This window comes from Vicugna pacos, chromosome 4, assembly GCF_048564905.1.
Source record: "Vicugna pacos chromosome 4, VicPac4, whole genome shotgun sequence".
In the NCBI taxonomy this organism is placed as follows: domain Eukaryota; kingdom Metazoa; phylum Chordata; class Mammalia; order Artiodactyla; family Camelidae; genus Vicugna; species Vicugna pacos.
The window spans coordinates 75,507,743-75,625,092 of record NC_132990.1 but is presented as its reverse complement, the minus strand read 5'-3'; the positions used below and the strand labels follow the sequence as shown (position 1 = coordinate 75,625,092).

Genomic DNA, 117,350 nt, shown 5'->3' with positions numbered 1-117,350 from the left:
TAACCAAGCCTCATCATTTAAGAAAATTCTAAAATTATAACCAGTCATGGTGAAGAATAAACAGTCACTGCATCCTCACGATATGAGCTGCTTAATGTACCCTGAGCCTTACTCCCTGTTTTGGTTTGAGTGCTCTCGGTTCAAGAACTGTCTTTTCAGTGTGGACACAATCAACTTTTACTAACAACCACTTTGGTGATTCACTGGTTTGACTCCAGCTATTTCTGCACGTTTGACAGGCTCTGTGAGGCTTCATTGCAATCCAAGTTGTGTAGCCAAAACGTGTTTTCACTTCACACTATCTGCCCACAGCCATATCAGACCAGAAGAGCAAAGACCAGAATACAAAGCCACGGTTTTCCCTGGGTGCGGGGTTATGGATGATTTTAGTTTTATTTGTGTGTATGTGTTTTCTGCAACAAGCATGGGTTACTTCTGTGATTAGGACAATGGCAGTAACTGCTCTGAAAATATCAGACACCTGGTCAACTCTTTACGTGCTGAGTATCAGCTTGTGTTCAATGCAAGTTTACAGACCTGATTGGAATGAACTGGCATTTTTGCCAGTGGTGGGCTGGCTAAGGAAATATGGGAGGGCAGCACTGGAGAGCTGTGTTTCCTGTGCTCCTTGAACTTGACCTGGTGGGGGCACAGTGAAGTTAGGAGCAGAGAATCCCAGAGTCCTGCCTCGCCTGGTTCCAAGGAAACCAAACCTATGGGTCTCAAACCTATTGCTCATTTGGCAACAGCAGTTGCTTCCTGTGTGTGTGACAGATTTGGCCGAATAAGCCAGCCCCCGCCTGCCTTCACCGGGCTTGACCCTAGGAGCAAACATCAAGCAGGTGATTGCAGAACCTGCTACTTCATTGCACCTGTGTTCCGTGCTTTCCAGAACTCTGACAAGGCTGGTCTGGTCCAGCTCCAGGGAAGGGATGCTGGGAAGAATCCGCCAGGCAACGGGTTGGGTGGAGGGTCCACGAGGGTGTCTGGGCCTGGGGCTTGATGGGGATCAGATGAGAGGTGATTAGGGACTGGCTGGTTTGCACATGAAAGATGCTCTCCCTTTGCTACTCCTAAGAATTGGGAAGCTTTGGGAGGGGAAGGGTCTGTAAGGCCCCCAAATGCCAGAGCATCAAGAATACAAAAGAAAAGAAAAGAAAAGAGTAAAGAAAAGAAAATCTAGTTAATATAATTGGTCCTGTGAGGAATGGAGGCCGAATAGACCAATACAGAAATGAAGAAAACACAGAACAGGCACCTCCTCTGGGCCGGGCCGTACACCAGGCCCTTCGTTGGCCTTCCAGCATGGAAGCCTCACGGTGGTGTCTCCCTGTCGAGAGTTCAGCTAAGCTACCCATGATATTGCTGCCCTGGCATCCATTTTGTTTGGCCAAGCGGCCTGCAGAGAACTTAAATGGACACTAGCGCCTTCACACACACACACCCTAGGTAGCAGCCCACGAGTCACGAGCAAACATCCGATCTTGTGATCGACAGACTCTCCTGCCTTCCAGTGCCCGTATGCCTTGTGCGCCCCTGAGATAAGACCCCTATGGGGCTTAGGAAAATCTCACTCTTTTGGCTTGAATTAACCAATCCAGCCCTAGCCTGGGAACCCCAAAGCACCCCACCCAGAGATCCTGACAAAGGCATATGCCCCAGGTCCTGCCTCTGTCTGTACTCTGCCTTGACCTCCTGTATGGCTCCTCCAGGCATGCCGTGGACCTCCTCCAGGACCTGTGAGTAACAAATTTCTCTATTTCAGTTGCTCTTGTGGTCTGTTGTTAAACCTCTGTCCACCATCGGGTGCCCTGTGCTCCACCTACATGTGTTAATTTCACAAAGTCATAACATTTGGGAAGTAAGGAAACTCCCCCATCACATCACTGACCAAGGATATGGAGCAGGGGCAAGGGTTGAACCCAGCGCTCACTGCCTGGTGCCTAACCTTGCCATGCTGTGAATATGTGAGTGATCCTCCCTGTTTTGAGCCTCCTTGTAAGGTCCTCTCAGTTAGTAGGCGGCTTTCTCATGCTGATCCAGCTGCTCCTTCATCAGCTTCTCTCTGTCCAGGTCCACAGGGCTCAGGAACCCAGGTCCCCTTGGACTGTCTTCCCCTGATCAGCAGAAATCTTCCTGAAATGGGTTAATACCTCTGAAGTTACATAAACAGTGACTTCGCCTGATGTCTGCATGATACTCTAGTCTCTCCTACATCATATTTCAACATAATCAAATATTCATGCTGTGCTCACAATGCATTAGGAGCTGGATCTGCAAAGAGAATCTTGATGCCTTGGGGAAATATACAATTTGAATCAGTCGCTATTTGCCTTCTCTGTGCCAGGCACTGGGGGCATAGGTGGAACCCAGCAGACATCATCTCTGTCTTCTTGGCTAACAGCCGGCCTCCTGTCTGTCTAAAAAGTCATCAGATGACTTCTGCCCACCACGTGCTGGTTAGGTTGAGGAGGCCAGGAACTTGCTGCCAGAGGCAGCCGGGAGCCACTGAAGGCTCTAGCTGGGGAGTGGGTGGGTGACACGATCAGGTCAGTGTTAGGAATCTCAGGTGGCCAATGTGGAGGCTGGGCTGCAGTCGGGGCGAGCCGAGGCACTACTAAGGCTGTGCTAAGGCAAGAGGGGTCGGACCCCGTGTTGGAGGCAGGAGCTGAGCGTTAGGGAGAGGTGCAGAGGTGATGCCTCGCTCTCGGGATGACAGCAAACGAGACGGCAAAACTGGTTCCAGTTTCCGGCCTGGGTCATGGGACTGAGGAGTCTGATCAGCCAGTGCTGACGCTGGCCCATGTCCCCCACCCCAGCCCTGCAGTTCGGGAGGTCATTCCGATGCCCCCAGGCACCGTAGGTGCGGGTGGACGGAATCTTCCCGACACGAGTCTCTGCTGAGAAGGCCACCTGGCATCTGGACACCTCCTCAGCCAGTTGCGATTCTGAGTGGCTTTTGTCCTTTGTAGCTAGGAAAAAAAAAAAAAGCGGACGCCGAGGTAACGTGTCCAAGGGCCTCGGGATCCTCGCGGAGCTGCCGCGGGGCCTGCCCCACGCCTGCGCGGCGCCCTCGGCTCCTGGGACTACAACTCCCGTCGTGCCCCGCGCGCGCCCCGCCCCCGCCCCGCCCCGCCGCGTCGCGCGCCTTCCGGAAGTGGAGCCCCGGTGGGCGTCTCCGACCTTTGCGCGGGGGCGGGAGGGCCGGCTGGTTTGGGGAGGCGGCGGGAGCTAGGAACCCGATGCGGGCGAGCGGCGCCGGAGATGGCTTCGGCTGGAGGCGGCGACTGCGAAGCCGCCGCGCCCGAGGCGGACCGTCCTCACCAGCGGCCCTTCCTGATCGGGGTGAGCGGCGGCACCGCGAGCGGCAAGGTAAGGAGCTGGGCGGGGGGGCTTGCGTGTCACCCCGACCCCCAGCCCCCTGGGATTCCGGGCCGCCCGATCCGGCCTCCGTCCAGAGAGAGATCCCAGCCTCTGGTTGTCGAGGTGCCCCCTCCCGGGCGTGGGCGTAGGCCGGGCTGGGGGCTGGCCGAGGGGCTGCGGCGTGACGGACCGGGCCCCGACAGGGCGTGGGCCGGGAGTGGGGCGCTGGACCTCGGGGCTCCCCCCAAGCCTCCCGTTGGCCTGGCCTCTCGTAGCTTCCAGGTCCGCGTTGCCCCTGACGGACCTGGCAGCCCCTCGGGACCTGGTGGGTCCGTCTCCAGAAGCCAGGTCTGTGCAGGCCCAACGCCCGCGGCGGGATGAGCGTCTCCAGGCGGGGATCTGTTTCTCTGTCCCCAGTCAACCGTGTGTGAGAAGATCATGGAGCTGCTGGGACAGAATGAAGTAGACCACCGGCAGCGGAAGCTGGTCATCCTCAGTCAGGACAGTTTCTATAAGGTCCTGACTGCGGAACAGAAGGCCAAGGCCTTGAAGGGACAGTACAATTTCGACCATCCAGGTAGAGACCCTGAGAGTAGGGAGGGTGTGTGGGAGGAGGGCAGAGCAGGGAGACTGGGTCCAGGGTTGGACAGGGATACAGAGAAACCTGAGTGGTTCCGTGAAATCACCTGAATAATCCGCGCTGGAGCCGACTGTGTGGTTAGGCCAGGAAGTCTTTCCGGAGCTCTCCGGGCCCTGGGCGATGCTGCAGGAGTTACAGGCTCCTTTGATTGGAGCCAGTCAGGATGTCTTCACCTCAGAAGGGCCTGCAGGACCACTGCTCTGCCACAACTGTGGTCGTCGAGAAATCCACTCACCTCCCTGCTATTAGTGGCCCTCTGCACAGGTCACGACCACCATGGCCTTTCAGTTCCCCACCTACCCTGGGGCAGAGGCCTCAAGAGGCCAGCAGTGGGTAAACAAGAACCAGAGGCCTTGAAGCCCTGTTTCCTGGTCTGATTAGGGGCCAGGAGAACAGGTGGAGATGGAGTGGGTCAGGCAGAAGGGCCAGCCTGTCCCTGCCTGCTGCTACTGGGAGATTCCACTCTGTGGCTGGCTCCCATCTTCATTCCTTTCCAGGGGACACATGGAAGGCGGCCTGAGAAGCAGACGCCTGGCTCACCTGCCTCCCAGGGCTGGCCGATTAGGAGATCCCTGTGTTCAAACTTCTGGGTGGGACAGTAACCTGAGCAGTGGCAATGCCTGAGGGCAGCAAGGACAGATCCATCCTGGGATTTAGATCCTGCAAACATAAACTAGAGGCAGCTCCTCGTCCAAATGTTTCTTAGGGTCGTTGGTAGTACCTGCACCCAGCTGTGCTGACCCCAAGGCAGGGCAAGTTCCCTCCTGTCCCCAGCACAAGGACACTGGGCTCATCTTGTTCCCTCCCTGCAGATGCTTTTGATAACGATTTGATGCACAGGACTCTGAAAAACATTGTGGAAGGCAAAACTGTCGAGGTCCCAACCTATGATTTTGTGACCCACTCAAGGTAAGCAAGTGGTTCCTGGGAGGAGAGGGCTGTGTGCTGGGGGCTGGTGAGGACAACCCCCCTGGGACCCCACAGTGGGCCCCGCCCTGCTGGTTCTGGGGACACCCTTCTCCCGCACTGGGATCTGTGCTCACCACAGAGTCAGTGCCTGGGGACTGAAGCTGACTGCAGGCTCCCCACCTGCTCTCGCCTCGCAGGTTAGCGGAGACCACAGTGGTCTACCCTGCAGACGTGGTCCTGTTTGAGGGCATCTTGGTGTTCTACAGCCAGGAGATCCGGGACATGTTCCACCTGCGCCTCTTTGTGGACACTGACTCCGATGTCAGGCTGTCAAGAAGAGGTAAGGTGAACTCGGGCCTCCCTGCCTCCATTCTGGCCAGCTGCGAGGCCTGAGGTCTGAAGGCCCCCGCCTTGTTCCTGTGGCTGCAGTTCTTCGGGACGTGCACCGTGGCCGGGACCTGGAGCAGATTCTGACGCAGTACACCACCTTCGTCAAGCCAGCCTTCGAGGAGTTCTGCCTCCCGGTACTGCCTTTCGCTTACTTGGGAACCTCCTCCCCTCTCCCTTTTCAGAAGGACCCACAGTGCCCTGTTCTCTGAGAGCTGAGTTGTGCTGTATAAATGGGGTCTGCTGTATAAATGGAGAAATTAGCTTATTGTAGCTAAGTTCACAGGGAGCAGGTCTTAGCTATGAATGTGTTCTCTGTTCTTTCCACCCTCGCTGCCTCAAAGAGCCCAGGTCCCCGTCTTCCTGCCGCCAGCATCCCCCCTGCCCCAGGCCTTCCCCCACAACACCTGCCATTTCCCGGGGCCCTGCCTGTCAGCTGACACACACCGTGCGCTCCCCTATCCCTGCTTAGGATGGCAGGCTCCACGAGGGTAGGGGTTTTTGTCTGTTCACTGCCAAAATGGTGTCTGGCACATAGTAGGTGCTTAATAACTTCACCCATGCCAGGTGTGTCTCTGGGCTGCCCTTGGCCGGCACTGGAAGGTCCAGCGGCTTGCAGAGAGGAGGGACTCACTGTGTGTGGCCACCTGTCTCTTCCTCCATCTTACACTTCTCACTAGATAGGACTGGTGGAGGGATTTAAAGGGAAATTTAACAATATTTTGCTGCTGCTTTTTTTTGGTTGTTAATATTTTGCTTCTTAAATGTAAAAATACAGCACAAAGGAACGGGCAGCAGACAAGTAGGACAGAGCTACACTGATGGCCGATGAGTTTCTGGACTGTTGTAGTCTCTCATTCATAGAAAGACACTTCGCGAAGTCGGTAGCTGATGGTAAAACTTTGGACACCACGTGTGACTGGGGGCCCCCGCGTGGAGGCAGGACCATTCTCAGCCTGAGCCTCCCTCTCCCCGCAACCCGTTACATGTAGCCACACACTGAGTCCAGCTAACCTGGTCATGCCCCCCCCCCCGACCCTGCCCACCATCCCCACAGTGAAGCCCTTTCTCAGCTTTTTGCTGGGCTGCACTTCTGCACCCTCAGCCCACCGTCTGCGCCCCCCCGAGAGGCCGCCTGGTAGAAGGCAGCCCTGGTCCTCCTGTGCTCACGTCTTTAGAGGGTGTCCGCTGCCTGCAGACGCGGCGGCCCCAAGACTCGGTCCCACCTGCCCCCGGGGGCTCATCTCTTGTGACGGGCCTCGTTGCCCCAGATCCACACGCCAGCGACACTTGGTGGTGTGCGGTCTGTCTCTTGGCTCAGACCGTTTTCTGCCTCGCCTCCCTCTGTTGATTCAGATGCAGCCCCCTTAGCAGCATCTGGTTGGGGTCCTCCGATGGCCCTGCACCCCCTGGTGTCTGTCCCTGGTCACTCCGCAGAGCACTGGGCAGGGAGTGAGTTACCGGCGTGGGAGCAGGTGAGGGCGCTGGCGGAAGGGCGCAGGCTCTGCGGACATCCTCGCCTGCAGTGCAGCCCTGTTGTCACCGGGGTGAGAACGCTGCACCTGCCCCGCTTGCTCCTCCGGCTTCTTGTCAAGGTCCCAGACTCCAGCGGAGGAAGGCCCCGTGTAGGGGCAGGGCGCCCGCTTCACTTGGCCCAGGGAAGCAGGCCGTCAGCACAGAGAACCAGTCTCTGCAGCGGTGTTCATGGAGAGAGCAGCCTCAGAGACACCAGGCAGCAGGGCCGTTTCCTCTGGCTGCCTTGGCCCCCTTTCCCTCACTTCTGGAGCCACTGTCTCTCAGCTGGTTGAGAACTACCCTGCTGGGCCAGGCCGGGCCTGCTCCCCTGCCTCTGGCCCCAAGCAGGCTGAAATCACCTTCAGGACAGGCCCTTACGAGACCCTCCTTTTCTTGCCTTACAGACGAAGAAGTATGCTGACGTGATAATCCCTCGAGGGGTGGACAACATGGGTAAGGACAAGGCCTGCCGGCCACCCCGACCCCTCCCAGGGCCATGAAGCAGGCACTGCCCTTCCTGTCACGGTCCCTGAGATGTCCCTGCGTGAGGCGTATCGGTGGCACTTGGAAAAATATTAAACGTGTTGTACAGCTTAAACTGTACTGTGTCACAACATACTGTGTCAGTTACACCTCAGTGCAGCTGGAGGGGAAAATAGACGTATGGAAAACTGTTTGCAGGGAGCCACTTGTTAGCAGGAAGTATTTTAACCAGCGTTAGTACCGAAACCCTCATCCACCAAGCCGGGTAGGTTTTGTGCTCGGCCCTGGCGCGCACCCGTCTGTCTGCGGAGGCCCCGGGGAGAAGGGCCGCATGCTTCCCGAGTAAGGACGCTGAGCGGTTCCCTAGGTGGGCAGCCCTCCTGGCTGAGTGCCCCAGGGCCTCAGGGCCGCAATGGAGAACAGAGGCGGCTGACCCCGCCCTTGTCTGTCCTTGCTGCAGTGGCCATCAACTTGATTGTGCAGCACATCCAGGACATCCTCAACGGCGACATCTGCAAGTGGCACCGCGGAGGGTCCAACGGGCGCAGCTACAAGAGGACGTTTTCCGAGCCCGGGGACCACCCCGGGGTGCTGACTTCGGGCAAACGGTCACACCTGGAGTCCAGCAGCAGGCCCCACTGAGGAGCGGGGTGCTCGGCTCCCGGCGGTCCAGAGATGCCCGCCTGCCACCAAAAACGCAACCGCCACTTCTTCTCAGCGGCCGGTATGGACGGGGTGGTGTCAGGGTCTGGGGTCCCTCACTAACTCGGGAATCCTGGACGCGTCATTCAAACTGGGTTTGACAGGCTATCTGCAGGCGACCCTGACGTTTTCACCTGCCGCCTCGAGTTAAGGAGGCTGAGCCTCTAGTTACTGAGAAATGCCACCCAACACGTGGGAAGCAAGTAACGTACCTGGGGGGATGTTGAGGAAACAGCCTGGCTGCTGTGACCATGACAGTAAGGACACAGTGAGGAAGACTGGTCTGTTTCACACACACGTAACCGAAGCAGAAGGCTGCAGGCCTTTTTGCGTTACACAGCCACGTTTTCTGCTGCAGTACGCTGCCTAACCCCTTGCTCGTGGTGGCCCCTCAGCCCAGTCTCGTGACCCACCAGTGGGTCGTGAACCCGGTACGTACGGATCTGGAACTCAAGGAGCCAGAGAGGGGCTTCCTTCCTCCTGGCCTGCGCTCCGAAGGCAGAGCCGGGGCGAGCCCTGGGGAGCAAGCGTTTCCTTAACCAGCAACAAACACACAACGGGGGGAGTGCCCGGCTCACCCAGCCCTGAGCCTGCCTGGTGGGGGCCCGCCTTCTAGAAGGCGCAGCGCCCTCACAGTCCTGCTCAGGGCCCCTGAGCCCAGCTGCTGTCTGGACAGGCCTTCCCCGGTGCCACCCGCAGCCAAGTCCAGGGGACACCACCCGCGGCCAAGGTGTGTGTGGACCAAAGGGGCACGGACAGATGCTGCTGCCAGAGGCGGCCTGTCCCCATGCTCTCCCTGCGTCCGCGCCTCAGACGCTCGTGGGCTTGTCCTGGCTTGTCCTCCCTCCCACGTGGCAGCTGTTTCTGTAAAACTGATCCCCTCCCATCACCACCAGCTCCCGAGTACTAACTGTATTCACGCAAGACAACGTCCATCGAGCGTGGCTGGACTCGGTGGCCGGTTCTGATGACCATGTGACAGGCTTGTCAAGCTTGCTGTGCTCTTGGAGAGAGAATCAGTAAATAACATCGACTACGAATGCCCGTTTGTCCCTTTTTAATTACATAAAAAAGGGTGAATTCAGGACAAGGAAGTGTACAGATGACAAACCTTGGCGGTTAAAGGCACTACTCGCTCACATACCTCTCGGCAGAATCTCAGGGCAGGGGGTTCTAAGAGTCAGTGACAGTGAGGAGTCACACCCAGTGTCCCATGACCACCTCACCAGGGCTGTCACCCCAGTAGCTTCTCTGGCACTGAAGCGTGAGGGTGATTCCTCAAGGCCTGGCTGGGGACAGGGGCTCTGGGGGAGCAGGACCAGGCCCGTCAGCCAAATCCCATCACTGGCCTCTGTCAGCAGGACCGGGGCCCTGTCTGGATTGACCTAACTCACTCCCTTCCTGCCTCTTCTCCACCATCCCCGAGTCCTACGCTGGCCACTCCACACTCAGTTCAGGAGGCTCTTAGGAGTCAGTGGAGGGAGAGCATGTTCTTTGTGGCCTGGGAAAAGTAGACTTTGCTCAAAATGATGTGGTAGTCAGGGGACCGTTCCAGGGACAAAACCAGAAAGGAGTCCTTGTCGAGCCAGAGTCCCCACCACACTGAGAGCCAGTCTGCTGGTCAGAAACACACGCTCCTAAAAGAGGCTTCTACCTTGGCCCGACCCGGCCCTGCCGTTCACCATGCTCCTGAACTGCTAGTGTTTTCGGATCAAGATGTCCCAGCTGTCTTTCCAGCGGAGGGCCTTGAGTTCACTGGGTGAGAGTGACCTGTCCCCATAGGTTAGGGGACGCAGTGTGTTCGACACATGACAGGCGGAGGCGAACCAGGCCACAACCAGCGCGCCGAAGAGGCTCCTCTGAAGCTGGGACCTGCGGGCGCCAGAGCGGAGCGCGGGCCTGGGGAGGCTGGCTCGTCCCCACAACACCCTCTCCACATCACTCGCTCACGTGGTCACCCACCCCAGCCTTTCTATTCCTCCTGCCCCCCCACCTGTCAGCCCTTATCACACCCTGCACGATGCACTGAGCCCTGCCCTCCTCGCCCCTGTGCTTCCAGAATCTCCACAGCTTCTGCTCCATCTAACCCCTGATGCTGGCGTGCTGTCCCCAAGCCCAGCGCAGTCACAGCACAGTCCCCGAGATACTCTGAGGCTCCTGGCTACCAAAAGAAGAGAGGACGCACCTTCTGCTCTGACCTCCAGAACTCGCTCCGGTTCACAGAGCTTCCTGGTTTCTTTCTACCTCGCGCCTTGCAATCCAGCCAGTAGCCACTGGCTGCTCCAGGCCACACCGCACAGTTTCCTTTCCTTTCCTTTGCTCCAGGCCTAAAGGTCCTTCCCCATTTGCCATCGTCTCCCTCCAGCCTCAGCTTCATCCTCTGAGCCCCCCTCAGTGCCTTGTGCCTCTTTCGTGACCTAACCCAGTCCACGTCACACTGAAGCTGCCATTCATGACCCCCAGCCCCTGGCCTCCAAGGTGCGAGGCCCTGTACCTGCACAGGTGGTCGCTGATGTGCTCGAAGACCACGGGGAGCAGCAGGATCTGGAAGGTGAGCGCGGGCAGGTAGTGGTACAGGAAGAGCGTCTTCTCCATCAGGAAGAAGGGGAGGTAGTTCACGGCCCAGCCCCCGGCACACAGCGCCCCAGCCAGCACCCAGCGCAGCCAGGAATCTGGGAGGAGAAGTCATCTTAGGCCGGCGCACTTCCTGCAGGCCAGCAGGCTGGCTTCCTTGTCTGGAAGGGACACACCAGCTCCCGGCTTCCATCTCCCTTCCAAGTCCTTCCCACCGTGTCTGGAGGAGGAACAGACTGTGTCCTAAGAACCTACTGTAACTTCCCGCTGGTCCTACCATCCCTTCCTGAGAGACCCCCGCCCCCCTGGGGCCAGGCCCCGCTTATTCTCGATCCCCCCTGGTCTCAGCTGACCCGGGAATCCTAAGTTCGGTCTGACTCCTTGGGGAGCAGTGGAGGGGCTGGATCTGTGCACACACCCAGGGGAGCCAGGACCCAGTGGAGAGGGTGGGCCAGCTCAGAGCTGAGCCCGGAGAAGGCGCCTTTGGGGCCGGCCCTGCCCTGGGTGTTTGCTCCTTCTGTGTTTCAGGATGGTTTTAAGGGGGTTCTGTCCTTGCAAATGGCCACTCAACCACCCCTGACTAAGTGCCCATTAGCTGCTCTGTCCGATCAGCCACTTCCAGGGCATCCTGGGGTCAGGGAGCAAGTCCTTGACCTGCACTTCCCTGGGGAAGCCTGGAAGGCCATGTGAGAACTGGACTGCAACACTCTCTCCAGGGAGAGAAATAACTTAAGTTCCCTTGAGGCAGGAACAAAGAGGCTGCCTCAAGGCACTGCCTCCGGGTGCAGCTGGGTTGATCCTCGAAGCTCCCATCAGAGCCAGGTGGAGGGGGCGTGTGGGCGGCCCTCGTGGGCTGCTGCACGAACCCTCAGGGAGGTCGTAGACTTTCCTTCGGCGTCTGAGCAGGTACCAGAGGAAGAGCAGGGCGTACACCATGGTGGCGAGGCTGGCCGAAGCCCAGATCACGACGTTCCCAAGCAGGTGGATCTGGGCCTGCAGCGCACACGGAGACTCGGTCACCGCAGCCAAGACGCTGCAGCCCCAGCGCCATCCGCACCCTCCACCCTTGCCGCCAGGATGGATGTGCCTGTGCCCGGTGAGACCCTGTCTACCGAAGGGCGAAGGGTCTCAGTTTTGTAAGTTGCAACTGAGAACTGGGAGTGGACGGGACTCCTTTCCGACAACAGAGCTGCTCACAGAGGGGAGGTAGGGCTGCAGGGTTCCAGGGAAGCTCTCATCTCAGACCCTGCTTCTCAGCGAGCGAGCGCTCCCTGGCTTGTGGAGAAAGGCGAGCATCCCAGCAGACACCCGTCAGTCAGTGATTACTGGGCACTGCCTGCATGCTGCGACGGTGCTCCCAGGTGGAGAGAGAGGATGTAGGTAAACAGCACTGGCTGGCTCGGATGCCAGGTGCTATGCAGGAAATCAAGCGGGGCTATTTAAAACCATGTTTGCCAGAGATGGGAACCATGCACTCCCACCCCAGCAGTGACGCCTGGTTTCCCTCGACCTGCAGACATGCTAGGACCCGACTCCCTGGCATCTCACAGGAGCTTTGGCCCTGTGCTGCCAAAGCACTTAGAGAAAAGCAGGTCCTAGGCATTTGTCAGAGAAGAACAAGAGAAAGCTGGGCCTTGGTCGGGAGCAATGGCTACTTTCAGCAGCAGAGGATTCTCGGGCACGGGGCAACTCTGCCCACGCAAATGCTCCACTTACACTGGTCCTGGGGTGCAGCCAGTAAGCGATGTTGGTGTCCAGCATGACCCAGTCCAGGGGCGTAGAGCTGTACTTGTGTTCTGAGTCATCACTTCTCACCGTCAGCATTCTCCACTGCAATAAAGCAGAGGTCTCCCGGAGTCACAGGGACAGCCAGCTGCCTCCCTCGCTCAGGGATCTGCCAGGCGTCGGGCTAAACTGCTGCTCCTCTCACGGGGACATCCAACTTCAAGTTCATTTAGATCACGCAGCGGAGGCAGTGCAACGGGCCAGGAGACCTGAATTCGAACCCCGCAGTGGCTCCAGGAGGCGCCTACCCTAGGGCTCCCACCGCCCGTCTCTTGATTAAGCGATGGGACTGGGTGCTAAGGGCAACTTTAGATTCGGGACCCTGAGTGTCTGGTTCCCAGTCCTCTAGGGCTCTGTCATGTTGACTGTGGCCCACTGTGACCTGACCTGTGTGGCGATGCCATGATGCTGCAGTCTCCTCGGTCCCTGACTGTTCCTGCCGACAAAGCCCCGAGGCAGGGGACCGACAGTGCCGTGTGTGTCATAGTGAACAGAGGGAAACGCTCCCCGGCTGCCCAGCCAGGTCCCAGTGTAAAGACTGACGCTGGGCAGTAAGAGTCCTACAGACCACACCGCACTCTGCAGACCGGGGGGACAAAGTCACACCCCCTCCACCCGCCTGTCACCTGCAGCTCCGAGAACCTGGCCATGAAGCTCAGGTTCCTGCTGATGTCGCTCTCCGTCGGTGAGTGCAGCTCCAGCTCCCGCTCCTTCTGCTCCTGGCCTGACGGACACACCGGGACCCAAAAAACCAGAGCAGAAGCAGGTCAGAAGCCCCCGCAGGAAATGTCAGCTCAGTCAGACGCTGACATCGCTGCTTTTCAAACAACCTGCCAAGGCTCCTTCCAACCGCATCGCTCCATGTGGTTTTCCCTGCCGTGCACAATTTCCCCCCATCTGCTGAGGATCTTTTGGGCAAGAAAGCTCAGTGGTACTGCCTTCCAGGGACCCCGGGCCCTCTCCCTGGTGCTTTACGGCTTCAGCTTGCACGGGGAGGGAGAGGGTTTGGAGCAGAGCTCAGTGCCCGTGTTCCCTTCCCACCAGGGACTCAGCGCGGGGTCTCGGGGGCGCAGGTGGCTGGGGGACTCACTCTTGCCGTAGCGATGTTCCTCCACATTCCACACGGTGCTCTCGTGGTAGCCCCGGGACAGCTTCTCCCCGACCACCTCCAGCTGCCGAAAGCCCCAATCTGGGAGGTGCGCCCCGCTCAGCTAGCAAATTGGGGGAGGGGAGGGTGTGACGGGGGTGCCTGAGTCCCCATCTCAGCTCAGCCAGGGGGAACCCCACCCTGGTCACTGTTCAGTAGCCAACAAGAGCAGCTGGCTCTCCAGTGGGGATCTTCACATGAGGGTCCAGTTCTGAGAAGTTACACAGATGCCCCTTCCACCTTCAGTGTAAACACAGCAAAGACTTCGCCCAAACCCGCCGGGCAGGAGCCGGGAGAGCTTGAAGGGTCTCCCCCATGGCTGAGAGCGGCCAAGCCTAGAGGAAGTGCCTGGTTACCTTCAGGATGGCCGAGGTGTTCACATGCACGAAGCGGACCTCGGACAGGATGGTCTTCCAGACCTCTGCGTCCGACTCCCGGTTCACAATGTCCTGTAAGAGCAGATCTTGTCCATTAGTTCATTCCTTGTCAAGTTTCCCTAAGTGTAAAATGAAGACCAGTCACCCAACAGTGAGGCTGACTCGGTCTGGTGTGAGGGGGCCATCCCCCAGGGAGACTGACGGCTGATCCTGGACGGCGCTGTCAACCCTCTTCCTGAGACCTGTGCAAGGTGCTGGTGGGGGTCAGGGCGGGGGCACCGCCCGCCTCCAGACGCTGCCCCTGGGGAGGGACCGCCCTCCTCCAGACGCTGCCCAGAGCAGCCTTTTCAGCGGGCACTTAAAGACGATGCTTCTCCTCGTGCTTCTGTGATTCCTGGTCAGTGTGAGGGCTCAGAGCTCGGACCAAACACAAAGATGGTGCAAAGGAAGTTGGAGCCTGTCCCTGAAAAGATGCCCTTAGAGGGGGCTCCTGACTTTAGATAATAAAAAACAGCATCTGAAGAGCTTGGCACTGTCGTTTGGAACTCACTGGAGCCTGGCGACGGCCCCGGAGGTCAGGCAGCTGCTGACGAGCCAGAACCCGAGGGCTACGCGGGAGCAGGACAGGAGGGCTGGCCCAGAACACAGACCCCGCTCAGCCGCCCTCCCCGCCGGTTCCCTGCACTTCTCTTCCTGGGAATGTGGGCGTGTGGGGCTGATGTGCCACCAGCCTGGGCGGGGGAGCAGGAAAAGGGTCGACCACGGCCTCGGCAGCGGCAGCGAGGGGAGCAGGCAGGACCTTCAGGAGAATCCTGGGGACAAGGGACGGGGGCAACAACTCAAGTCGGGGAGGGACACGGAGCGCCTGCGGCACACAGCCCAGGCCCTGCTCTGCACAGAGACTGAAGGCGGCCTCCGCGGCCCCTGCTGCCGCACGGGTAAGCACCGCAGGGCATCTGGCTCTCCCAGAGGCAGGCCCCGGGTGATAGCCACACCACCACTGTGTTTCGTACTCAGGTCCTTGACTTCAAAGGGTCCAACAATCCAGGAACAGAACACTTCCCTCCCACTGCCCTGCCCCGGGCACTGCGTGTGGCCCTGAAGAGTGAGGGATGCATCCAGAGGAAGGCGCCCCCAGGCCCGGGGACCAGGAACGGGGGTGCTGGTGTCCTGCCATGGAGCACCCAGCAGCCATTCCCCTAGGAATCCTTGTTCACATTGGGCAAGTGCTGATGAAAGAGGCTCCTGGCTGAGGGAAGGTGGCCAGAGCCCCAACCACGTGTGTTCAGTGAGCTGGTCTGGAGGCTAAAAACAGTGGAGGGAAACCTCTCCGGGCAGCGCAGAGCCAGGTGGAGCCCTGTGGGGGGCGTTCACCAGTCGTGCCTGAAGCTCCTTCCTCTGGTACCAGAAAACCACCCAAGTCCTGCGTGCCCTAGAATGGGGAGGCTGCCCCCTGCGCAAACCCCCTACCTCACTGTACACCTGCTCACTGATCCTAGGGCGTGGTTTGGAACGTGCCGTGTTGCTTGCGCACGTTTCCAGTGGGGACTCACCAGTCTCCAGAGGTTCTGGGCGGGCATGGAGATGTTGTAGTCGACGTAGCAGGAGACCTCCTGCGAGTGGGGGCTCAGGGGGGCCGCCACGTCATGCCTGGAAAACCAAACAATGCTGCGGAGGGGCCTCCCCGAGCTCAGCTCCTCTGGAAGGCACTCACTGGTTCTTTAAGGGGGAAAAACGCTTCCTGGGAAACAAAGCCAGCTGTGTCTTAAAGCATTACCACTGCCACTCCCCAAGGAAGCACCACTGTGAGCTTGGCAACGAATCAAACAAGAAGGGCAGAAGCCCTGCGATAATCACACTTCTGGGGGAAAGCACAAGATACGGAATCCGGCAGGCGTCCATCTAGACCACGGGCCTCTTTCAGAGGAAGAGCCACGCCCAGGCGCGCAGCCGGAGCAGGCTGGGGGCTCCCTGCCACCAGGACTTGACTCGAAGTGGGTGGGGCGCTAAGAATATTGTTGGAAGACCAGGTCCCCTCTGTGATGTTGACCTCAGACGCCCAGAAACACCATTTCCCCTTGTTCACTCACTGGGAAATCACGCTTTATCAAGCTTTGCGCAGGGCCCTCTGGAGGAGCTGGGGACCCCGCAGTGAGCGGGGAGATGGCCCTCACACCCTGAAAAGGAAAGACTCGACCACAGGCCTCCTGAGCATTATGAATAATCTCAAAACAGGCTGGGGACACTGTGCAAGAAACGCTTTTGGTGAGGGGACACTTCAGCTGACCCCTGAATAAACTGCGTGAATGGGCTGTGGGGCAGGGGGGGCCTTAGTGAAAGAACATTCCAGGCAGACAGAACAAATGTGAAGGCCCCAGGGGGCTGCACTTGGTCATTTTGGGGATAGTGGGGGGGGTGACTGGCATGTTCCCCAGGGAGTCACCAGGTGGGGGGTATCAAGGGCCTGCAGCCAGGGGAGAGGTGGGGGGTTGTTCTGAGTGTGACAGTCGCACTGGAAGTCACTGGAGGGACCTCAGCAGAGAAGCGATGCCAGTAGGATGTGTGTTTTGCAAAGACGGCAGTGGCTGCTGCGCAGGAACGGGAGGCACAGGTCGGGGTGGCTCCCAAGGACGAGTGAAGGGGCTGGGTGCGGGGGTGGGTGAGGAGAGAGGGGAGTGGATCTTCCGATGCAGTGACTAGGAATGAACAGGGAGAGGATGACAGCTGAGCCGCTACCGACCCAAGGCAGAGAGCCCAGGCGTTCAGCAGGGAGGCCAGGACTGAGGCTCGGATGTGGGTCACGAAGACCCCATGGGATGACCTGGGAGGCCGGGTGGAAGGGGAACAAAGGCGGCTACTCAGGGGTCAAGGCAGGGAGGGTCCTGACTCCATCCCCCAGTTTAGATCCTTCTTGAACTCACTTCTACTTCAGTGGGGCCCACATCTGCAAGGGTGCCTGCGCTGTGTTCTGGGCAGGACTCTCCCGTCACTCAAGCCCCTTGGCTGCATCCCGGCTCCGATCACGAAGGCTCCCCTCCCGCCCCCTCCCTCCTAGCCGAGGCCATCGCTGGGCACGCCCACAACATCCAGTGCAGAGCAAGGCAGCGGCACTGGGCACGCACTGCTCTGGACTCACGTGTTGAGGAAGCGGGTGGTCATGCCGTGCACCAGCTGCACGATGTCGCCGTGCCGCACGGGCCTTGGAGGATTGTTCACCACCAGCTGGTGCCTGGGGAGAAAGTGCTGGTGTCAGGGCCCTGTCCTCGCTTTGGCAATTTGGGATTCCGCAGCCACCCCATCAGTTTGCACCTTGTTCGAGGTGAGTGCGTGGGAAAACACAGCCCGTATACTTTATTTAAAAACTCTTTCCTGAAACCTCAGGTCACTTTCCAGGCCTCCCAGCGTGGCCCTGTTCACCATCGTCTCGCTGTGGCTGCGCTATACTTGCTAAGAACGCCCGCGCCTGCCCCCAGACCCTTCTAACAGGCAGACTTCGGCTCCGTATTCACTCAGAGAAAGAGGACGAAGGGCCCATCAGGCCCTGATGCTGGGCTGGGTGCTGAGTATCTGGCTAAGGCCAGATGTGGTCACTGCCCTCCAGTTACTGCACTAAGCGGGAAGCAGGGAGCGGACACAGGGCAGCCTATGGGACAGTGACAGACGGGACCGCGAGCCCTGGAGGGCGGCTGAGATAGCCTCCCAGAGGAGGTGACCCGCAGCGCTAAGTCAGAGGGAGTCTGCCAGTGCGACTTTGCCCGGCTGCGGGGACAGCGCGTGCAGTGCAGAGCCGAGGCAGGAGGCCCCCTGGCTCCAGAAACGCAGAGGCAGGGCGAGTGCCATGTGTGGGAGCAGGAGCAGGGCGAGGGAGGCTGGAGCCAGTGGAGCGGCCCTGCAGGCCACCCTGAGGGGCCGGATTCATTCTAAGAGCCATGGAAGCCCAGCTCTCAGGAAGACGCTGAGCAGGAGAGTGACCTGGCACCTTGGGGCTACAGGCGCTGCCGGGTTGCGGGGTAGGGGGAAGGTAGGCATGGATGCATGCAGACTGAGGTGGGGGGGGGCAGTGGAGACCAGAGAGTTCAAGATCTCGGGGATTGGCTGGAGGCAGAATCAACAAGACTGGCTGATGGGCTGGAGGTGGGGGGTCACCGAGGCTCAGTGAGAGAAAGCCTTTGGAGAGGGGATTCTCCCTTGTGCATGGAGGGGAGGGGAGAGGGTGAGGGGGAGTGGAGGCAGACGGACACAGGAGGAGGAGAGTTTGGGACGTGCCTGTAAATACCTGGGATGAAATGCTGGGCTAAGTCTCTGACCGCAGGCTTCTCAGCACAGCAGGCCCCAAAGCTTCAAGCGGGGAGGGGGCGCGTGGACAGAGAGGCCTGGGACTAAGGCAGGGGCGTCCAGGACCTGCACTCACCTCCCGGGGTCCTTTATAATCCACCAGTTATTGACGTCCTTGAAGGGGTAACAGGTCACCTGCTGCTGGTGGGAGCTGCCTCGGCCACTCTCATAGCTGCATGAAGAGGATGCGCCTGTAGGTGGGGCCGAGGGGCCCTGACTCCCCAGGCCCCTCTGGGCGCCCCCCGGCCAGGTGTCCGGGCGTCCTGCCAGGCCCTCGGTGGCTCTCCACGCAGAAGCCACAAGACTCATCGAGAACTGGGGTCTAAGAGCTCGATTTCTTTTTGTCTCACAAACTCATTCACATCAAGTGAAAGCAGGCAACAGCAACAAATGTGAGAAAATAAGACACTTTATAGTCTTCAAACGACAAACGTCACTTTCCTTACATCACGGGGTAGGTGCTCTGGTGGGAATGAAGCCAGCAGGGCACGGGTTTGCCAAAGGCGTTCTTCAGAGTGACCTGGGAGCCGTAGGCCACCTCCAGTGGTTGGCCTTGTGTGATGCGTGCCAGGCCCCCCTGAGACAGAAGGAGAGTGGCCAGTGAGCGAGAGAGAGCGAGAGAGAACGCGGCCATCCTGTCCTGTTGCGCTGTGGCACCACTGACTGTAGGCTGCCCCCCGCCACTCACCCACCTCATCCCTCCCCGCTCGTTCTCGTTTACTTCTTACAAGCACCCTGGGATAAAGGCAATTACATCCGTCCAAGAGATGCAAAAACTGGGACTTAGGTGAGTCAAGAAATTTGCCAGAACACCCAGAACTGGCTGCTGGCCGGGCCGGCACTTAAGAGCGGGCCTGTCCGACCTCAGAGCCCACACTCCTGCTCACCTCCATGGGAGCAGTTTATTGTTTTTGCAAAGTCAGTCTGAGTGAACATGGAGCCGCGTTTGCCCGGTGCCCCCAGCACCTGCGCAGACACAGCAGGACGGCCCAGCTCCCAGCACCCCTGCTGCGGAGCGCGGACCCCTTCCCCTCCCCACACCGCCAGCAGGTTCAGAACTAGCTAAAAACAGTGAAGCAGACACCTCACTTCTTGACCTGACTTTTCTCTACTGCTCGCTTGGTGCAGTTCGTGTAAGAAAACTTTGGGTCGAGTGTTGCCTTCCTTCTCAGGTCGCAGGGGGTCCCGCTTTTACCTCCAAGCTGGCCTGGAAAGCACTGGACATGATTTGGTCGTGGGGCCCAGAACGGCAGAGCAGGGCCAGGTGGACGTAGAAGAACAGCAGGTACGTGGCGGCTGGGATGAGCAGCAGAGCCACAGCTCGGGCCAGCAGGTGGCAGAGCACACAGACCTGCCAGACCAGGGAGGAGGAGTCACTGCCCCCTAGCCCTGCTGCTCAGGGGACGACGGGCCCACCCCGGGCCACAGACCCCGCCGCTCAGGGAGCACCGGCTGCCGAAGCTCCGAGCTGCCTACAGACGCAGACCGGGAGGCTGGCCCCGGCTGGGCCTCCTCCAAGGCCCTGGCACCAGGCGCTCCCTGCAGCCCCGCGGGCCAGCCTCCCCAAGCACTGGACGTCAGCACCTACGTTTGACAGCGTCTGGTCTCCTATCAGGTGCCAGGTGTGGACGGCGGCAACTCCGAGCACGAGCAGGTAGGTGAACACACCCACGTATTTGACGCTGAGGAGAGAAAGCTGAGATGAGACAGCCCGAGGGGATGCGGACACTGGTCCGCCCACCGGAGGGTCAAACTCACCCAACTGCACAGGAGCAGGCCACGCCCGTCAACGTCAGCCAAAACCACCAGCTCAGGGAGAAGGGCCTGGGGCAAAGCAGAGCAGTGAGCTGGGAACTCAGACTGTTTCCTGAAGGCCGGAGAAGGCGCCCCCTCGGAGATCTCAGGGTCTGCTGGCTGTGCCAAGCTTCAGGGACAAGAAAATGATTCCACATCTCCCAAAAGAGCCATCAGTCCTGAGAGAATTTTCCTTTTTGGCCAGAACATTTTTTTCCACTTAAAGTTACAGAAAAATAAGAATTATTTTTAGTCACAAGCCAAGAGCCAATCAAGGTGCCCAAAAAATGGGGAGCAGCTCCCCCAAATGGAAAGGGACCAGACCTTCTCAGGCCAACAACCCACCGAGACCCCCCTTTCTTACCAGCTAGGGAGGACACGCCCCGTCTTCCGTACCTGTATTTCTGGGAGTTGAAGAACTTCAGGTAAGACAGCACGGCCAATAGATCAAAAAATATCAGCACTGACTCCAAAAGCATCAGCCGTGACTGAGTGACCAGAGCGTTCTCTGTCAGAAAGATGGCGCGTGTCGGCCCCGGACAGGGACACACACCAATCGTCGCCGAACATGAAGGCGGGAATTTCAGACCCAGGGTGGCTGGGAGGGGGCATGCAGGCTCTGAAGCACGAAGGCCAATTCTGGGGCGTGAGTCACGCCTGTAGGACTTTGGGGATGTCCCTGAACCTTTCTGAGCCTTCATTTTCCTCATCTGCAGGAGACATTCCCACTCTGCAGGGCCACCTAGACTGTCTCACATTCTCTGGGCATGGGGTTCCAGTTAGGGTCGGTGCTCAACAGACATGAATTCTTTTTATTTTCATCTCATTTAATTTCATGTGTTCAGAGACCTGGGCTGAGAGGTCCTTTCTGAGGAATGTCCACTAATTGCTGAGTCCACCTGCATCCCCACTGGTCAGCTTCTCATTTGAGGACAGACGTGGTCGGAGCAAGAGATGCTCATTGTGGACGTAGGAGCAGTGCTTGGGCAGCCCGCCACCCTCGCCTGCACCTCCTAATGTTGCAGTCTGCACACAGCCCCAGGATCCCACCACCTGGGACTGGGGTGACTCCCAGAGTCCAACCTGGACAAATCAGATGTGCTTTCTGCTGTCTTGTGAGTGGAAGTCGCTGCAGGGGGTCCATCTTCCAAAGCCATGAGCCTCCCCCTGCTGCCACCCGGCACACTGACACAGGACAAAGGCCAGGGTGAGGGGATCCCCCCCAACACACACCACAGGGGGCGGAGGCCCAGGTCTTACCGATCAGCACCAGCAGAGCGGCCCCCATGGCGGCACAGGGAGAGAAGCCCAGCTCCCACACGATCTGGTAAGCCATGGGGACCGACAGGGCCCCTGCGAGGGCCGGCAGCAGGCGCAGACACCACACGGGCACGTTGCTGCTGTATTCTGGAAAAGCAAGCACAGCAGGGCTGAGCGACTGGGCACACGCTGCCTGCATCTGCTGCCCATGCCTCTTCATACAGTGCATCAGGGTCACAGACTAAATCTCAAGTTTGCAAGACAGGAGACCACATCGGGAGCGGGGTGTACGGGCCATGGGCAAGGCTTTCCAAGGAGCTTCATGTGGTCAAGGACCAGTTCTCAGTAAGTACAGGAATGATGCTGAGGACCCTGAAAGGAGTTAACGCTTATGTGTAAGTTCACCCTGTCTATCTCCAAAAACACTGGCAACACAAAATTTATATGCACGAAAGATAATTGCAGTCAGATGACATGTACAGAGAGTGTGCTTCGTGGATCAAAAACCAGGGATGAAATACTTACTGTAACTAAACACTACGATATTTACCAGACTTTGTATTGAAACAATTTATCATACCCTGGATTCAGATTAATAAACCAATTGTCAGGGGAGGGCATGCTCAGTGGCTCCGTGGTGGAGTGCATGCTTAGCATGCACGAGGTCCTGGGTTCAGTCCCCAGTATCTCCATTAAAAGGAAAAAAGAACGGTACACCATAGTTGTGAAACTTTATTACTTAACCTTCCTACTTCTCCATTCTAATTTATGTAAATTAATAAGGGAAATGAAAATATTTTACCTGCTCCAATTCTGTTCCACAAAAAGTTACCATCGAATCCTCCTATATAACCTAAAACAGAAGATTAACGAGTAACTATCCTGTTTGGTAAATATTTCTGAAATACCAAACTGTGGCAGGCAACAAGGAAACAATAACCAGAGAATGAGACACCACTTCTGCCCTCGAGAAATTTCATTTATAAGTGTTCAAGGCCCACCTCTCTTACTAATGAATCCTACCTCCCAAGGCCAGCAGCATGTGGCCAAACGGCGGTCCACTGCCGTCCAAGAAGAAGATCCGCTTCATGTAAAAAGAGATGTACTGCCCATAATACACCTCATCAAAACTGAAAAGCAAACCCACGTCACAGTCAACTAGAAATCTTAACTGTCAACAAACAGCACGAGGATAAATGTACAGCTGTGTCCAAATGACTCTGGACGGTGACCTGCAAAGGTTGGATCTTTACCCCAACCATATGGTGTCCCCAACTCAAGGCTTAGCCCCCTGTCCACTGTGTCTGCAGCCAAGAGCTGGAGTCAGACCTGGTGACCTGACAGAACAGTCGCAGGTATAAAAGATAATCAGGGACATGTGATGACATGGAGGAACTGCTGTCGGTTTCTCACGTGTGATGATGTTTCTGTGTTGAAAATCCTGCTCTTTTAGAGACAGATACTGAATTGTTGATGAGTGAAACATAAAGTCTCTGATGTGCCTCAAAAAAATCCACCGCAGGGAGGGGGTTGGCTATGAGCTGGGAACTGTTGAAGCTGGGTGATGAATATATAGTTCTCCCCACTTTTGTATATGTTTGATGTTTTCCATCATAAAAAGTTAAATGAAAAAGAACACATGTATTACTCACATAATCAACAACCCTTTAATAATAATGGCAATCATTTCCCACTATGACACTCTCAGGTCAGTGAGGACTCACTTCCAAATTCCTCAATCTTCCACCCTCCACTCTCCAGAATGTCAGTGGTCACCCAAGACTACTGCACCCACTATAGACCCATGGGGCAAGACCGAATCGGTGGCCTCTGCAGGGGCTGTCCTGGGGCAAGGTAATCTCTCCACTGACTGCCAAAAACACCCATCACCGGGAAGACCATAATTTTACTCTCCCATTTATGCTGTTTGTTTAAAAAGGCACTTCCTGTCGCCAGTGCACTGAACAAATTACAGTTCCTTCCAATTCACCCTGAATGGAATTGTTTGGCTTACACCACAGCCCGTGGATAGGCAAGTTGCCACAGCCGGCTCAGTAACCCGACCGCAGTCAGAGCCACAACATTCAAGTTGATGTCAGCTGTCACCACCACAGGGCGCTGCAGAAATCCCATCTTGCAAAAAAGCAGGCGTGGGAGGATGCTCTGGGAAAAAAGCAGGAAATTGTCATCAGAACACCTGTGGCAGGCACCCTGAAGACTCACAAGAGACTGAACAGGACCCTGGATGCACCAGGGAGGACCACGGTGTGGGGTTGCTGAGAAAGTCAGGTGGGTACCAGCAGTCAACCAAGGTGGGGATTCAGAACTGAATATTCATTCGCTCCACCAACACCTGCTGGGCACTTCCTGTCAATGAATGAGGCTGCCTCCCTGCCTCACCTCATCTGGGCAGTGTGAACAGCTTACAGCCAGGTGACCTCCATCCCCTGAGCCTCAGAGCCTCCCTCCCTTCCCGCCTTGTGACAGCACCATCCCCTGGGCGTCCCCTTTCTCACCCTGAGGGCGCATGTGCAACCGGCAACCTGTTTCCTTCCCGAGGCTTCATCCTCCCTTGGGCTCCACTTCTCTTATCTGCCTCCGGCACCCTGTTTCTCTTTTCTGCATCTGGTCTCTAGCAGTGCGCTTCCATCCTTACGGCTACATATGTCCTGGATGTTTCTCCCTGCAGCTTCATCTGCCCTGAGCACCCCTCTTCTCTCCAGAGATGTGATCTGCCCTGGGAGGCACTGCCTTTCTCTCACAGGCTGCACTTGTCCCGGGCTGCTATCCTTCCCAAAGGTTTCATCTGCCCCTGGGCGCCGCCCCTTTCTCGCCGGGCACAGCTGCCCCGGGCGTTCCCTTCTCAGACCCAGGCTGCGTCTTACGGCAGGCCCCTCTCCCGGCGCGCACCTGCCCTCGGCCCCGCCGCTGGGTCGCGCAGGACCCGGCCGCCCCCGGCCCCAGTTCCCCCGCAGGCCGCGCACGCGCGTCCCGCACTGACTGTCCGGCTCCCGGCTGGGCTGTAGTCCCCAGCACCCTAAACGTACTCAGCGTTTCTTGAAGTCCCCGCAGAGCCGCTCCCCGCGCCCGGCCACGCCTCGGATCGGCCTTGGGGGCGGGGGGTGGCGCGCCGACCGTTGAGGGCGAGGGCGCTCGGCACTCTCCGCCGCCCACCGGCCCGCTCGACGCTCGACTCGCCGCGTCTGCGGGCCCCGCGGGGGGTGTGGCGCGCGTGCGCAGTGGGCGAGGGCGACGCGCGTGCGCACCGTGTGGGCTCAAGCCGCCTTGGGGTCAGTAACGGCTTTGGCACTCCGGGATTGCTATGCGCGCAAACACGAGCACCTCCTTAAAACGACCCAGTGGGACCTTATCTGCACTTCGCTCAGTGTGGCGCCGACGCGCGCGTAGGCGGAGGCGGGCCTGGGGCCGCTGCGCCCCCCGTCCCCCCCGGCCCCACACAGCCTTCGTGGCCCGGCGCAGCGCGCTCCGCAGCGGGACACAGTACCTCGGGTTAAGGGAATGGCCGGGACGATTAACCGGCAGGAAGACAACCCTGCTTCCCGGCCCCTTGTCGATATGGGAGTTAACCCTCAAGAACAAAAGGATACTGCAGGTTCAATAACTGAAATGAATGTTGGTCACCCGGTGTTAGGCGGCATTACCTAGGTTGTGGGGAGGGAGGGAGCTGGGCTTCCTGGACCCCGGAGGATTGGGGTTGGGCTCTCAGCCCTTGGTCTTTCATACAAAAGCAGGGACCGTCCGCGTCATCAGAATTCAGAGGCCCCATCCTGTGGGGTCCTGTGGGGCCCCCGGGCTCCCTCGCGGCAGGGCTCCTCGAGGTCTGAACTGCCTGTCACCAGAAGCAGTGAATCCAGGGGGCGGGGTGGCCGGTAGAGCTGAGCGCCTCCCTGCCCTGGCTCGAGGATTCTACAGTCGAGAGGCTCAGGAGGAGAATCTGCGGGCCGGGATTCCTCATGGAAACTGTTAAACTTACTTGGGGATAATTTAGAAGTTTCCTACAGTCTTACCTGGTGCAAGCTGCCCACGACCTCCTTGCAGCCACACTCCCCCACGGGGTAGGCACTGGTTACAACTCATGTTTTACAGTGAGGGAAATTGTGACTCAGGAATGGTGAAGTGACTCTCCCAAGGTCGCAAAGCCACCAGTGGATGGCAGAAATGAGAGCTATTGCTTGAACCCAAATCCAAGCTCTCGACACTGCCCTGCCGGCACCTGGCCTCCTCTCTCCTATCCCAAGGTGCAGCACAATCCTCTCTAACTTACAGCCAAATGGGATGCTAGAGGTGGCAACAAAACAGGACAAATGAAGAGCAGGACGGCGAGGGCAGGGGTGGGACTGCTAACCCACCCCTTTGGAAGATGCTTTAACCGCAGGTTTCAACCGCACCTCCCCCCAGAGTGCCATAAGGTGTTTCAGTCCAGTCTCTCCTGATATTCAGAGAACGAAAACTTTTGTCTGTGAGTCTCTAGTCAAATGACAGAGAATCGAGGACACATAACCTGTGGAAGCATGTTCAGCGGTGGTTTTTTTTTTTAACTTTTTTTATTTAAATAAGGAGAATTCTTTCATATGGAAAGAGCTAGTACAATCACATATTTGAAAGGAGAAACAACAGGTACTGAACCGGAGGGAAGAGGGGAGGGTGAGTGGGCCACCATGGCCAGTTGAGTCCACAGTTCCATTTCCATCCAAGGTCAAAGCTCCCCCAAACAACGTAGAAACAAGCTGCATGTTACACCTTTAGCCATCGTCTGCCCTTTCAAATATCTGGTCTACGTGAAAAGACAAAGAGAGGAAAGGCCAAAATAAGGAAAAAAAAAACAAACCACCCTCTCAGGAACAAAACCCCAAACCCTTTTGATGATGCAAGGCATGAGGTCCGAAGCCTGGAGTACAGTATCCCCTCTGAACAACGGAAGAGTCATCCACGCAGCTTTACAGAAAGTTCCACTCCCAGGCTTCGCAGCGTGAAGGAAGGGCCCTGGAGACACTGCTGCCATCTTGGAGACCACCTAACGGCTGGAGAAAAGCTGAAAAGCAGGTGGGATGCACCGGGAAGATCACTAGCCACAAATGCGCTGGTGGTCCGGGTCGAGAGCACAGCTGGGGGGCAGCGTCTGACCCCGTCCCTGAGCCACTCCTGTCGGGGTGATCTCTCTTAGGTCCGTCTCACATTTTTCAGACAGGAAGAGCTGGCTTTCTGGAAGTCTGCATTTCCCAGTCATCACAGAACACAACAAAGCACAAACATTCTAGTGTCCTTGGCTGTGGAAGGCCATTTCCAACAGACCTTCTAACCCAGGCTTGCTCTGCAAGAAGGGAAAAGGAACAAATGCAAATTTGAGAGGCAACATGCAGCTACTTGGCAGAGGGGAACCAAACAGCAGAGGGGGCTTTCCCAGTTCACCACCCACTGCCCCAAGGGGCCAGATCTGCATGAGGCTGCACACGTGTGCACACCCTCCACCTCCTTGGCCCGTGGGCATTAGTCACAAACCTCATCAACCATCCAGAAGGTGGATCCAGAAGACAGGAGGACGAGGGTACGGCTGGAGAGAACTGATGCCAATATTTAACAAGCTACCACAGTATCCCCTCAAAATGGCTGGAATAGCCATGGCTTTGGAACCGGACCAACCGAGTTTCCTGAATGTGGGAAAGTCATCCTTTAGTTTTCCCCCTTAAAGAACCAAGAGCCAGAAGTGTATGAATTCCAAGTTTGAAAACAGTAATCATGTTGATTAAAAAAAAAAGAGAGAGAAGCAATGGTAAAGAAAACCAGACCAAATACAGCTGACAAAGAAGTCTTCAGTGGGGGACGACGCCTCACAGATACATGAACCCACACTCTGGGGCTTCACCCCACTGAGAAACTGACGCTGGACGTGCACTACGGCGGGTCACTGCTGCCGAGTAGCGGGCTACAGCTTCAACAGCCAGGGCAAAGCTGCCAGCATCAGAAGAGAGGGCATTTTTAGTAGGCAAAGGTGCAGGGAGAAGGTTCTGACACCCCCCACAACCTCAGTGGCAGAAAAGTTAAGTGCTGGTCTTCGCCTGTTCCCGCCAAAGCCTCACAGCATTCTGGCAGAGGCCTCTGCATGGACATGCACTCTGAGGATGGGGATTTGAAGCCAAAGTAAGACCTTAAGTCCTATTACCTTGAGCTTGGCTCTAAAAACCACATTAGAGGAGAGATATTGCACCTTAAAACATGTCTGCACTAATCAGACCTGATTAACTCTGCATTTAATCAGGCCAAGGAAGGGACTGGGTGTTGGGCAGGCCTGAGGCCTACCTTCTGCCTCCAGAGTTCAATTCAAAATCCGTATCTTAGTGGGAAAGAGACCACAGCTTGGGCACAGAGAGGTGGTAAACGCACTGAACTTCACATGCAATTTCCTGGCCTTTCCTGCACAGAATAATTCAGACATTATATATAAATAGAGCAGTGAAACATTTACCTTTTTTTCACCTAGACCTACAACATCAATACATATAAATAAATTCTAGTGTTTTCTGTTTTTATTGGGGAGTGGGGGATACAGGGGTAGAGAAAAGGGCAGGATAACAGGTGACCCTTTTTTCCCCCCTCAAACAGGGAGCACTGTCACTGTGATGGCAGGTTCACCTGAAGGGTACATCTTGAGTTTGTAACAGCATCCAGGACTGTTCTGTTGAATTCCAAAGTGACAAAAACTTTTTTCCTTTTGACAGACAACGTGCACTGGAATTAAGTGTGAGGGGTCTGGCCGTGTTTTCTAACTGTAAGTGTGTGGCTCCCGCAGGGGCGGCCGGAAGCAGAGAGGAGGGCGGCTCGGGACTGGGACAGCAGCCAGATGCCCGCCGGGGAAGTGGGTGGAGAGCGCATGGGCACACGGGGCCCTCCATTCAATGGGTGGCCCTTTGAGAAGGGACTTTAGGGTCAAGATTCAGGGGATGAAGGAGAAAAAAAGACAGGCTAGTGAGAAGTAAGGTCTGAGAGTAGAGGCAAGGAGGGGAGTGCTGAAAGCTATTGTTTAAGCAGTAAAGCATCCGGTCCTCTCCAGATGACCCCAGGAAGAGACCTGGGCACTCTGCTAGGAGGCTGTCCCCATTCCCTTAAAGCAGTGAGGAGCAACGAGCAGTGACCCCAGTGGTCCCCGAGGCACTTCCTTTCCTGTGTCCTCACTGGACACGGAGCCGAAGACCACGGCCCGGGGCACATCCCCTATTGCCTACCCCCTCATCCTCTGAGCCAGGTCTTCCCTGGACCCACCAGCAATGACAGGTAGATGGCTGGTTAGTTACTCTGAAGAGAATGTGCAAAGCTTGAAATAAACATCCTCTCGCCCTTCCTTGGGATGACAGAATCTGGGAGGATTTCCTTCTAGTTCTTCTTTTAAAAACAAGAAAACCCCCAGCATAAAATGCCTCACACACACATCCTGACAGAGGCGGCTCTGCAGACTCAAGAGACCACCCAGGCTGTTCCAGAACCACGGTCAGCCCTGCGACCCATCTTACCTTCCCCCGGACCCTGCTCTGGCCTCTGCAAAGACCCACACCCACTGCTCAGTTCAGGCCTCTCTGTCCCAGCAGCCTCCCAGACCACGTGCAGATCCAGCCAAACCGCCATCCATGCCCTCTGGTCACTATGCAGAGGAACTGCACGGTCTCTGGTGACAGCCACCCCCACTCCCATCACCACACGGAGGAACCGGTTTCTAGCTGCATGGGAAGTGGAGGGACAGGAGGACCCAGAGAGGAGGCAGCAGGCTCAGGAAGAAGGAAGGAGACGGGCATGATATGGAAAGTTTGAGGAAAGGGGGAGTATGTGAAACAGCCCCTGAAGGTGCTGAAGCCCCAGAAGCAGAGACGCTGAAGGGTGATGGTGCCTGGTGCTGTCCGTGCACTGCCCAGGCCAAGCTGGAAAATGCCAGAGCCTTAATCTCCATGATTCACCTTGGGTGCCCAGCGGTCAGTGTTCCCACTAGCTTCAGAAGAGTCTAAGACAGAAATTCTGTTTAATTCTTATGCTAAAAACGCCATTAACCTCACTGGGCTGCCCGTAAGCTCCCCTGGGCCATCAGGCCAGGGGCTGGAACTCAACTGAAACGCCACCCACCCGCCCACCCTCCCCGCCGCATCACCACCTCCCAAGCACACGGTGGGACACCCTGTGCTTAGGAGCGTATCTTAAATCACCACTCCTTTTTACAAGTAACCTCAAGGATTAACCAACAGAGATCAGGAGAGGACACATTCTTAAGAGTCATCTCTTAAGGTATCGCTGTGATGTGCCAAACTAACAGGAGAGAGTTCATAGGAAACTACCAGAACAGAAAAGGGGGTGGGGAGAGAATGGTGAAGGACATATAAAAGTCCAGCTACACAGACATAGCTTGTGTTTTTGTTTTCTTTTCCTTTCTCCTTTGTAAAATCTTTAGCTGCTTTTTAAAACAAAAAGTCTCCAACTAATAAAATGGCCCTGCTGCCAAACCAGTGTGCCTGGGGACAGACAGGAGGCGGGCGGGGAGGAAGCGCTGTGAGGGCCCCTGCGGCCAGGAGGGAGCGGGACAGGAGGGACGGCTCATCTGCACTGCGCGAAGGCTGTCCCTCCACAGTCGTGGCGGAAAGGAGATGGGAATGGAGTCGTCTGCTTTTTTGTTTGTTTCGTATTCAAGCAAGCAGGTCAATGCCACGTATCCAGGGGTGCAAGCTGGTTGGACGACGTTGCTTTCAGGAGTGGAGAAGAGAGGGAGGTCTCTCAGTCCCTCCCGGGGGTGGACGGTGCATCCATCCGTCGGTGAGACTCCGCAGCATCAGCATCCGGTTGCGTGGCGGTGGTCCTCGGGGCAGGCGGCCAGAGCCCCTTCAGGCCTTGCTCTCCTCCACTTTGACTGCCCGAGGCTTGATGGCTCCCGTTCGCTTCATCGGGGAAGCGGCTGAGGGCGCCTCCTGCAGCTTCACGCCTCCCAGGCTGGGCTTTTCATCCACTCGTTGTTTGGCCTTTGGACAGACGAATGGGGACAAAGGAAGTTACCCTCATGCAGAATCACGGGCCAGGAGACGCACTCCCACCACCCACCTGCTGCTCCTCAGTCACGGGGAAAAGCTACAGGAAAGAGCCAGTCCTCGGGCAGAAAGACCAGACTTGGAAGCAACTCCCTCCTGCGGGCGCCGAGTGCAGTGATTCGGAGGCAGGAAGACACCAGGTCCTCCGGGCAGCTTCTGCGGTGCCCGCGGGCCAAGGCCCACTGGAAGAACCTTTTCAAATCAGTGCACCCCACGCCCCTCTAGTGCACCCCACAAGTCTTACAGCTTCTGACTGTGCTGAGCGGCATGAAGCCTCTTGGCTGACTTGGTTTCCCAGATCTTTGACCCTCCCCAGCTCTCACTTTGTAGAAACCTTTCCTAAAGCCCCTAGTTCATCTCAAGATTCCCAGTCAGGGTCCCCTGAACGTGCAGCTCTGTGCAGCGAAGTGTATCAGATTCTGCCCCTCACGCCGTGGTGCGAACTCTGGAAGAAAGCTTTGGAAGCTCAGTCTGAGCAATTCGAAGAGCAACCCCCAGGGACCCAAGGCAGGAGAAGTGAAATGAACAACCCCCTTCCACCAGAACGCTGTCTGACTCAAACCCCACGCCTGACGTGTCTGCGCCCCGGAGCCCGGTCACTTTTTAGAGGAGTGGTGAAGAGAACGGTGCCCAAGACCAAGACACTGAGACATCCCTCTTAGGACAAAACGGGAAGACGTCATTGCGTCTGAACCCCACCCGGCCAAGACAAGGACGAGACACAGCACTTACTAGAGCTAGCACGCGCAGCCACACGCCAGGCACACCCGCCAGGCACGCACACACGCCCCGGCTTCTAGAGCTGACCCACAGGCCTAACCGAGTCCCAGCGCCTTCACAGCCCAATCGCTATGGAGGGATAGTCCACCTTCTGGCGTCACCTCCTCAGAGGAATCCGCATCCTCCCTTCTCTGCAGGACAAGGAAGGATCCAGACGCCCGTCAAGAGGAGAAGTGCCTTCTCCAGGAGGGACTCGGGCTCCCTGGCTCCCAGCGCCACGCTCTAAGCGCCAGGGCACGTCTCTCTAAGAGGAGCACTCAAACAGGCTGGACAGTCCCTCCTCTTTTGGCGCTTGGAGACCGGCCTAAGCGTCCGGGGCTGGAGGGTCTGGAAAGCCATCTTCTACCTGTTGAACGTAGTGTCCCTGCACAGAGCCCATGTTAACTGCTGATCCAGAGGGCTTCCCACTGGGGCTAGCAGAGCTAGGCCTGAAAAAACCAAAGGAGGGGGTGAGAACACACGCGTCACCACAGAAACGGAGTGAAGCCTCCGATGGAGGAAATAGAACCGGACAGGCAGAGCGCAGGGCGAGGGGGTCGTCACTGTGCCCTGGCACCTCCAGCCCAGGTCACAGAGCTGCCCTTGGGGGGCAGAGGCCAGGGCCCCATCACGGGCGGACCCTGAATGGGCGATGGACGGACACAACGGACCGCCTCTCAGGGTATGGAGGGTCTGGACCAATAGGATGCTGGGATCCAGACACAAGGTCCGTAAACCTGACAAGACTGATGCCGAGTATCTTTCTAGTCTTCGCTTGGGGGTGGGGGTGGGAAAAAGAGATACCAAAAGTAACAAAAATGTACAATATCTTTCTAAATGTGTTCCACAGACCAGACGGCTCCCTCCCAGGGATGTTAACTAGGTGCTATGCGGGAAAGAAAGATTCTGTGGTCAAAAATCCTGAGAAATTATGTACGTGGAACTCAACAGGACTCTCCCCAGGGGCCACTCCACCCCCACGCTGAGGTGCACCCCGACTCCCCAGCAAGCCCTCCTGGGCATAGCACACCCCCAGTATCTGCACAGGGAGCTCTTTCCTGACAGGGCGTGCCTCAGAAGTCCTGTTCCCAGAAAATGTGGGAAACGCTGCACTATAAAAACACACCCGTTTTCCCAACCCTGCTGAAACATCAACAGAACAGAAGCTGCCAGTTAAGGCTGACATTTCCTAAACATTCTTCAAAGAATAAAGCTGCTGCCACTCCTACACCGGATGGACACAGGCAACTCTCGTGCGAGCGTCCCTGCTCTGGCCTGGCCGCCGAGGAAGGCGCTACACAGATGCGGCTGAAGTCTGCCCGCAGCGTCTGCCCACGCGGGGCGCTTCCTCCCTTCCCCCAACCACACCACTGTGTGGTGCTGCTGTCCGTGTGCATTTTTCTTTCATTCTATTATTTTGGCCAATGTGAACAATATGGTTGGAAAACAAAACAGAGTACGTAAAGCCAAGAAAGTGAAAGTAAGAACAGAAAAGATAAAGAAATGGGGAACAATTCACAAAAATCCCTCTCTGAGGAAGTGCAGTTAGAAACGCGGAATGCCGGGGCAGAGGAGGACTCAGCCTCCACGCTCCAAGAGCAACAGGGCAGGGCGACCACAGCAAGAGTGACTCGGGACGTCAGAGACTGACCTGCAGGGGTGCCTTGCCCCCGCCAGGGACCCACGCGCCGAGCTGCGCGGTCAACCTCGCGCGGGACACTGCAGGTCCTGGATTTCTTCCTACTCATTTGCCAACAGGAGGGTCTCCGGGAATCTCCCACAATTAACAAGAGTCGGCTGTACCAACCCTCGGGCCCAAAGCCAGAGTGTGCTGCCTCCCAGCCAGCGCTCTTCTCCAGGGGTGAAACGTTCTCTGACTTTTTAAACATACTAAATAGAGTTGACCCTTGACCATCACAGGGTTTGAACTGCACTGATCCACTTACATTCAGATTTCCTTCAATAAATACGTACTACACGATCCACAGTTGGTTGAATCCCCAGAAGCAGAACCATGGATATGAAGAGCTGGCTGTGAAGTTATCCCTGAATTTTCAACTACGTGGAGGGCCAGCGCCTCAACCCCTGCACTGTTCAAGGGTCAACTGCAATTCAACATCCTAATTTATACAAAGCCACCTCTGAATCCAGCTGAGGGGCCGGGACAGTTACTGGAGGCTGCGACAGACCCAGAGGAGGCAGAGGTGGGGCCACACTGAGGCACAGCCCCCAGCCCGGCAGCAACAAGTCCTGGGAGGGTCAGAGGGCCAGTTCAGGGGACACGCGGCCCTAGAAGAGGAAGTTCTCCTCTTCTAGGGTGTCTGCCTTCTCCACCAATCTTCTTAAAAAATCTGGCAAGAAAGCTGTGAGTAGCCAGGGTCAGTCCTGACGCTGTTACAACACCAGCCGTTCCTTTTCCTAGCTCTCCCAAACCAGAGCACTTTATGGTGAGAAATAAAAACAAAACCATCCTCCCAATTTCAGATTCTCCTGTGTCCCGGCACAGGAACTTCACGGTGACAAGCGGGCCAACAAAGGCGACTCAGCCTCAGAGCCCTTGTGCTGCTCCCCTGGGCCCAGGTCCCAACAGTGAGGGCCCCGCTGTGAGCATCCAACCCCTGGTGCGTCTCTTTACCTGTAGGTCTGTGGCGACGGCACAGAGCCTCCTGAAGGAACATTCTGCTTACTGTCGGCAAAGTGGAAGCCCTTCATCTCCATCTGAGAGGACTAAAGAGACCGAGACACGACAGGCTGCCACTGGAGGGCTCTGGAGACAGCTGGCCCTCACTGAACCACCCTGGGCAGAGCCGACGGGGCCCTGATGGCCTCAGGACAGAGAGGCATCTTCTAAGGGAATATGCAGGCCTTCCCCCTCAAGTCCAGGCTTCAGGCAGGAATGTCCAACATTTTTGCTTTTTTTCCGGTGGGGCAGGAAGCGTGGACTGAGCACCCCCCCCAGTAGACCCGCGTGGTGGACGCGACCTTGCTCCCCTAGGAGTATGCTCAGCAGAATCTGGGAGCTGGTGAGGACTGCGGGTTCCACACACTTCCTTGCCACCCAGCCCTCGGCCTCAGTATCACACACCATCCCCGCCCTGCCCTGGCATCTACACACACCCAGTCCTCTTGTGTTGCTGGTTATACATGACCAAGGGGTTCCTGCTGTGGGACTGTGAGGACTTGGCAATGAACAAGAGATCAGCAGGGGCCTGGTGAGGCCCTGGAGCTTACCTCCCGGACCGCCAGCATTTTCTGCCACAGCAGTGGTTCCTGACTATCTAGAGAGGGTCCCTAGGACAACCTACCCCCCACCCTGGGGCACAGCAAGAGGGAGTCAGCCTTACCTCTCTGCTGGTGTTAAGGACCGAAGGCTGGGACCCAGGCGGGAGAATTCTTCGGGGGGCCCCGACAGAGAGGCTTTGCCCCTGCGGCAGCTGGATGGATTGTGGCAGGATCAGGGGCTGCTGCCCGGAGCCATAGCGAGGCAGGGGCAGCTGGGAGCCGGGCAGCGGCATCGTCAGCTGCAGGACAACGGGGACAGTCAGGAAGAGGACGAGATGTGGGGAGAAAGCCACAAACGAGCATTTACACACGCATCCAAGAGCAACCACAGGTTCTACTGCAGGTTCTTATCCCAGAATAATGAAAGCAAGGCCTTCACACGGCAGACAGACGCTGGACCACGGTCTGAGCAGAGCAGACTACCCCAGACTCCACACTCTCAGAGGCAGGGACAGGCCCTACGTGGTGGCCGTGCTCAGCTCCTCCCTGAGGACTGTCTGTGTGCAGCTCTGGCCCTGCCGCTGTCATCCCACAGAGGTCCCCTGAGCACGCGGTCCGTGCTGGGGAGACCCCAGGACACGTCCAGACCCAGGAAACAGCTAGAACACAGTGACACGCGGGACACAGAACGGGTACAGAGTGCGTGGAGGTGGGCTGGGTCAGGGAAGGCTAGAAACCCCCTCAGGAAGTGGTGCACCTTGGCGCTACTCCGTGCAGCACAAAAAGGCAAGGCCCTCTCACTGCTTTACCTCCAAAGGTGACAGAAAACAAGACTCAACAGGGGTCTGGGATTTTGGGTTCCTGGAATCGTTTTAAAGCCTGAGATCCTTTTGAAGCGTGTTATGACAGAAGAATGGGGCGGGAACTTCCAGGCCAGAGGGAATACTCCTTAAGTCCGAGGTGGGTGAGAGGGAGGAGGTGGGCCTGGAGACCCTGGGGGGGGGGCAGGGACGGGGAAGCCACGTTCTGTCTCTCAGTCACAGTCCTCCTCATCTCCCTGCTGTTGAGTCCACTGTGGAGGGTCAGAAGGATCTATTGGAACTGCATCACTGAGACACGTGGCGGCCAGACCCCAGGACCCTGTGCTGCCCCTTGTGCACAACTGGGTGTGGGATGGGGACGGGGATGGCACTGGCTCAGGGTGTGGTGTGACCTGACTTGTGTTTGAGAACCAACCGTCAGGCCCAAGGCAGGAGCTCCTGCAGCCTGGACAGGGTGGTGGCTGGAGGGGACGAGAACGGGCTGGATTCTGAATACTTTCCACAGGCAGAGCGAACAGAACATGCTGAAGAGGCGGGGGGTTGGGGGGAGCAGGGGCCCAAGGATGACCGATGCCAGACAGGAATTCCGCTCACGTTAAGCCTGAGCTACCATGAGTCATGAGCAGAGGTGGCAGGCAGCCCACTGGATCTGAGTTCAGATCCAGGAGATGGATCTGGAAGAACTGGGAAAAGCTGAATTTGGATGAAGCTTAAAGCCACAGGACTAGAAAGGGGCCAGAGGACAGCGCCCAGGAGGCACAGCAACTGAGAGACTGGGGAGGCAAGGAGGGAACAACAAAGGAGACCAAGGAAGAAGGCTTCAGGGAGGCAGAAGGAAAACCAACAGAGGTGTCCACGGAATCGAGAACGTGACTCAGAGGGAAAGAGCGATCACAGGGTCAAAATGTGATGGGCCAGCAGGAGGACGATGCAGAACTACCCATCAGACTCAGGAACATGGAATCTACTGGTATCCTTAGACAAGATTTCTGGGTTTTGTTTTTTAAAAAACCGGAGGAACTTCCTGGAGATGTGGTGAGAGGACCTTCACGGCTGGAGGCAGCAGGGCAGCACATCTGAGTGCCTGCTGGAGCAGCGCCCAGGGGGGCGGGCAGGACACCTCCCAGGCACACAGCCCACCCTCAAAGCCGGGCCGGCCCCATCCCCACCCCTTGGCTCGGAGGCACTGGGAGCTTGGAGCAATCCTCTTTTTGTTACAACTGCTATTTCCTTGGCAGCACAGGATGCAAGATGGAGGTGGGGAAGGCAACGAGGAGGGTAGGGAGGCACGCAGACCCACGGTGGGTTGGCTGTCTGGAGCTGAATGTGGTTTGACAGGGGTGTCTCCTCCCGTCATAGACAGCTGGGCAGAGGCAGGGAAGATCTAACCCTGGTTAACTCAGTGAGGGAGGGGCGGAGCTGAGTGCAAAGACAAGGGCGGGTGTGGGGCTCTGCTGAAGGGGCAGGAAAGGAGGGCGTGAGAAAAAGGTGGTCTGAGGCAGGTCACCAGATGGAGTGGGAGAGAAACGTCAGAGGTGGTGACCGGGGAGGACCCTCAAGCCTGAGATGACGGCTCCCGGTAATGACCAGTCCAGACAGGAGCATGCGCAGAGTGGAGCACTCGTGGTGAAAAGGCCATGGAACTGGGGGCAGAGACCTGGGGTGTCATCTACAGAGACAGCAAAACCCCTGAGATGTACCACAGGAGCCATGCTGGAGACGGAGCCAGGGGCCGAGGGAGGGGAGTGACCCTCAGAGCTGTCTCTCTTGCCCTCGGGTCAAGGGAGAGGATGACAGGGACCCCCATGCGGACTCAGCAGTGTGCTCACAGTAGTGTGGAGGGCCGGCGGTGGCAGAGTCTCTGGTGTGGGCCTCAAAGCTGGGGTTAGGGAGGAGGGAGGCAGAGCAGTCTAGAAGCATCAGGGAGCATACCCAGAGGACACTCACACACCCCCAGCCCCAGCTAGGAGGGCGGAAAGAGAAGCCTCACTCTTAGGAGAAAGCCAGGCCTCGGGACTGTTGACAAGAGGTGGAGGACCTGGCCCTGGTTCTCGTAGCCCAAGGACCAGTCACAGCGGCTACAGACAGCAAGTCAGGATACATCAAGAGGCAAACAAAAGGGATAAACAATCATGAAGGAAAGAGCCCTGGTGACTGAATTTCTGACCTGTGGGAGCTGGGAGTCCAACATCTGGGAGGCGCTGAGCCCTGCAGCCTGGCCAAGCTGGCTCTCGTAGACCAGGGCTTGGTTTCCACTCATGGGCTGGTAGGGCGAGCCGGACTGGGGCTTCACCATCTCCAAAGGCTGCATGCCTGGGAACGCCGAGTACGGGGGCTTCAAGGCTGTGCCTCCAGAGAGGATCATGGTGCTGGGCGGTGACAGGCTGGGGTGCATGTACACCTGAGATCTGCAAGAGCCAGACGGGCAAGTCAGGTGCACGACCGCACCGGCGCTATCTCAACCGTGAGCACGTGAGCACGTATCAGCCTGCTCAAACACGGCTCCCGGCCCTGCCCCTACAGTTTCTGATTCAGAAGGTCTGGGATGGGCCCTGAGAACCTGCATTTGCAACAAACTCCTAGCTAGTGCTGCTACTGCTGGTCTAGGGACCACGGTCTGAGCATCACCGAATTAAACAGACCCCATATCCAGGCTGTACAAGGCACAGGAAAACCTGTGTGCTGCCGAAAGCACAGGACATCAGACACCCTGAAAGAGCAAGTCATAGGCAGTGAGGTAGGGAGGAGGGAGAGCAGTATGACTTGGTAAGAAAAACGGGGCCAGGCCCCTGGCCTCCTACCACACAGTTCACTGTGAAGTGGCTGTGACTGCCCCCTCAACCACGGCCCAGAGCAGAGCAGAGCAGCGCAGAGCAATAGCAGACAAAGGGAACAGGTCCACAGGCCGTGACGCTGGGCCCGTTCTGCCCTGGCATCTCACCTGAAGGGCTGTAAGGAGCTGAAGATCTCCTGAGACTGGGAGACGGGGAGCCCGCCCCTCAGTCCAAGCTGAGCTTGAGCCTGCAGAGATGTGTGAAGGGAAATTGGGATCTGCTGGGCAGCGGCGGCCTGTGGACGGGAAGCCCGGCAGGTCACCATGGTGTCCTCCCAGTTAATACTCACCACCCCTCTCCCCCAGCCCCTCTCCAGGGGCCGCCGAACACTGCCCAGAACACAAACTCAGCATGTCCTTCCCAGGCTTCCTTTGCTCTCGGCAAAAAGCAACCCCAAACCCCAGTATATCCACATACTGGATTCTGTACAGCAGCAAGAACGAATCCTAGCTACACGTACCAACAGAAACATGACGGTGAATGGAAAATGCACATAAAGAACACGTGCAGCACAATTCAGTCACGTGGAGGTCAAGATCTTGCAAAACTGAACAATACAGCATTTAAGAATACACTTTAAAAAGAGGCTAGGACAGGCCAAGTCATCTGTCCTGGAAAATGCACTTGGTCCTGGTCTGTGCAGTCACACGGGGCTGTGGACCGTGGGACCCTGTGGAAAGCCAGCACCAGCTTCAGGAGGGAGACTTCCAAACATCATCCCCTCACAGGACAGAAGGTATGCCAATCCTGCATAAAAACAAACACCTGCTCGCTTCTAAAACTACCTCTTTCTAATGCATCCATGCCTGGGAGTCTAGGCCTGTCTTCTCTTCATCAGAAGGATACCTGATCACCAAAGAGAATTGCGTTTCAGCGAATTCCCCAGCTGGGGTGCAGGAAGGAGAACTTTGAGAAAGGAAAACTATGCAGTGTCTGGAGCACTCGGCCCCATTGCCCCTTCCTGTCTCTCATTTATTCATTCAATAAATGCTGACTGGCTGTCAGGACATGCCAGGAGCTGGGCATAACGTGAGGGGCACGGGAAGCAAGACTGACAACAAACAGATAAATGAAGAAAGTAACCACGCTGTGTGCTGCACCCTCCCCGGTCCCCCACAGGGCCACCTGGCTTGCTCTCATCACCTGTTGGTAACTCTGCTGCTGAGGTATCGTTTGAGGGACCAGCCGGGGCTGACTTGCAAACACATGGCCATCCAGGTAGAGAGGTGCCAGGTGGTTGCCTGGAAACAGAATCCAAGGAGGTAGAACAGGATCAAGTCTCACTGTTCCTGAAGGTCCCGGGACTTGGGTGTGCAGAGCCTGCTCCGGCCCGCTGCCGGCCTAGTGCTCCTGCCCAGCATGGTGCCCGCGAGGAGGGGCTGGCCCCAGCCCACCTTTCCTACCGAACCCCCTCGCCCGCCGCCCCCACACTCAGGAGGGACTCGTCATAACTGAAGGCTGCCTTGGTCTCTCAGTCACGTTCCTCTTCATCTCCCTGCTATTGAGTCCACAGTGGAGGGTCAGAAGGATCTATTGGAATTGCATCACTGAGACTTTGGCAGCTGGGCCCTCAAAGTCCTCACAAGCTGCCTTGCAGCACCAACACAGTGATGGGGATGGTGAGTCAGGGTGACACTGGCTACCACCTATCGAGGGCTCATTGATACAAAGCACTTTCCGATACGATCTGGTCCCATTGGCGTGGCTACCCCCAGAGAGTGCCATCACCACCCTATCTTTTCACAGAGGAGGGGCCAAGGCTGAGAGAGCTGCTGACAGGCAGAGGTGACACACACTGCATGTGACGTGGTCTGACTCTCCAGGACGGGGGCGAGCCTCGCTGGAGTCACAGTCCCGCTTCCCCGTGGAGGGAAGCCGGAAAGCAGAAGGTGCAAGTTATCGGAGCACGTGGGCAGCCACAAGCACCCAGCTGGAAACCAGCTCCCTCAACACACTCCTTCAGTCAAGGAGGAGTGGTGCTCAGGGCCGTCCAGCGTTTCTCCTGAGTGAGTGGGGAGGCTCCCTGGGCTGGCCTAGGGCCGACGTACCTGGAAGGGAAGCAGAAGGTGCCACTGAGGCCACGGGCATGGGCGGCATGGAGACTCCGCCGAAGGAGCTGTAGCTGACCCCGCTGGAGGCTCCCGCAGAGGATGGGGGCTGGAGGCCCGAGCCAGCGCCTCCTGGAGAGCTCTGCTCCGGCAAACTGGGTGAGTTTTCCCAAGCCTTGCGCGCAGACTCCATCTTTGGAAGCAAGGAGGTGGGGAGATGAGAATCACTACCTGGGAGGCAGCGCGCAGCACAGATCCGAGCCTGGGGAGGGGGAGGGGTCGGCAGGCAAGCTAAGGCACCTGGTGGCCCCTGCCCAGCTCCTGGCAGGGTTACCTTCAGAGTGAGGTCAGCGGTGGGGAAGGACATCTGGGAGAGGCCCATGGCCCTCTGGATGTGATGGTCGCGCCGGAGAATGGGAATGCTCTGCGTCAGCCCAGCCTGGAGGGAAGGCCACCATGGAGTACTGACAGGCACAGAAGAACCCACAGCTCACGGAAACACACCTTCCATTCTGGTCGTGTGCAAGGCCACCCCCAAAATAGCTGCCTTCACTGATTCCCTCGAGAGAAGGCCATGGAGAGCCACGCCCACCCCTGCACCCCACCAAGCCCCCAGCAGGGGCAGCTGTGCCCCAACAACAGGAACAGGACGGGCTGCCAGCACACAGGCGCCCACTGCCTGGTGTGGAGACCCTAGTCCTGGCTCAGCCCCCTCCCCTCGAAACTGTGACAGAGAAGTCCCTGGAAACGAGTTCGGAAATGCAACTGCTAGACCCTCCTCCTGCAGACGCCCACCAGCACGTTACAAGGATTCTGAGAAATTGCAGAGTAAAGAAACTTATTTAGCCCAGCAATCTCTAACATGCGTGACTACAGAACTTGAAACATTTCAAGTCACAAAATGCCAAACAAACCAGACCTTAGGAATTACACTGCCCCATTTTAATTTCGTAAGACCAGGGCGTGGAACAACTTGCCCACGGATGTGTAACTACCTAGAGAGGGCACGAGGGCTCAGACTAGGCCTGCCCACCCACGTCAGTGCTGACACGCCTCCTCTGGTTCTGGAGCGCCACGTGCAGCCCAGGGCCTGCCAGCACGGCCACCATAGAGCTGGAGGTGGAAGCACAGACTTACATTACTGGCCAACGCGTCCTGAAGTTTAACAACTGGATTCCCTGTGGGACCAGAGGCAGAACCAGGCTGCAAGCTAAAGTCAGAGTCCTAGAAAAAGGGAACAAACCCACAGAAATCATCCTGGCTTACCTTCTGGCAGAGACACATTCATTTGGTTCCCAGTCTCAGAAACCCAAAAAACCCACTAAGCGGCACTCATCATGTGAGCAAGACAGCCAGAAGTTTCCCGACGGCACCCAAGAAAGGATGTCACCCCCTTACTCTGCCTGCCGGCTCCCCGCCCCACCCAGCAGAGATCAGCAGACGGCTCGGCCTGAGAAGGCAGCTGCTGTCAGTAGGAAAACTGAGAAGGCAGCTCACAGCACCTCCTGGCCCACGACTCCATGCCAACACGCCCCCTGGAGTACTGCCAGCTCCCATCTCCCTGCTCCTCCCAGGAGACACTGGTCTAAGCCCCCTCCTTTCTCTCCAACCACCCTATTCCCCACAAGGAAACAAATCAAAGCCTCACTTTTGGATTGACTCCAAATTCAATGGGTGGCACCGGCAGCACGGAGTCCACGTGAATCTCTACCCCATTAACAGGTGGGACCACGGCCCCCTGCAGCCGCTCGGCCCCCTCCGAGCCCTTTCTGTTTTTCAGAGAACGCTCGTTGCCGATAGGTCCCGGTCTGTGCTCCTTGCTCTGTCCTGAGCCTTGTTCTGAATCCTGGATAGAAAAGCAGAGGCTGAGACACACATCCTGGAACGACCCTGATCTCTAGCTTCTAAGTCCCAGGAGCCGGGGAAGAAGACAAAAGACACCAGCCCTTCTGCCCAGCCCCAGGGGCGGGGCTCCCAGGCTACCTTTGGCTCCGACTGCTTCTGCGCCTGCTCCTTGTGGCCGTCGGCCTTGGCTTCCAGGCCCGGCCCGCTCACCTCCTCTGGCTTCAGAGTGCCATACGGGGAGCTGCGCTGCGAGGAGGTCGCAGATGACTCTCGAGACTCGGCGCTCAGGTCAACGCCACTATCTCCCTGGCTGCTCTTAAAACCCTGCTGTGCGAGGCATAAAAGAGGTCAGAGTGCAACCTCTACTGCAGAGTGAGACCAAGACACATTTCCTGGCTGCCTGTGCCTTCCAGGGTCCTGTTCTGACAACTGGAGACACGCCAAATGCGCCAACCCAGCCCGAGACCGCAACCACAGGTTCGTGTGGGCCCTGGATGGAAACCGCCAAACTCACTGCACCCGTGAACCAAACCCGGCACGTGACCACCACCAGGCGTGGAGGAGAGGCCCTTAGTCACCGCACTACCCAGGGTAGGTCTTCCCTGGCCATCCTCTCCCTGCCTTCCCCCAACACAGGCACCTCCCGCTGAAAGAAAGCAAGACTGGAGACCAAGGCAGATGGCGAGCACACACTCACCACCTGGGCAGCTCGACAGCCACTCACCTCAGCAGAGCCAGGCTCAGCGCTGTTGAAGGCAGTGGCAGCTTTGGTCCAGGAGTCGCTGGTTGAGGCCTGAATGGGGAGGGCTGCCAGAGGAGGAAGACAGTCAGGGAATTGGAGGAGAACCACCAAGCTGGAAAATCAGCACAGACCCAAGCCCCCAGCCACCCTCCCTGCCGCCACCGTCCACACGCTAGTGCACAGCTCCGACACCCGGCGCTCAGCATCCTCAGACAGGTTTCAATCAAAGTGATCCTGTTCTTTCACCGACTATGTGCTCTACAGAACACACCGGCCACTTTTTATTGACACCTATTAGAATTCTGCATCACCACCCCTGCTGTGGTAAAGCTTTTTTCATTTATTTCTACAAGCTGGCATCTCTTCAAGTCTTTGAAAGATCTGAGCTGGTATCATGCAACTTTTGTTAGCTCACAGACCACCCTGAAAGTCCAACAAAAGCCACAGACCTTGTGTACATACACAAAGCCTCACATGCTATTTTAAGATCCAGAGGCCCTCTGAAGCCATCCACAGACCCCTGGTCTGAGCAACCAATTAGACACTGCAGAGTCCTGGAGGGAAAGGCAGTAACCAGGGGCGGCTCTTGAATTAGTCCCCTCTGCCTGACCAATCTGGCAGGAAGTACTTTCGGACATTTATACCATGACACCACCACTCACAAACTACCAAACTGAATGATATCAAAATGTTATTAAAAGATAATTGTATTTTCAGTCGGAGTTGACTATTTCCCAATGTTTCTGGCAATGTGTTGGATCCCAGGTTTTAACCAGCATGAGGATAGGCCACGTGGTAAAATGGATAGAATCAGAACCTTGGATCTTGGGTGTTTGCCCCATGGCTCTGGGGTCAAGTCACTTTACTCTGGAAGACTTCACTGCTTTCTATTAAAAGTTGGAAATGGATGGTTTCTCCAAGCCCCCCTTGTGCACCCTGCAGGCCCTGCCAAAAGCAGGCATTCAAGAAAAATCTGCTTAATTAAAATGGTTTTGTATTTTAAAATGCAAATTTACTGGAAAAATAGCATTGAATATGAAATTTTTTTTAAGTTCAGGGAAACACACTTTCCAAAAAGTAAGGGCCACCATGGTCTGGTCTCAAATCTTTCTAAGGGAGCACCTGGGAAGGGGCTGATAGAACCTTCCTCCTGGTGAGGGAAGGGCACAAAGCACAGACAAGAACACTCTGGGACTCCCGTTCTTCTTGGTAGTCGTCTGCTGCTTGGCCACAAGGTAAGAAGAAAGGGTAACTGACGTGGCAGAGAGTCGAGCCAACTCCCCAAGCAACTTCAGCTGGTGGAGTTGGGGGCTATCCTTTTCCGGATCAGTGGATATGGAATGGTCTGCTCTCCAAGAGATTTCAGGCAGGGACCACCTTCCATCTGTTCAGAGGCTGCAGCAGCACGTGGTGCTAAGGTGGCATCTAACACCCTGACTCAGCAAAGGAAGCTGGGAAACAGGTAAAGCTCGTCTACGCTCATGGCCCCAAAGCAGGATGTCCCGAGGAAGAGGCGGCCGTGGGCCGAGCAGCTGAGCCCAAACGCCCAACTCTTACCCTGGCTGCTGCTCTCCCAGATCTCGGTGCCCAGGCTACTGCCAGGCACAGTCCCATCGCCTTGCTCCAGGCACAGGTTGTTTTGCTTTTTAGCAAACCGAGGAGGGATACGAGAGGAAAGACCTCGACCTTTGACAGGTACCTAAGGAGAAAAAAGGAGATGTAGTCCAGCCTAGACGTCACACATGAAAGAGGACAAGTTCCTCCCCAGACCACCCCCCAAGAAAGTGCTCCAGAGATGCAGGAGCACCTGCCAGTCAAGACTTCGACCACCCCTGGAAAGGGGTCCCGGGCTGGGGAACTGCTCTGAACACCGACCACACAGGCAAGCATGCGGTACTCGGCCCTGACTTCATTTTGAGTACAGAGCGGCCAGCCCTCGTGATTCCTGGGGTGACAAGTCTTGTCCCACTCAGGCCGGAGCACAGTGGGAGGATGGACTTCAGAGCTGACAGAGGTCTGCATCCTGCTCAGCCCCCTTTCAGCTGGTTTCTCCCAGAACAAGTCACCTCTGAGAGCAGGGACAATACCATCTACTCCCACAGGACTACAGGGATAGCGGGCACCAGGAGCACCTGCTTAATAAAGGTGCTCTCCCTCCCCGAGCCTGGGCTTCCTATCCTCCCGGCTCCGGGCTCCCCTGCATCAGCCTGCCCTCCTGCCCGACTCCTGGGCCTGCACCCCATGTACCTGCACGGCTTGCTCTTTCTTTCTCCTCTCTTCCTCCAGCAGGCGGCGCTGTTTCTTGGTCAGGACTTCAATGAAGCCTTCTCCCACCATAGAGCCCACCTCACTCTCCTCCCCTGGGCTGGACCCGCAATTTTCAACGATGGCATCTGAACCAAGATTCGTAAGAAGGGACAATGTTTCCATTTATTGGAAACCAAGAATAACCCAACCTTACAGGCATCTAAGGATATCTAAGGTCAGACTCAGCTCAGAGGGCCGGGCAGCAGCTGGCTTGAGCCTCAGCGTATTCACCAGGGTCTGGGAAACCCAGCTGTGATTCCTACACCCTTTCTTTCACCCCACCCCCTACCCCGACACATTGTTAGCGCAAACCAAAGAGGCCCAACATTATGATTAAGAGGAGAGTCTTTGGAGACAGACACTTCAGTCTCAGCTCTGCTCCTAACCAGCTGTGTGACCGCTGACTAACCACTCAACCTCTCTGAGCCCTGGATTCCAGATCTTTAAAACTGGGACACAGCAGAACTATTATGGTTGCGAGCAACATGAGAGTGGGAATCCTATGTGTTTTGCTCTTAAGCCAGTACCTGCCTAGAGGCTGACATTCAGTGAAGGGCAAATTCAGCCACCCACGGAGCTGGTCATGGACCCCGGGTTTGCCTAGGTTCTTCCTGCCCTGCAGACGTGAGGTCAGACTCACTTCCATAGCTCAGGTCAAACTGTTTCATGGTCTCTCCCTGCTCGCCTGCCCTCTGAACAGTCAGCTTGGGCTCCTTCTCTGTCTTCTCACAGGAGGCTTCAGGGATGTCAGAGGTGGCATGGAGTGCCCTCTCCAGCGTGTAGTGGCCGCTCCCAGTGCTGCAGCCCAGGCCTCCAGGCAAGGCCTCTTCTGGGGACCTACAAAGGAAGGAGGCTCCTTTTAGCTCAGAAGTGGCGGAAGGTTAGGGAAGTAGAGAAAAGTTAAAACTGCATGTGCACACAGCATGCACACACAGCATGCACACCAACACAGCGCCCAATCCACATCCACTTCCTCCCACCATCCTCTTCACTCTGCAGGAGCTGCTCGCAGGGCAGCAGTGCAAGCCACACTGCTACAGCAAAGCCCACGGGAATGCTGCTCTCCCCAACCCCTGCCCAGCACTAGTACTTCTGTCCTTTCCCACCGTGTGCCAGACTTAGCAGGACCACAGAAAGAAAGAAGGGGAATGCTTAGAACAGGGTCCAGAACCTTCTACTCCTCTCACGAGACTGACCATCAAGGACCCCAAGCCTTGCCCTACTGACACCCTCTTGGGGCAGAAATCAGAAGCAAAGCCAAGTCTTGGCATCTGGGGCCTAGAACCTAGACTAGACCAACCCCTGAAGGAATCTACACTCCCCAGTGGCTCCTTCTCTGCAGGTGGATTAATTACAGCCCAGGCTCCTTCCTGTGCCCTGAGTTCTAAGGGGGGCAGGAGGTAGGAAACAGCCTTCCTCGGCACACTGGGGCATGGCCTGTGCCTGATCAGGAATGTGGGCTGCACGGAGTCTCCCGTTCTCTGACTCTGGGGCACCCTTGGACAATGAGCACAGACCATCCACCTCAAAGCCTCTCGTTCCTGAAGAGATGCTCACTGGGCCTCTGACGGCCCACCCACTCTGGTTCCTGCCTGCCTCTCATCAGGCCGAGGTGGCAATCCCCGAAGCGGTGCTGTGTCTCCTCACTGTGTCAAGAAGCAGAGCCACTCGGGGCAGAGCCACCTCTGCGGGGCCAGAAGGCCAGCAAAGCCCGTCCAGCAGCCCCGAGCAAAGGAGCGTGGTGAGCTGACCGGTGCTCACCGGCTGCCACGCACAGATCCTGCCCCCTCACTGCGGCAGCCCCTCAGCCGGACTCCAAGGAAACACGTGGAGGATGAACTCTGGAGACAGGTGCTGGGACAGGCACCATATGGGGACCACCGGAAGGTGGGGGGGGGGTCTAGTTCTGGTTATGAAGCCACAATGACAACAACACGCCACAAGAGAAGCAGACAGCAAGCAAGAGCAAGTGGTGGAGACGCTCAGACAAGGGGCTGGGTGGGCGGCTGCCCTCCGGGAGCACAACGAGCGGGAAATAGCCAGGTGCACCTGACACACGGTGGGACATGCATGCAGGACGTGCTGCTGGAAGAACCAACTTCGTAACAGAACAGCAACAAAACAGAACCTGGGATTTTGTTTTTGTTTTACCTTTTGGCTTTCAAAGGCGTCCCACTCTGTTGGCTCTCATAACGGGGAGAAGTTTCACCACCACCTGGCCTAACAGCCTTCTCCCCAAACCCTCCCGGCTCCAGCTTTCGGCTCTGTCTGTCAACCAGGGGTCTCTGACTGGAGAAGCTCCTCTTGGCCAACTCCTTCTTCTCGCCCAAACCTGCCCCAGGCAGGCTGCCGTCCACCTGGGGGTCGGGCTCGGGGCCGTCTCGCCGTTCCCGTCGCTCGCTGAAGTCGCTGCTCTCGGAGGCCGTCTCCCACTCCTCATTGGCTGGATCGGAGGAATTCTGGTATGAGAGCTCAGGGGACCTGCGGCCCACGGCACCACCCTTGTCCCCAGGACACAGCCTGGGCCGGCCTGGCCACGGGCCAGCCAGCAGAGGGGGCTCCTCCTCTGGCCCCCATAGGCCCAGGGATTCTCGCTCCTGCCGGAGGCGCCGGAAGCGAGGTGGTTTGTCCTGGCGTGGGGGCCGCCTTCTCCTGAAGGGCCGGTTCTCGGCGTTCTCAGAGTCTGCCGTGTGGTCATCTTGAAAGAAGGACCTCTTGTCCTCCACGCGGCTGTCCTCAAAGGCCCGCGCGCCCAGCGCATCTGAGTGTCTGTAGGTGTCCGGGATAAGATCTCGGTCTGGGGGCCGCCGGGCCCCGCAGGCGTCGGGAGGGCCGTACTCCTGCCGGGAGGCAGCCAGGCTCTTGCCCTGCCAGTGGGTGGGGTCCCTGGACATGAAGGTTCTCCGACCATATGCGCAATTGCTCAGCCGCGGCGGAAGGGCTCGCCCAAAGGCCCGAGGGCCTCGGTTCTTGGCATCCAGTCCACCATGGTCCTCGGGGTACACCCTGCTGGACCGCCAGGACTCTCTGAAGTCGCCTTTCCTCGAGGCGCCCTCCTCCCTCTCAGGGAGTGGGCCTTCGTCCCCGGGCTCCGCGCCCCTCTGCCGCCGCCGCTTGGGAAGCTCTTCGTACTCGGAGCCCTCACTGTGGGTCTCGCTGGCGATCCTCCGCCGGGGCTTGGCCCGAGGGAAGTCCTCCGGCTGACCGAACTCCCGCAGTCCCCGGCCTCGGCCACTTCTCTGGCTGCTGCTGTAGATGCCTCGTGCCCCGAGAACCCCCCCACTGCAGAGGCCGCCGGCAGGCCGCCCGCGGAAGGTGAACTCTCTGAAACCGCGGCCACGGGTCCGCACCTGCCCTCGGCCCCCAAAGGCTTGCTCCTCGTCAATAAAGATCCAGTTATTCCTCTTTGTCGGGGGGGTGTCGCTGGACTCTCGGGAGGGTCTGGTCTCCCAGGCCCTGTCGGGCTTCTCATCCTCCTCGCGCTTGCTGGCCTCGTGGCCCAAACCAGCGTGGGCAGAGCCCAGGTCCTCTGGGGGGGCGGGGCCCGAGTTGGCCAGTGCTGGGTCGTTCTCTTGGTCCTCGTTCTCTGCCATCTGACGGACGGGCCCCTTCTCCTGGGCCAGGTGGACACTCCCTTCTCCTGGCTCCTGCTTCATCTTCTCGAGTTCCTTCTCCTTGTCTTCCACCTTGAGGGCTTTCAGGACAGGTTTCTTGATGGGCCCCGACCTCCGGGCCCTGCTGGTCTGCTCCTGGTGCTGGCTGCCAGAGCCCCGGGGTTCCGGTGTCCACTCGGGCTCCAGGGATGGCTGTTTGTTGGGGCTCCCTTCCTTCTCCCAGGAGGAGACGCTAAAGGATGGCTCCTCCCGGGGCGCCTCCTTCTCAGCAGCGGTGGCTGTGTCAGCGGCCTTTGGCTGGTGGCTAATGTCCCAACTGCTATACTCTGGTTTTTTCTCAGCAGGGGAAAAGTCGGGCTCCAAGGGGGAACACCTGAGGTTTGGGGTGTGACTCCCAGGAGCACCTGCTTCCTGAACATTTTCTTGGGATGGAAACAAAAGCTCCTGGCCTATTCTTTGAGAAGAGACACAGCTGTCAAAGTCTGCGGGGGCCTTCTTGTCAAAAGCACTCAAGTACTCCTCCCCTCTCTCCTCAAGGAGATCTCGCTGGGCACTTACGCCCCCTGACCTTCCGGGTGAGGCAGAGTAAGAGCTTTCATTCCTGAAAAGGAACCAGAAAAATCAGTCAATGTGATTGGAGCCTGGTTCCTTGTTTCCATGCTGAACACAGTTTAGTTTTAAAAAGGAAAAAAAAATTTTAAAGAAAAAAACCATAAGCACCAACATTTGCTCTATCTGTAAACAGGTCTCAGAGATGCTGGGCCGTGGGCTGGTGGTGGCCCTGGAGTCCAGAGAGCTGAAGAACTCAGTGGCTGCTGGTGGACTCAGCCTGCCACCCTGGAGACAGCGAGCAGCTGGGGATCCTGGTTCAAACAAGCTGGAGCCGGGGAGTCCGCGGAGAGTCTGGCACGGGGCCAGCAGGGCCAGCTTGCTTTACTTCACTTTCACAGGAAGGAGCCGTGACCCACGCACTCGGCCCCACCTGCCCTGTGAGGCCCCACCCCTTGCCCCAGCCCAAGGTTCCACAGGGTGTGCCTGCAGCCGCAGGATTTCTCCTTGGCCTCCAGTCCCACCTTCAGCGTCTCTCACACAAAAGCATCAAGCAATCCTCACACTCTCCCTTCCCCAGACGGCACTGCAGCCCCTCCAAAGACGCCCTTTCCCCGGGGCAGCGTCTCCTGGGATAGTGCCTCTTCCCAGAGCCCTGTCTCAATTAGGACCTGGAGAGTCGTCCTTCAGCAGCAGGTCAGTAGGACCAAGTTTCGTCTCACCTGACATGCACGTCCATGGCCAAAGTGTCGTTGGATTTCGGGTGGGGGAGCGAGTAGCCCTTGCTCTGCAACGCCATGTAGCCCTCGGGGCCCCACACAGGGGCTGGATCGATGGCAGTCACCTTCCTTTCCTGCAGTGGGGGCACACAGCTCTGGTCCTCAGAGCGACAGCCAGTCCCACCGAGGGGATCTTGGGGCATCATGGGTTTCATCAATCCTGGAGAAGGCAGAGAACCGATCTGTCACCTCGTTCAGAAAGCCATGGGCCAACCACAGGCCCAAAGGAGACAAGTTACTCCAACTACCAATCACATGGACACAGCACCCCACCTGCTCTACCTCACTGGGGTCTCATCTTTCCGCTCACAGAACCTCTGAAGGCACCCACGCAAGCAACCCAAAAGGCCTGCTGGAAGACCTGTGAGGTTTAGCCTTAGTTCCTGGGTGAAGAGCCCCGGGGTGGGGGAAGGGTATACAGAACTGGCAAACAGAAACAGGGAACAGCAGACTGCACAGCTCACAGATGACGGCAGAGGGTTAGAGGGGCCAGTCAGTCAGCAACGGGAGAGGCCGGAAGGGTCTCTGCACAGACAGGTGAAGATGAGCTACCCGCCAGGAGCCCACACGGGATAAGCAGCCGGCATCCACCTGCTTCCAAACGCCAGCAAGAAGATGCAGGAAGGGATTTGGGCTTTAGTTCCTTTTATTTCTAACCCTAAGGTTGGCAGTAACTCTCACATTTTGTACAGGGAATACGCAAATGACAATGAACTGTTCACTGGCCAAAGAAGCTGAGGATAAAGCTGACATCTGGGTCCTACCAGATATAAACTAGCCGGGAAGCGGCGCCCCCAACCCAGGGCCTCTGCCCGTGTCTGTTACACTAGCGGCTGGGTTGGTGCAGACGATGTTAAAGGTGTCTCTCACTGGGCCAAAGTCTGCAGGGAAAAGATCTGATTTTTCAAATATTTTCTTTACAAAGCTAATTATTAGCCAAAAATTGTGTTGTGCTGTCTTTTAAGCTGAGATAATCTGACCAGGAAAATGTTTCTGTATCAGGCCAGCAGTTTTAAGCTTCCTTTTAGCTATGGAGCGCTCTGTTTAACTGCCATCGGTACCTGAGTCCAACACAAAGTTAGTCTGAATCAAGTGGTGGTGGGGATCCTCTCTGGAATCCTAAAACTACACACCATTCATTAAGTATTGGTCACGAGGTGGGTGGAACTACTCAGCACTGTACAAGCAATGTGGCAGCTCATGTTACCTGAAAACACCTGTCACAGAAGTGCTGGAGAGAGTATGTTAAACATCTCATGTGCAGAGCTGCGTCTCCCCCCTCAAGAATGGGAAACCGCCAGGGAGCTAAAACCACAAGCCATGGGCCCGGAGCTAGTGCTTCGCACAGGGGAGCCAGGGACACTGCCGTCAGCCTTGGTAGCCTCAGGGCTTGGTGCTACATGCCCTCACAGGACAGGAGACGGGGCTCTCTGCATAAAGCAGAGAGCTGTAGCTGAGATGTTGCTTAGAACAAAGACCCCTCAAAGGGTTGTGCCCTCAATTAAAAGGTAGATCAGAAAAATACACGCTCTTTAGTACAGGGAGGGGACTGAGCTTTTGTCTTGGCCTGGGCCAAGGTAAGGAAAATAGTCCTTCGCTAGTAATTCATAGCCACATGCCAGCTTGCATGCAGGTGGAGGGTGGGGGTGGGGGTATGATTCAGATTTATGCCTAGAATGCTCCAGAAACCATCCAAGTTAAAATAAAGGATGGTTCTAGGCTACAGAAAACATTAAACCACACTGGAGGGATATACTCTCAAATCAAGTCATACTGGATCCTCACGATTAATGAAACTGTTTAAAATGGAACTGCAATCTAAAATTACCAGAACGTGCATGGAAAGCAACCCTCCAGGAGTCTGTGGTGAGTCCACAGGATTACACACCTTCCCCAAGAACTTCAGATGACAAATGAAAATGTTAAACACTAGAAAGTTATGTTTCAAATGATTAAAAGCATAAAAGAAAGAATTAAAACTTAAGAAAAACATAGATATAAGAAAAACGGATTTGAGGGAAAATTCTAGTAATAAAACTATAATGACTGAAATAAAAAACTCACTGGACAGTGAAAAAGAACAGACTAGACACAGCTGAAGAGAAAACTGAACTGGAAGATAGTTCTGAAGCATTTTCCCAGAAGACACCACAGAGATAACCTCTCTTACGTATTTAAGAGACTTGGAAGCCAGAATGAGAAGGCACAAAATAATCTAAGTGGGAGTCCTATGAAGAAATGATACAAAGAATGAATGAGGAGGAAGAAGGCAAAGTTTATTGTGATAATTAGAAAAGAATTTTCCAGAAGCAATGAAAGACATACATCCTTAGATTCAAGCACTGTGAATTCTAAGCGGAATAAAGTGAGGAAAGACACAGATATGCACCGAGACACAGCACGGTGAGAAAGCACTGCGGGAGACTGAAGACAAGGAGAAGACCCCAACAGCAGCCAGAAAGGAGACTGCAGACCACCCAGACACAAATACGACACAGGAGCCAGAAAAAAAGGAGTGCCATCTTCACAGCACTCAAAAAAAAAGTAACTGCCAGCCCAGAATTCTATTCCCAGTGATGCTATTTCAAGAGAAAGGGTGACGTAAAGACTTTTTCAGGCAAAATGATTTTCTACTGCCAAAAGATCTTCCTAAAGAACCTGACGGAGTGTGCTTCATGAAGAAGATGTGGAATCCAGGTGGGAGGAAGAAGCTGGAAGGGAAAGCAGTAAACATGCAGGCAGATCTGAACGAGCACAGACTGAATAAACAAGGATGATAAGGAAGCATTAAAACTCCAGGCAAAGGCAACAAGACTGATGAGGAGGTAGTCAGAGCTCAGGTTCAGGGTACATGGATCGGTTCACCTTTGCCAAGTCAACGGTGCGGGTTAGAATTCAGTGTAACCACTCACACAGTAGAAAGAAAACGCAGAAGGAAAATAAGCAGAAACAGGAAATCTTGACGCCAAAAAAGGAAGAAAAAGAAAAGCAAAGAAAGAGGGATAAAAAGAAAGCATGAAATAGGACAACAGGAAATCTGAATGTAATGATTCCAGTAAATCTAAAGAGACCAACGTTAGCAATTTAAGTCACAGATCTTCAAAGTGGGTAAAACCACACACAACTCGTATACACAAAGATATGCTCCCCCAGAAAGAACTCAGGCTGATGGCAAAAAGCTGGGGGGAAAAGAAACCATGTAAATACGAGTCAAAAGAAATCTAGAATGATGATGTTACCCCCAAGCACACACTGAGGGTAGAAAGCACAGCGAGTGGTAACGAGGGAGCCACAAAAAGCTGAAAGCAGCAGCTGCAGTAATTCCAAGCCTGCACTCGAGTCCAGATAGACAAAGCAAAAACCTGACAGCGTCACAAGATTTGACAAATCCACAGTCATGGTGGGAAATGTTCACACACCTCGTAGTAACTGATCAAGGGGATACATCATAACGTTACAGATATTCACACAGCACAATTAGCAAGCACAACTGAATGGACCACATCCAATTAGAGAACACATTATTTTCAAGCAAACAGAATGATTTAAAAAAGAAAAAAGGGCCACGTAACAGCCTACAAAGAAAATCTCAATGAGTGTCAAGCAATCTAGAGGGGGGGTTGGCTGGCACACTTACAGCCCTTGAGTGAAACTGGATCGGCCACCTGGTTTTAAAAATAAAGCTTTACAGGAAAGTGAAGGCTCCATGTCCATTCACTCACTACTGTCCACAGCTATTTTGTTCTAGAACAGCAAAGCTAAGCAGCAGCTCAAAGCCTAGAATTTTTATTATCGGGCATTAATAGAAAACGTCTGTGACTCCTGATCTATATCATATAGACCTTATTATCTGATCAGAAGGCAGCCACACTAGAAATTAACCTTAAAGATAGTCTTCAAACTCTGTATTTGGAAAACTTACATCATTAAAAATCATCACTCAAAACAGATAAATCAAAAGCAGACCAACATATAATAGGAATAATAGGAATGTTTCATCTTAATACTCATAGGAGCTCTTAGCTCAGGTGAGATTTAAATACATCAGGAAAGCCAGAAATTTATGAGCTAAATAAGCATCCAACGTAATTAGTCAGAATAAGAACAAAATAATTTCAGTGGAAATAATGAGGGGGGAAAAAGCAGAAATTAATGAAACAAAAGCCAAAAAAAAGGGGACTTAAGAAACCCAAATGATACTTTTAAAAAATGGCATTAGATAAACCTTGGGAAAGGCTAGTCAAGGGGAAAAAGAAAGCACAAAAACATTAAAAATGGAAAGAGGGACAAAATGACACAGAAAAGACAGAAAAATTAGTTAAAGCCATTTACAAGGCATGATCTTAGGAAGGCCTCTTCCTGACAGTTCTCTGTGACAGGTACTATTATCACACTCTCATTCTGCAAACAAAGAAGTTAAAACTCAGACTGGTCACGTGACTTGCAAAGAGGCCAGACTGGACTCCAGGTGGGTCTGTCTACCTCACGAGGCAACGCCCTCCAATGCCACACTATCATGGGCTCCCAGGTAAGGCCCCTAGACCATGATGCTTACCCGAGGGGTGCAGGGCTGAGGGATAGAAGTCCACTGGGGTCCGGGTGGGCGTGATCCGGGGGTCCATGTAGGAAGGCATCATCATCCACCTGGGATCGAAGCCCAGCATCTGGGGGTGGTGCGGGTAGAAGGTGCGCTGTGGGTGCGAAGGCGGAGGAGGGTACACCGGCTGCCAGTGCTGCATCTTGTACAGCTGCTCCTGACCAGGGGGAGAGAGACCAGGTTGGACAGATGCTGGGGGGTGAAGAGGCCGCACACAAATGCACGTACACACACGCACACGTGCACAAGCACATGCACACAAACATGTGCACACGCACACACAGGCTCTTCAGCTTTCCCCCAGGTGGCACAGACAGCCCACCCAGAACAGATGGGCAAAGAGGGGAGGGAGGAGCAGCTGCTCCGAGGGGAGACCCCAGCATATTACAGCACTCAGGCTCTCTCCCAAGCCTCTCCCAAGCCGGATGGAAGCCACGCCCTGGGCTCCTCTGCCACACAAGAGAGACGGGGTTTCATTAAGACCCAATACTCACCTGGAACGGCGCCTGGCCAGAACGGCACCCAGGGACGCCCCCTTCCCCTCACCACACTGTCCCTTCAGTCCACTCTCCACACTCAGACGCCCTGACCAGGTCAAAATCCTTCAGCTAACAGCCCGAATCCCACAGGGGTACACGTGACCGACAGGGCCCGCGGCTCCTGCCCGCCCCCTTGCCCCCGACCTGCCTCTCTAGCAATGCCCCCACAACCGCCCTGGCTCTCCGCTCCATATTCCTGCCCGCCTGCCTGCTTTGGGCCCTCCGTCCCTCCATCCCCAAACCTGCTCACCCATACCCATGCTTTAGGTTTCAGCCTAACGAGCACTTCCTCTGGGAAGTTGGGTTCACAACTCTGAACCCAAGGTCAGGCCCCTGTCCTCTGATCTCCTTTGTACCATCAGCAACAGGTAACGCTGCTGCTGCCGGTTTCCCTCCCTAAACCACGAGACCGACGTGAGTTCCCCGCAGCATCCGCATCTCTACCACCAGACCTGGTGCAGAAAATGTTGGTGCCCAAAAGAACGAATGTAAAGCATCAACAGAGAATTAAAAATTAAGAACCTGGACCCAGTGAGGGGTCACCTCAGATCCTGTTCCAGGGCACCAGTGACCTCCAGGGCTGCCCTCACAAGTGCGTCCTGGACCACCATTCTGGCAGGACTCGTGGCAGACTCAGACAAGGGTGGGTCACTGACCTGCACACCCCTTCCTACCAGCCTGCTAGCCCAACTCCAGCCTGGGCCGAATTCCCTGGGCAGTTCGCCGGCACTCACAGCACCTCTTAGGAGCACTCAGCCCTCGATAAATAAGAGCTCCTGGCCCACACAGGAGGCTGCGGGCCTCTGCCCACAGCTCCTCCTCCTGTCTAGACCCCAAGTCCCTGGGGAATCCGAACAGACAGTCTGTTTGCCAGGCTCCTCAGGCTACACTGGCATGTTCAGACTTCTTTCTATTCATGAGGAAGGATTTACCCGTCACTGCGCCCCAGAAGTTACCTAGAACAATTGTTCCTACTGTGTCTGGCTTGATTTACTCCAGACCTCCCCAGTCAATCAGGAATTCTTCATCAAGCCCATAAGTAACTAAAGCACAATGAATGTAACTTCCTGTTGAGAGCACAGAATGTGGTCAGCTTCTGGAATGCTTCCTAGGGGCCCAAGGAAAGGAGGATCTGGGGTAAAGGTTTTAAAGGCAACTAAAGAGATTCTGGGAAACGGTCTGAGATGTTGATGTGTTTCCTAGGGCACCCATGTTTTAAAACACTTCGATTACTAACAATAATTTACTGCACACCTAGCTAAGCACGTCCATGCATGATCTGTTTCCCACTGAGACGCACTGTTCATTAGCAGTCAGCTCTTCCATGGGTCACTCCTCTAAGACAAATAATTATTATGGGTGGTTCCAGCTGGGCAAGATGACCAGGACTACAAGAGACCGCTATGATTACCACGACCCACACAGTCTTCCTCAGAGCAAAAAGTAGGTCCTTTCTAAGATTTATGAATCACCAATAAAGAAGACCCTGATTGTACAGGCAAGTCAGTTCACAGGCATCATTAAACCCTGATCGTCACGCTGAGAGGCAGGTGTTCATTCCCGCTGCTTGACACTGACCTGTCCAAGGTCACACCTGACTAGGTAAGCTGCACCAGACTCCACAGCCATCCAACTCAAAACCTACAGCCCACCTCCCTGACCCAAGGCTAACATGGCTCTTTCTGAAGCTCTCCCAGCAGCTCAGGCCTTCCCCAGTCCTTGGGAGGCTCCCAGGACAGGGCCATTGTCAGTGTGAGGAGTGGCCACGTTGTAGGGCTCTGAATGAAAAAACGACTTAGACACCATTAACTCACTCTTCCTTACCAGTATTAGACAACAGGGTCCCTAAACTACCAACGAGGGTTTTCATTCAAAGGAGAAATTACTTGGAAGAATTAATGGCCAGGGCTGACTTCCCAAGGCCCCAAGTTTTGAGGCAGAATTCCTGATATCCCTGCTGGTGACCAGGATACACAAGAGCAGCCTTTTGCAGTGGGTTCTCCTCGAAGGCGGTGTGCGGAGGAGAGGGGACGCCTGCTCAGGGGCAGGTCTGCTGACAACACCTAACATGCCCTGTTCACCTGCTGCTGCTGCTGCTGCTGCTGCTGCTGCTGCTGCTGCTGCTGCTGCTGCTGCTGGCGCTGAAATCGGGGAGGAAGGGACTTCTGGTACTTGCTGAATTCCTGTGCAGGGGATCCAGCCTCCCTGGCCCCCTCCTCACTGCTGCCGCTCTGAGCCACAGCTGGAGGAGCTGTGGGAGCTTCTTCCGAAAACATGTTGGGGGCTTCGTGGGCAGGGAACTCAGGGGAGCCTAAGGAACAAAGAAGAAGAGAAACTGCCAAGTGAGTCCACAAAAGCTTGGCCGACCTAATGTTTAACAGCAAATGCTTTTTCTCGGTGGCACTTACATTCCACGGCTAGACCCCCATCCTCAACCCCTGGTGCTGTGCTAACTGCTCTCCACACACAAGCTCACGGGGTCCCCAGCTCATCCTCACGTGAGAGACCAGCACACTAAGGGCCGAGAGATGGGGTGGGCCGCCTGAGGCCACACCATCAGCAGAGTGGGGACCTGGCTCCAGACGGGAGCGGCTCTGCTAGAACAGACCCCAGGAAACAGGAGAGCAGCCATCAGCCACTAGAGTCCACACACCCATCCTCCGGCCACCAGAATCAGCACAGCCCACGGCTGTGTGAGCCGGGGCAGCCCGCGAGCCTCTCCTGGCACATTCCTTCATCTGTGAGTGAGGAGAACAGGCGCGCCCGCCCCAGGGCTTCTGGGACAATCGAGCAGAACAGTCCATGGGACGGACTGAAACAGCAGCTGGCGCGTAGTGAAAGCTCAACCCAATCTCCCATCACTGTTCTCTTTGGAATTCCCTTCTTTCTTGCCCCATCCCAGCTCTGCACTCTTCTTGTTTTTTTTTTCAGCTTTGTTGAGGAGTAATTGACATTCGTGTTCTTAATTTTACTGCAGAAGGCAAACAAATGTCGAGGCGAAGCCCCAGGGACCCAGCGTCCCGGGGGAATACTGACAGGCAGGGAGGGTACAGAGGGGCTTGGGGCACACACAACACCCAGGCCCTCCAGCGGACCAGCACCCACGGCCCACACTCACACCCCAGTCCACTGCCCGGACTCCCACTGCCCCACCTCGGCGAGTCCTGCATGGACAGGACATTTACAGAAGGACAATGATCATTTCTCTGAGTTCCTTGGCCTGAAGGGTGCTGATGACCATCAGACCAAGAGCAATTCCTCCATCTGAGAAGTTTCAGCACCTGAAACTAACATCAGGTCCTTCTCTACTGAAGAAAGTTGGTTTCAGTTGATTTGAGAAAGTCACCAAGAACATATTCTTTAAGACTAACGTCCAAAGACACCCTCCATCATGTAACAGTGTTCAACATCGCTTGTGCAGCCGAGCGATGCAGTCCTTCTAGAATAACATCAGGAGAAACGTATTCTTCCCTCCCCGTCATGAACAAGATCCTGTGCTCATGCTCAGGTCCTCGAGCTCCTGCATCTCTGGTTGAGTAGCAGCAGCAGTGATGGAAAACCTGGTGACACCACCGAATGCTCTCCGCACCCGGGAACGTGCCAAGTGCTCACATCTCCTGCGGCCCCTCAGGATGCGGGGAGGCATGTGCTGTCGCCACCCTGCGTCACAGGTGAGCAAACATGCTCCAGAGAGGTGCGGCTGAAGCCAGTGGGTTGAAGTAGTTGGAACAGGACGTGAACCCAGGCCCCTGACCCAGGCCCAAACTCTTAACGACTGGGGCTTCCCAGCATCACCCAGCTGTAAGACACAGGGAGACGCAGACAACCACCAGTGAAAACAGCCCAGGGCCTGCAGACTGTGGGACGAGGGCCCACCGCTTACCTTTGCGGACAGCAGGGCCATTCTCCTGTGTAGGCACTTTCTCGATGCCTGGAGAGCGGGGAACCTCCTTCTCCACCTGTTTCTGGGCCTCGCTCGCCTTCTGCGCCTGCTTACACTTCTGGTCCAGCTGCTTGAGTTTGGCAGCACAGGCGGCCAACCGCTCCTCCCGGGCCCGGCGCTCCTCCTCTTCCCGGCGCTTTCGGGCTCGTTCCACAGCCTCAGACATCTCTGACTGGATGAACTTCTGCCGCGGCGGCGGCTTGTCCTCTTTGTCTTCTACAGACTGCTGCCGGAACATGCTGCCTATGGAGGACTTCTGCCAGGAGAAGAAAGCCTCAGCTGAAGCGCATATCACAAACCCGGAGAAGGGCCCACCCCCAGGGTGGGATCAGCGCTCCTTCCCAAGACCCTTGAGCACAGTCACATGCTGCCAGACCCGGGTTTTACTCCTGCTCTGCCCTTTCCTGTATGCGGAATGAGGTTTGGGCAAGCGGCCACGTTCTATAACTTAGTTTCTCACTTGTAAACTGTGGACAATACAGGAAGCCCTTGGGACTGTGAGAAGGCAATAAACTGTTTGCAAAGCACTCAGTGCCAGGACGTACACCTAGGTCACTCCCGGGTAATGGACGCTCTGACCACTACTCATGGGCACAGCAGACTGAGCCTCCAGAGCTAAAGAACAGAGTGGGAAACCACACCCCCAGCATTTCTCAGCCATAAAACTGCTCTACACTTTCTCCCATGAAAATACATAAACTCGGGTCACGATGAGCCAGAAACTGAAATTCATACTCAGAAATAAGGTTTCAAGGTGATTCTTTATATATAAAAGCATCTCTAGAAACATCTCTTGAATATTTTACCCGCTTTTGAGACTCTCCCTGGTTGCCAGTTACTGGACAACCACCAGGGTGCAAAAGATGCAGCATGAAAAACTCTCAAAACTGGGAAGACTTCTCACTGATCCGCAGGAAGCGAAGCTACATGCAGAATATGTAACAGTACAAATGATGGGCAAGTTTAACTGAATGCCAGCCACTAAAATTCCAGTGAGACTCGATTAGAAAAAACATGTAACTTCCTGTTTTGCAGTTACACAGATGTACATAACTGTCAAAAGTCATTAGACATGAAAAAATCAAGATCTATGCCCTTTTCTTGTATGTCAATTACACCTCCATAAAAGTACTATGTAACAGAGTGACTGTAGTTAACGAGTTTTCTCCTAAAAATTAACTTCTCATAATCCAGAGACAATTACTACAATCGTAAAGGATTATACATTTCTAATTTAGAAGCATGAAGGTACTTTTTACGTAATACAATTGGAACCAAAGTGTGCCCTCTTCCCCCACTTTGTCCTTGAGCACTAACACCTGTCTGTGCTCTGTAATGGCTGTGAGCTGTCTCACTGCATGGCTGATACCAGTTTACCTTACCCCCTGGTGTTCAGTACATACCAACCTTCATGTGTATCCCTGACTACTTTCCTCAGAATTTCCCAGAAATGAAACAGCAGAATCAAAGGATATGTGTACATCATCAAGAGTATAGATGCGCCCTTCCAAACTTGCCCCCAAATTAGCCATCATTTTATAAACTAAATGTTCTGCAAAACACTTGAACTGTGACAATCTTTCCAGAAATCTGGATGCATAAAATTATACAGACTTTATCTTTGTTGGCTCTATTCAGTTAATTCAGTGCTGTTATCAGCAGCTCACAGTGAGACCTCCTTTTGAATACCAAGCAACCCCAATATATGAATGAAATTGAGATTAACTGCAAGGTGATCTCCAGGAGTCGTATGTGTCTATTTTGTTTCACTTCTGTGTCTCCTGAGCCTAGCACAGTGCCTAGCACATAGTATGAACTCAGTAAAAAAAAGACTGAAGGTAAAGGGCATTTTCATTTTATACGAAGATGTGGAACAGGGGGGGTTTTAAATAGCAAAGTGAATTGAATATGCCAGATTTTGCCAGGTGTATTTAAATTACATCTACCCACCCCCTGCTTTGGCCCTCCTGCTGAATTCAGTCCCAGAGTCATGAGATGTGGCAGAACAAGGCAGGCACCTGGTGCCAGGGAGTCACGACAGCTCAGGACAGGTGGTTGGAGCCCAGGCAGGTGAGGAGGCTGTCAACATGGAGACGTGGCTGCTGTGGGCGTTGAAGCCCAATCAAGCTGAGTGAGACAGGAATTCCTAAGGAGAGGTGGCCCACCAGAGAAATTCAGGGCTTCCATGTTGGGGGCACTGACATCTGAGTGGCTGAGGAGGGCATGTGTGCAAGGGAGAAAGAGAGGTGGTGGAAATAGGGAGACTGACCAAATCAGTGCAAATTTTACGGACCATAGGAGACAGATATCTCACTGTTGAAGGAGCCACAAACATGCAATGGGAGAAAACTAGAATGGATTCTGTGGAACTGGAGATATTACTCTGTTATACTCTGTGTATCAGAGACTTATATTCCCTAACTGTGTCCACAGAGAGGGCCCAGGAGCAACGACACCTCAACAGCGGTGAGCACACTTGTGCTCATACTGGTTTCTAAACATCATGAAGCCTGATTCTAGGGCCAAGGCAGGGTAAGGACAAAGTAAGCTTGGAAAAGCTTGTTCCATCACAAAGCAAGGAATTCCTCAAAAAAGGATGAAGACACGTAAAGAAGGACATAGCCGTCAGCTTGAAGAGGCTCCCGAAAGCCAAACCAGAGACAATCTGAACTTCAAAACAATGAGAGTAACAGATTATAACCCACTGATACATATCTATTCATATACATACATATACATACATACATATATATATATATATTTTCAAAGTGTGATGAGACGTGGGATATTCATGGTCTCAAAGTAACTCTCCACAAAATTTCTATCAATTACAGATCAGGAAGAGTGTGTGAATGTGAAAATTCCATGGTGAGACACTTGGCAGACACCACTTCAATCAAATGACCCAAGTGAAGGTGACCAGAGCAGGCAGAGCGGAATCATGGTCACCCAGCAGGATGCAGCAAGAAGAGTCGGTGCCATTTCCAAGATTCCAGCCAAAAAAAGGGAAACCTTAAACTTAATCATGAGGAAGCACGAGGTAAACTCAATTTGAGGTGAATTCCACAAAATAACTGACCATGATCTTCAGAAGTGTCAACATCATGAAAGTGTAATAAAGGCTAACGAGCTGCTCCAGACCGAGGGGAACTAAAGAGCAAAGAGCAGGACAACCGAGGCAGCATGAAACTCTGACTTGGACTCTCTGGTGTGAAGAACACCGACGGGACAATGGGCAAGAGCAGGATGGGGTCTGGGGACTAGATGGCGGGGATGTATCCGTGCTAATTTCCTGGGTTTGACTGTGGCCACCAAGCGGGAAAGTCATCTCTCGGGGGGAAGTAGATACCAAAGTGTTCTGCAGTGACAGGGCCTGATCAGGCTAGCAATGTACTCTTCAGATGGTTCCGAAAAAAAATATTCTTTCTGTTGCGCTCCCAACTTTTCTGTAAGGCTGTGACTGTCTCGAAATTTTAAAAGAAATGTTTTAAGTTTAAAAAAGAGAAAGAGCAAGAAATGTCCACCTAGATTTTCTCAGAAACCTGGCAACTGAGCTCAGTGAAACAGGAAGGCTCAGAACAGCCAACTAGGCGACCTGCTGGAGTCTCTGCCTTGGAACTCTGGTCAAATGAACGTGAAAGAGCTTGTGTGCGTGTGTGTATACATGGGTGTCCCAGCTAACCACAGGCACAGACCCCCTCCAGCGCCCACGGTACCTGGTAGTCAGGGCTTGACGCCCAGCTGTGAAGCTTCCTGGAAGGCGGCTGAGGTTCTGGCACCTTCCGGACGACACGGCTCATGCCTACTGTCTCACCCCAGTCCTTCCCTTCCTCTTGGGTGCGCTTGGCATCAGCACTGTCTGCAGAGCTCATTGACAACTGCCGCTGCCGCCTGGGGTCCCAGCTGTTCCTAGGACAAATCGCACGGAGGGTTAGTTTTTCTAGTCGGCCCAAGCATGGTCTGATCTTACCAGTCAGGCCCTCGGGAGTTCCACAGTCAGCTGTCTAACAGTATCAGTTTCCTTCACGAGATCAGACCTACCCTTCACCCCCTTTACAGGTGAGAGGACACGCCCAGAGCACCAAAATCAGCACCAAAGTTTACCAAGTCAGTCTTACACACACAGCTCCAGGCAGGATGGCTCACATTCATTACTCCACTTACTGCAGAAAGAGTCTTTACTCCCTCTGTTTTAAAGAGTTGGTAACTGAGTCTGAGAGATTGGAGAGCTATTTTCACAAGGAAGAGCTAAGACTCGAATCTGCGACCCAGATGAAGGCCCTTCTCCCTGTATTCTACCTCCTTCCCTATGCTTTGCATAAAGGATGTGCTTAACAAATGATGCATTAAGAGTAAGAGGTGCAAGGCAAAGCACACATAGCACAGAAAAGGAGCAAACAGACGCCAGACAGAGACTCTGGGCAGGCTCGAAGGGAACGGAGATCTGTGCAGTGCTCACCTCTCGTGCTCCGGTGTAAACAAAGGCACTGGGGCAGAACACATGTGTGCATCTACTGAGCACCTCGTCTTTGCAGAAGTAGCACCCAGTAAACACAACAGGCATGCAGAGAGAGGCAGGGAGTCAGGTCTGGTTAACACGTGTGCACACACACGTACAAGCACGCACATGTACAGAAGGTGGAGGGGAAATGCGGTGGGTGGGGTGGATCAGGAGACCAGAGACAGGGCGACAACTGTGAGTGACTCCTGACTTCATGCAAAGACACGGAGGCCACACTGAGGTTTCTGATCCACCAGAAAAGACCCGTGTCTTTAACGTGAAGAGTAAGATGAAAGGAAGGCTGGCCTCTGATTGGTGCAGAGAAGGAAGGATGCTGGTCCCAGTGGCCCCCAGAGACGATGAACAGAAAGGAATGAAATAAGGGAGGTTTCAGGAAACCACCATGGATTTATTTTTTGTTATTATGATGTTTTTACCATGGATTTATGAATGGGCTCCCTTTACGGGGAAATAAAGATGATAGAGAAGACTCAGGAGCCTGCAGTAGAAGTCTCAACCAGCTCAGAGAACACTGAAAAAGAGCAGGTTTAGGGAGGAGGTGGCTGGTTTGAGAGCTCTCTATCTGATGTGTCCTTGGTCACAGTCAGTAGTGAAGCTGGGTCCAAAACCCACGTATGTCTCTTTCCACTGAATAGTCAGTTCACATCAACAGAAAGACACAGGGAACAGAGCAGCCTACTGCTCCAATAAATCTGTAAAAGTTTATATCTTTGCCTCTGATTTAGATTCTTGATCACATTTCCTTTTGTGTTCCAAGAACTGACCCATAGATATTTACTTCTCAAGCACATCCAAAGCTTCAGTTAAAATCGAGCAGCATTAAAATAAATTACAGAAGCCTCAATTAGTTAATTGTTTGTGTATTATAAGAGAGCGTGGCAAGAGATCATGACCAGCTCCCTCCAGGGGTGAAGCTCTGAAACAAAAGAGGAAATAACCAAGACTTGCAGACTCAACTACATAAACATTCAATCGTTGACAATGAAATAGACAAAGGGAAAAGTACTAGACCATAATATCTATGCAATATAAAACAGTAATCACATTTTAATGGAAAGTATAGTAAGTTAAGTAAATATAAAAGGAAACAGGCAATTCCACACAAAGAGAAGCATTTGTATTTGCTGGTACTGAAGGGGAAGAAAAAAGCAAATCAAAGCAACCACAGGTACTATTTTAGGAGTATTAGCCAACGCTACTGATATTATGCTAAAAACTAGAGGGACTAGACTACAATGAAGTATTTTCCAAAGGGCATTATGAATAAAAAGCAGTCCAATGAAATGATCCAAAAAAAAGAAGAGAGAGAGAAAGAGAGAGAACATTAAAGCGGTCAAATCAGTTCAAGAAATCTTGCATCCCCTGCTTCCTGCTTCTCCTGCCACCTGAAGATTTCCCAGCATGCTTCAGCATGCGTATCCTAGGCTCTGGGAGTAAAGGAGTACGTTGAACCCAGGTGGTTTCTCAAATTTGCTTGGCCAGAAAACCCTTTTGGGGCACTACACCCAAAGCACTCTGCAGAACAAGTAGTCTGTACGTACTCGGGAAAATACTGGCGTAACGGTTAAATCACTAGGACTCAGCCAGCTGGCCACACCTGGATGCAAATCCCATTCCATTCCTGACAGCTATGGCCCCCTCATCTGCAAAACGGGAACATCTGCACCCGGGAGGCTGCTGGGGAACTAGGAAATGCACCTGCGTGGTGACCAGCCCACAGCAGCACCAAAATGCTGGTGCACTCACATCTCACTAATGCCATGTTCCGCTCGAACGGTGTTATGAGCAGGGACGGGGCTCCTTACCACTTTGGCCTGCCATCCTTCACAGCTTCTTCCTCCTCTTCATCATCACTGAACTTCAATTTCTCAGAGTAGTCCACTTCCTCATGGAGGCCTGCAACAGGAGGAGTGTCAAGGAGAATGACAAAAAATGTGAATCTCGACAGTGCTAAGAGCGCCAGTGGGAGGCTTCCTCCAGGCAGGAACTATGTCAACCCGACTGGGTGAGTCACACCACCCAGCTGCTACCAGCAGAGCAAACACAGCAGATTAGAGTGAAGGACAGCTCTGACTCTAGTAACAGCAAAGAAGCCTGGTTAGACTAACCCTCCTTAGTTAGACTTAACCCTATTAAGATAACAGTTCTTGAATCTGGACAAGATATTCTGCAAGTATACTAGGTGCAGGAGAGTGAGCAAAAGCGGGCAGACACCACGCAGGAGTCTATCCCAGCAATACAGAAGCCCGACCAGATCTGCGAGTTGCCGCTTTGTCCCAGGGCACTCCCCACCCTGCGATGGGCGACACACAATGTGGTACTACAAAAGGGGATCCCTGAAAACATTCTGCCAAGTGCTAGAGCCAGATGTGAAAGGCCACATATTATGTCATCTATATGAAATGTCCAGAATACACAAACCCAGAGGCAGGAAGTAGATCAGTGGTTGCCAGAGGGTGTGGTGGTAACTGGGAGTGACTGCTAACAGGTAAGGGGCTTCTTTTGTGGGTGACAAAAATGGTCTGGAATTAGTAGAAATGATGGCACAAACTTGTGACTATACTAAAAAATCTCTGAATTTTAGACTTTAAAAGGGTAAATGTGACATAACATGAAACTTTGTTACATGAACTATATATAGTTAAAAAAAGGGAAACAACAACAAAAAGCCCGATTCAACTAAAAAGAACATTAGATCTGATGACACAGCACGTGCAACGATGTGCCATCTACCAGAGCATCACTTTAAATACAAACACAAAAGGGTTTCTAAGGAAAAGAATGGAAAAATATATACCATGACAACAATAAACAAAGTTAGAACAACGATTTTAACATTTAACAAAACAGACTCCAAGAACTATTACAAGAAATAGAGAAGGACATCAGAAAACAACACAAAGGGTCAGTATGTCAGTATGTCTAAAAATGACCAATGTGCTTATGCCTCATAACAGCTTCAAATTAAATAAAGCAAAACTGACAGAATTAAAAGAAGAAAGAGACAGTGAATTATAGCGAAGAGTTTTTTAACACCTCAGTTTCAGTAACTGATAGAAGTAGGCAAAAATATCCGTAGGTACATAAGGTCTGAACAACACTGACAACCACCTTGACTGTGTTGACATTTACAGAACATGATCTCTAACATCTAGAGAGTACACATTCTTTTCAAATGCAGCTGGAATATTCACCAGGGCAGACCATATCCTGATCATAAAATAAGTCTCAATAACTTGAAGTCATAAACAATGTGCTCTCTTGACTGTAATGAAATTAAGTTAGAAATCTAGAAAGCCCCAATAATTAAAATGAACAGATCGATGAACTAGAAAACAATCAAGCAATGGAGAAAATTAAAGCTAAATGCCGCCCCTTTGTGAAGATTAAGAAGACTACTAAGCCCTTGGCAGAAGTGAACAGAAAAAGAGAAAAAACACAAATTACCAACTGTCAGGAATGGAAGTGGTGTATCACTACAGATCCTGCAGACCTCGAAAGGGAAAGGAACGTTGTCAACAACTTTACACCAAGAAGTTCAACCAAAAGAAATGAACAAATCCCTTGAAAATCACAACTTATCAAGCACTGATACAAAACACAGGAAACCTGAGCAGCCCTGTGACTAATCAAACAAATTATCACAAATGTCTTCAGAAAGGAAACTTCAGGATCAAATTGTTTCACAGGTGAAGTTTATGAAGCACGTATCAAAGAAAATAATACCAACCCATGGAAGCTCTTTCAGAAAGTAAAGAAGGAACATTTTCCAACACATCTTTTGAGCACAGACATAAGATGATTATCAAAACCCACAAAGATATTAAAAGAAAATTGCAGACCAATATCCACCATGAACTAGACACCAAGAAGCTTAATAAAATATCAGCAAATCCAATCTAACCATACAAACAGGTAGAATTTACTCTAGGAATGAAAAGCAGGTTCAGCATTAAAAAAAAAAAATCAATGCAACCCAATAGATTTTAAAACAAAAGAAAAAAAATCATATGATCAGAGATAGAAAAAGTATGTAACAAAATTCAATACCCATTCATGACCTAAAAAAGCCATTTAGCAAACTAGAGTAGAAGAGAACCTCTCCGATCTGGTAAAGACCATCTCCAGAAGGCCTACAACTGTCATCAGACTTAAAGGGGAAACACTGAACACTTTCTCCTTAAGATCAGGAACAAAGAACTTGAATACAACACCGTACTAAAAGTGGCACAGTGCTGTAGGACAAGAAAAAGAAATGAAAGGCATAAGCTCTTCCTACTCATAGACAACATGATGGTTTATATAGAAAATTCTAAGAAATCAACAAAAACTAGTAAAACTAAAAAGTGTACTCAGTGAACTTTCCAATATAAAATCAATACACAAAAATCAACTCTACTTATGTATATATAATAACACTAAAGACTGAAAAATAAAATGATTAAAAAAGAACGCCATTTACAACAGCATCAGAAAACATAACAATATTTAGGAATAAATTCAACAAAAATGTTCAAGACCTCTAGAATGAAAACTACGAAACACTGCTGAGAGAAATGAAAATACCTAATAGAGAAAGTTTCTTCACGTTCCTGGACAGAAGATTCAAAATTAAGATATCATTTATCCAGAAATAAATTCAACACAATCTTAATCAAAATGCCTGCAGGTCTTTTAAAATACTGACAGGTTGATTCTAAATTCATATGAGAATGAAAAGAATTTAGGATAGTCAAATAATCTTGAAAAAGAACAAAACTGGAAAACTTACACTACTTGAATATAAAACCTACTATGAAGCTACACTGTGGTACTGGCATAAGGATCAGGGGACCAGATACAGACCCACACTTACATGATCAGCTGATTGTTGGCAAAGGTACCAGAGCAGCCCAATAGGGAGAGGAAAGTCTTACCAACAAACGGTGCAGAGCAACTGGGTGTCCTTACGGATTAAAACAAACCCTGACTGCTACCTTGCTTCATACACAAAAACTACTACAACACGAACCACAGGTCAGTAAGTAACAGGTAAAGCTGTAAAACATAAGGGAATACCTTCACCACCAAAGAGAGACAAAGATTTTTATAAAGGACACAAAAGTAAAAATCATAAAAATAAATTTATAAATTAAACTTCATCAAAGTTTAAAACTTCTCATCAATACCTAGGGCTAAAAAAAAATGAACAGACAAGGTAGGCAATGGGAAAAAAGATCTGTGAAGTGCTTGTATTCAACCACTCGGGAAAAAAAGGTACCAGTAGCCAAATAGCACATGAAACATGAAAACGTGTTGATCACCATTAGTCATCGGCAAGATACAAATTAAAAGCACCATGAGCTACCACTACACACCCACTAGAATGGCTATATGTTGTGAGGATGTAGAGCAACCAAATTCTCAAAACTGCTGCTGGGGATGACACCTCCAACTACCATGGAAAAAGGTCTGTGGACCTTACAAACCTAACACACACCTACTCTCTGATCCACAGTCCTACTCCTAGATATTTACTCAAGAAAAATGAAAATATTATTCATAATAGAACATTTGGGTGGATAAACAAATTGCAGTATTTGACACAGTGAAATATATCTCAGTTATTAAAAGCAACCACTGATATATATAACAAAATTGATGAACCTCAAAAACCTGACACCAAAGTAACAGCTGTAGGACTCCATCCATTTGCAGTTGTGTAACAGGCAAAACTAATCCAGGGTAAGATGGGAGGGAAGCCTTGGGCAGAGTCAGGGAGGAAGACTGACTGGGAAGGGACTAGGGGGCTGTATCACACATGTGGGTGCATTTGCAAAAATCAAACAACTAAATGTGTGCCTTTCAATCCCATTAAAATTTACTTGTAAACAAACGATCCAAAAGAATTTCAAAAGAAAGTAAGGTTGGGGGATGGGGTGCAGGTGAAGGTAGTGGAAGAATCTTGGCAGAATGGGGTGATGGGCAGCCTGGTGGGGGGTTCATTACACTGTTTCAACTTTTCCATTATAAAAAATCTTTTCAAAAAGTTAACAAAAATCTCCCTCTGAGATCAAGACCATGGTCTTGAAGCAAACACGGTCTGAATGCCAACCTCTTCAGGGCAGTGAAGCTGCTCCCTGCCCCGTGTCTCCATTCTGACCTGCCGAGGGAAAACACGAGGCTGTCAGAGGGTGTTATTTTCAAGCCTGGTAAGCAGAGACGGACTGTAGGCCTCCCATTTTAAATCATCAGTTGCGAGCACACCAGGCACGCCATAACCCACCTGCCCAGCCATCGTCAGCGTCGGTGTCCAGATCGTCAAGGCCCTTCAGGTTTTCCGCATTGATAATGGTGGGCCGTGGCGCCCGTTCCACCAGCTGCCTCAGGGGACGGACCGGGCGAGTCACCCCCATCCTGTTTTCTTTTCTGATGAGAGAGAGAAGGGTAGAGATGCTGGACCCATGACAGGTATACAGGCGGAAGTCCTACATTGCCAAGGTGCATGTTTGCCTTTAATATTAAAATCATCTCCTTTTTACAAAACATATAATGAAGGAGTTCAGCTTCCCAGACAGAAGTTCAGCTTCCTTCTGCAGTTTTACACGCTCAGTGCTAACATCTAGGGTAGCAGCAATAAACATGTGCCAAATCTTCAACTTTGTCAGGAACTTGAAATGATAACCCCATCCCTTGTTCAGCCCCATGTCCCAGCCAGCCATCCCACACACCCTGGGGCCTCGAGTTGGTTTTCAGGTTTCCTGAAGTCTCCAGAAGACAAAGCACTCTCATGCGTCAGCCCCACCATCTTGTCCAGTATCACCAACTGGGATAGCTTCTACATACGTGACTATAATGCAGTAGCCTTACCCGTCTTGGTCATTCATCTGGAACTGTCTAAAAGGAACACGGGGCTCAAGACGGAGCTGGGGAAGGGGAAAAGATCCTCGTTCCACTGTACCCTGGTTCTCTGATGACTGTGGCGAACACATCTGAAACATAACATCAATGAACAGGGATTTCTGGTAATGGCCCAGATTCTAAGTTCCACTTGCATTAAAATTTGTTTTGGAAAACGGAAAATGGGAAAAACAGGAAAGTCTTGGGGTTTCCCAATTAACTCTATCACCATCTCCCCCGTTTTTCTCCTGCTGTCAGTATATGAATCCAGGGACTTGTGTCTTGGGGAATACCTGCCTCTCCTTCTTCTAAAGAACCAAGGCTAAATGACGTCCATATCACCAGGGAAAGAAGTTAGAGGCTGTTGAGATTTGAAAAGGGGGAAAGAAAATGCAAGAGTAATGGATGCCTCCAGAGTAGGGTATCAGGGCAAAGAAATCGGGAGGGAGAACCCCAGGTAGACATTCAACCACTTGAAGGAAGCAGGTTCTGCTGGACATGAACCATCTGACCTCGCGGGGAAAAGCACACACTCTGAAGACTTACAAAAGCAGGAAGCATGTCATGGTATGTAGGTGGGTGGTATACACTCCCCATGGACTGTGAAGCCCCTTTTCGGACAGGCTGAGCCGGGCGGAGAGAGGGGTCCTTAGAATCGCTGGTACATGCCGAGGAGGGGGCTCCGTCTCCCGCACTTGAGTTCCTGTTGCCCAGCTCAGTTGGGGAGGCGCTCAGAGACGTGGCAGAAATTATGTTTCGCCCACCGCCCTCCCTCCAGCTTGTCACATCTGGAAATCGAAAGGGGGCAAAAGGGGAGAGGAAAGAGGAGGGGGAGGAGGGATTGCATGAGGTTCTGAAGGTCAAGGGACCCCCCTCATTCACCAAAAACAAAAATAAAAATAAAAAACAAAGTGAGGAATCGAGCCAACTGTTTAAGCCTGTCAGGGAAGGTGGGGGCGGACACCTGGCCAGTGAGCATGAACTTGCTGAGGGAAGTCCAATTGTAAGAGAAACACAAAAATGAGGTCCACCCAGAGAGAAGGGAAGTGTAAACAAGACAAGGTCTTCACCGAGCCACAGAAACCACACAGCCACAGACCTAACACCCCAAAGAAACCAAGACAGTCCCGAGGAAAACAGCGTCTGGTCATTTCTTCACAAACACCAACCCAGCCCCATCAGAACCAGCAATGTGCTCAGCGTGGACTTGATGTTGAGACCAGGGAATCCCTGACACGTTTTCAAACTCTGCTCAACAGAGGCACCTCCAGAGACCCCCCAGTTCCTGAGGTAGAGCAGAGGTGTGGAAGGGTCTGGGGCCTTCACCCTTGTCTACCCCGGCAGCAGCCCGTGGGGCCCTCCTGCGGGCTACAGGCTGAGAACTGCCAATCCTCCCTGACGTTTCAAGGTGATGCTTTCTACTGCCCAACACAGCAGAATCTGATGGAATTAAGAGGCCAAGGAGAAATCAGATGAACCAAAAAAAACTCTTTTCAATCAACTTTTTGGTAGGAGTTGAAACATGAAGACCCCTGAATACTTGACCCCTGTGAGAATGAAGCTCAGGACGGGAGCCTCAAAATCAGAGTCTGCCCCCAGCTCTTCAGCCACCCGTGTGTGACCTTGGCCAAGCCCTGTGATCACCCCTCTGGCCATCTGCTTCTTCATCTTCTCAAACCCGAAAGTAGAATAGTTCTGAGAAGCTTCTCCTAGTTCTAATTTTTTATAGTCCTATAGCAGCTCATCTTAATTAATCCCTGTAAGTTCCAGTTCTTGGCCTAAGGAATTTGATTATATTTTTGGAGTGGACAAAATAACCGAGCAATGGTCACTGAAAAGGCAGTATGTTTCATTAAAGAGTCACATAGTGATCATTTCATTTACGGAGTATCAGTTCTGACTTTTGGATACCTTGGGGAGTAATCAAAACAAGCAGATAAAAGTCCCTCATATTTCAGGACCCAATCAACACCCACCCCTCAACCAGAGCTATTTCAGAACCCGTGATTAGAACAGATGGAAAATCTCATTTCTAAACAAAACCTTATCTTCTTACCACCCTAGGCCACTAAGAAAAAGACATCAGCAGCAAGCATCACTCCACCATCCTGCTGGCCCCTTGGCCAGAGCCTGGTGAGGGGGCCGGGGAGACTAGTGCTGGGCTGGTGACTCAACCAGGGGGATGGATTAAAAAAATACATTCTAATCTGGCTAGGGATGGGGGAGGGCTGGAAATCAGACTTTTTAACCAACTCCCCAAGTGATGCTGATGGGATCTGTCTAGGTTTGGGGACCACAGCTTAGAAAACCACCTCTGGAATCAGGGGCCAAGCTGGCCCGTCTGTCCTCGCCACGACCACCCACGCTCAGCAGAACAGACATCCCATGACAGCCGGGAAGGCAGATAGGCCTGGCCCGACCCGAAGGTCAAGACAGGAGGAGTGACCTCCAGCCCAGCCCAGGGAGTAGGTCCGGCAGATGCAGGGATCAGGTGCAGGGTCAGTAACCACGCCTTTTGGGCAAGGAGCCTGGACCCCCGAGCTCTAACTTTGTGAGAAGCGGCACACTTCTTAAAGGCCAGAAAGGTGGGGAAATCCTGCTGCTCCCACGGGCGCCCAGAGGGGCTGTAGCTCACTTACTCTGAGGGCGGAGGCTTGGTCCTGGCCCATACGACAGATCTAAGACGCCCTTTTCTCTGCCAGCCTTGTCCTGCCCTCCAGCTGCTTTCAGCGTCGGAAATTCCTCGGGAGAGAAGGATAACAGTCGGCTTGAGCCCCTTAAACCTGTCAAGAAAATGAGAAAGACTTATGGAGCGAGTGAGAGCAGCATCACAGCTCTCTGCTGCAGCAACTGCCCATCCCCAAAGCCACACGGCCCTGAATGAGCTCCCTTCAAGTGCGCTGTCTGCGCTGGCGTTTGGTGCCGGCACAGCGACGCCAGGGTTCCCTGAGGGTGACAAGGAGAGGCCAGTTGCAGGCTGCACCAGGCCCCTTGCCAGCTAACCTGCAGCAGCTGGTTACAGAGGGCATGGGGGAAGACACCACAGCTGCTCCAGCCCAGACCCACCACAGCTGCTCCAGCCCAGACCCTCCCCAGTCTGCTCCTGGAAGAAGGAAGTAAAGTCCTTCTGGTGACCCTGGGGGCAGATAAGCATGGTCTTCAGTGAAATCAGCCCAGTGAAGTCAGCTGCTTCTGGGTGGAGGCAATGCCCCCATGCAATGCCTCCACCATAGGCTGACCCTCACAACTGTCTCCTTGTTTGTCCGCTCCAATTTACCATTTTCTCCAAAGTTCCTCAAGGCCAAACATTTCACTCTTGTAATCCTGGGAACGATTTCTTTCTTTGTTGTTCCAACCATTCCCCAAGACTAGATACTCCTTCAGGGAAGAAGCCTTTTACTAACTGCTCCTATCGCTCACTGCACTCAGCATTGGGAGCCTGCAGTCATCTTTTGAATGAATTGTTAATAAGTGACGAATTTTAGGGTCTCAAGTAGGATTTGATCCTTTTATCTGGAATACACAGCACACGTCCAGCACCCTACAAACTTAATAAGACTAACACCACAGCACGATGTCCAGCTGTGATATGCCTTACTCCCTAGAAAATAAAGTCAAATTTGCCCCAAGGCAAATTTCTTAGCACCACTGATTTGTGGACCTGCTAACGAAGGCAGACTTTGCAGAAAGATGTAGCCGGGACTAGTGAAGATGCATAAGGAGCCAGTTCATTCACTATCCCACTTAGTGAATGAGGTCCAGGGTCAAATGAACCTGCCAGGGTGATCACTGGGCACATGGTTAACAAATGATTAACCTGAGAGACAATCGCCAAGCATCACGATGGAGCCTTGCTGCTCTGTGGAGGGGCCCCTGACTCACATAGCTGCTTCATTATGTTAAAAGGTCACTGGCAAGAATGAGTTGTGAAAGTCATACTGTAAAAATATGGTAGATTATTTGAAGTTTAAAAAAAAAAAACAAACCAGCAAATGCCCAGTACTTTTTCTCTACCTCGACAGTCCTAAAGGTATTATTCCAATCATGAACTAAACTTACCCTCCAAAGGCAAAAAGGATAAAGTGAACTCAGAATCTCCAATCAAAGCAGTAGTATTCCTAAGGCTTCCTTCCATGTCCTACAATGCCCACCTCCCGCCCCATCATCTGTTCTTCGTCGTGAGAAACCGAGGTGGGAAAGTCAGGGGGTTCTTCCGAGGCCCCAGGTCAAGCCCCTGGTGGTGCTGCTGGCAGCAGAGGCCACGAGCCATGTGCCTTTGGCCTCTGCCTGAACCACACCCTCAGGCCTCCTGGGTCTGACCCAGGTGAAACTGACCACACACCCGCCTCCTACATGGAGAGAGCCTATCAATTCAGGAAGAATCCTTCTGAATTTCAAAGTCCTGAAAAGGTTTGCGGGCAACACCCTCAAATCCCCACAATCTGCTGGCATCACAGGCTTGTGGCCCTAGCACAGGAGGGGAGTCAGAAGCCCATCCCGGCCCCACTGGGTCGGCACGCCTCTGTTCTCTCCCCTGGGCCGCTGGGTTCGCCGTCTCGCAGACGAGTTATCACACGTTTAGAGTATTTTACTGTTTTAGAATCACTTTCTAAATCAAGTTTTATTTTTAATAGGTAATACAATCACAAGGTTCAAAAGCAAAAAGCCTTAAAAGGTATAAACTGAAGGCTTCCTCCCCGCTGCGTGCCCCATCTGCCTACACAAAACAGGTGGTTTTCTGTTTCCTCCCCTCCCTTCCTCTTATGTTTCCTTCTAGAGGCTTTTTTTTTTGCATATTCAACATTTTTTTAAAGTGTATTTTCCCGCACCCTGATTTTTTGCACAAATGGTAACATGTTCTACATACTATTCTACACTTTTTTTTAATGTCCTGGAGATCTTGCCATATCAGCAGAAAACTGCTTTTTTTCCTTATAGCCAGATAGTATTTATTAAAGCACCATAAATTGATGGATATCTCAAGTAACTGTTTCCAACCTTTTGCTATTACAATGCTGCAGTGAATCATCTTGTACATATGCCATTTCATACACCTGCAAGTGTCACCTACAGGGTGATTTCCTCAAAGTGGAAGTGCCGGGTCAAAGGTATCAGATTGGCATGTGACAGGCAGCGCCCAGCTGCCCTCCAGAGGGGTTGTGCCCATGTACGCGAGCTCTTTTTTATCTCTGTAGTTCTTTTTAAATAAAAATTAATACATTGGTTTACTTAAATTCCAACAGTGCAGAAACAAAGGCTACAGAAAGCGAAGAACCACTGTTAACAGTCGAGCAAATCCCCCGTAAAGACCTGGTTTTGAGGGGCTGGGATGCCTTGTCACCACCCGGCCCCCCCTCCCTCCACGTCACCCTAGGCTGGAGACACCCGTACAGCCCGCTCACAGCCCCAGGCCGACATCCCCTGCCTGTAGCTCCTCTAGAGAAGCTGGAGCTTCAACCCAGCGCACGGACTGATGTGTCCTTCTCCACAGGGGCGGAGCAAGAGGTGGGCCTCCAACCCTGGGACGGCACGTCCTCTGGGCATCAGGGTGGTGAGGGCTGCACAGGGAAAGCAGGACACGTAGCTCTTTTTCTACTATAAGCTATAAAATGTTACGTCTGGCAAGGCCTTGGCTGGCAGGGATACACAGAAGACAGAGGGCAATGCCAGGTCAGGGGGCAAAGGGTGAAAAAGGCAGCCCGTGCTCTGTACAGAAGAAAGAGCAATTGCGGTGTAACCACTCACACCATGTTCACTCTCCTTCCAGCTCGGGGGCTTGCCGAGCAAGGACTGCACAGTGAGCTAGAAACAGTCAAGCCAACACTGGAAGGTTAGGGGAGTTCATGAGAAAAGTCTGGATCTTTGCCTTCTCTCAAAACCATCTGCTGACCCTGGGCCCACACACTCAAAGGGCTCTTGTCGCTGGAGGGGAGCCTGTCCACCTTCCCCCCGGCTCAGGGCTCACAGGCTCCGGGCCCCAAGGCACCCCCGCCCCTTACCCACACCGCTCTGTTCCAGTCCTGCCTCGGAAGCCATTCAGTTTGTCATTCAGCACGAGTTCAAAACTCTGGACTCTCTCTCCTCTGCCTCCCAACCCCCATCCTCCCTCTGCTGAAGCCCCACAGCTGGACAGAGCCAACTGCATTTACCAGTGCTTCCCCATTGTCTGGCACGACTAATGGACTAATGGCAACAAATCCCACGTAGCCCTCTCAACACTGGTGTTACTGTGCAAAAGCAAGCAGCTCAACTCCCATGGCCAGCTTATTTATAAACCCAGGCCCAAAGGAAGGTCACCGCCCAACACACGCCCCCTCCTGGGGCCCCAGGAGAGAGGAGGGGGTGAGAGCTGGCAAGGCTGCCCAGGGGCGCTGACTCCATCAGCAGCTCGGCCAAGCAAGTGGCGGCAGGGCGGGCACCGGGTCTGCCCTGCACACCTCAGGACTGCTTCAGCAGTAACATGCAATGACATCCGAGAGCTGATGGGTTCTGCAGAATCAGCGCTTCCACAGCCAGGGTGAAGGCAAAGACCCCATAGAACAGTATCTCGCTTGGGGAAGGGTCCACAAAGCTTCAGGCCAAAGACCGCCTGGGCCAGCCAGGCCAGTCTCTCACACCCACCCACAGCAATGCCCCACACACACTTACCACCTTCGTGTCCTGCTGGCTTTCCATTCAGCTGTGCCCATGACTTTGGTCCACCTGGCGCTGAACTTGTACTCTGAAAGAAGACAGACAGTGAGAACAGGGCCAGCCCAGTGGGTCTGCTGTCCGTCACTGAGTGAGTCAGAACAAAGTGCCCCCTGGGCCCTCACCGGAGGCCCAACCGCTACAGCCTTGTTCCCACTACCACCAGCTGAGCAGGATCCACCCCCACAGTCTCTGGTTCATGCAGAAGCCGCGCAGGGCAGGGGTGAGTGGCCAGCCCGCAGTCACACAGCCAAGCCATGCCGGGCTCCGAGCATGCCCTCACATTGCCTCCCAGGCCCACACAGAGCTACTGTCTTGCTCCGGAAAAAGACCAAACCCCAGTTCTAGCACATGTCTCAAAAACTGGGTGCCACTGCTACAGAAGAACACAAACCCGCCTGGCGCTCGGCTGGCCAGGCCGCTGCACCACTTCCCATAACTCCTGCCATCCTACAAGGCACCGCTCCCCAAGTCAGACGCCTCTGCCTGCACGGATCCCTGCACGGATCTGGACTTGCTGCCTCCACTAACCTTTGCCAGAAGCTCACTGCAGCACACCTGGGACGCCCCCCCCCCACCTCCCGGCCAAGGCTGAGAGTCACTTGGGTTAGACACCCAGCTAGAGAGGCAGGATCAGGACGTGCCCCCGCCTGCTTGCGTCCAAAGGCCCTTCAGGTCCCCACCACTGAGCTCAGCTGCCTTTCCCAACAACACAAGGCTTAACAACTGAAGGTAAAGACACAAAACAAAGCAGCTGAAGCTGCAGGCCATTCCATCACTCACTGGATTAGATCTCAGACTAAACAATCTCCCCTCCCCCTCCCCCTGCCGCCACCACCACACAACTCAAAGCAGAGGCCGTCTCTCTCACCCGCAGTGCAGAGCAACAATCCACTTATTTCTCACAGATGTGCCCTGAGTGCCTGCCATGGGTGGTCTGGAATGCCCACAATCCCCCCACGCAGACCACATGAGGGTGGTGACAGCAACATGACCAGCAGGGCAGCTCCTGCTGGGGCTGGCGTCCCTTGGCAGGGGGGAGGCGAGGCTCCAGACCAGCAGGAAGCAGGGGGGCCCTGGGCGCTGCCGCCCCATAGCCTCCCGCTTGGTGTCTGTAGTCACAGGGACAGCACCCCTGTCCTCACCCACCAAAGGCACTGAAACAGAAGAGAACTCCTGCGGGGCCAAGAAGGGGTTCCTAACATTGTGGCAAATCTCATCCCAAGAGGAGAATTGCTGTAATGACTCAGGTGAGGTTTTAAAAGCCGGAGAACATGGGGAGCCTCCCCTGCTCCCAGCCCCACATGAGAGGAGGGCTGGTATGCGCTGGGAGGAGCTGAGCGCCAGGTAGTGCTGGGTGCTGGCTCCAAGACAGGGCCCCACCCTGACCACAGACAGTTCCCACAGCAACTGCCTAGGACCGCACGCAGGCCCAGCCCGGACCCTGCAGCACTGGTACAGATGTGCACGTCTCTGATGAGCTCTGAAGGTTGAGTCTGACGTAGAGCCAAGGCTGTAAAATTAACCAAGGTCCTTAATTTCACTTAGTTTCAAATTCTGGGGAACTCAATGCTACGTACTCTGACTGACAGGCCCCAGGAGACTTAGGCCAATGGACACGGGGCCTCGAGTGAACATGGATTTCTTCTTTTCTTTTCCCTGAATTCCAAAGCACAGTTCAGCGTTGGGTGGAGGAGGGTATCCTTCCGGCAAAGCCAAAAACTTTCCCCACAGACAGGGGACAGCACCTCAGACCTTTTACCACCCAGGCAGCAACACAAAATTAGCAGTTCAAGCTGTTTTCAAGAGTGCCGGGGAATGTCAGGAACCTGTTTAGTTTTCTTTTGGTCTTCTAATAGATTCAGACACCATCTAGAATCCTAGCTGCCAGCTGATCTCTGTGACCCACAGACAGACTCCGATGGACTGGGCATGCTGTGATGTTTTGAAGTTTACATTGATTACATCATGACTTCCATTTAAATGCATCAGCAAGTAAAGGGTTATAGTGCAGTATTTCCCAGTGTGTTCTGAGAGACACCAGTTTCTACAGACGTTCAGTTAGAAAAGGTTCCCAAGGACAAGTAAATTTGGGGAATGCCGTCCATTACGTCTTCTTCTAAGAGTGTCCCAGGACACGCTGGCATATTGAAGATGTGGAGAAAAAGCACGACATTAAGAAAAAGCAAGTAAAGCAGCTTGTTTAATTTTGCTTTTCAAACTCACGTGACGCTGAACCTTCTAGGCCCTGACCCTTGTTTCCTTATGGCCCTAGCTTCCACACAGACACTGAGGGACCCTGATCTAGGCCCCTACTGGCCTGAGCAACCTCACCTCAGGTTCAGCCATCAGGAACCAAATGAGGTATCTGCATTCCACTCCGGACCTGGGATCTTTCCCAAGAGCTGCAGATGACCTGCTCCACCAGCGACCACAGCCACCTCCCACGCTCCTCTCCCAAACCCCTCTTGGGGTCTGTCTCTGGAGTAAGCAGGCTGTGCAGACCTCCCCTGCTCGATGACAGCCCCCAGCAGACCCCGGCACAGGGGCGCGAAGCGCTTCAATGTCTGGTCAACAATGAGGACAGGGTCCCTAGCACCTACCTCTTGACTGATTGACTGTGTCGGCTTCTGTAAATTGGAGACAGATTTCTGCAAACCCGGCTGCGGCTGCGACTCCGGCGGCTGAGAGGCCGTCGCACTGGAACTAGACAAAGGCAGGATACATGAGAGTTAGACAGGCACTGGCCAGGCTGACAAGGTCCCTCCATGTGCCCAGGAGACACGGTTGCTCGCTGGGAGCAAGACTCCTGTGGGCGACAAAAATACCTTCCCAGGTAGACTCCTACGCTGGCAAAGGCAACAAGAAACTGAACCACACGTGAGGCTACACAGTGACATTCTACAGGCCAGACCTCTGCCTTCTTGCAGGGCCTTCTGTCTGCCAAAACTGAGAGCTCACCATGAACAAGGAAGGGATGGAGGGTTTGCCAAGCGGGGCACTGAGCCAGCGCAGGGAAGGGGCTGAGCCCCTTGCCCCTCACTCCTGACCAAGAGCCCACAGCAACTCAGGGGCTGGCTGCTTTGAAATACGGTGCTTTTCTAACCTTCTCTCAGCTTGTAAAAGACATATATGCTCATAGTAAAAATAAGTTAATAAACATGACACAGAATTTGTCACAATCTCATCCTCCAGAGAGAAACTCAAGTAATTTTTTCTACATATAAGACTATTTTTTCAACACCCGTGGGGTAACATACAGTTCACACACACACACACACACACAGTTCCACAGCTTGCGCTTTACTTAATCCACCTGACACATTTCCATGAGAATGCACATGGCTCTACCTTTCTTTTAACGACACAGCATAGGTGGCTGGGGCACATGTACCAATCTCCAATTTCTCTTGTATTACAGATAAAACTGCAGTAGACTCTTCTATGCATGTATCTTTGCACACTTGTGTGTAAGCAGTTCAGCAGTCTAAGTTCTGAGAAATGGAAAAGCTGCATTAGAAGATGTTTTGAAGTTTAAAAGATAGAGTGGGACTGCCCTCGGGCAAAGTGCATCCGTTAATCACTCCCCAAGTAACCATCTGAGACAGCAGCAAGAGCCTGCCAGCCTGCAGCCTTCCAGTCACTCTTTCTGTTCAGTCTCCACCTGACGAGATTCAAGAAGGATGCAAGCTCTTGGCCAGAATCCACCAATGCCAGCGGCTCATCTGTAAGCTGAAGCCAAACTCTACACATGCACTCTCCCAGGCTTACTCAGCACTGCAACTCGCCACGCACGACAGCTACACAGTAAGTCCTCCTTCGCCCACGTCACCCTCTGCCTCAGATGGACGCTTCCAGGAGCGTCACTTCTGTGTTCTCCAAACCCAAGCACTGACTTCCAGCAGGTGTGGCCCCTGCTCCGCCACCGCCCTGACAGCCCGGGGGATGTGGCCCAGGGCAGCAGAGGACCACACTCCACCCCTCACTGGCAGGCTGGCTTCAGCACAACCGGCCTCATTCCAGCCACTTGGTACTTTCTCTGCCGATGCTGGGTAAGACTGGATAAGGGGAGGGAGCGAGGCTCGGTCCTCTCTAGAACTGTCAGTAGCAGAGGCATTTTGCTGCTTTCACTGAAATGAACAGTGTCAGTTTCACTACCGAGTTTGTAGTGTTCTACACTTGAATAGAGCGATGACAGTGACAGCTGACCCCTGTGAGCATGGCCTCTGTGCCAGGCTCTGTGCTCAGAGCTTGCCTTGCGTGACCTCCTCTATCTCCTGAAACCCCCCGGAGCCAGGTATTAGTTCTACTTCACAGGAGGACACTGATGCTCAGAATTCAGATCATTCCCCAGGTCCCATAAAGCTAATAAAGGGCCTGGATGGAAATCACACGCACACACCTGTCTGACTCTGAAAGTCACACTATACCATCAATCAGTATGATCCTTAAGGAGACGGTTAGGAAGGGTGTTTAAATAGCTACTGTAAGACTCTATTTCAGGTATGACTACTTTATGACAACCTGACTGAATTATTTGCTCACTCTCCATGTGTCATCTGAGATAACTACAGGGAGGTTTCACAAAAGCTACCGTGGCCATTTTCAGTAAGAGAAAAGGAGCCTGGGGGCAAGCTGTCATCTGGGCCACTTTTACTTTCTGGGTCCTGAGTTTGAGCAGCCAGACCACGAGGGAGGCAGGGCGAGAAAGTGTTACAGGCCGGACCGCTTTGTTTTCATTCCCCAACAGGCAAACCCTAGCAGTAGGACTCCGCCTGCCAGCCTTAGCAAGGCCCTGTCCCTCCCCAGGCCCCCCTCAGCACAAACCCCAAGTCCTCTTTCCTGGACAGCCTGTCACTGGCTGAAATGCAGCCCGAGGAGACCAGCAGTGGAAGGAGAGGGACAAAGGCCCAGGCATCTGAGGGAAGGCAGGCCCAGGTCACGTGCCTGGCGGACTTGAGCTTTCGGTCCCACCACCCAACAGCAGCTGCAACAATTGCTCTCTTTCTCTAGTGATGACTTGTGTGTCAGCCCCTGGGTCTCCTAAGGCTCCCGTCAGCACTGAGCTGGCAGAGGGGGAGCCTTCAGGGAGGCTGCGTACTGACTCTGACTCCGTGGATTTGGGGGTGCTCTCCTTAGTGACCGGGCTGTCTGGAGCTCCTGCAGCAGCCTGTGTGGAAAGCTGCTGGCCCCACAGCCAGGAGCCCAGCACCTGGGGACCCCCACCAGCATGAAGAGCTCAAGCACCAGCTCTGTCCCCCGGGGCTCGTACAGGAACTGGCTCTGAGTCACTGCACAACCTCCTCTGGGGGGTGATGCGTCCCTTCCTAACAAGGTACAGGGAACATGGTCACTGGGGACAAGGCAGCTCACAGAAACACCGCAGTATCAGCTCCCAGAGTTAGGAAAAATGAAGGCAGGGAGCAAAAAACAACTAAGCAGCAGGAGGAAGGGTGGAAGCAGCCTCCTCCAGAACCTCCCTGGCCCCAGCGTGGCAGCCCACAGAAGGGAAAGCCCCGCCCCTGCCCCCGCCCGCCCCCTCCCACCTCTTTGGGTCTTGCTGCTCCTTGTTTGCCCATCCCGTCCCGTCCTTGGGCACTATAACGATGTTGGGGTCGTTTCCTTTGTTTTCAGACTTCAAGCTTGGTAGGTTTGCAGGCGGTGGCATACGCCGGGCTGTGGCAACTTTCCCGAGACTCTGTAAGCCATGTCTAGGAAGAACTGCAGGAAGGGAGAGGTGGAAACAGGAGGTTACAGAAGGAAAGACGCTGGGTTCACTCTGCTGCTCTTCCAAACTCTACTCGATAATGTCAAAGACAATCAAACAAAAGATAAGGGACAGACCTGTCACGGAAACAAAAAGCGGTCACTTTACAAGCTCTTCAACGAGGACTTCAGAGAAACAGGAGCTGCTGAAATCTGAGCAGAGGCTCCCACTTCACTGGAGCACAGAAGGCTCAGGGAGTTTACAACACGGGCAAGGAGCCAGGCCCGAAATCTCCATCTCACAGAGTAACCACCCCCTGCAAGGGGCAACTGCTCCGGCCTTGTTGCAGCAGGACTGAAGGGACAGCCTTTCCTGGACCCAAGCCTGAGCGGGGCGCCCGACATTCATACAATCCTCACAGGGTACAGATACAATCAACAGGAACTTTCCCCGCCAAGTTCCAGAATATCAGAACCATGAAACCCCAAAAAAGTGACTCTAATGCAAATTAAGTTCCATTCTACCCTTCAGGCTAAAATATTCATGGCTTCAGTAAGAAAAGATAGATGAGGAAATAACCCTACTACAGCAGTCAGGACACTCCAGGCTCTGAAATCAGACATCAAATAGGAGCAGAGAGTGATCCGCTTCCCTGGAACGGTGGGATGACCACCACGGCCCAGAGACTGGCGTGCGTGGACCACATCTGTCTGACCAGACAGGGGACTCTGGCTTTTCCCAGTCCTTGACCTCGGGCTTCTCACCGAAGGGAAAGCATAACGAGGTGGCCTCCAACTCGCTCTTACCTGAGGATCTGATCGCGTCTACTGATTTTCCTTTATACTTATCAAACAGGCTGAGAGTCGAATACTTGCTTTTCCCATCCTTGCCCTTGGTTATTTGCCCCAAACGATCGGACATTGCGATGAAATGTCATCTAGTAAGGAAATTTTTCTTGGCACCGCTCCCGATCTGCCTTTGAAAAGGAAAAAAGCATGTTAATCTGCCAGAACCTCTGACACAATGGACTGAATCCTTCAGGGATGGTGGATCTCCTTGAAGATCTGAAGAAAGTTCTGGGGTCTGTCCCTAGAAAGATGTCCTTACCACACACAAGCTGTCCTGCTCACATTTAAATTAGAGCATTTTGTAGACACCACCCCACCCCACCCCACCAGGCTGAGAACTCTCCCCCAGCTGAAAACCAGCTGGAGTCTCTCACTCACCAATCACATGGAAAGGGAAACCTGCACACACCGAGTCCTCTCTCTGAGTCAAGGACAGCTCCTCAAGGTGCAAACATAAATGCTTACTTGTCACTTGCAGCACATCCATGTACCATCAAAAATAAGGCAGGCAGACAGGGGAGAAGCACAAAACTCGCTGACGGAAGGCTGGCCACTTCACAGATGAGCAAAACCAAGTCTAGGGACGCAACCAAGCAGCTGGGCTCCTTTCTTTTCAAAATAAAGAACCAGCACCCAGAGGGAAAAATGCCTGCTTAGCCAACAAGAGCAGGGCTCTCTGAGGTGCAGACATGGCAAGCAGAGAGCAGGGAGCAGGCGCTCCCTGGGGGAGCCCACACGGGGCTGCATGTCCAAGCCTGCTCCCCTGATTCCTGCCTCTCGATTCCTGCCTCTCTACTCGGAGGAAATCTTGAAGAGAAGCTCCTCCCCTCTGCTACTTCTTAACTTTCTGCAGGCTCCTCCGTGAGCACTGGCTTCACTCATCCACTCAAATACTTAGGCCCCATGTCAGGCACTGAGGACTAATAGCTCCAGTGCCCTTTATTCTACATCCAATCCTGGCTATCGGTTCTAAAGTTGATCATGGAAAATAAAAACTTGTACAGGTGACCGTTACCTCCACTGGAATTAATGTATGGAAAAGAAAGCCAAAGCATCAACTTAGACATATTGATAATTTGTCTTTAATGACGAAACAGACAGCTGTGAAAACACCCATGCCTCATAAGAGGCACTTGGTGTCACTGCAGCAGGAAGGGTTGTCACTTCATCCTAGCCCGAAGCCACGCAGGCCAGAAGAGCACATCCAACATGCTGGGTGTATCCAACCTTTCGTTCATTTCACAAGTCATGAAAATGAATAAATCTGATACTCAAGACCCTCCAGTCACCGTCTCAGGTGCAGGAACAGATCAGCATGCAATTTGTAGCTGGAAGCTCACACACCTCGATGGGCGCCCAGGGGCGAGAGCCCTGGCTTGGGTGCGATGCGCAGCGCTCGCCTCTGCAAAGGGGACACCTACCAGGTGGTCACCCCTCTCTCAGGGAAAGGTTCCTCTCCTCCCCACACGGTTGCAGCCACCCGGGTTGAATACTTAACTCCTTTCCCCACCTACATCCTGGTTCAGTCAGCCCAGCTGGCCGAGGGGAAGGGAGAGGCTCCCGACGGCACCCAAGCCCAGGAGGCAAGAGCCCTGTAGCGTCCAGGAGAGCGGGCTCAGTGAAAAAAGAACCAGCAGAAATGCTCACCAAGTTACCAGTCAGAGACACTCAGTACCAGTCACCCTCAAGTGCCAGGAGCAAGGAACAGCAGTGACCGGGGGTGGAAACCATCCAAAAGTGTCTAAATTCAGATTTGACACCCAAGGGTTCCACAACACACCCCTTACCTTTAAATCTCCCTCCCCCAAACTGGGTCCAATTCCACCAAAGTCAGAATTAGTAACAGCCTCCCCGGGCTGCCTCCTCCCAGACTGGGCTGGAAGCCCCTCCAGGAAAGGGGGTAGATCTTGTTGGCGTCAGAATGACCAGTGCTTAATAGGCTTTCAAATGTGAATCAACCTGAAATTCTCCATTAAGATTAGGTAATTCTGTCAAATCAAACCAATAGAAAAGATCATTGGGGGAGGAACATGAACCCCTGCTAGCGCTAGTGTGCACACAACGCAACACTACTAACAAAAGCACTTGAGACTGCCACTGTAGTGAGAGCCACACATGGCCCCTGCGTACAGAGCTCAGTTTATAACAGGGGTTGGCAAACACAAGTCAGGGCCCCAGCCAGTGGCCTGTTTTTTAAGGCCCTCAAGCTAAAATGACTTTTTTTTACATTCTTCATATTTGTTTAAAAAAAAAAAAACAACAGCAAAGAACATGCAAGAGGATAGCATGCGGCCTGCAAAGTTTGCTGACCCTGGGTCTAAAAGGAAAGGCCTTAAACAAACACTTTCAAAGGTCTCAGGTGGTAAATAGCTGGGCAGCCTGGGGGGCACCCCTGAAGAGGCCCTACAGCCTGAGCAGGGGTCCAAGTAGGGCCCGCCAAGAGAGGGGGGCCCAGACAGAGGACTGAGTCTTCCACTCACCAGCAGGAGGCCTCCCCATGGACTCTGACCAGGATACTGAACAAACTGTGACAAGCCAAGCAACAAAGATGCAGATGTCCTAATCCCCACAACCTGTGGCCATGCTACCCTCCATGTGTCACAGCCAAAGGGATGTGAGGAAGGACTCTGGCAAGGGGAGATGGTCCTGGATTATCAGGGTGGGCTCAGTGGAATCACAAGGGTCCTCAGAAGCACGAGGCAGGAGGCTCAGAGTAGGAGAGGCGTGGCAACAGGAGCACAGGCTGGAGCGATGTTCTTTAAAGTTGGAAGAGGACCGAGAGCAGAGGCAGGCAGGCAGCCTCCAGAAGCCAGAAAAGGCAAGGAAACAGATTCCCCCTAGAGCCTCCAAAAGGAACACAGCCCTGCTGACACTTTGATTTCAGCCCAACAAGATTCATTTCAGACTTCTGACCTCCAGAACTGTGAGAGAATCCATGTGTTGTTTTAAGCCACTAGATTTATGGTAATCTGTCAAAGCAACAATAGAAAACTAATGCACTCATTTATCCAACACATTTTTCCTGAGCACTGCCATGTGCCCGCAGTGAGCTGGGCCTGGGACATGCAGAGGATAAAGGGGACACAACCTCCACGCGGCATCCAGCCTGCAGAGATGGTGGGACTCACCCACGGTCACAGGGCTAGTTCATAAGAAGCACATTCCACAACCCTTCACTGCAGCACAACGGCAGAAATGCTAAATCACAGCTACACCTCCACGGTCCCTGACCGAGCTACTTAAAATCTGTTAGTCCACGGGAACGTGCACTGGGCAGCCACTGTGCAAGACTGTATGGCGATTCCTCAAAAAATTAACAGAACTACCATGTGATCCAGTTATCCCACTTCTGGGTATTTATCCAAAGAATAGGAAAATACTAATTTGAAAAAAAAAATATACGCACCCTATGTTCACTGTGGCATTATTTACAAAAGCCAAAATGACAAAATATGGGAACAGCCTAAATGGATGAATGGATAAAACAGATGTAGTATATATAAATACAACGGAATATTACTCAAACCTTGCCATTTGGATAACATGGGTGGACCTCAAGGGTATTACGTTAAGTGAAATAAGTCAGACGGAGAAAGACGAAGAAAGATTTCACTTTTATGTGGAATATAAAAACCAACCAAACACAAAATAGATGAACAAACCAAACCAATCAAAAACACATGGATACAGAGAACAGAGTAGTGGTTACCAGAAAGGAAGGGATTGGGGGAGGGCGAAATGGGCAAAGGAGATGAACTGTGTGGGGACGAATGGAAACTACACTGCTGGCGGTGAGCACGCTGTGGGGTTTGCAGCAGTAGAAATGTGATGTGTACACATGAAACTTACATAACGTTATAAAAAAAAAAACCTGCCAGTCCAAACTTCTGCCTGCTCACTGATACAAACCAATCTTTCTTTGACTCTGCACTGCCTGGGCCCAGGGGCAAATGTCGGAGTGGACAGAGAGCCCTCCATGGATCTTCCTGGTGACACCACGCTTCTCAGAACTAACCAGCCCCACCCCACCCCCAGGAAGCAGCAGGAGGCCAGAGCCTGACCACAACCCCACTCCTACAGAAAGGAAGGAAGGAAGGAAGGAAGAAAGAAAGGAAGAAGGAAAGAAAGAAAGACAGACAAACCCTGCGCCACTGAAAGCCACTCTCCTGGGAATCGTGTCTAAGAGATGTTGGTTGGTCTCCAACTGTTGCTTGAACTCTGTCCTCTCAATAAATTCAACCATTCAACAAATACTAACTGACCACCACCTACTATGTTTAGGTAAAATGCCTCCTACTTGTGATGAGAGCCCCTCAGTGAAGCTGAAACAGAGGACACACTGGACTACTGCCTGCACTCAACCCAACACTGCAGTTTTTTGAAGCCCCTTCTCCCACTCTTTAACCAAGTTTTGCACCTGTTGAGCACATTTCTGGCCTCTCTAGACCTGTTTCCCCATCTACAGAACTGGGGAGCCAAGACAAGACTTCACAAGTGCCAGAAGGTTCTAAAATCAAACATATCGATGTTAACAACCCACAGCCAAGGAATTACAAGTGATTCACCGTCAAAGTAGCCATCTCTGACCACACATCCGGGGTTGGATTTTATATTGACAGAAACCTAGGATGCTAATGGGCTGTGGGAACCAAGTGACCATTGCTATGGAAACAGCACCAGGGGAGGGAGCCTGATACCTGTTCAGTGTGATGCTCCACAGTGAGACCACACAGAGGGAGGCTCTTCCAGCCCCAACTCTCCCTTAAAGCTGGGGTTGGCCTGAAGAATGCACATCAGAGGCCACAAGTGGCCCACAAGGCAAAACTGTGTACTTTCTGGCCCTTTACAAAGAAAGAATACAGACACGGGCCTTAGAACATACAGGGGTTCTTTCATTTAACCAGATTCTACTGGACACAAATCTGAAACACAAATGAAATCATTCTGGTTCCCTCAACTGTACGCACCTCCAGTGAACCGGGGCCACGTCTGGGGCCTAGCTCCGTCCTACACCCATCTGGCTCCTCTGCCTGCCCCTGGTTTTCATAAACTCAGGCCAGGGACACTGACTGTTACTAGGGGTTTAACCAACCAGCTTCCAAATATCTGCTGACTTTCTATCCATCAACACACACACACACACACACACACCCCAAGCTTGCCCAGCCCTGTCAGACAGCAGAAAGAAGTGCAGGCAAACAACTGGGTGTGAATCACGGAGCCGGCAGAGTGAACATGCTTCTGGGTGGGTCACAGGCGTGTCCTTTCAAGCCTGATGGGCACAGACCAAGCTTGGAGTGCAGCCACTGCTTTCATGCTGCTCTCGCTCCCTTCTGTAGGCAACAGAATTCATTTCTGCTTTTTTCCCCCCAAACAAGATCTAATTTGGATCCTCAGTATTATATATAAAACAGACACAAGCCAAGGGAAGCCCTGCCTGAGAGGGAGTCCTGCCTGTGCCCCACCCCCACAGCTGCAAGCCCTCAGGCCCCGCGGGCCCCCCGCAGGCATATGGAAAATGTTTGACCTAAAAGGATAGGCTGCCATTAGGCAGAGGAAAGAAGGACCTAAAATCCACGTGAAGACAGCTTTGGGGAATGAAGAAAAGGACATTTGAAAAGCAAATCCAGGTCTGCATACCTTGGCAAGCTACCTAAAGAAGCGCTGAGAGGCCCAGGCCTTCCTGGAACAAAAACAACCAGAAAGATTTGCTAACAAAGGCAACTTAATAAGCAGGCCCCGCCTCTCCAGACAGCAGCCCCACCTGTCCAGGTCACCAGACTGCTCTCTGTCCACCAGGGGGAGGATCTCCCACACTCAGTGTTATCACAAGCCATTTCCGAGTAACAGGATTCACTTCACTCCCACTTGGGTCCCAGCCAGCGCTAGGGACGGCCTGTACCTCAGCGGGGAGCCACTGCAGCTGCACACGCAGGGCCGATTACAGTGCAGCCCCGCTCCTGAGGGCCAGGCGCCCAGCTCAGCACTCAGTCCCTGATCCCAACTCCACACAACAATCCTCTTTGGAAGACACTCCTGTCTTCAGCCTGCTTTACAGAGATGGACGCTAAGGTGCAGTCAGGAAAGAGAAGTAACTTGTCCACAGACACAAGGCTACTGATGCTGGAACTGGGCCTGGAGCCCAGGCAGGAACACCAGGCTGCAGACACACGCTAGGGGGACTATGACTCCAGGCTTTACCTGTGGGAGGGCAAGCGCACTGGTTCTGCCCTGCAGCAACCCCAGCTCAAAGGCTGCCTTCTGGGTGGTGGCACAGATGGTGGTACTGGATGAGGTGTTCAAAGATGAACATTTTATACGCGCCAATGCTGCCATCAGCCAGATTTGCCTCAGGGCACACCCAGGCCTCCCTGAGTCTAGTAATATTTGAACTAAATCACCTGTTTTTTTTTAAAATAGTCCTCAATCCTCAGGACATCTGGTGACATCACCATGTGGCTCTCTTCTTCAGTCACCGACATGGAAGGACCCACTGTGTGCTCCAGCCCCACCCCCAAGGAGCACGGGCACTTAGCCTAAGAGCCTGGGCCGCGAGGCACAAGCAGAAGCCCCAACCTGGAGTGGGGAGAAAGGAAGGTGGAATCTCTCTGTCCAGAAAGAAAGATCCCACTGCTACACAAGACATACCAAAACGCATGATCTGACAGGAATGGAAACTGAGAGCAGGCCAGATAAACAGTGCAGAAAACAGGCACACGGGCCAGGAAAGAATACAGCCATTAAACAGTACACTTGTCAAGTCTCAGTGAAAACACAGAGAACCATCACCACAAAACCCAGATACAGGAGAAGGAAATAACTCCATCGTTCTCCAGCAAGTCAGTGTCTGGCAAAGAACCACTTTAACATAAGGGAGGCACCGCCTCACCTACTTCCAATTCTCAGACCTGCGTGCCCACTCTGCATAACAGAGTGCTGCTGGGGGTGCGGTGCCAAGGATGCGGAGACAAGGAGCTCCGCAGTGTCTTCTGAGGAGGCCCAGACAGTGAGCATCTCCGTCACCACCACTCCACCGCCCGGCCGCCGCCACAGTCACAGACAACAGAAACAAAAAGCACAGAGGCAGGTTCCAATAAAACTTTATTGGAACTCTTGGGGCTGCAGTTTGCTGACTCCTCAGTCTAAAGGGAGAAGCAGATGCATTACCATAAAACGGATTCGATAAAAAGGGGTTCACCCCAGAACAGGGTGGGAGTGGGGGATGGGGGTGGGGAATCCTGCCTGGGTCTGCAGGGGAATGTGTTGCCTCACTACTCAGCAACAGCGTGACCGAACACCCTCCACACCTCTAGCTTTCAGAGGCTCCTACAGGACACCAGTCGGAACGCAGGGCACCCACTTCTCCACGCCCAGCAGTCAGGGGCTGGCCCTCCCGGGAAGCTGAAACCTGCGCTGCTGAGTCTGCAACACAAGCAGTCACTCCCCCTGCAGAAGCCTGAGCAGGTGAGGATTCCGCAGGAAGGGCATGTGGGAGCCTGGAGAGCAGAGTACAAACCTCTCCAAGAGTAAGCTGCCTGAAAATGAAGGCCCGAGGGGACAACACTGGGTGGAAGTGGGGCTCTGGTAACCCAGTGTTCCCAGTGTCATGGGAGATGTCAGCGACCAGCAGAAGGGCCATGCCCCGAGGAGAGAGGCACATTTAGGAAGCAACAGAAATTAAAAATGAGATTCAAGGCCTGTGCTTCCGGGACCAGAGCACTTCCTTACCCCAACCCGCTGCACACTTTGGGTTGATCGTGCCCTGCCATTGCCTCCCTGAACCACAGAGCCAGCTCTCTCAGCTCAGCCGCCACCAGAATCAAATCAGGTCACGAGCACCTGCTCACATACCTTCGGCATCATCCCACTGCTCCACGGTCAAGTCCAAACCCTCTAGCCCAACACACTGGCCCCAGACCACCATCCAGTCTCATCTCAACACCCACCCATGCCCCTACCAGTCTCATCTCTCCAAAACATGGGTTTGCATCTTGCCTCCACCCAACACTGGCCAGTTTCCCTGTGGATTTAACAGAGATGAACACACCGTTACCCACCTCACAGGTCTAACGTCAGGAAAAAGTGAAAGAATGGCTACAACCCACGGGACCCAGGGCAGCCATCACCCTGGTTCCGCGCTGCTCACCCCTCAGCTGCCCAGCCCCACCGTCAGCCTCCCAGACTCCCATACAACCAGTGAAGCCTCCAACTTCCCATCTCCCTCTGGACACCTGTGCTCCACTTTGCTTTGGCATATCGCAGCTTAAGGGCCCTGATGCAGAAAGCAGACCTTCAAATCCACGACCATAAACCCATGGATGTTTAGGATCTATTTGTGGACCCTCTTTAATTCTCAGGAGACAGAGATGCACTTTAATGCTCAGAAAACTCTTGAGATAAACACTCCACTGTAACTACATTTTAAACAGCACTAAACTGCTCTAGCTACAAGGTTTCCTTCAGGGCAATGAGCAGGGACGTTCCACACAACCACACACTGGTGTTACGACAGACTGCCTCACGGAGGTGAATCATCCCGGCCCTGCTCATTTGTTTATCCATGACATTTTTTAGTAGCTAAAGGAACATATGCTTGATACAGAAAAACAGTGATGCTTAAAGAAAACACAGAAAATTATCACCCGTAAACCAGCTCCCAGCTACACTGTGGGATCCCTTTTCACCAGCACAAGTCACTTCAGTTCTGGGGCAGCGTGCTGCGCTGCTAATTATCTACTCTGTTCTGTTGTGTCTGAGCTTCCTTATTTCAAGAGTTTAGCAAGAAAGGTCAAAAATCAGTGTATGTAAATTCTAAAGAGATTTGTTCTGTTTTAAAAAAAATTATGAGAATGATTTTAAGAAAGCTTAGAGAGTACTGCAGACAGGCCGAGCACAAACACACAGAGGACAACGTCCCAGCCAGCCGCAGCTTCACTGTCCCTGTCCCTGTCTGGTCCAGCAGTGACTGTGTTTACACCCAAAGCCTTTCCCGTAGGAATGATGTCACCTCCAAGCTGGAGTCTGGAAGCTAGAAGAGGGGTAACTAATTGGCAGGAAGTGCCTTTCTTTAGCCCAAGAGAAAGCATTCATTCCACCTTCCCAAGCCCCAGGTCCTCACAGATTCATTGCCGGAAAAACACAGTCACACAGGAGGGTAGACAGACAGAGATGGGTTCGATCATCCAAGTGACAGCCACTGCGGACAGAAGCTCACATACACCCCAGGAGAAGCAGCAGGCCTCCCTGCGCACGGACTGCCACGATGGAAGGAGCCAGCCGGCGAGTCCAAATGCCACACAGTGGGGACAGAAGACCTACTTTAGAAGGCTGTTGCAGGACTAGAGACAATGGTCCCAGGTGTCACACAGACACCCCTGATGGAGCCCTCCAGGCACAGAGGAGCCAACCCATGGCGCCACTATGCCCCACCCCTCCCGCTGCACCTTCAGGCTCCCGCCCAGCTCACGAGGACAAGGACACACAGTTCACTTTCTATAAGGAGGTAGTGACAACGAACCAGACATGCCAACTCATCCTGTCTTCAGGGCCTGGCAACACAGCAGCAGCAGCTCCAGGTGTTCTGACACAGAAAGACACCACCACCAACCACGTGAAGACAGCAGCAAGTGGTGCAGCTGACAGACACACACACAGTGACTGGAACACAGGCGCCCAGAGCTACGGCTGTGTATCCCTGTGTCTGCACACACGTCCCAGACATGGCCCTTAATTTAAGTTCACGTGATTCATAGAAACTCTCTGGAAAATGGGGGTGTTCTGGCTAAACATAGCAGAAGGACCACAGACATTAATAGCTCACCTTTCCAAAACCCTCTAAAATGAAAACAAACGACAAAGAGAATCCAAAAGTCAGGGGCGACTTAGGCAGACAAAGGACAGAGTAGTAACAGACTTAGCAGACTAAAGGATGCTAGGAACTGAGAACCCAGAGGGCTCAGGAGGTGCTAGGAGCAGGGGTGGCCTAGACTGGGGAGGGGGTGGTTAAAGCTGGGAGCACTTGTAGAAAAGCTGTCTATGCAACAGCCAGCCTCCCATGTCGCCTCCTCTCTCCCCTCTGGATAAGCTAACCCAGAGAAGTCTAGACTTGAGAACACCAGGGTCAAAGGGGGTGAGGGAGAGGAAAGGAGCTAAAAGAGAAGCTAAGTGAAAACCCGAGGAGCACATTGTGGGGGACCTCAGGCCCCCTCTGCTGCAGGCCTCACAGGGGAGCCGCAGACAAACATATCAGCTCCACCTCGCCACCGCTGGCAAAGGAGTCTTCTAAAAACCTACAGATGCAGACACTTGGGGCTCAAGAATAAAGGGCCAGCTGCCCACCCACCTAAAAGCTCCCGCTGACCCACTGTGTGTGCCCAAGACCACAGACATCTGAGACCTCAAATAAGAGACAGAAACCAACCAAATAAAAGAACCTGGAGGAAACAGACAATGCCAGGAAACAAAGTTTTTTTTTTAAAATATGTAATATAAAATTAATATCCTCAGGAAATGAAGAGAAGATGCTGCACACATGCAACAGAAACAGGATTTGTGTGTGTCTGTGTGCGTGCATAGACTTCGGGGCAATCAGAAAACAGGAAAAAGACCTAGGAAGAATTTAACACACGAAAACCAAAACCTCATAATCCCAGGTTAATCACGAGAAAAATATGAGACAAACCCCAACTAAGGGATATTCTACAAAAACACCTGATCAGTACTCCTCAAAACTGTCGAGGTCCTCGGAAACAGGAAAACTGGGTAACTGTCAGAGCCTAAAGGAACCTAAGGAAACATGACAACTAAAATGTGGTATCCTAGAACAGAAGAAGGACATCAGGTAAAAACTAAGGAAATCTGAGTAAAATATAAACTAGTGTACAAATATTGGTTCATTAGTTGGACGAATGTACCATAATAATGTTAAGATCTTTGTAAGAGAAGAAACTGGTAACAAGTATATAGCACCTCCAATTTTTCTGTAAATCCAAATTACTCTAAAAATTTTTTAACTTCAATTTCAGTAGAAGAAATGCAAGATGAAGTCAAGAAAATTTCAGAAAAATTAACAAGGAGATGAATGTAAGTCTCTCCCCAACCCCCAAATTAGATTAATCCCCAGGAGTTCAAATTTAACTAGAGTTCCAGAAACAAAGAGGAAAAAAAAAAAAAGGAAGGAAAATTATCAAATAAAAATTACAAGAAAAGTTCCCAGTTAAAGTACTCAAGACTGCAAGGGCTCACCAAGTGCTCAAAATAATGAAAGTAAAAAGAGCACAAGGCACACGTGGAAGTACATTAGGGATACAGATAAGAACCCAAAGCTTCTGAAAGCCATTCCCCCAAAAAGAGGTCCCAAGGATGAACAATGGGACAGCACTGAGTTCTCAGGAGCAAGTGATGTGCTTATCAGCATCACTCCCCTCCCAAAAACAATTTTCAGTGTAAAATCCAGCACCCAGCTGACCAAGTGTGGGGGCAGAAAAAGATCTTCGGACTCACACAAGGACTCAAAACAGTTGCCTTCTCAGAAGGTTGCAGAGAAAGGTGCTCTAGAACAAGAGAGCAAACCAAGACAGAGGCAAGCGTCACAGTGGCCACTCCCGCCCACCTTCACAGCAGCAAATTCTCCCTTCCTCCTTCCTAGAGGAAGTGACCCTGTCCTTCCCCAGGAAGCCTGCAGACTGGGAGGCTGACCCACACCCAGCTCGGGGGCGGGGCAAGCCTGGTCTAAGAGAAACCCAACCCTCTTGCGTGTAACCCACCCAGACAAATAAGACACCTCATTCCTTAAGGACCACAACACCACACACAGAACCAACCAATCAGGAACCTGCCCACCTCCTGAGTTCTAGTCACTTGAGCCAATAAATGTCCTTATTGCTTAAGGCAGCTTAAGATAGTTGCTGTTACGTGATGCTCACATTACCCAACTGATACACAGACACGCACACAGGATGCAACACAGGGACCAGATCCAGAACAACAACCCCAGAAAGCCCAAGATGGCACCTGCACAGCAGGCAAGAGAGGACCAGCCTGATGAGAGCAGGACAGAGGGTTCCCGGGGTAAACGGAACTGACAGATGAGCTAACGTATCTGGTCAATTATAAAATAGTACCTGATGCATTTTATTTGAGCATCTGTAAAAAGCAGAAGATAGAAGGTTTAATGTAGTTCACTGTAGCAACCATTTCTATTTTGGCAGTGCACTCCGTAACCTCTTTAAGGAATACTATCTTCTCCAAGATCATAAAGATAGTCTGCATTTTCTTCTAGAAGCTCTACTGTGTTTTATCGTTCATGTTTAGCTACCTAAAACTGATTCGGGATATGACCTGAGACAGAAGATTCGTTTTTTCACCATATGGAAAATCCAGTTTTCCCAGAACCTTTTTTTGAAAAGGCCATCTTTCCCATTCATCAAGTAGCACCTTTGTCATTAATTAAGTGATCACTTCTGTGCAGTCTGTTTTAAGATCTCCATCTATTCTATCAATTTGTCTATTCTTTCACCAACACTGTGCTGTCTTAGTTACTGTAGCTTTTATAAAGTCTTGACATCTAGTAAGATAAGTCCTTCCAGCTTTGTTCCTTTTCAAGAATTTTTTTCAAGAATGTTTTGACTATTCTTGGCCTTTTGCACTTTCATATAAATTCCAGAATCAGTCTGTCAACTTCCAAACAAAACAACAAAAGAAAAGTCTGCTGGGATTTTGGCTGGAATGACATGGAATCCAGAGATCAACCTGGGGAAAACTACCATCTTTCCACCACCAAGTGCTGGTGAGCATGGGACACCACTCCTGCACAGCTGGTGGGTGTGCCAGCTGGTACGATCTCGGGAATCTGGAAGACACCCCCTAACGCCGAACAACTGCCTACCCTCCAACCCGACAATGCCATTCCTAGGTGTACACCCAACATACACACATTGAAGGATGTGTGTGAGAACATTAATTGCAGCACTATTTGGAACAGCTCAAAATGGAAACAAGCTAAAAGTCTACCACCACTAGAATGAATAAATATTATATTCACATAACAGGATACTATTTAACAATGAGAAGGAACAGATGGTAACTAGACTTACCATGGTGATCATTCTGAAAAGCATAAAAATATCAAATCACTACGCTGTGTACGAGGAACTAACACAGTACCGTAGGTCAATTATACTTCAAAAACAAACTAACAAACTCATAGAAAAAGAAATCAGATTTCTGGTTACTAGAGGCGGGGTGGGGGTGGTGGGGGGAATTGGATGGAGGTGGTCAAAAGGTACACACTTCCAGTTACAAGATAAATAAGAACCAGGGCTGCAACATACAACATGTAAATGTAATTAACTACTATATGTTACACGCGAGAGTTGTTAAGGAGAGTAAATCCTAAGAGTTCTCGTCACCAGGAAAAAAGTTTTTTTCTATTTTTTAAATTTTGTATCTATATGAGATGATGTTCACTAAACTTATTGTGGTAATCACTTCATAATGTGAGTTAAAACATTATGCTGTCCACCTTGTCATTTTGTATCTCAATAAAACTAAAGAAAAATAAATGAGGAATAAACTCACACAACTACACAAATGAAACTCACAAACATATAATGCTGAAAGAAAGAAGCCAGACACAAAAGAGTAAAAAGCAGAACAAAGAGTAATTCCATGAGTTGGGGGACAACCCATAGTGAAAATATAACTGGCATGAATCTGTATTTGCAGAGTCATTTTAAAATGAAAAAGATCATTATAAGTAGAAAACACTGGAAAATATAAAAATCTCTACAACTTAGTAAGTCAAAGCCCATTCAAAACAGAGATGATAATACATGATCTGATCAAGGCAGAACAGCAAATGTGTTCAGAAAGTGATTCCATAGGAGACTTTAAGGAAAACCCCAAATTCTGAAAAGCAAAAATCTCTGACCACAGTGCAATAAAACAAGATATAATGAAAGTAGAAGTAAAAATAACCCCATCAATGGGAAAACTTAAAACTCCCTACTAAGAACTTTTGACTCAAAGGGGAATTCAAAACCACAGCTGCAGAATACCTAGAAAATAGCACAGATGGAGAAAAAAACACTACACATCAAACTTCAAAAACAAAGACAAATTTGTACTCTGAGGAAATTTAATAACCTAAAAACTTTAAATTCTGTTAGGAATTTAGAATGTGATACAAAAAATCAGAAAAAAAGAAACAATTGAATACAAAGGAAAACAGAAACAATGAAGAAAAAGCCAAAAGTCATTGAATGAATACATTTGACTAAAGCTCAATTTTAAAATAGTTCTTTGAAGCAAGAAATAAAAGAGAGAAACACATTTGTACCCTCATTTTATAGACAAGACACCAAGGCTCAGTGAGGTTTAGTGACTGGCCCAAGGTCACCATCTTCACGTTAGGGTGTGAACAAAACCTGAACTTGAACCGAGATCAGTCTAACTTCCAGGTCTGCAGCAGAAGTGTGGGCACTCCCTGCGCCCTGAGAAACAATGCCTGCCACTGGGATTACGAGGTCCATGCTGTGGGCCCCTGACAACAACCATATGGGCCACCAAGGGGCCTGAGGCCCAGGATAAACCACCCACAGTACCCCCAGGCTCTGCCCACACTCTGGGGCTGCAGCCAACGCGATTGTGTGGGGCAAGTCTGGCCCCGGGTGGGTGGCTGGAGTCTGAGCAGGGCACTGCATCAGGTAAGGAACATCTCCTAACACAGGGTCCAGTGGCCCCAGGGTGTGCGCCAGCTCAAGCACAGCACTTGCTGGATGGTTCCAGTCGGATCCTCATCACTCTTGGCCAGTTTCAATGCTGTTATGGCTCTTTTCTTCATGGGCTGTGGCGCCAGTTCCCACCCACCTGACACACAGGCACACCTGAGCTGAAGCTTGCAGCGGACTCCAGTTAGAAGTTCATGGGCAGTCTGCAGAGAGTTACTGGCCTATCTCACCTTCTGAATATGCAGTTAATTTGGCAAGTAAGTAAAATTTTAATAAAAATAAAGGAAGAGGCCATTTCAATATACAGCTGGGGGTGGACAGTTTTGTCACACATAAGCCTCCCTGCCCAGGGTCAAAATTTACCAAGGACCTGCAAATAAAAGAAATACATGACACATAACTCCATTTCCATTTCTCCTTCCCTTTCCACGGCCAAATAATGGTGAATTAGAAAGTGAGAAGCACTCTACAAATGCCACCGAACTCTACGCTCTATATCATAAAATCTGATTTAGTAGAGGACAGAAATTGGAGACGGCATTTGTATCGGATTGTTCCTTCTAACTAGATCAACAAAGCAGTTTCCTGGGACCACTGACACACAAACAGAGACATGATTGAATTGGTTGGGTTCCTGTGACCCATCAGGGCCCCAGAGCTAGGAGCCAAGGCACTCCGGATGGGTCTGAGCCAAAGAAGGGAGCCCAGATGAAGCTCTAAGCTCTCCCCAGGAAAGAGCCAATAAGGCACCAGCCTCAGTCTTGGCCCACAGTCTTTTCTTTTTTCTTTTTAAGTTTATATGGGTTACCTGTGTAATTAGTTATCTCTGCAACTAACAGGTGTTTCCAATACACATCCATTATAACAAATTCAAAAGACATTAAAGTATGCAAAACAAGTCTATCCAACTCAAAAGGTAACCAATGTTAACTTGGTGGATATCCTCCACGCCTTTTTTTCACAGTCTGCACAAAGCTACCAGTGGTGGGTCTTCAATTTTTATCCTACAAATGTGGGATGTTACTACATTATGTTGCAACTTATTTTCCTTTATTAATACGCTGGTTATCTCTTCAAGAAAACACAAATGGGTCTACCTCACTCTTTGTAATGCCTATGTAGTATTTCGCTGTGTAGCTATGCCACACTGATTTACCCACTGCCCTAAGATGGACGTGGAAATCATTTTCTGTGTACCATGCGCACTGTGACAAGTAATGCTACAACCAATGTCCCAGTACACAGAACTTAACTCTTGGGCCAATATTCGTGTACCAGCTGATATACCTACAAAGCATATTTTGAGTTCATGCCGAAAGAACTGAAAGGGACAGAAAAGTGAGACGGAAGATGAGAACTGTGACCCCGCCCAGAGACACCAGGAGTGTTGCAGACCCCAGACCTCTGACCAGGTAAATTACACAGGAGGCAGGTGCCCTCCAGCAGCTAATGCCCACAGGGACACAGAACACCAGCCACTTAAAACAACCACCCCTCTCCCTCTGGCAGCCCTCCTCCACCTGCGCCCTCCCATCCTCAGTCTAGAGAAGGCAGAAGAGGCCCCCAAGGAGACTTCTTGGCAACAAACCATTCCACCTGGATGGTAATGTGTCCCTTTAATCCGAGTAGGATCAGGCTGGCAGAATCATAATTACAACTGTGCAGAGGATCCTGCCCACAACAGCTGAGGTGGCTGTCCTCACTGTCACACCCCTTACAGATGAGGAAATGGGGGCCAAGGTCAGCCTGCCCCCTTTCTCTCTCTGTGACACCATCTTAGAGCTGAGCCTCGTGCAGGAGGGTGTTTGCTGATATAGAGAGTTCATCAACGACTAGCCCCCCCCAAAGTCACCTTCTCTTTGATGAAAATAAATTCAAATAGACTGAAGACAGGGGAACAACAAGGGCTGAGTTGGTTTAAATGATCTCCAACAAAGCCCGAGGCACTATGGCCCCAGAATCCACGTGCTGTTTATCCTCCAGGCCTCAGACACTAGAGGAGACGCAGGACGACGACAGACACTGGGTCACCAATCAGGCAAGATCAGGCGTGAAGTTAAGAAAAGGAAGAACCAAAAAATACGGTCTAAGTGGTCCCCAGGGGCTTTCAGAGGGACGCCAACCTGTCTTTCAGCAAGGGGAAAGAGGAACACGTGCTCGCCCACCAATACACTGACTTTACTCATTGGTTATTTATAATAAACGGATATTACTGAGACCATACCCATTCTACTAGAACTCTATTATCACAACTCCCAGACCCCACCCCACCCCATATTCTCTCCCCAATTCCTAAACCATCATACACTGTCCTGCCCCTTTACTCTAACAAGCTCTCATCACAGAGCACACAGCCCCCCTCCCCCTGTACCCAACACCCCCAGGCCAATACGAATTCACACAGCTTTAATCTCCGGAGAGCAAGCAGCACCTGTCAAACTCCCCTTTGCCACTTCTAAGCGTCACCAATACAGCATTGCCAGTCATCCAAGTGGACAAAGAATAACCATGGCCCTTTCTTTTTTTCCTTATGAGGACAGGAAAGGACTGGAAACTATGCATAGTCTTAAGTACACCAATGAACATTCTCACCTCCTGCTTTCCCATAGTCGCTTCAGGGTTAGAACTCACCGGTGTCCTTAAAACATTTTCACTCGTGGAAAAAGAAACTGTTTTCAAGACATATAGCAAGCAGGAAGGAATGACTCTTCCTTTCTACTTTGGGCATTTCTGGAGTGTTTGGGTTTTGGTAACAAATTGCTACATTGTACTTACTAATTACATCTCCATTACATTGTATTTAAAGTCCTGGTAAACTGAGCAATATAGAATCAACACCTTGGACTGTTTCTGAGGGGACTAGGTGCCATTGTCACCACAACACGGTGAGACAGGTTCCAGGAACCCCACCCCGCAGGTGAGGAAACAGGATCGGGGGATAAGGGAGACTTGTTCCAGGCCTGGGGGGTGTAAGCGGCAGAAATGAGCACTCCTGTCTGCCTGATGCCAGTCTAGGGCTGAGACTGCCAAGCTGCAGAGCCTCCCTTGCAGCTGGAACCCATGAGCTTTAACAAACCTATCTTTATTTCTTTCAAGACATTTCAAACCCTCCAAGAACAGAAAAGACTCGGCAAAGGGCAGCAAGCAGTGAACAAATGCTCCCATTAGACGGTCTTTACCTCGGAGAGAGATGGATGGCGGAAAGAGGCCCAATGCCCCTGCCCCACTGGGAGGCCAGGGTCTGAGCTTCTGCAGGTAAGGGCAGGGGTGGTTTGATTTGGGTCTAAATCTTCAGCACAGAGCAGAAGGTTTAGCACACAATTAGAAACACCAACATCTAGTAAACAAAAGAGCCCCAAGCGTATAAGCCTGCCTACTCCAAACCCCCAGGCCCTCAGCTAGTGGTGGATCCAGGAACCATTAATAGCTACTGTTTACTGAGCGCCTGCAGTTGCTAACACTGATGCTGTGCTCCATCTACACAGGAGGGCCCAGGTGGAGACATTTCCTTAAGTGAAGAGGGCAGCATGCTTTAAGAATACATATAAATGCAGATGAATAATGTGCTTTTTTTTCTGGAAGGACTCATAGGAAATTTCAAATAGCGTTTCCTTTCAGAGAGACTGGGGAAGAACCCTTACGCCTTCCAATACAACTTGGAATTTCTGGGCCAAGGGATTAAGAACTATTTTTGTTTTCTTCTTCCATACACTTGCATTATTTTCTTTAAAAAACCAAGTATTATTCTTCAAACACTCAAGGTGACAGGTCTGTGTACCTTAGTATGGAAGAGTGCTCACTATGTATACTCTTACGTGAACTTTTTTAAAAACCTGCCTACAAAGGGCCACATTCACGAGCGCACCCAGAGCCTAGAAGGATAAGCACACCAAACCGTAAACAGTGGTCACTGCCTGGGAAGCTGGAGAGAAGAGCTTTCGCTTTTCTACATACACTTGCTTTTTCTTTTCGTCTCGTTCTATATGGGTACATATACTTTGGTAATTAATTTTACATCAGAAAAAGAATTCCACTTTATGCTTCAGGGCACTGTTCCACTCTCCCCAGCATTTCTGAACACTCAGCCCATTCAGTCCCACTGACAGGTCGGCCAGGCAGCAGTGTGGAGGGTGCCCCTCCCAGACCGGCCTGTGTGTTCTGTCCCGCCTGGAACAGAGCAGTTCTTTAAGCGCTGAACTAGATGTAAACAACACCTGCCGAAAAAGCGCTAAAGACACAAAGGAACTATGGAAAGAGCACAGGAGATGATCTCCCCTTCCCAGCTGGTCCTGCAGTGGGATCCATCCCACCATCCCTCAAGGGGATGAGCTCCAAGCACACGGGAGAGTCAGCTGGGAAGGCCCGGAGCCCAAGCCCACCTTCCCATCTCGGCCAGCCCCTGCCACACCAGAGCACCTGCACAATGTCCACCTTCTGAAAGCAAGCTGGCCCACCCGCTTCCCTCTGCGGCCCACATATTTCTGACCTCAACTTAGAAACATATCTTTAACTACTCCAAGCCTCGCTATTTTCAAGAGGTGCTTACTTCAAGTCTGCCACATTTTCTGGGAGGCATTCCCTGACCGCCCCCCGAAACCAGGCTGAGCTGGGCCTGACTTCTCGGGGGGCTCCCACCAGACCCTCTTCCATAGCTCACCCTACACATGGTGGCGGAGGGCCCTCTGTGTGTGACACAGCAAGGAACAGACAGCAACAGAACTCTGCTCATGTCACACTCACCCCATGGGGGAGAAGGACAATTCAATAAACAAAAACGAAAATGCATTTCCAAGTTGTCGCCCATTAACAGGCGAATGGATAAACAAAACGTGTGCACTAATTACTCCCCCCCACCAAAAAATTAAAAAGATATAAATTTTTTAATAAGTGTGTGTGATGGAATATTATTCAGCCTTAAAAAGGAATGGAGTTCAGACACATGCCGCAGCAACACAGATGAACCCTGAAAAAAGTATGCTATCGTAAAATAAGCCATTCACCAAAGGACAGGTATTGGATAATTCCACTTATCTAAAGGACGTGGACTAATCAAACTCACAGGGACAGAAAGTGAACCGGCAGCTGCCAGGGCCTGGGACGGGGGTGAGGAGTGTGTCCAGTGGGTGCAGAGCTTCAATCTGGGTAGAGGACAGAGGCCTGGAGATGGAAGGTGGTTGAACAGCACTGTGACTGTACTTAATGCCACTGGACTGGACACTTAAAAACATTCAAGGTGGCAAACTCTGTGTGTGTACTTTACAATAAAATAATGGTTTAAAAAATCTGTTTTTAAAGTTGAGAATGAAGTTATAAACAAAAGCAAGAGGAAAAAAGAGAAAACAAAAGCAAGAGGAAAAAAGAAAAAAGAAAGAAAAACAATGGGGACTAGGAAAGACTCACAGGAGGGTGAGGACAGAGTGGGGCTGAGGGATCCCGAAGGCCTCTTTAAGGAGGTTCCTGCCTTCCCTCGACTGGCCCATGAGCTCCCGAGGAACACAAGGGGGGCAGCAGCACCTGTGTCCCTAGAACAACAGATAAGTCAAGATACTGGTCCAGACTCAAATCAGGAAATGGAGTAAGACCCCAAGCCCATTCATCAAAGGGCTCAAATACATGGACCCAAAATTTACACGCAAGAATGCTCCCGAAAGTTCTGCTTATAAGAAGGAAAAATGGGTAACAAAAATCTAAATGTCTAATAATAGAGGACTGCGTCAATGTTGGCATCTCCACATAAGAACAATGATGTAATTATTAAAAATCCATGTTTTCAATAACTTACAGAAATATACTACAACATTAAGAGGACCTATGAAATGTGAATAATGTATATAGTATTTTTCTAATTTTGAAAAAAAAATAATCAAAAGAAAGAAATACACCAGTCTTAATGCTATCTCTCGATGACGAGGTAGAGGTGATTTGTGTTTTTATCTTTATCCTCTTCAGTATTTTGCAATTTTTTTTCAGTGAAAATGTTCCTTTTATGAATGGGGGAAAATGTACTTCAAGGGCCTTGCACAGTGCCTGGCAAACAGGAGATGCCCAAGGAGTATCTGCTATGCAGCAGTGACTTCTAAAAGCAATAAATACTGCTTTTGCACCACTACAGAGAGGAAAAGGCTGGTGGTTTTCTTGAAAGAGGAAGAAAGGATATAGAGCAGAGCTACAAAACCAGCTGTAGAGGTGGGAGCAGAAGGAAGTCGTCTAGAGAGATTGTGAAGGACCGTCAGCAACTTAAGACAGACTTCACTTTGCTGGCAGACACCTCCTGCTGCACGCACACACAGCCTTACACACCGACCACGCTGCTGGCACCTACAGAACAACCCAGCCCTCAGCTCATCCCTCACGGGAGTGGGGAAAAAAAAGTCAACGAGTACAGCTAGGAACAAACTCAACCAAGACTTCTGGCTCAAGTCCCAAAGGCAGGTCTCTCTCCTAGGGCTGAGAGTCCCACGTGCCATCCAGAGTGACAGTGATAACACCCACAGCAAAGCCCGGGTCTTCCAGCTCCCAGTGGAGGAGGCCGGTCCAAATGGCACCTTGTACCCCTAAAAGCTTGTCATACACAATTTTATTTCACCAGAAGGCTCACCATCTCTCACCTCCAGCACCAGAGGCCAAGTTTTGTTGTTTTTTTTTTTAAATTGAGGTATAGTCGATTTATAACACATTAGTTTCAGGTGTACAGCAAAGTGATTCAGTTACCTTTTTTTTCAGATTTTCCATTATAGGTTATTACAAGACACTGAATATGGTTCCCCATGCTATACAGTAAATCCTTGTTGCTTACCTATTTTTAAAATTGAAGTACAGCTGAGTTACAGTAGTTTTAGGTGTACAGCAAAATGATTCAATTATATTCTTCAGATTATGCCTTTATTTCTTTGTCCAAATAACAGACCCAAGGTTCCCAAGTCTATTTAAGTTCCGGGGTGGGGGGGAAATCTTATGGAAGAAATCACGTTACGATTAGAAAAGAAGACAGTCTAGTCTGCCCTCACTGAAGTATGAGATCCAGAACACAAAGCCCAACAGATCTCTGCTGAGAACTGCACTCTTCAGGGGGAAATGCACTGCTTTACAACCTAGTGTAGATCGGCCTGTTTAGCACCTGCTCACCCATAACGGGATAGGCACGTTTGATTGTGGAGAAGCCTCATTACCAAATTTAGGAATACATGGACTGGCCCAACCGGCCTATTCAGGTTTGAAATAGAAACCAACACAGAAATGATCAATCTTAAACCGGTAGAATAATGAGACGTACAACCAGCACACAGCTATTAGCAACATGAGTCAGTACTTTGTGCAAAGCAAAAAGAAAAAAAAAATCTTGAGACTACAATAAAATAATCCCTTCAGGGAAAAAAAAAAAAGAACAAATTTAAAAGAAGGTGGGGGATGGGCCAACCAAAAGGCATAACAAAAAAAATCCCTCGGCCAGGCTCCAGGCAACCAGACAGTGCTGGAACCAGTTCTGACTTGCCATTCCTGAAATTCCACTCTCCCAAGGTTTCTGGCTCTTCCTTCCCCAGGATCTCTTTTTACCCAGTTGGGCTGGAAAGAGAATGAAGAGGACCCAGAATGTTGCAGAAGATGACAGGCCCCCACAACAGGCTGAAACGGGCCCCTTTATCGTGCAATCAGCATTAGGGAGCCAGTGGATAACTGAAATTCACAGGTAACCAAAAAGGTTCATGGGAGGGGCAGCTAATTCATCTACTTCCCTAACCAACCAGCTAACACAGTCCAGACCCAGAATGAAATCAGTTACAAAGGATGGGCCAGGAGGCAGGAAGTAGGGAAAACTTTAAAGGCCAACTTGACCCTGCTGAAACGTCTCAGTCATGTCTCAGTCACACAGCCAGGCCTGGAGGAGGTTCCAAGGAGGTTAAAAAAAAAAAAAAAAAAGAACAAAACAAAACTAAGATGGCTGTGGGAATGCCGGGATGAACCAAAACAAATTTCCCACTAGACTGCAGAACCACACTATGTCCAAGCAGAGTCGTCTCTGGGGCCCTTTACAAACGAGCTACAGGTTTGGCCCAGAGGAAACTTGGGTCTCAGCCCTCACCCATGGCCAAGACTCAGAGAGTCTCCCCCGCATTGGCCTAAGTCCTTCCTATGGTGTCCAATGAACAGCAGACACACAGGTCTGGCTGAGAAGCCTAGCTCTTCCAGGCCATTCTGATACTTCCAGAATGTTATCAAAACATTAGCTGGAGATAGAATCTGGCATGGTTCCATCAACAAGATAACAGGAGAAAAAGAGCAGGAATTAGGAGAGACCAGAAAACTAAGTAACCAACAAAAACACATTTTCATCACCCTCCCATGGATGGAAGCACTTTGCTACAAACAGTATATGAGGCTCCCAAGAGCCCCAACAGATACCCAGGGCAAGGCATAATTATTCCCGTTTTACAGACACAAGAGCTGAGGCCTAGACTTGCGTAAGGCAACCCAATGAGGACCAGAACCCAGGCTCCAAGAGACACGCTTGCCCAAACAAGCAGAGGTTCCCCGAGTGACTGCCTGCCATTCCCAAAGGAAGGCAGTTATCCTCAAAAGGCAGGACTCCCAAGGCCTCTGCTTGTTGTCTTTAGGTACCTGTTCTGTCGAACTGCTCCTGCTCTGCCTTAAACCAAAAAAACAAGAACAGTCTCGAAAAGGGCAGGCATCCCAGATCCAAGGACAGAGACCAATTACCACACAACCCAGGTCCATTTAGTTCTTGAGGGCTCCAAACGCTACTCTTTCTCATCCTTGTCTTCCCACAGAAGCCCAGTGGTGAATAAGCAGTGCCCAGTGATGTTTTGTGCCTGAAGTCCTTCTCCACTGTCCATGCCTTAGCCCAGCACCTGTGGCATATGCCTGACGGCTCAGCATGAAGCACGGCACAAGTGGCTAACTTCCACCCTAGGACTTGATAGCAGTTATACAAACAGCCCTAAGAGAAACGACTATTAAGCACCAACTGTGTGCCAGGCCCTCTTCGAGGTCTTTCACCATGTTCCCAACTCCACCGGCTGGAGGGTGCAATGTCCCCTGAGTATGCCAGCGAAGGCTCCGAGCGTTCCAGAGTTCTCTGACAGAAGTAGGATCCACACCCCAAAGCCTGGGCCTCCCCAGACCCACTTTAGACCACACCACTGCACAGACAGGGCTAGAAGGCTATAGCCGGACTTGGGAGAAACCCTGCTAAGACTTCAAAAGGATGGTGACAAAAACCAAACTCGATGATAATGTATAAACTCACTTAAAACGCACACAAAAACCTTGAAGGAAAAAAAAAATCTCAGAGACAATTTAACAGTCCTGTAAACCAAAGCTTCCTAAAGGTTTCTCCTGGGCAGCCATTTAGCAAATGACACACTCCGGAGAGCCTCCCAGCCCCCCTTCTCCCACTTCCTTCGAGCTAACCATTTTCTTGAAAAACACCTCCCCGGCTTGCCTAAAGGTGGGATCGGACCTCCCCCGATACTGAAAAAAAGGGAGAAACGGGAAAGGGAAAAAAAAAAAAAACCGCCTTTCAATTTTACGTAGGCAAATCCACTCTTCAGAAGCCCGCGATTTCAACAGTGCTGTGTTTTACTTAGAAGGCGGAGGGGGAAAAAAGAAAAAGGAAGGGATGAAAAAAAACCCATCTGGCAGGCCCCGAGTAGCGACATCCTGTTTATTATTAAACATTTTCAGCAACAGAGCATTAAGTGTTTCGAAAATAATCCTCTTGTTCCCGCACTCAAACCGCAGCAGTCTGCGCGGCTGTTAACCCCCCTGTCCCTTGCACACAGGCCAGCAGCCCCTGACCATCAACTCTGGGGACACTCCGGGGGGGGACCCGCCCGGCCTCGCGCCCCCGAAAAGGCTCGGCGACTCTACGCCCAGCCCCCGGCCCCGAGGGTCGCCCGCGACCCCGGCTCTGCACCCCGGGTCTGCTTTCACGGGTACGCAAGATGGGGCCACACGGGAACCGTCCTCGATCCCCCCAGACCGCGGAGGCATTCCCGGCCGTCGGGATCTGGGGCGGAAAGGCGGCTCGGGGGCTCCGGGGGCCCCGTCTGCACCGGCGGCCCCTTTCCCGGGAGACCCACGGCCGCGCGGCGCCCAGGCCCGGCCTCGGGGGCGCGGGGACTGCGAGCCCGGCGGGAGGAGGGGCCCGACCCCTCCGCCCGCCCGAGCCGAGGCCGCGCGGCGCCGCCACAACAATGGCCAGCCAGCCGCCCGCCGCCCCCCCCGGCCGCCCCCGGCCCGGCCCTGCAGGCCAACGGCGGCGGCGCGGGGCGGGCCGAGCCTGGCGCTCGCGGACAAAGGTCTGCCGGGCCCGGGCTCGCCGCTGTCAGTCAGCCGCCGCCGAGACAAAGCCGGCCGGGCCGCGCCGCCTCCATCTTAGTACCGCGCCCGCCTCCGCCTCCGCCGCCGCCGCCGCCGCCGCCGCCGCCCCGGCCCGGCCCCGCGCCGCCCCGCGCCCCGGGCCCACCTGGTCTGGTTCCGCGGGTGCGACTGGGCCGGGCAATGGCGGTCGGGTGGCGGTCGGGCGCGGAGGCGGCGGGATGGCGGCGGATTGCGAGGCGGCGGCGCGACTACTCGCTCGTTCGCTCCCTCCCTCCCGGGCTCGCTCGGCGCTCGCTCGCTCGCTGGAGCCTCGGAGCCTGTGTCTCGCCGCTCGCCTCCCTCTCGCGCTCGGCTCCCCGCACCCCGCCTGCCGCCGCCCCCGCCTCCTCCCGCCTCCTCCTCGCGCCGCCGCCGCCGCCCGCAGCCGCGCCTCAGCCCGCGCAGCGCCCCCTGCCGCGCCTCCCGGGATCCGCGGCGCCCGCCCCGCCCCTGGGCCTGAGGGGCGCTGGGGTCCCGGGAGGGGGAGGGGCCGGGGAGAGGAGAAGGAAGGGTACGAGAGAAAGGGAGCCTGGGAGGGGGAGGGGACCGGGGAGGGGCCTCGGGAAGGGGGAAGGGCCCGGAGGAGGGGCTGGAGGGACTAGGGGACGGAGTTGGGAGAAGGGGGCCTGGGAAAGGGGGAACTCGGGATGGGGTTCCCAGAAGGGGCCTGAGGAGCGGAGGAGGAGGGGTCCGTGAAGGGGGGTGACGGGAAGGGGAGGAGGCCCAGTGCGGGGGGCTGGGAGAGGGAGGGGGCAGGGTGGTCCGGAAGGAGAGGGGCTGGGCTGGAGGGGCCGGGGCGGGTGAGGCCCTGGCGCAGGGAGGGTTGGGAAGGGAGGGGTGAGAGCCCGGATCTCCGCCCCCTCCCCCTGCAGAACTGCAGCGCCTGCTGCCAGACCGTGAGCCCGGATTTTGTTAAAGTATATATTTGATACATGCACAGAAAGGAAACTGCAGTAATACATTGTTAATTCAAAAGCAAGCTTGTTGCACAGTCTAGATAGTTTATTCCATTTTCGTCAGATGAAAAATAATAAACCAATCCTCTTGAGTGTGTATTTGTGAGTGCAAAACAAAAGGTCACGGAGAATGCACTCTGCTCTTCGTTACCTCTGCGGTCTGAGGTCTCGAGGGCTGAGGAGGAGTCTCGCTTTTTATTCTAGATCCTTCGGCAATTAGAAAAACAAACAACTTGAAAAAGGAAAGACAAAAAGAAATGTATCTGAAGCCTAGAATCCAAATCATCTCTGGCACTTGTCCACATACACCGTAAACACCAGCCGCAGGGGAGTGGTTGGTCTCATTTAATCCCAACTCCAGGGGAGATATTACAGTTCCAACTCACAGATGAGAAATGGAGACTCAGAGAGGTTAAGTAATGTGCCCGACGCCACTCAGCTAGATCTGGGAGGAAAGTTAATCCACTTCAACCTGACTAGATTTAGGATTGTGGTTAGTGTCAGCCCTGAGCAGGGTGCCTGGCACACAGTAGGCGCTCAATAAATATTGGCTGGCTTGTTGCATGGAGGAATGAGTGACTGGAAGGTAAGGGGCTCTGGGACTCATTAAAGATCAGGAGGTTACCTCTTTTTCTTATCTGGTGAGAGTGAACAAAAAAAGATGAAAAGTGTGGAGGGCCCTGAGTGCTCTGGAAGGAATATGGGGAAACATTTCAGATGGCAAGCAGGGAGAAAGTCAGGTGGACAAGTGCGCTGCCCCTTGGGCAGATCTGGAAGGGGAGTGACGCCCTCTGGGGACAGCAAAGGCTGCTAGGTCCCTGGGAGTTCAATGACAGTGGATGTTTCCCTGGTACCACAAAAGCTGGGTTTTGTCCCGGATTCAGGAAGTCCTTTTCTTTCTGTACTTCTCTGGGGTGACTACGGTAACAATGATAGATACTGTTTACTGAGCATTTTTCCTGGCCAGGCATGCTGCTAAGCACTTCACAAGAGATAACTCAATACTTGGGGGACAGTTATTACTGTTCCCACTTTACGGATAAGGAAACTGAGATCACAAATAGCACAGGTGGTGGAGCAAGGATTTGAACCCAGCAGTGTTAGTCTTTGGAGTGGGAGCCCTTCCTGGGGAAAACAAGGCTAAGATGCTGGGGCAGCCTAGGGGGACTGCTGTCCATGGTCTGAGGCTGTCAGCCAGGGCTGCACCTGGGATTTCTCCGGGACCCTGAAGGTGCCTTTCCAAGCTCTCCCAGGACTGGGGACCCAAAGAGGACAGAGGTAGGAAGAAGGAAGAAGAGAGCAGAGCATGAGGGCTGGACCAAGGCTGGACCAAGGGATCATTTAGCACCAGGAGTCTGCCTGTGATGGACAGGGAACCTTCAAGGAGACACTTTCATTTAATCAAAGTTACTATAAAGTAAACAGCAATACCCAGGAAAAAAGTACAAAATGAGCGAGCCACGCAAGGCAAAGCTGGGGAGCACTGGCATGAACCAGTGGGTAAGAGTTTGTTCAGATAAGGTTTTTTCCCCTTCTTCTGTTAAATATTAGGAAACTTGCAACTCTGCTTAGGGGTAGAGAAGTCTCTTAGGACCCCCAAGCTGAGTCAGGGGGAGCATTTCATCTAACTCTCACAGCCAACTGCAGATCTTACATATACAGAATTTTATTTGCCCCAAGATGGAATCACTGTTTCTTGGTACATTGAAATGTAACATTATTGTATAATACTTAGATATGTATTTCTTTGTGATTTTCTGTTTTAAAAACCACATTATGGCTAGATGTGACTCTCTTTTGCATTAATTTCATGTGGAATATGGAAAGCCCTGTCACTGGTCAGATTCAAGTCTTTTTTTTTTTTTTCTCCTTCTTTTCACTGGTTTGGAAGGTTGTCTTCTTTTTCCTCTTTCTTATGCTCTGATCTCTTCTTCTCTAACCCCTCAGGCACACTCCAACATTCCCTCCATCATAATCCTAGTCTTGCTGCTGGCCATTATCTTTATACACATGTGTGTCCCCTCTAAGCCTAGGAGCTCATCCCAAATGGAGCTACTGACATATTCATTTTTTTAAAATTCCCCAGCACCCCTAGCACACAATCAGCAGCACATCAGAGGTACTTAATGAGAGATTATTGAATGAAAGAAGGAAAAAAATGAAGGGAGAGAAAATGTTGAGACTCAGAGAAAGAATTTGACCTCTGCTGGGACCGTATCCAGTCCTAGCCTCAAAAGAAAGGCAGAAGACTCCCCTCCCCACCGCCATCGCTCCACTGCCTGGAAAGTCTAAGACTTTGCTGGGCTTCTTTCATCCTTCCATCAAGAACAGTCATCATGTAGGGGTGGGGCATGTAGCTCAGTGGTAGAGCACATGTTGGTGTGTACAAGGTCCTGGTTTCAATTCCTCAGTGCCTCTGTTCAGGGAGGGGTGGCAGCGGTCGCCATTTAAATAAACAACAAGGTCCTACTGTATAGCACAGGGAACTATAATCAATAACCTGTAATGAAAAAGCATATGAAAAAGAATATATATATGTGTGTCCAACTGAATCACTATGCTGTACACCAGAAACTAACACATTATAAATCAACTATACTTCAATTAAAAAATAATAATAGTCACCATTTATTGAGCACTTTCAGGTAAGGAAATTAAAACACAGATTCAGTGATTTGCCCCAGTCACTGATAGAGTTAAGTAGAAGGAAGAGGTGGACAGGAGAATGCACACTTGTTGAGGGCTGGTTGTGCCTGCACCCAGTTTCTGTTTATCACAGCCTTTGCCCCATGATTTTGTGAGTTAGGGTCTATTATCACCCCCATTTTACAGATCAGTAAATTGAGGCTACGGCAACTTCACCCACCACCGCCTGGCTGTCAGATGCTGCATCGCACCACTGTGGATAGGAGAGCCTTTCTGGTCTTCCAGACCTCAGAAAGCTCTGGCAAATCAGTGAAGAGAAGTGGAGGATGAGACACTGAACACAAATAGGGAGCTGGCCTTTAAAGTGCTGGCCCAGGCATAGAGCGCAGGAGGCGGCCCCAGGAGGCAGCCCCAGGAGCCACTCCTGTGAGCCCCATCTGGCTTCAAGTCCAAACCTCCCTTCAGCCACTCAGCTCCTGAGTCTTGTCCACAGTATGGCCATGCACACCACCCACAGGTTCCGCAAACCCCAGAGGCCCCGCCAGCTCACATTGTCAGCTCACGTCCTCAGTGGGTGTCCAACCTAAACCCAGAAATAGGCACTGTGTCTACACTGTTCCCCTGGGCATAGAGCTGTGGTTTAAAGTGCAGGAGTTGGAGTCAGACTGACCTGAGTTAAATCCTGTCTCTATCCTCATTTACTGGGTATCTTTAGACATCTGACTATAATTCCTTGAGCCTCTAAAAACTGGGGGAGAAGTGTGTTGTGAGAATTAAATGAGATGATGTACCTGGGTGTTGGCACAGGCTGGCATCCAGCAGGCACTCAGAACATGCTGGTTATTATTGTTATTTCTTCTTCCTCTCAGACACATTGGAGCCTCCCTTGTCAGTCATCAGTTGCCATGTAACAAACAGCCCCAAAACTTAGTGGCTTAAAACAAGTTGCTATTTCTCACCATTTGGTGGGTTTTGGGATGACTCTTCTGTTCCACCTGGTGTTAACTGGGGTCACTCTTGCCACTGCAACATCTCTTCCTCCACAGGGTGTCTCATGCTCCAGAATTCTTCTGTGGCCCCCCTTTCCAGAAAAATATTTGGGGCTTCATAATAGCAAGGCAGCTGGGTTCCAAAGGAGTAACAGTGGAAGCTGACAGGCCTCTAAAGAGCACATCCTGTCAGAGTGAGTCACAGGGCTAGCTCAGACTCAAGGAGAGGGGAAGTAAACCCTTCCCGCCCCTGGGCGGACGGAGCAGCACAGGTGTACAGGAAGGGGCAGACTGGTGACAGATTATCTGTAGATGATCTTCCTGATTCTCAGGACTTCTTAATTTCCCCCACTCCAGGTCTTATCCAAACCTCCACTCATTCTTTCTAATGAAGATCTTCCATCCAACGGCAAAAAATATTTACTCAGATCTATCACAGCAAGTGTAGAGTGCTGAGAAATGGCGAGATGAGAAATAAACCATCTCGCCATTCAAGAAACTCTTAAGTTAACAAACTAAATGTCCATCAGATGACTGGAGAAAGAAGATGTCGTATATACATACATACATACATACATACACACACACACACACACACACACACACACACAAAGGAATATTACTCAGCCATAAAAAGAATTAAATCATGCCATTTGCAGCAATATGGATGGACCTAGAGATTATCATGTTGAGTGAAGTAAGTCAGACAAAGACAAATATCATATGATATCACTTTTTGTGGAATCTTTAAAAAATGATACAAATTCTATTTACAAACCAAAATCAGACTCATGGACATAGAAAACAAACTATTGTTACCAAAGTGGAAACGGTGAGAAGGGGTAAATTAGGGATTGGGGATTAACAGACACACACTACTATATACAAAATAGATGAACAACAAGGAACTACTGTATAGCACAGGGAACTATATTCAATTTCTTGTCATAACATAATGGAAAGGAATCTGAAAAGAAAATATATGTGTATGTACATGTATAACTGAATCACTTTGCTGTACACTTGAAACTAACATTGTAAATCAACTACACTTCAATAAAATATTTGATAAAAGAAACTCTCAAGTTAAGGGGCATGAAAAACAAACAAACAAAAAACCAACAATAAAAACCAATTCATCAAGCTCTCATGACCTCCAGGCACAGGACTGAGGTGGGTCTGAATCATTGAAGCCTGGTTCTGACCTGGTTTAGCACATCCTCCCAGCCCAGAACTTCAGGAGGACAGTAGATGACACAGCACGGATAACTTGCAGTACAGTTGGGATGTGAGAGCCACAGCGTGTTTAGTGATCCTATATGCCAGGATTCCTGGACGGGCCCGCTTTCATAGTCTCTGCACCAGTTCTCCAAAATGCAAGTGTACTGACAGAGAGAGTGAGTCCCAGTTACAGATCAGAAACTGTGGTCAGCTTCACTGGAGAGGGGAAAAAGAACAATAGCCCAGGGAGAAATTGATTCCAGCTGGGGAGGCTGCGGGAGCCTTCTTGGTACAGGTGCTTTTGACACTAGGCTTTGAAGGAAGGATGGAGTTTAATCAGAAGAGACTGGGGAAGAACATTCCAGATGAAGGGATCAGCTTGAACAAAGGCCTGGAGATGGGAGCATCCGGACACTGGGAAGGGACCATGGGCTGACTGGTGGCCACTGGAAAAGTGGCCTCATCCCAGGGAATGTGCATTCTGGAGGAATGGGAACCTTGAGCTAAAAATACACCACTTGGGTCTGAACAGGCAGCAGGGGGCCCCGCCCAGACCTTGGCGCTCACCCCGGGGCGGGCAGCATCTGACCCTCAGCACCGTGTGTGGCTACAAGCAAGGTCTCCTCTGAGGGGCTCGTGACAAAGGGAGTTCAGGGCAGGGAAGGCTGGCTATTTCTCTTCCCATCACACCTGAGTCTTAGGAATTTGCCTTCCATTTTCCACCAGGGAGAAAGACCCAGGAGAGGGAGAGAGCCAGGACTGGGGAATAAAAGAATATTTTATTCTTGTAAGGATAAGATTTAAAACTTGGCAACTTTGGCTGAGGAAAGGCAGTGAAAAATTATGGAGGGGTAGGGCTTGGGTCAGGGTGGGGGAAGGAAAGAAGCAATTCACCAAGGAGGCTCTTAAATTAAGGACAGCGCTGGCAAGAACCAGGCACGCATCCTACCCCCTCCCTTTCTGTGTCAATGGCCGAATCCCAACTTGTGGTCCTCCTTCCCAATGAACCACTTCAGAATCTCCCTCAACATGGAGCCCGAGGAAGCCATGCCACCTGGCGGAGCTGAGCCTTGAGATGGAGCTGATGATAAACGTAGGATAAAGGAGGGTCATTGGCAGGAGAATTTAGGAATCAGGTCTTGTCCTCTGTGGCAGTATTCCAGAAATGTAGGTACTGGAGAAAGAATAGATCTCAAAATCTAACTTGCTAACAAGAGAGGAAGAAGAAAAGCCACAAATGGGAGAAAATGCTTGCAAACAATAGATCTGATAAGGGTCTAACATCCAGAACATGTAAAGAACGCTTACAACTCAATAACAAAAAGACAAACAACCCCATGAAAAAGTGGGCAAAGGAATTGAATAGACATTTCTCCAAAGAAGATACACAGATGGCCAACAAGCATATGAAAAGATGCTCAACATCATTAGCCTTCAGGGAAATGCAAATCGAAACCACACTGAGATAAAACTTCATACCCACTAGGATGGCTATGTGGAAAATAACAAATGCTGGCAAGGATATAGAGACATTGGAACACTCATACATTACTGGTGGGAATATCAAATGGTGCAGCTGCTATATAAAACAGTATGGAGGTTCCTCAGAAAGTTAAACATAGAATTATCATATCACCCCGCAACTCTACTCCTAGGCACAGACCTAAAAGAGTTGAAAACAGAGGTTCAAACAAAAACTTACACATGAACATTGACAGCAGCATTATGCACAATAGTCAAAAGGTAGAAACAACCCAAATGTCTATCAACTATGAACCTTGAAAGCATTATACCAAGAGACAGAAGCCAGATATGAAAGGCCATATATCACGTGATCCCATTTATATGAAATATCCAAAAGCAACAAATTCCAAGAGGCAGAAAGCAGATTAGTGTTTGCCAGGGGTTGGGAGGAAGGGCGATGGGGAGCAACAGCTTACTGAGTGTGGGATTTCCTTTTGCGATGATGAAACAGTTCTGGAACTAGACAGAGGTGATAATCCCACAACACTGTAAGCATACTAAATGTCACTGACTGCACACTCTAGAGTAGTTAAAATGGTAGGGGTTATGTGTACTTTCCCACAATACAAATAATCTAATTCGAAATGGCACTTTTGCTGGGATCTTGGTCAGTTATGTCACCATCATTTGTTCACACATGTATCATTTAGATTTCCAACCTTCCAGGTGATGTTTCAACTGTATGGGAGATACACATTTTGTTTATTTCTAAAAGGTTCACTCTTCTAGGTCCAAGGGGAGATGGGTTACGTGGAGCCAGGAGAGCCTCCTCTGATGGCATCTGAGGAGCTTCCTGGGTCCCCATTGGGGTTTCAATGCCTACTGATGAGGCTGGTGGGGTGCAGGGCAGTCCCAGTAGACAGCGGATCTATGTTATCTACCATTCTGAATAACCGTAGTTTGTCTGTTGGCTAAAAATGGTGATACCCAAGAAAAGCAGCTAGGTCAGCTGACAACTGAGTCATATAAAGCTTTTCTTGTAGACACCATTGTACTTTGGAACTCCTCAGAGAAGTGCCTTTGGGGTACCTCCCACCTTCTCAGACAAGATACTAAAAAGTAATGCCCTCAAAGATTGAGATTTAATAAAATTATTTTTACTGCTTCCTCGGGGACATTCTAAAGTAGCACTAGCCTTCCTTTTTTCTGTAAGACCATGGCTATGAGGGACACAATGACTACTCATACCATTTAGAGCCACTGCTTTGATTCATGCTAAGGTGCCAGCAGTTTCACCCACCAACAGTATAGTGTCTACACAGTGAAAAAGGCGAATAATGTCTTCAAAATTTTATGAAAATGGTTTTGAACC

At 52.2% G+C, this 117,350-nt stretch overlaps 3 protein-coding genes, 1 long non-coding RNA gene, 2 other non-coding genes and 1 pseudogene across 26 annotated transcripts; 2 read left to right on the top strand and 5 right to left on the bottom strand.

Annotated features, from left to right (window-relative positions):
• Positions 1–356: 356 nt before the first annotated feature.
• LOC140695919 (uncharacterized) lies at positions 357–3,077 on the bottom strand. The gene is made up of 2 exons (XR_012071766.1): positions 1,949–3,077; positions 357–1,737 (listed from the first exon to the last, which is right to left on the bottom strand). It is a non-coding gene; the product is annotated as an uncharacterized lncRNA (long non-coding RNA).
• A 94-nt stretch (positions 3,078–3,171) lies between these two features.
• On the top strand, positions 3,172–9,039 carry UCK1 (uridine-cytidine kinase 1). The gene is made up of 7 exons (XM_072960335.1): positions 3,172–3,372; positions 3,781–3,940; positions 4,816–4,912; positions 5,110–5,252; positions 5,342–5,436; positions 7,219–7,267; positions 7,758–9,039. Exons 1-7 carry the CDS (start codon positions 3,265–3,267, stop codon positions 7,937–7,939), a joined length of 834 nt encoding a protein of 277 aa, XP_072816436.1. The 5' UTR covers positions 3,172–3,264; the 3' UTR covers positions 7,940–9,039.
• POMT1 (protein O-mannosyltransferase 1) lies at positions 9,040–25,035 on the bottom strand. 5 transcript variants are annotated; one of them, XM_072960332.1, is made up of 20 exons: positions 24,934–25,035; positions 23,286–23,434; positions 22,295–22,401; positions 22,074–22,124; positions 21,272–21,418; positions 20,408–20,519; positions 19,976–20,041; positions 19,806–19,899; positions 19,413–19,568; positions 18,664–18,794; positions 18,294–18,389; positions 17,019–17,111; positions 15,436–15,532; positions 13,862–13,954; positions 13,449–13,569; positions 12,985–13,082; positions 12,290–12,403; positions 11,440–11,566; positions 10,494–10,671; positions 9,040–9,871 (listed from the first exon to the last, which is right to left on the bottom strand). In XM_072960332.1, exons 2-20 carry the CDS (start codon positions 23,402–23,404, stop codon positions 9,697–9,699), a joined length of 2,175 nt encoding a protein of 724 aa, XP_072816433.1. In that variant the 5' UTR covers positions 23,405–23,434; positions 24,934–25,035; the 3' UTR covers positions 9,040–9,696. The 5 variants fall into 5 exon arrangements, with proteins under 5 accessions (XP_072816433.1, XP_072816432.1, XP_006216668.1 ...); XM_072960331.1 differs by lacking the exon at positions 24,934–25,035 and adding an exon at positions 24,319–24,473; XM_006216606.4 differs by lacking the exon at positions 24,934–25,035 and adding an exon at positions 23,788–24,225.
• On the top strand, positions 24,748–27,803 carry LOC140696187 (uncharacterized; annotated as a pseudogene).
• A 1,868-nt stretch (positions 27,804–29,671) lies between these two features.
• On the bottom strand, positions 29,672–109,064 carry PRRC2B (proline rich coiled-coil 2B). 17 transcript variants are annotated; one of them, XM_072960314.1, is made up of 32 exons: positions 108,809–109,064; positions 83,552–83,721; positions 82,585–82,759; positions 79,642–79,744; positions 76,997–77,069; positions 72,988–73,131; positions 70,895–71,136; positions 70,319–70,440; positions 69,735–69,877; positions 65,275–65,365; positions 62,664–62,856; positions 58,888–59,203; positions 57,086–57,315; positions 54,424–54,625; positions 49,812–50,028; positions 47,078–49,141; positions 45,567–45,763; positions 44,867–45,012; positions 44,177–44,318; positions 42,602–42,684; positions 42,016–42,204; positions 41,681–41,878; positions 41,170–41,256; positions 40,367–40,471; positions 40,033–40,225; positions 39,128–39,225; positions 38,092–38,219; positions 37,318–37,558; positions 34,452–34,628; positions 33,743–33,834; positions 31,475–31,556; positions 29,672–30,282 (listed from the first exon to the last, which is right to left on the bottom strand). In XM_072960314.1, the coding sequence occupies exons 2-32, from the start codon at positions 83,664–83,666 to the stop codon at positions 30,148–30,150; spliced, it is 6,723 nt and encodes a 2,240-aa protein (XP_072816415.1). In that variant the 5' UTR covers positions 83,667–83,721; positions 108,809–109,064; the 3' UTR covers positions 29,672–30,147. The 17 variants fall into 17 exon arrangements, with proteins under 17 accessions (XP_072816415.1, XP_072816424.1, XP_072816418.1 ...); XM_072960323.1 differs by having other exon boundaries at positions 38,092–38,171; XM_072960317.1 differs by having other exon boundaries at positions 42,016–42,201.
• LOC116280413 (small nucleolar RNA SNORD62) lies at positions 35,359–35,444 on the bottom strand. The gene has a single exon (XR_004189800.1). It is a non-coding gene; the product is annotated as a small nucleolar RNA SNORD62 (small nucleolar RNA).
• LOC116280412 (small nucleolar RNA SNORD62) lies at positions 39,452–39,537 on the bottom strand. Its single transcript, XR_004189799.1, has one exon. It is a non-coding gene; the product is annotated as a small nucleolar RNA SNORD62 (small nucleolar RNA).
• Positions 109,065–117,350: the final 8,286 nt, after the last annotated feature.

Excerpts from the sequence above, each read along its gene's own strand:
- POMT1 (XM_072960332.1), bottom strand. The coding sequence starts at position 23,404 with ATGGGATTTCTGCAGCGCCCTGTGGTGGTGACAGCTGACATCAACTTG. Across the intron at positions 15,533-17,018 it reads ACCACCCGCTTCCTCAACAC|GCATGACGTGGCGGCCCCCC; the intron begins GTGAGTCCAGAG and ends TTGGTTTTCCAG. Across the intron at positions 13,570-13,861 it reads ACACCTCGGCCATCCTGAAG|CTGAGCGGGGCGCACCTCCC; the intron begins GTAACCAGGCAC and ends CCAATTTGCTAG.
- UCK1 (XM_072960335.1), top strand. The coding sequence starts at position 3,265 with ATGGCTTCGGCTGGAGGCGGCGACTGCGAAGCCGCCGCGCCCGAGGCG. Across the intron at positions 4,913-5,109 it reads GATTTTGTGACCCACTCAAG|GTTAGCGGAGACCACAGTGG; the intron begins GTAAGCAAGTGG and ends CTCGCCTCGCAG. Across the intron at positions 5,437-7,218 it reads TCGAGGAGTTCTGCCTCCCG|ACGAAGAAGTATGCTGACGT; the intron begins GTACTGCCTTTC and ends CTTGCCTTACAG.
- PRRC2B (XM_072960314.1), bottom strand. The coding sequence starts at position 83,666 with ATGTCCGATCGTTTGGGGCAAATAACCAAGGGCAAGGATGGGAAAAGC. Across the intron at positions 40,472-41,169 it reads AGGACGCGTTGGCCAGTAAT|GCTGGGCTGACGCAGAGCAT; the intron begins GTAAGTCTGTGC and ends CCTTCCCTCCAG. Across the intron at positions 38,220-39,127 it reads AGCAGCAGAGTTACCAACAG|GCCGCCGCTGCCCAGCAGAT; the intron begins GTGATGAGAGCA and ends TCCCGTCCACAG.